Source organism: Ambystoma mexicanum, chromosome 4p (genome assembly GCF_040938575.1).
Source record: "Ambystoma mexicanum isolate Mex_15411 chromosome 4p, UKY_AmexF1_1, whole genome shotgun sequence".
In the NCBI taxonomy this organism is placed as follows: Eukaryota; Metazoa; Chordata; class Amphibia; order Caudata; family Ambystomatidae; genus Ambystoma; species Ambystoma mexicanum.
In genome coordinates this window covers 1025244491-1025388669 of record NC_090927.1, presented here as the reverse complement: position 1 = coordinate 1025388669, position 144179 = coordinate 1025244491, and positions in this window count along the sequence as shown.

The following is a 144179-nucleotide window of genomic DNA, read 5'->3' as shown; positions in this document are numbered from 1 at the left end:
TTCACATCGCACTTTAAATTGCATTGAATTAACCTGAAACAAGCTGACTACGCCGCCATTTTTAGTTATCCGCCATTTTGATCGCTTCTTGCTTTCTGTCCCATGTTTAGAATTGTGTTTTTGGCTCCAGCAGAGCAAAATGAACTTTGTACTGTTTCCATGATGTCAACGTAGATAATAATGTTGAAGCTGCTAAAGTGGATTGTTTGTCCTAAACAGAGAAACCTTGGAATTAAACAAAAGCCGTACAAATCAGTAATTTAGATACCATCTGTTCCAATAGCCTTCTCCGTTCAAACAGCAAAGTAAAATGATGAATAGTTAAACATGCTCTTCTTGCAGAAATCTTTGTTTTTGCTCCTTGAAACTAAGCTGACTTTAAACTCAAGAACAAATGATAGACAAATATAAGCAAGCAAAACCAGGAATGTTACCTTTGTGTCTTATATTTGGAAAACATGTGAAATGTTTAAAGGAAAACAACAAACTATTCAAAGATATGTAAGCATGACTTAGTTATGTGGATAGGCCATGAACCCTAGGTAAATGTATTACAAAAAGAGGGGCTGGACGATGTGTCCGGGATTGTGGAAAATATGTATAAATACTTGTGTTTTTGAAATGTCCAGCACTCTCTCATATCACAGTGTGTGCTTGCACACATTGCGAAGTGTTGAGAGCCAGACAGCTGCCTGTTAATAAATGTACATTATACTTTCACTTTGGGACCCGCGTATTTCTATTATGTGGTATTAAGCCTCGATATTCTTTAATCTTTCAGATGGTGCCCAAATAGGGACCCTCAAGATTGATGCCACATCGCTAGACGAAGACGTGGCTACCGGACCAGGTGAGCAGCGTTTAGTGGGCATCACAACGAGGGTCCCCCATATCGAGGCCTGTTTGTCAAAAACACCATCCACGACCCTTTGATTGATTTGAAATCAGGTGAGTGGTACCCCGATTCCTAAATAATCCTGATTTTTGTTGCAAGTGCAGAAACAAACATAGCCAGGCAACATCACAATTTAACTATGCCTGGGAAATTGTCATCCTGTTACAGGGTATTATTCCGCAGGGAAAAACAATCTTTGAAACAAGGCCAACCGGCCCCACCCGCTGGGTCACCGGCTTATTTAATGTATTGTAAGTATAGCCTGGGAGCTATCATATTTAATGAAATTTGGCACAGACTGACCAGACATGTTTCCGAACTTCAGTGGCCACCAGTTTATGGTAGTTTTGAAATTGCCTGCCTAGAGCATTTACAATCTGTATTGTTGAGACAAAAGGCTAGGCCTGCAGCATTTGATGCAGTTAAAGATTGGAGAAAAGAAGCTATGCAGCAACTCAAAAGTAGAGAAAAGCATGCACATAGGCACATGACGAATGCTGAGAAAGCATTATTGCATGATCAGCAGAAACAGTTAGAATCCATTAGAGGTATGGATAGGGCTTTCCAACTAGATGTGCAAAAGATATATCCCTCTCAGGATTTTCACACATCAGACAAGTTAATTAATAAATTATTGAATTAACGTAGAACTGTTTCAACTGCACCACCTCCTTATGTGCCTCCCGAGTTGTTGTTCTTCCTCTTCCCATTGTTGTTCCTCTTCTTCCCGTTGTTGTTCCTCCTCTTGCACCTCCACCTGTGTCAACAGTTGTCGTCCCCATAATTCTGTCTGCATCGCCAGCAGTATTGCCTCTGCTACCTATTGTACAGGATTTGTATGAACTCTCTTTGCCAGGTGGTTCTGCTCCACCTGTAGTGGTTGAAGGGATGGGAGCTAATCCAAGAATAGTGACTCATGGCACAGTATCTAAACACAGAAAGAGAGAATTGTATACGTGGGATAAAAAGTACATAGAAGAGGGTGATGAATCGGCTGCTTTAGTTGCGATTTCTGATCCAGGGGGTATTCCTGAACAGAATATGTTGATAGAATGGATGGGAACGTATTTAGTTGATATATGGAGTGATTTGACGGACATGAATGTCCACAAGGGTTGAGGGATTTGAATGTCCTTGCCCGCTCAAGGGACACTGCGGAGAAAGTATATGAGCATATAGAGAAGGTATTTGAGTTAAAAAGGGAGCTAGATCGGTTACAGAAAGATGGGATGGATGGTAATGAACGGCAAACTTCATATGTGCAGAAGCGATTTCTTCCTCCATTGAAATCAATGAGTGAAGAAATGCGCATTTGCGCAAGAGACGCTCTTAGATGGATTTCGGCTGTTTCAATTTCCCCATTGAAGTGCATGACACATTTAGTCAGTATGCTCCGGCAATGCAAAGGAAAGTGTTACAGGTGATGGTTGAGTATTTACAAGATGAATTTATGAAGAAAAAGGTATGTTGTCGAGCAGATTTGATGGGTATTTATAAAAGAGCATTTTCGCCCGAGACGGCATTGACTTCTTTGTCACTTGATTTAGCCTTGTTGCTTAATAGATGTTCAGATTTGCCTTCTTTACAATTGCCAATGAGGGAGGTTCCTCTGACATTTGTTCCGAAAGTAGAGATTCCTGCTAATGCTGCAGCAGGAACACCTGCCACCACTATTGAAGCACATTATGTCTCACAGTTTGTCCATGTCCCATTTTCTAGACAGGAAGTGAATACCATTAGGCCAGAGGTCTTCAAACTGTGGGGCGCACCTCACCCCCAACCAAACACTATCCCCCATGGCCCCCTCATCCCCAACCAAACACTATGCCCCATGGCCCCCTTACCCCCAACCAAACACTATGCCCCATGGCCTCCTCACCCCCAACCAAACACTATGCCCCATGTCCCCCTCACCCCCAACCAAACACTATGCCCCATGGCCCCCTCACCCCCAACCAAACACTATGCCCCATGGCCCCCTCACCCCCAACCAAACACTATGCCCCATGGCCCCCTCACCCCCAACCAAACACTATGCCCCATGGCCCCCTCACCCCCAACCAAACACTATGCCCCATGGCCCCCTCACCCCCAACCAAACACTATGCCCCATGGCCCCCTCACCCCCAACCAAACACTATCCCCCATGGCCCCCTCACCCCCAACCAAACACTATGCCCCATGGCCCCCTCACCCCCAACCAAACACTATGCCCCATGGCCTCCTCACCCCCAACCAAACACTATGCCCCATGGCCCCCTCACCCCCAACCAAACACTATCCACCATGGCCCCCTCACCCCCAACCAAACACTATGCCCCATGGCCCCCTCACCCCCAACCAAACACTATGCCCCATGGCCCCCTCACCCCCAACCAAACACTATGCCACATGGCCCGCTCACCCCCAACCAAACACTATGCCCCATGGCCCCCTCACCCCCAACCAAACACTATGCCTCATGGCCCCCTCACCCCCAACCAAACACTATGCCCCATGGCCCCCTCACCCCCAACCAAACACTATGCCCCATGTCCCTCACCCCCAACCAAACACTATGCCCCATGGCCCCCTCACCCCCAACCAAACACTATGCCCCATGGCCCCCTCACCCCCAACCAAACACTATGCCTCATGGCCCCCTCACCCCCAACCAAACACTATGCCCCATGGCCCCCTCACCCCCAACCAAACACTATGCCCATGTCCCTCACCCCCAACCAAACACTATGCCCCATGGCCCCCTCACCCCCAACCAAACACTATCCCCTATGGCCCCCTCACCCCCAACCAAACACTATGCCCCATGGCCTCCTCACCCCCAACCAAACACTATGCCCCATGGCCCCCTCACCCCTAACCAAACACTATGCCCCATGGGCCCCTCACCCCCAACCAAACACTATGCCCCATGGCCCCCTCACCCCCAACCAAACACTATGCCCCATGGCCCCCTCACCCCCAACCAAACACTATGCCCCATGTCCCTCACCCCCAACCAAACACTATGCCCCATGGCCCCCTCACCCCCAACGAAACACTATCCCCCATGGCCCCCTCACCCCCAACCAAACACTATGCCCCATGGCCCCCTCACCCCCAACCAAACACTATGCCCCATGGCCTCCTCACCCCCAACCAAACACTATGCCCCATGGCCCCCTCACCCCCAACCAAACACTATGCCCCATGTCCCTCACCCCCAACCAAACACTATGCCCCATGGCCCCCTCACCCCCAACCAAACACTATCCCCCATGGCCCCCTCACCCCCAACCAAACACTATGCCCCATGGCCCCCTCACTCCCAACCAAACCCCCCAACTCAGCACACACACAAACATGCACCAATACAGACCCGAACCCCCACCCCCCAACTCAGCACACACACAAACATACACCCATACAGACCCAAACCCCCCACCCCAGCACACAAACATGCACCCATACAGACCCGAACACCCCACCCTCCAACTCAGCACACACACAAACATGCACCCATACAGACCCGAACCCCACCACCCCCCCAAATCAGCAAACTCTCAAACAAGCACCCATACAGACCCGAACCCCCACCCCCAACTCAGCACACAAAAAACATTCAAATCAAAACATTCATACACATCCAACACCCCCCCACTCCCGCATCTCAACATACACACAAAATACATTCAAATACAAACATTCACACACCCCCCCCCACATCTCAACATACACACAAAATACATTCAAATACAAACATTCACACACCCCCCACATCTCAACATACACACAAAATACATTCAAATACAAACATTCACACACCCCCCACATCTCAACATACACACAAAATACATTCAAATACAAACATTCACATACCCCCCCACATCTCAACATACACACAAAATACATTCAAACACAAACATTCATACACATCCGACACACCCCCCCAACCCCGCATCTCAACATACACACAAAATACATTCAAATACAAACATTCATACACATCCGACACATCCCCCCACCCCCGCATCTCAACATACACACAAAATACATTCAAACACAAACATTTATACACATCCGACACCCCCCCCACCTCCGCATCTCAACATACACACAAAATACATTCAAATACAAACATTCACACACCCCCCCCACATCTCAACATACACACAAAATACATTCAAATACAAACATTCACACACCCCCCCACATCTCAGCATACACACAAAATACATTCAAATACAAACATTCACACACCCCCCCACATCTCAACATACACACAAAATACATTCAAATACATTCATACACATCCGACACACACCCCCACCCCCGCATCTCAACATACACACAAAATACATTCATACACAAACATTCATACACATCCGACACACCCCCGCATCTCAACATACACACAAAATACATTCAAACACAAACATTCATACACATCCGACACACCCCCCCACCCCCGCATCTCAACATACACACAAAACACATTCAAATACAAACATTCATACACATCCGACACCCCCCCCACCCCCGCATCTCAACATACACACAAAATACATTCAAACACAAACATTCATACACATCCGACACACCCCCCCACCCCCGCATCTCAACATACACACAAAATACATTCAAACACACATCCGACACACCCCCCCACCCCCGCATCTCAACATACACACAAAATACATTCAAATACAAACATTCATACACATCCGACACACACCCCCCGCAACATACACACACAAACATAAGCAGGTAAGCTGGAAGTCGCTGGAATCGTACTACGGCTGGCGTAGTCCAAGGCTGAAATGCCTTCCGGCATCAAGCCTTATGGACCACGCCAGCCGTAGTGCTGGCCCTCCATTGGTGCAGCACACACGCATTACGTGGCTCGTAGGAGCGACGTGATGCGTGTGTGTGCTGAGCCAATGAGGGCCAGTGTTTTCACCGGCCCGGAAGACAACAAAGACTTTCCTAATGGAGGGCGGCCGCGGGCTGCCCTCCATTAGGAAAGTCTTTGTGCCTCGTGGGCCGGTCAAAAGGGCATGGCGGGCCGCAACTGGCCCGCGGGCCGTATGTTGTTCACCCATGGTCTAGGGAGAATGCATGGAATTGGCAAAGGGTACACTTGACTCGAAGGCGGGTGATGAATTTGTTGACCGTCTCTTCCAGCCTCTGCATGCATTAGGTGAACATATACATCTCATAGTCTCTGGTTTGTTTGCAATTACAGGTTTCCCGTTCAGGGTGGTGATAAGAGATGGAAAATCAGGTTGGTCTGCTGGTGGAAATGTTTTAATGATGGTTTTAATCTCACTGCCAACCAGGTTGATAAACATATCTAATAGGTTCTGCGACTTCTCCTCTGCCGGTGCTTTCACAAAGTGGTTAAAGTCTTCCATCCACTCAACCCACCTCGGGCCTTTGTCTGCATGAGGTATCATGGCGAATGGAAGAGGCATGTGCAGCAAAACTGTCTAGGCCCTCGGTGTAGGAGGCGGAGTCCCCGGGTTGCTCATGATGGCTGGTGTGGCAGTTGCGGTCTGAAACACTGATGTGGTAGATGTGCAGTGTTTGTGGGCCTTCCCTTGTTGTGGAAGGAGCTGTGGGGTGGTTGCAGTCTGTGCGGCCCCGGTGGATGGAGCACCTGCTTATTTGCAGAGGATGGTGTGGACTGGCCCATCGTGGGTTAATGGGCTCATGGTTGGGAGCTTACTCCCTCTCTGTGTCGCCACGTTATTCTCCATGTGTTTATTATTATTATTATTTTTTCTGTGCGCACTTTCTTTAGTGCGTATGTGCTGCCCCAAATTGTGGAGACTTCTTGGTTGGGGACACCCAGGACGTGGATGAGGCATGATCAGGAGAGGTGGTGATGTGATGCGGAACTGGACACCCACCTGCTGTTTTTTTTTCTGTGCGCACTTTCTTTAGTGCATATGTGCTGCCCCAAATTTGTGGAGACTTCTTGGTTGGGGACACCCAGGACGTGGATGAGGCTTGGTCAGGAGAGGTGGTGATGTGATGCGGAACTGGACACCACTTGCTGTTTTTTTTTCTGTGCGCACTTTCTTTAGTGCGTATGTGCTGCCCCAAATTGTGGAGACTTCTTGGTTGGGGACACCCAGGATGTGGATGAGGCTTGGTCAGGAGAGGTGGTGATGTGATGCCGAACTGGACACCCACCTGCGGTGTGCTTAGTGCACCGGCACATGTCCACGCCATGTGGGGCTGCCGTTACAAATGAAGAAAGTGCTGGCAGATTGCCGCTTGGTCAACACAGGAGGTACCCGTGTCATGCTTCCTTTTGTGCAGCATCAGATGAGGATGCCAGAAAGGCGTGGACTGCCCGCCTGGGATCAGGTGGGGTGGATGATGTTGTGGAAGGCCACTGCATGTGAGAACATGTGGTCTGCGTATCAGCCTGGAACATTGCTACAGCGCGGTCGGATCAACCGTCGTTAGTTGGAGTGAGGCGCAGTGGGATCACCCGCCAGTAAGGAGAGTTCTGGTCTGCCGGAGAACAGCCTAGTCGCCAGTTATTGCCCGGATGGGCAATGTTAAATAAAGGACGCGGCACCGGAGCTTAGGTTAACGTCTTTCTTTATTTGCAGTAACTTCTAAACTGGCGTTCCCTTTCTCAAACTCCTCCCTTTCCTCCCATGTACTTCCTCTCCTCCCACCAGTCCCACGTCTCTCCCTTAAAGGGGCAGAGACGTACAACACAGCTCAAGGTAGGAGCAAGAGAGAGCGCACATCACAGGATGAGCAGAGTGAAGCAAAGAGAATACCAGCACTCTGTGACTCTTATAGCAAGGTGGTGGGAGGAGGTGGGCCGCATGAGCGAATGCGACAAGAGGAGGTGTTGAGCCATACCAGCCATGGAGTCAGAACCATGTGTTCAGGCTGGTAGAGCATTGGGAATAGAGAGCGCAGAGCTGCTCTTACCTTATAGTCAGTGGAACACATGAAAACCAGCAGAGCAGCGAAGCGGCCCAGTCACCATGGCCGGACAGGTTAGACAGGGGCCTTAGTGTGGGCCTTGGTGCTGTGGGCCGCCTCAGCCTGATGGCTCCTGGTTGGCTCCAGGTTGGTCAAAAAACACAGACAGTGCCCAATCAGAAAGCCTGTAGGGCTCAGGCACTCACAAAGGCACACTAGTGCCTGAAAGTATTGGCGCCCATTTTCAAGTGGGATTTGCTGCCCAGGATCATACCCAACCCCAATGGCCTCACATACTCACGAAGGGGAAAGCAACCATTGTTCTATGTTGTCAGAGGAAACAACAATGTATGATGCAGGTGGAGTTTGGCATCCAGCTGGCTCATCTCGTGGGAGGGAATGAGAGCAGTAGAGGCCAGACAGGGGCCTTAGTGTAGGCCTTCCGCTCCCGGTTGGTCAAAAAACGTAGACAGTACCCATGTAAAAGTATATTTTGCATGAATACCGCCTGATAGTAAACGATTGGCCTAAGGACATTCACATCGCACTTTAAATTGCATTGAATTAACCTGAAACAAGCTGACTACGCCGCCATTTTTAGTTATCCGCCATTTTGATCGCTTCTTGCTTTCTGTCCCATGTTTAGAATTGTGTTTTTGGCTCCAGCAGAGCAAAATGAACTTTGTACTGTTTCCATGATGTCAACGTAGATAATAATGTTGAAGCTGCTAAAGTGGATTGTTTGTCCTAAACAGAGAAACCTTGGAATTAAACAAAAGCCGTACAAATCAGTAATTTAGATACCATCTGTTCCAATAGCCTTCTCCGTTCAAACAGCAAAGTAAAATGATGAATAGTTAAACATGCTCTTCTTGCAGAAATCTTTGTTTTTGCTCCTTGAAACTAAGCTGACTTTAAACTCAAGAACAAATGATAGACAAATATAAGCAAGCAAAACCAGGAATGTTACCTTTGTGTCTTATATTTGGAAAACATGTGAAATGTTTAAAGGAAAACAACAAACTATTCAAAGATATGTAAGCATGACTTAGTTATGTGGATAGGCCATGAACCCTAGGTAAATGTATTACAAAAAGAGGGGCTGGACGATGTGTCCGGGATTGTGGAAAATATGTATAAATACTTGTGTTTTTGAAATGTCCAGCACTCTCTCATATCACAGTGTGTGCTTGCACACATTGCGAAGTGTTGAGAGCCAGACAGCTGCCTGTTAATAAATGTACATTATACTTTCACTTTGGGACCCGCGTATTTCTATTATGTGGTATTAAGCCTCGATATTCTTTAATCTTTCAGATGGTGCCCAAATAGGGACCCTCAAGATTGATGCCACATCGCTAGACGAAGACGTGGCTACCGGACCAGGTGAGCAGCGTTTAGTGGGCATCACAACGAGGGTCCCCCATATCGAGGCCTGTTTGTCAAAAACACCATCCACGACCCTTTGATTGATTTGAAATCAGGTGAGTGGTACCCCGATTCCTAAATAATCCTGATTTTTGTTGCAAGTGCAGAAACAAACATAGCCAGGCAACATCACAATTTAACTATGCCTGGGAAATTGTCATCCTGTTACAGGGTATTATTCCGCAGGGAAAAACAATCTTTGAAACAAGGCCAACCGGCCCCACCCGCTGGGTCACCGGCTTATTTAATGTATTGTAAGTATAGCCTGGGAGCTATCATATTTAATGAAATTTGGCACAGACTGACCAGACATGTTTCCGAACTTCAGTGGCCACCAGTTTATGGTAGTTTTGAAATTGCCTGCCTAGAGCATTTACAATCTGTATTGTTGAGACAAAAGGCTAGGCCTGCAGCATTTGATGCAGTTAAAGATTGGAGAAAAGAAGCTATGCAGCAACTCAAAAGTAGAGAAAAGCATGCACATAGGCACATGACGAATGCTGAGAAAGCATTATTGCATGATCAGCAGAAACAGTTAGAATCCATTAGAGGTATGGATAGGGCTTTCCAACTAGATGTGCAAAAGATATATCCCTCTCAGGATTTTCACACATCAGACAAGTTAATTAATAAATTATTGAATTAACGTAGAACTGTTTCAACTGCACCACCTCCTTATGTGCCTCCCGAGTTGTTGTTCTTCCTCTTCCCATTGTTGTTCCTCTTCTTCCCGTTGTTGTTCCTCCTCTTGCACCTCCACCTGTGTCAACAGTTGTCGTCCCCATAATTCTGTCTGCATCGCCAGCAGTATTGCCTCTGCTACCTATTGTACAGGATTTGTATGAACTCTCTTTGCCAGGTGGTTCTGCTCCACCTGTAGTGGTTGAAGGGATGGGAGCTAATCCAAGAATAGTGACTCATGGCACAGTATCTAAACACAGAAAGAGAGAATTGTATACGTGGGATAAAAAGTACATAGAAGAGGGTGATGAATCGGCTGCTTTAGTTGCGATTTCTGATCCAGGGGGTATTCCTGAACAGAATATGTTGATAGAATGGATGGGAACGTATTTAGTTGATATATGGAGTGATTTGACGGACATGAATGTCCACAAGGGTTGAGGGATTTGAATGTCCTTGCCCGCTCAAGGGACACTGCGGAGAAAGTATATGAGCATATAGAGAAGGTATTTGAGTTAAAAAGGGAGCTAGATCGGTTACAGAAAGATGGGATGGATGGTAATGAACGGCAAACTTCATATGTGCAGAAGCGATTTCTTCCTCCATTGAAATCAATGAGTGAAGAAATGCGCATTTGCGCAAGAGACGCTCTTAGATGGATTTCGGCTGTTTCAATTTCCCCATTGAAGTGCATGACACATTTAGTCAGTATGCTCCGGCAATGCAAAGGAAAGTGTTACAGGTGATGGTTGAGTATTTACAAGATGAATTTATGAAGAAAAAGGTATGTTGTCGAGCAGATTTGATGGGTATTTATAAAAGAGCATTTTCGCCCGAGACGGCATTGACTTCTTTGTCACTTGATTTAGCCTTGTTGCTTAATAGATGTTCAGATTTGCCTTCTTTACAATTGCCAATGAGGGAGGTTCCTCTGACATTTGTTCCGAAAGTAGAGATTCCTGCTAATGCTGCAGCAGGAACACCTGCCACCACTATTGAAGCACATTATGTCTCACAGTTTGTCCATGTCCCATTTTCTAGACAGGAAGTGAATACCATTAGGCCAGAGGTCTTCAAACTGTGGGGCGCACCCCCCACGGGGGCGCGGCCACATCCCGGGGGGGGGGGGCGCGAGAGCCCAGCATGAAATGTAAAAAATATATACATTTTTTTTTCTTCTTTTTTTTAGTTTGGAGGAAATGGCCAAGGGCGGCTCACATGGTCGGACTGGACCATAAAACTGACTCAGACACCAATGAAAACGTGGCCTGCAGTTGCAAATGTATATTCATTCCTTTAGTCACAGACCATTTGAATAGTACCCAAGGGGGTGTTTTGTGTCAAAATGTAAGCAAATGGTGATATTTAAAGAATATTTATTCAGCAACAATGGTCAAAACTACTAGCTGCATAGTGAAGTAACTCATCAAACTTGCCCACATTGGCCAAAAAAGTGGGCCATTTTGGATTGGCCTACACTAGCATTTTGCATTTTTAGTACGGCATTGTCCTTTTGCCCTATAGGCCAGTCCGAGCCTAGCAGCTCATTCATAATGGCCGAGGGGGTATCCACCCAGTGGCTCCCTCACCCATTATGGAGGATCCGAGGAGCCAGCCCAGTGAAACACTGAGCACTCCCGCAGCTGCTTTTTCCAGCCGAGGGAGTGCTCCTGCGCTGGCTAAACTGTGCGTGTTTGTTTTGGTCCAAAGAGCTGATTTTGGGGATTGGGGGTAGAGTGGGGAAGGAGGGTTGTACAACAAAGGCATTTTAAAAATGCCTTTATTGCACAATCCCCCTACCCACATGCCAAAATCAACTCTCCTTCTGAGGCGCTGTGGAGCCCAGGGGACAGGGATGGTATTTATTTGACTGGATATCTATCATAGATGTCCAGTCAAAAATACCATGCTTCCCCCGTTGGCCCCCCAGCGCCAATTGCAAAGTGTTTGGCTTTTTACCCATTTCTTTTAAACTATGCTCTAAAATGCAACATTTTAACCCATTATTTAAAAAAAATTCACTGGGGGAACCCCCCGAACCTCTCTTGATTGGTTCGGACTTCCTCGCTGCGCTCGGTCACTATGGCATTTTTATGGGAAATATTTATGCCCCTCCACTTAAAAAAAGCCCAGATCCACTGGCCCTCGGACTGTGTTGGGAATGTGGGGGGGGGAGCTCAGGGACTGTGGTGGGAGCAGGATGGGCGGGAGCACTGGGATAGTGGTGGTAGCAGGGTGGGAAGAGCCCAGAGACTTGGTAGGAGTGGGATGAGGGAGCCCAGCGACCGTGATGGGAGCATTTGGGGGAGCCCAGGGACTATACTGGGAGTAGGGTGCAGTGACGGCGCGCAATATTTCATAGCCATTTGTACATACTGTCCATTTGACTTTTTTGGGGGGGCCCGGCATGGCCAAACTTTGCTCAGGGGGGCCCAGGCCAAAAAAGTTTGAAGACCACTGCATTAGGCAATCAATTCCAGATATTAGGAAGAATCCAAAAGGATGTTATAAAGAAATTGGGCCTCATTCCGAGTTGGGTGCAAAGGGATTACTGGCACCGGTAAGGACACCGGTACCGGTAAATCCTTTGCGCACAATTCCCAGGTCCCTTAGCGGGTCCCTCCTATAACGCCTGGTCTGACCAGGTGTTGTGGACGGGACCCGTTAAGGGACTTTGGAGCTAATAAAGGTACCGCAATTTGCGGTATCGTTATTTGCTCCATCCCCATTCCCATTGAGCCCTATGGGGGCTGAAATGGGGATGGGGAATGGTTTTGTCAGTGGGGACTTACCGGTCCCTCCAAGCTCAGAATGGACCGGTAAGTCTCCATTGCACCCAGCCGGAGGCGGTACCGGTATGGGAGGCAGCCTTGGAGCTAATTGCTCCATGGCTACCACCATACTCGGAATGCGGCCCATTATTGAATCTGTCTTGCATTCATCAGTTTTCACGCTGGGTGATATAGATTTGTTGTTTCCCGTGATCCTTCCTGATGATTTATGGAAGCAGATTAGAACTGTAGATGATCAGGCAAAGATGGGTGATACATGGGATGCCTTCGTACGAGCAGATGGGGAAAGGAATGCCGGTAAAAAAACGCCACAGGTGATATTGATGTTGCCAGACAGAATAGTGACTAAATTAAAAACTCTGGCTCCTGAAAAAAGAATTATATGGGATAAGCTTACAGCTTGCATGCAAGGGAAGTCAGAAGGTGGGACAGAGCATTTTAACAGATTTGAACAAGTATTTTTGGATTTTAGTGGTCAAGATTTAAGTACAGAGCTAGGAAAGAGGCTATTTGTTGATAGGTTTGTGTGTGGATTGTTGCCTGAAATCCAATCACAGATCATGACTTCTGAGAGTGTGTGGCAAGCAAAATCACAATCTGAAGTGTTTCACATGGCTCAGTTTCATGAAAATTGGGTTAGAAGACTGAAGACTACAGTGTTACTGCAGCAGATAGCTAGAGGAGCAAGAGGTGGAAATATACAGTTCAGAGGCCAATTTACACCACAGGGTGGTGGACAGCTGGGTCCCGTACACATAAACCAGTGTGCATATTGAAGACAGGAGGTCATTGGTGAGCACAATGCCCGATCCTACAGCAGAGATCAAATTGTATGTATGGTGGCATGGGTAGACGATCCAGAGGCCGTCCTGGGATAGGGGGTCCTGGTAGAAATCAGTTTGCACAGAACCAACAGACACCATCACAAGATAATCAGAAACAGAGTGTTAGTAGTGGGAATATTTTTGATAATCCTTTGAATGTCTATTTTTCTGAGCATTTTGCATCTGACGACATACTGTTCTGTTAGGACAGCCGAAAGCAGGGTCTGGAACCGATACCTATTCCCGTCGATCAGAAAGGGCCCTATATTGAAATTAAGGTGGGGAATAGGGAGCATCTCTTTTTCATAGATACAGGAGCACAGAATTGTTCTATTGATCATTCACATGTTCCAGATATTCCACTGTCAGGGCAGAACAACATTTTTGTAGGGTTCTCTGGTACGCCAGTGGTTAGTCCCATCTCTCGGCCGGTACCAATTTCACTGGGACCATTTACTGATTCCTGTCCATTTCTATTGATGACAAATTGTGGCAAAAATGTGTTGGGATTGAATTTATTGAATAAATGAAATGCTGCGATTTACTGTTCTCCAGATGGGAGTGCACGTAATGATTTCGCCCCAACAAACATCTGTTCCACAGTTTTTGTCTATGCCTTTACCAACTGAATTGAATAAGGGTCCGACATGTTTATGAGCAGTTAATGACAATGATGTTGGAATTTTACAGGTGGAGCCAGTTAAAATTGTGTTGAAACCAGGTGTTAAATTGCCACGTATTCCGCAGTATAAGATTTCAGTCGAAGGTGAACAGGCTTTGAAAAGTATTATTTCTGATTTCGTACACCGAAGTGCAATTGAAGAAATTGCGGGGAGTGTGTGTGATAATCCGATTTTACCAGTCTATTAGAAAGGGGATAATGTGATTCCTTTTTGTTTTATTATTGATTTGTGCGCAATTAATAAGGTGGTTGCTCCACAGTTTTTGATTGTACCCAATGTCATCACAATTCTGACTATGATTCCAGCCACGGCTACACATTTTAGTGTCATGGATTTAAAAAAAGGCTTTCTTTAGTATTCCTGTGCATGTTGATAGTAGAAATGTGTCCGCATTCACCCTAGGGGGATGCTCGTTCACATTTACTCGTGTGCCGCAAGGGTACACTGAGAGTCCAAGTATCTATAGTAAAGCATTAAAAGAACAGCTTGATATGCTCAAGTTGCTTTCCACTTGCATGTTGTTACAATATGTTGATGATCTACTTCTAGCTGCTGATTCTGAAGATGCCTGCAAAGAGGGCACTGTGTTGCTGCTAATTCATTTAGCAGAACATGGGCATAAGGCTTAATTGAAGAAGTTTCAGTATTGTCGACAGGAGGTCACCTATTTGGACTGTCTCCTGTCAAAGGCGGGAAGAAGACTGACACCTGAACGGACACAAAGCATCTCTGATATGTCTGTTCCAAATACGCAGAAAGAGGTCAGAGCTTTAATAGGCATGTCCTCATATTGTAGACAGTGGATCCCACATTTTTCGTTGTTGATAAAAACCATGTTGGCACTGACAAAGAAGGACATTTCTTTGCCTTTACCGCGGAACATGGATTGCCAGAACGCTTTTGATTTGCTTAAGGCTGCGTGTTGTTCAGCACCAGTTTTGGGCACACCAAATTACGAAAAAGGCTTTGTTTTGTATGTGCATGAATGTGATGGATGTGTTTTGGCTGTGTTGACACAGGAACATGGGGGCAAGAATAGGCTGTACCGCTATATTTCCTCCACGTTAGACCATCTTGCATACGCTTTGCCGAGATGTTTGAGAGCTGTAGCTGCTGCTGCTACATCCATGAAAGAAAGTGAGGGTATGGTTTTAGGTCACTCTTCAACCGTGATGGTATCCCACTCTGTAGACGTTCTACTAAACAGAATGCAGACGCAACATCTCACATCAGCTCAACTAACAAGGTAGGAGCTGATTATATTTGCTCTGCATATTCAATTTAAGAGATGTTGTTCATTGAATCCGACTGAACTATTGCCTTCTCCACAAGAGAAGGATTGCAGTGACGAAATGTCACATGATTGCCTCTTTATTACAGAACAAGAAACAAAGGGCAGAATTGATGTAATTGATACACCTTTAAGGAATCCACAAGGGGAGCCATTCTGTGATGGGTCCTGTTTAAACTACTGGATGTTACATCTACCACTGCTTATGCAATCACCGCATTAAGCACTGTTGTGGAGAGTAAACAAATTCTGCATAACTCTGCTCAAGCTGCAGTGATTATTGCATTAACCAGAGCTTGTGAAATTTCTGAGGGGCTTAGTGTAAACATATATACAGATAGCCAATACGCATTTGGGGTGGTTTATAATTTTGGCCGACTATGGGCTGAGAGAGGATTCTTGACCTCACATGGAACAAAAATTCAACATGGCACTCTGATAGTCCAGTTGCTATCAGCACTTGCGCTTCCTAAAACAACCAGCAATAATGAAGTGCACCGCACATCAGAAAGTGACAAACAAAATAGGAAAAGGAAACGCTTTTGCTGACAGAATAGCCAAACAGACTGCTATTGATTTGCACTAAAAAATGTACATGCTTGATTCAGCAAGATGGGTTACTGATACTTAGCAGTGTAAAAGAAATTCAGGCTGGAGCTACTCCAGAAGAAATCAAACAGTGGGCTGAGGGTTCAGTGGGTCTAGACGATGAGGGTTGTTGGGTGGATAATGAGAAGCAAAGATGGATGCTACCCAATGCCTATGTCACTGCTATGGTCACCATGGCCCATGGCCCAACACACATATGCACTAAAAGGATTAGTCAACAATTAGATCCCGTCTGGTATAACACTAATATCCAGAAAACTGCTGAACGTTTGGTCCACAGTTGCATGATATGTTTGCAACATAACTTTGGGAAGGGAACACCGACACCGAAGGGCAGTTTTTGGTTCCCCCTCCATGCCGTTTGAGGTGATCCATTTTGATTTCATTTAGATGGAACGTTGCCAAAACTATAAATATGTCTTAGTTGTGATCTGTGCCTTTAGCAAATGGGTTGAGGTTTTCCCACTTAAAGACACCACAGCAATGTCAACGGCAAAGACCATGCTTAGGGAATATTTCCCTAGGTTTGGCTTGCCAAGAGTAATTTGATCTGTTGATGGCCCACATTTTATCACTGCTGTCATCCTGCAGGTATGTGCGAGATTACAGATCGATAAATGGTTCAACACAGTCAGACATGCTCCGAGTGCCAGCCTTGTGAAACGCCATAACGGTATCTTAAAAAATGTAATTGCTAAAGTCTGTGCACACAGCAATCTGAAATGGCTGGATGCTTTATCAATAGCCTTACTATCAATGTGGGCGACCGGACCGTCAAAGACAGGGCTCTCCCCCTATGAGATTGTCATGGGGAGATCAGCCAACATATGGAATGCACCGAGGCCCAAACAGTTGTAAGATATTGAGTATCCGCTTTTGTCTGATTATTTTGATCAGTTGACTCAAAACTTGTGTTTGATTCATCAACAGTTACGAGCAGCCCTCCTTGTAAAGTACGAGGGTCCAGGTAACTGACTCCGACCTGGTCAGTGGATCTTGGTGAAAAATTTCGAGAGGAGCACCTGCCTTGCACCTCGTTGGAAGGGGCCCAATCAGATCCTTTTGGCTACGCAAACTGCAGTACGAGTAACCAGAAAGAAACACTGGATCCACGTGACACATGTGAAGAGGATTACTTTTCCTCTGCTCTATGATGAAGGGGAGGAGAAGGGAATTGATGATCCTGATGCTCATAACTTAGCCTGCTATGAGCAACACCGAGGGTGCCATGAACATTCTTCCTGAGCCTGTAAGGCCTGGGGAGATAGTTGCTTCTTCGACGAAAGTCCGTCTTGAGCACGTGGGGCCTGGAGAGATTGCTTCTTCTTCTTCAATTTCTTCTTCACGGTCAATCGTTCTTGTTTCTGCTACTTCATTTTCTTCAGGAAATGATGACGCTTTGTTCCTTGATCATTCCGTACCTGGTGTCTCAAGGTATAATCTGCAACAGAGAAAGAGGATTTAGATTTAGAGCTTGCTGACATTACTGTGATGTAAATAGAATAGGAAAGTGCAGCTAGGATTCTGTACCCACAAGAAACCAACGTTGAGCCAGTCACTTGTCATTTCTCTGCTGCATACAATAAGAGGCAGGAACCGGCAAAGTTACCTTCAATCAAGATAGGCCACGTGGTCAGGTGCCACCCACGGATGAACTAAAAAAGCCTAACAGTGAGACTTCTTAATGGACGCTGAGAAACGTTGCCTATTTTAGGGGCCACTCGTACTAAAAAGGATACTGATCATTTTCCTGATGATGAATCCGTCCATCGAGGGCCATGGTCCCCTAGGACTAAATGGATACTGATGACAATAATAGCTTGTATTGTAATTACATTGACACTTGTATTTTGGTATCTGGAGAGTGCACATCCACTTGATATTTTATTGCCAACTGCAAGTGTCTCCACTGTGTCTCCACCTTATGTGCATTCGCACACTCTTCATCCTCGAGAACTCCAACACAGATGTTTCTTGGACTTGTTACGATCTTGGGGCTGGAAAATATTTGCAGTTCTGATGGTGATCCTTGCCATTGTACTGTTCTGCTGCTGTTGCATACAGTGTCTTCCTGTCATTTGTTCCATGATAGGGGGAAGTTGTGCAGAAGAGGTTGGTAAACTAGAACCTACATATGCCTGGAAAAATTACTAATGCCTTGGTAATGCAGGACATCGCCATAAAATAATTGATGGTGATCAATGTTTTTGAAAATAGCGATTCAGGATGCTCTGATGATGATACATGGTTTTCGGATGATGCTAATGTTTGAGTAATGCTCTTGGCTTAGGCCAAAAGGAGGATTTGTAAAAATATAGTTTGCATGAATACCGCCTGATAGTAAACGATTGGCCTAAGCCCATTCGCATTGCACTATAAATTGCATTTGAGTTAGCCGCCATTTTGATCACCTCTTGCTTTCTGTCCCATGTTTAGAATTGTGTTTTTGGCTGCAGCATAGCAAAATGAACTTTGTACTGTTTCCATGATGTCAACATAGATAAGAATATTGAAGCTGCTAAAGTGGATTGTTTGTCCTACACTGAGAAACCTTGGAGTTAAACAAAAGCCATACTAATCAGTAATTTAGATATCATCTGTTCCAATAGTGCCTTCTCCATTCAAACAGCAAAGTAGAATGATGAATAGTTGAACGTGCTCTTCTTGCAGAAATCTGTGTTTTCATTCCTTGAAGCTAAGCTGATTTTAATCTCAAGAACAAATGATAGACAAATATAAGCAAGCAAAATAAGGAATATTACCTTTGTGTCTCATATTTGGAAAACATGTGAAATGTTTAAAGGAAAACAACAAAATATTCAAAGATGTTTAAGCATGACTTAGTTATGTGGATAGGCCGTGAACCCTAGGTAAATGTATTACACAAAGAGGGGCTGGACGATGTGTCTGGGATTGTGGAAAATCTGTATAAATACTTGTGTTTTTTAAATGTCCAGCACTCTCTCATCTCACAGTGTCTGCTTGCACACATTGCGAGGTGTTGAGAGTCAGACAGCTGCCTGTTAATAAATGTGCATTATACTTTGAACTCGTGACCAGCGGATATCTATTATGTGGTAGTAAGCCTCGATATTCTTTAATAATTCACCCAATCAGATTTATGTGACTGGATTTATGTGTTGCTAATGGACTGTAGATGTGTTTCGTTTTAGAAGTTGACTGCGGATTGCGAGAGATAATCAATCTGTCTTTTTAATACATAACTACGGTAAATCCACTGAAATAACAGCAAACAAAGCTGAAATAACACCAAACAAATGTATTGTTACTGCCACTTGGCCCAAGTGGTGGTAGGCAGTGTTAGTAACCATTTATTGCAGTCCATATGACTTAATCTGGTTTTTGGTGGAATTTGCTGATGGTAATTCTGCCGTTATGGCCGATTTCTGGTGGTAAGGTGGAACATTCTGCTGGACTTTTTCCTCCGCCTTACCTCCAAACCCATAGTGCATGGGTGTAGTAATGTAGCGGTAAGGCGGTGGTAACTTTGTTGCCAATGATTTACCACCATTTTCGCCCACACCACCAAACGTGTAATGAGGCCAATTCTTGTATGACTCTTGTTCTGTCACTGTTAAGTGAAAAGAAATTGCTTACTGAGATGGACAGCAGTGGGTGATTATGGATATTGGGCCTCATCATGAGTTTGGTGGTAACCCTTAAATGCGGCAGTAACGCTATTACTACTGTATTTAAGGGTCTGCCAAATCAGGAGCTTGGCGGATTTCCCCTCATCTCTGAGCTGGGGGCAAATCCGCCGTGATTTTGCTGATTTTTCGACGATATTACCGCCAGCAGTAATAGCGCCAAACATTCCCCATTGGGCCCAATGGGAAATGGGAAATTCCTGAATGGGCCCAATGGGGAATGGGGATTTACCATTCCGCCAAACCCGTGATCCGGCGCTAACAGCGCCGGGGGGGTGGCGGTAGGGCAAATAGCCCCAGCGGTGATACCGCCGGGGTTAGCGCTCAACTTGGGATGAGGCCATATGTACTGGAAAAGTGTGGATGAACACTGGTTTTGAATTAAACTTATTGTTCAATAATGTTAATGACTCTGAAATAGACTGATCTCTTACTTGAAAAATATTGCTATCGGAGTATGATCATTTAGGTTGTAGCAAAATATGGCAGTAACATGTTTTGCTTGGTGCAGATTGTATTCATTTTATTTAATGCTCAAGAGGGCATGCAATTGATTATTATGGTTGGCTTATTTGAACATTGCATATTTTTTACTAATGCACTGTGGTAAGCTGGTGTACTTCTCTAGATCCCAGGAAAGCAGTCATTGGCTGCACTAACCCACCTAGGGAGGTATCTTGATCCAAAATAATTTCTAGCACTGTGTTCTCTTAATTTTGCTAAAATCCAGGTCATTTGATGGATTTAGACTGGTTCCAATTGCTGACACATGCTTAAGAAATCTCCCGAATTGCTTTGAAGAAAGTTCCAGAGGTGGTCTTATTGCGTGAATTGTACTTTCATTGTTTGTTGCATGGTGTGTGTGTGTGTGTGTGTCTGTGTACATTCAAAAGAACAAAGTCTCAAACTCCATTTGTCAGAAATGTATTTAGTAGGATATGGCTTGGAGCCACTTGAGATATTCTTGCTCTACACAGCCTCTGCTGTCTCATATTCTTCACCTGGATTCAATATGTATTGTATTGTATTTATTATGTGTATATTGCGCTTTACTCCAAAACGCTGTACATTTTAACAACTGGATACATATAAAATGATAACAGAAGAAGCAATTTACAATTATGAATCAAACCAACAAGACAGTACGTAGAGCAATTAAACTAAGAAGGAAGAGGGAAGGGTGAGAAGGGGGCGGAGGAGGGAAACAGAAGGAGTATAAGAGCAAGAATGGGGTGGGTGGAGGGAAGGGGAGGTAGAGGATCATAGGGAAGAGACAAAGGAAGGAGGGGGAGCAAGAAGCTGGGAGGGTTTCATGGCAGGGGATGGAGAAGGAGAGATTTTAGGGAAGTGCGGACGGAGGAGAAGATAAATATAGAGCGGATTGAGAGAGGTAAGGAGTTCCAGTGCAAGGGGCTAGGAGCTGGAAGGAGCAGAAACGGGAGGGAGCACACAGAGAAGGAGGAACAGTGAGAAGGAGTGGTCAGCTGAGCGAAGGGTGCTTCCAGTGCTAACTAAATGACACACTCCTATGAAAATCCTTTAATCTTGCACCTAAAGGAAGAATAGAATTCTCTGTGAGAGATGACAACCCTTGAACAAAAACAAGACATTCTGAGGGGTACCAAGCCACATTTTTCACGCACTGGGTATCTGGCCAATGAATTCTTATAATGGTTAAAATCAGCTTTTAGAATAAGTTGAGCTCCACCTGTGGCTGCACTGCTGCCTCTTTTCAGCGCTATTGAAGTGCCTTCTGAAGCCACGATTCAAACGATTGGTTGCAGAATATTTGGCTTCCTGCTTGGAGCAGGAGAATGCCCCTGCATTGTGCAACAGATTTTGCAAAGCTCGTTGATGTACTGGACTTCCGCATGGAGAGAGGATGTACTTTTCATATGCTAGGGCTCTCTACATCATGATGGCCCACTAAATGGAGCATAAAAATAAGCTGAGGAACCCATATTGATATGTATATTGTATATTGATAGTTAGCAATCTGGTGGCAAGGAACGTATTACATAATGTTAACGCCACTCAATCCCCATGAATAGATTCAGGATGTGAAGCCACTCACGAAACTCTTCTTGCCATTAAGATACATGAGGAATCAAGTGGTGGGTCTTTGATGTTAGTGCAGATCCACCGGGATGTATTATTAAGGAGAGTAATGTTGCTCTCTCTTAACCTTGAATCAATTACCTGGACTGCCGTTAGACCACGGCCAATGGGCTTGCCAAACTCTAGCGGGTAGCTTTGCGGGAACGTGCTCGGCTAGGAAGCAAGACGACACAGGTTCGATCCCGGGTCCGCGCTTAGAAACCTCTGGGTATTAAGCGCGTTATAAATAACCTATAATATCATATCATTGACAGTCATCAAATGGTGGATTCTGAGGAGTATGCCGTTTTAAGAAATTAGGCTGAATAATGGCATGCTGTTTAGCAGTTCTATGGAATATGAACTGAACCACTTAATAATCCACCATAGAGGATCTGTTGCTTGCCTCTAGGCACAGCACAGGTAAGCAGTATGGTTGGAAGTGTAAAGTTCCATAATATGGTCTTAGAGGCAAACCCTGCTATACACGAGCTTCCGAAGATAGTCTTCATCTCTGTGCAAGCCATAATATTCGTGGCTTCCTACTGTGCTAGATGGGTCGGTAACAGAGATTCAACTTGTGAGAAAGCTTTGCAATAGCGATAGCAAGAGGTACACCATTCTCTACAGGCTCAGAAGGAATAGTGTTAAATGTATTAAACATGAAAACGAGTCTCTCCCTATGAGATCCCGAGTCTGTATGGCAGTCGCTGTCCTTGGCAATGTGATTAGGAAATGTTTTATGAGGTGGCGTGCTGTTGGTAAATGTATCCACTGAAGATTGGAATTTGGATTCTCCAAAGGAAGCCAATGGTGCCCTGGGTGACATTACATTGGCCAGTGTAATATCAGAATGAAAGCATCTCTTGACAACTCTTCCTTCACCAGGACAGAAAACAACAATAATCTGTGTTCTTAGGTAATGCTTAATGCAGGCTCCTCAAACTTCAAAGTGATGCAGCAGAAGGTGTCATTTTTCACCAGTTTAAAGGCACTCATCTTATTGACCATATGAAGAAAAAGTGCTGAGTCAGCTCTGCCGCGGATTCTAACATGTAAAGTGCACCCTGGAGCCATGTGAGAGATGGGTACTAAACACGTGAGATATCCACTCAGGCCAGCCACTTTATTTGCTGTGGAAGAAAACGAACACTATGGTGGATATCGTTTCTCCCTCAGGTAGAACATGTTGTCTCAGGGTGTTGTTGTGGGGGAGAGGGTGTTGTTGTAACAGAGGATGTTAGTGGGCTCAGATTTTAGAGAGTTCAGAGAGTAATGATTGCTCATCTTTATCTATGTCATTCGCACCCGGGGATGGGAGCTCAGCCAAGCAGGTGGCTGGAAACGGGGGTGGGAACACACAGTGTACTGCCAGCGTTTTCCAAGCAACCCGATGCTCTTGACTGGGTACCTCCATCTTGACTGTGGTGCCTCTGGACACCCTTACTTTCTCCCCCACCCCCAAGACTTCCCCCAACCCATCTCCCACCTGCCTCCCTCCCACTTACCTTCTGGACAGGAGCTTTCTGCTCCGCTCGTGGCACCCCCTCCTGTCCTCCGCCCTCGCTGTAGAAATAGAAAAGGGACTAAGTCCCTTTTCTATTTTCTATGGCGGGGACCATATTTGTTTCTTTTTTTCATGGGAGATTGGGCTCGCACAATATGCGCACAGCCCGTCTTCCATGAAAAAAAAACAGTTTGCACAGTGGACAGTGCCACGGTTGCGAACATCAATCCCCCCCTTGGCATGGAGGGGGTTGTAATAAAGTATATTGGATGTTGTAGTAAAACTGGACTCGAGACACAGACTTGCTGTGGAGTCATGGTGTTTGTTCCAGGCAGCTTTATTTACATATATACAAATGTACAGCATCCAGTTTCTCTTAAGGTATTTACATGGGACAGGAGACAAGACATAACTGTGTAGCAGAAACCCACCGGCCATCCTTCACACTCCAGCTCAGGCCCCCAACTGACACACTCAGAACATTCACTCACAGATGCACCCAACATTCTCCTGAGCTGCATTCATGCATCAACATTCTAACATCAAGCACTCTAGGCCAGTGACATAAGACAGGACTACATTATAACATCTCCCTTTCATACCCTGACACAACCATCACAACATCACCCTTTCATACCAGACACAACCGCAACATCTCCCTTTCTCACAACACAAACCTTCCGACACAACAACATTGTACCGTCCAGAGTCTTCCACACTCTGGCACAAACCAAACCGTACGATGGGGAACATTCCAAACATACAGGTGGGGAACAGGAGGGGGGACCGCGGGTTGACACACTAACATACCCGGATGCAACACACACAGTGAGCAGAGCCAACAGAACTTAGTCCTGGGTATCCATAGACTAGCATGCAGGAGAGGGGTGTTGTCATACCCGGACAACGTTTACAGGAGGGATGCATAGATCACACTCCTTCCACTGTCCCAACCAAAACTCAATCAGCTACAACCGGCTCCCACTTATCGCCACACACACACCCCACAGATCACAAACCTGTCAGAAGCAAAGCAACTTCCAACCACTCCAGCATCAATCACATGTACACTGCCTCATTCGCTCAACGCAGACATACGTATACGGGGACGGTGTAACGAAGCACACACATACAGGTGCAACCTCTCAACAACAGGCACGCCATTCATCTCATCCGCGCCACGTACATCCTTACCAGTATACTCATGCATGCGTCAAACAACCACAACCAAAACACAACACTACCAGACCCACTCACAATGAAACAACATTAACACATATATTGTGCTCCTGGTAGCACTGCATTTTTCTAAAGGATGAACTAAAATTTTGAGAACATTACCAAACTAAATACAACCTGCAGGACAAGACACGTATGCATACATTTTCTTTTATAATTCAATTTATCCACTAGCCATTACAGCTCTATTCAGTTTAACGCTACTTTAATTCACTGCTAAGTAAATTAATTTAAAACACCAAACTTTTCCATTTGATAATTTCCTTAAACTCTTTTACCTATAATTTTCATTATACTCACCATGGCACAACCCTTTTTGATTGGCCAATTCTACTTCCAGTACCAATATTTGAGCGTACTTGTCTACTATATAATTTCAACATATATGCCTCACATCTGAGTGTACCTTTTTCTCTACCAATAAAATCTCAAAACCCTGACTTCAAGCATAAACATTGTGGCACAAGTTATACTTGGGATGACACATGCCTCAAAACGGAGGGCCACAACACATCACAAACTTGACAAAACAACAGCCCAACAAAACATTCAGGTTCTACGCTTTACCTCAATACTGACATTGTATTTAACTCACACATAACTTTATAGCATGTTCCCCAAATAATTCTAATTGCATCCTACAATCCCATCCTCGTCGCCATTGTAATAAAGTATATTGGATGTTGTAGTAAACCTGTATTCAAGACACAGACCTGCTGTGGAGTCATGGTGTTTGTTCCAGGCAGCTTTATTTACGTATATACAAATGTAAAGCATCCAGTTTCTCTTAAGATATTTACATTGGACAGGAGACAAGACATAACTGTGTAGCAGAAACCCACCGGCCATCCTTCACACTCCAGCTCAGGCCCCCAACTGACACACTCAGAACATTCACTCACAGATGCACCCAACATTCTCCTGAGCTCCATTCATGCATCAACATTCTAACATCAAGCACTCTAGGCCAGTGACATAAGACAGGACTACATTATAACAGGGGTCCCTCCACTCTCCAACTCTCCCATCACTCACTTTAAAAATGTACCTAATTAATAGTTTTGCTGTCTTCGCTTTGAGTCACTTTATCCTCAAGCGAGCATAAAGGCGTCATCGTTTTCCCATTGTGACTAATAATATATTTTAGAAAATGCGGTAAGTCTAGAGTAGCTTTAAGAGCAAAACTACTCTGGACTGAACTCCTTTATCAGATATGTCAATGGTTTGTAATAGCCCCAATAAGATCCTTCCAATTAAAGTGAAAGCTATATTTATTGATTGCTGAGTTTCTTTGAGAGAGGGCGTTTCTGCCACTTAAAACCAGACATGGGTTCCTCAGAAAACAAATCCATATCCAATAGGGGATGCTAATTACAGGGCAGTATGCAGCTCCCTTCACTAATCAAAAGTGATTGGAAGATTGACGACGCTACAGCAGCAAAATGTTACTGATGTTTAGGAGTTGAGTGAGCTCCAATAAATATTGACTTCTTGTGCACCAAATTAAACTTGAAAAATCAATCAGTATTATAAATTGTCAGACCTACATCTGCAGCTCCTCTTGTATGGCGTTCAGTTCATCTATTTCTCCACTGTGCCCTTGGGTTGGTTGCCAGTCCCTATAATCTGCACTAGAACCTAAGCCTTAAAAACTGTGATTTTGCATTTTATCATTTGCACTCGGTGAAATTAAGATTATGTGTGAGCTCATATTTTTCTTTGCCTCTGCATAGCTACCTTGTTTTGGATTTCCGTGTCGACTATAATTCCTGATTCAAGTTTGTATTTTGGCATTCATGGATAACAGGTGTTCTCATTAGTTCCTGCATTCAGCAAAGCAGGCTCTAGAAATCCATGTTTATAGGGTGTTGGATTGAACATTCACCCATGACTCACTACCAGTAGTCCTGACCATGTTGCTGTCTAACCACGCTTGACTATTTATGCTAAAGCGGACGCCAGACCTGTTGGGTTTGCCACTACTCTACAAATCACATCATCGATACATACGTATCTGCATAGCCTCAGCAGCTCAAGTATTACAAAATGGTTAATAACAACAATGTGTTCTTGATCAGTGCAAGGAGGCTACACATCCTGATTCTTTCTACATGATAAGGCCTACTCTATGGCTGTGTCTCCACATCAGGCTTGATAGAGGCAGGTTCAAATTGAAGACAGCCTTTGAGCAAACTTGTAGCCAGAAACAGTCGCTCGGATTTCAGTCTTGCTTTCCATGTCAGCAGCATCTGATCCCTGATCTTGTTCACGCCTTTAAGGCGCTACATGGTACTCTTCTTGTTTGCTTGCACTTTTCCGGATGTCAGGAAGTCATTTCTTGGGGCAATCCATTTTAAATCTGGTGCCCGCTATCCCTTTGCCTAATCACAGAGACTCTCTGAAGGCCCTATTAAGATTCTTCTAATTTAAGTGAAAGCTATTTTTATTGATGGTTGAGTTTCTCTGAGAGAGGGTGTTTCAGCCACTTAAACCCAGACATGGATTCCTCTGGAAATACATCTCAATTCAATAGGGGATTACAGAGCGGCATGAAGCTCTCGTTACTTATCAGAAGTGCTCGGACTATTGACAACATGACAGCAGCAAGATTCTACTGAGGTTTAGGAGTTGTGTGCGCTCCTTCAGTCATTGGTCGGTTCTATACAGTGCCACAAAGGCTCTGATGTCATTGGTGGATGCAATCCCCCTTCGGAACTTGAACTAGTTCTAACACTGCCTGTCCAGGTGCCAAAACAATTTCAACCAACCTGCCATGTTCCAATGGTCGCCTAGGGTTTGAGATCGGTCAAGTCTGTCTGGAAATGTGTTGCTGATCATTAACGCATATCACATGTCTCAGCATTCTCTGGTGAGAATGGGGAACGTGTGAAAACGCTGTCTAAAAAAGGCTAATCTGCAAAAGCGCCTCTGAACAAGTTTGACCAACAAAAGCTATTGGTCAAAGGAAAGAGTATTAATGTGGAGGAAAAAAACTAGGGAAGAGCAGTGGGTAGGATGGGGAAACCAGGAGGTAGGGGGCACCTGTCTCCAGCCCCCGCTTGAAGCACAACTACAGAAGAAACTAATCCTTAAAAAAAAAGATCGAAGACATTATACAACAAATTATTATCGCCCAGCACCGTAATGATGTAGGGCTTCTGCTGTCACCAATGGTGGGAGCTGCCCCACAGGTGCCAACTTCTGCTCGTTTCAGTGTCAGAAGCAGACCCAAGGCAACATTCTGAGAGAGTGCACAATCCAGTGGAATATTTCCTCTTATTCTCGGCTACACCGGGAGATCTTATGCCTTTAGAAGAAGTCATAGCACTCACTACAGGGAAGAATAGGTAAACAGTAGAATACTGTGGCTAAACTGTCATTTCGTAGTACTAGATAGGCCTTCTGCGCATTTCGAATGTAATAATCAGTTCCTCCGCTATATGACTAGACCTCGGGTGATCCTGAATGGAATGTAAATAACAGAGCTTGACATTGCTATATAGCTATCTAATAAATGAAAGCTTGTGCCTATGTTTCCGGCAAATACAATATGTTTGACAGTGAACCTGTCAGTGGCAGCTTGCGCCGTGCGGTGAATGGGAATTTCTTCACGAGCTGCAGTGCGCCAGAATTCAGCAGACACTGAACAGAAGCAGGGGTGGACTGTCCTATAGGGAACTCTGGAGATTTCCAGGTAGACCTCTGCACCCTGGGCCTCTTTTGTGTGGTATTTCCAAATGTTCCCGTAGGAAAAGGGTTGGGTTTGCTGGAAATGTGTAATATGGGGCCACTTCGAATTTTCTTTCCAGGGCCTCTTTTGACTCCCAGTGCACCCCTGAACAGAAGGCACCATTTTTCACATCATGTCTTATCATCTGCAAGCCTGAGAAGTAAGGATAGCGTTTAAGTTTATCATCAACAAAATATTACATGAGAGAAGTTTAGTGTATATGATATACAAGCAAAAAGAGCGAAACACACTCGCTGCGGCGCCTTGAAATGTGCACCACTAAAGAAGCCTTCTCTCTCTCCCTCTTTCTCTCTCTCTCTCTCTCTCTCTCTCTCTCTCTCACTCTCTCTCACACACGTTCTCCCCCTCCCTCGCTCCTAATCTCACTGTCTCTCAGACTCTGTCTCCACGCAGAAGCTCCCCTCTCTTTATCTTTCTCTCCCCACCTCTCACTCTTCTCTCTCGGCCTCTCTGCTATCTCTCATTCTCTCTCCCACTCACACACCCTCTCTTTCTCGCACTCTCTATCCATCTCTCTCTCACACTCATTCCACACACAAACTCGCTTCCTTATCTTTCTCGCTCTCCCTTTTTCGCTCTTTGTCTCTCGTACCCCCCCCCCCTTTCTCTCTTCGCTCTCGCCACTTACAGTACAATGTTCTGCCCCATCTATAGTTCCTTTTTATGTCGCCCTTTCGGCTGCTTTGCATTGAATGAGCCCACTTTCAGAGTTTGCATAATTGGGCATGAATTGAAATGTTACTTGGTGTTGTCTATGTCACCAGCATCATATTAAAATCTCTGTGCACTTAAAAAAAACACATAGTGGTGTATTCATAGCAAAGTAGGGTAGAGGTGTGTCAAGGCAAAGATGAAGGGAATAGGCCCCATGTGGAAGGGCCAGGTGCAAGGAGAAGAATTTGAAAAGCTATGATATAAAGGCAACCCTTAACTGAACTAAGATCGGGTCTTGTCCGCAGATGGCCAATGTCCTGTTCCAGAGACATTGGGGCTCATTCTGAGTCGGACGGTCCGGTAATAAAGTGCTGGTGTCCGAGGATACATGCACTTTACCAGACCATCCGACTACAGGAGTGCAGGTGGGCACCAACCGACAGGCCAAAAAATCCCTCCTTACCGCCACCGGCAATGACAGCAAATCCCATCATGCAGTCCTATGGGACTCCATGAATGGGGATTTACACCACTCCACCAGCACCCGTAATCCGGCGACAATGCTGTGTGGCTGTAAAGGTACATACCAGTTGCCGGTATCCTGGCGGATCTACCGGTTTCCGGTTCCTACTATTTGCAATTTAGGATTGTGAATAGATTTATACTATGGCTGTGAGTGGGTCACTGTGTATATACCGCATTTATGTGCTGGGTTTTACATAGCATGTGCCTAGCGTTGATGTAACAGGACTGTGTAACAAGGATAACAAGGAAATGCAATGATAGGGTACAATAATAAACATACATTCAGCAGGAGAAAATAAAGAAGGTCGGAAGGACGTAAAAAGATGGGTTAAATAGGGGGTAATTTTGTAAAACAAGGTAATCGCATGAGGGGGCCACCAAGGCTTACACTTACGAGTTGCTGGTCCCCTGCTTTTAATTTTCAACATTGTCAAAGCAGAGGGTAAAAGTAAAGAGTAAAGCGAAGCAAAATAGCCTTTACGCTTTACTTTCACACACAGCGTATTTCAATGGAATCCGCCGGCTCATTAGCAGGTGCTAATGTGAGGTGCATTCCATTGGAATCAATTTGCTTTACTCCTGCATCAAATTCTCATGCAGGTATAAAAGAAAGTGCTTTCTAAGACGTGGCTGAAAGCAAAGCGAAGATACTTCTGCTTTGCTGCCCCCCTACGGCTCAGGATGGCTGCAAAATGAGCTAATGCAGAAAGCGTAAAAGCAATTTTCTCTGATACACACCACACAGCTTTCCCAGAAGCTGTTTATCATTTCAACACTTGCAGGCTGATTCATGTAATTCCTCACAAAAGTGTCGCACGCGGCTGGCGCACAGCGTGCCCGTGCGAATGTCTGCGCCAGCCGTGTGCGATAAAATCAATTTCCGCGCACAGCGTATTCATGGATTCTCGCCTCCAAAAGCAGACATGGCGCAGAGTGGCGCAGCGACCCTGCAGCAGCGCCAGTTACGCCCCCAAGAACGCCCTCGCGCAAGGAAAAGCCATCAAGATCGCAAAACCATCGCAAAGGGCTGTGCCAACCCTGGACCAGTTTACCGGACTGGCAAACAGCAAACGCAAAGCGGGGAACGTGTATTACGGGTTTCGGGAACACGAGTGCGCGAGAAGTTTCACACGCGATCGGGCCTGGGGGAGCGTGTGCGTGTATTTCAGGGGTGCGTGAGAAGTTTCACACGCGATTGGGCTGGGTACGTGTATTTCAGGGGTGCGCGAGAAGTTGCACATGCGATCGGGCCTGGGGGAGCGTGTGCATGTATTTCAGGGGTGCGTGAGAAGTTTCACACGCGATTGGGCTGGGTACGTGTATTTCAGGGGTGCGTGAGAAGCTTCACACGCGATCGGGCCTGGGGGAGCGTGTGCGTGTATTTCAGGGGTGCGTGAGAAGTTTTACACGCAATTGGGCTGGGTGCGTGTATTTCAGGGCTGCGCGGGAAGTTTCACACGCGATTGGGCTGGGTACGTGTATTCCAGGAGTGCGCGAAAAGTTTTACACGTGATTGGGCTGGGTGCGTATATTTCAGGGGTGTGCGGGAAGTTTTACACGCGATTGGGCTGGGTGCGTGTATTTCAGGAGTGCGCGGGAAGTTTTACACACGATTGGGCTGGGTGCATGTATTTCAGGGGTGCGCGAGAAGTTTCACACGCGATCGGGCCTGGGGGAGCGTGTGCGTGTATTTCAAGGGTGCGTGAGAAGTTTCACATGCGATTGGGCTGGGTACGTGTATTTCAGGGGTGCGTGAGAAGTTTCACATGCGATCGGGCCTGGGGGAGCGTGTGCGTGTATCTCAGTGGTGCGCGAGAAGTTTTACACGCGATCGGGCTGGATACGTGTATTTCAGAGGTGCGCGAGAAGTTTTACACGCGATTGGGCTGGGTGCGGGTATTTCAGGGGTGCGCGAGAAGTTTCACACGCGATCGGGCCTGGGGGAGCGTATGCGTGTATTTCAGGGGTGCGCAGGAAGTTTTACACGCGATTGGGCTGGGTGCGTGTATTCCAGGGGTGCGCTGGAAGTTTTACACACTCGCCTACAACACGTATTCATGGAATCGAACGTGGCCAATCCGGAAACACGTACACCAGCAGGAAGTAGGTGTACGTTGACCCGCACAGCATAAAAGTGCACGCAAACAACAAACAAGCTCAGACGCCAGGATGAATATACCGTTCCTAGCAGCAGTGGCCGTGGGATACCGCAGGAGGAGGAGGAGGATAGTCAGGGCCAGAATTTTTACACCCAGAACCAGCCTTTTTGGGATGCCTGATAGGTACAGGTTTCCACCTCACATAATACTCGACCTGGTCAGTGAGTGGGAGGATGACCTCACATCAACCACCCTGTGCTCCCAAGCACTCAGCCCCCTGGAGAAGGTCCTTAATGTACTGCAGTTCTTGGCCACTGGATCATTTCAGCGGACAAGTGCCATAGTGGGGGAGGGGGTGTCACAGGCCACGCAGTCACGCTGCCTTCACCAGGTCTTGGTGATCATCACTGCACGCCCATCAGTCCGCAGGCACATATACCTGCCCAGAACACCTGCAGAAAGGCAGGCTGTCGCCCAGGATTTCTACGGGGTGGCACAATTCCCCAAAGTGCTAGGTGCCATTGATTGCACCCATGTGGCTGAACACAGCTAAATATGCACAATATTGCTGCAAGATGCCACTTCAAGGGCAACTGGCGCGATGTAGTGCAAAATGCCTACTGTGGGCAGAAGGGCTACTGTAATACCCAAATCCCGGTGCGCTGAATGCATTGGATGAAGCACAGGGGTGGCCCAAAACACTCAGGCACACACACCCTGACCTGGCACTCAACCAGAACCCCTCCCACAAACAACATACACATGGATCACACACACATGCATGTGCACTCACCGGACAATGCCTCGTAATCTGGCAGTTCTCCCACACCTTTGATCTGCTCCTCTGTGACGTAGGTCCCAGCAACATGGTCATGTAGAGTGAGTTCAATGTCCTCTTGTGGAGACCCACCTCCAGTCACCAGAGTTGCGGCATGACTTGAGGCCAGCTTTTTCTTTGCCCTGGGCTTAAGGTCGTTCCAGCTCTTGTAGCACTCAACAGCTGTGCGCCTCACAAACCCAAGGGCACTTATGCTGTCCGCGATGGACTGCCAGTGTGCCTGACGTCGAGCAGGTGTGATCCTACACCCTGAAGTGACCAACATTACGGCGTCATGTTCGGACACATACTGCACAAGTGCATCCAGTTCGGCATCAGTGAAGCTAGGCTTCCTTGGCGTGCCGGACCGTGTAGCCGTGTCGGGGTCATCAGCCTGTACTGGACGAGCACTCTTCCTCTTTCTTTTTGTAGGTGGTGGGGATCCGGAGTGCCCTACGCCGCTCTGGACACTAGAGGCAGGAGCACCGGTGGACTGTGTAGTAGTAGTGTGCGATGGCACACCGACCACATGACTTTCTGCAGGCATTAGCTGAAGTGTGATGATGGCAGGGGGAACCTCAGTCTGATGTACTGGGACCAACACTGTCCTGGCTGGGAGAGTCAGAGCTGGGGTGGACGGAGCTGCAGCTGCCCCTGCAGTCTCCCCACCCCGCCTACTCGGGGCAGCAGATGACATGGCTGCCCTTGTATCACGTGGCCTGGTGACACTGGCTTGCGCCGCCACCCGTGGCCTAGACTTGGCGACCTGAAAGTCAGCCTGGGAGTCACCCTGTGCTAGGTCAGGTGCCACAACGGGCCGGTCCAATAAGGGCTGAGCAGGGATGGTGTCAGCCACGTTTCCCTCAACCATGGGGGGGGGATGTGTGTCCCTGACTGGTCCTCCACACGTGGGGGGCTAGGGGTAGCCTGCAAATCCTGGCCACGTCCCCTACCGCGCCCACCACGCCCACCTCTTGAGGCTCGGCCACCTTTGCCACCCTTACCGCTTGCTCGCCTCCCAGCCATGGCACTGATGGAGTTGTGCGTATGGGAGTTGCAGTAGGCAATTGTCCTGGGCAATTGGGGGTCAAAGGGGTAGGGTACTAGATGGATTCCGTACCCAAGTGCTCTAGCAAGGCTGTATGGAACCCCTGGGGAAAGATGACGGGTCACGCAACGCACAGGCCCCCCTAAAACAGAAAATGACGTGCACACGAACCCTCGTAGACCACGTGCATGGGAAAAGGAACCCGCACTACGCTGTGGCACCCAGAAACACAAAAATGAACGTATGCATGTCACACGCAGCCTACAATGACCTCTGAAGGGGTACGCTACACACGAGGCTAGCACAGCTGGTAAATACGTGCGCGACTCACCGTCTGCCTGGGAAAAGAGCGTTGGCAACACCCCCACCAAAAGAAGATTTGTACACTGTCTGAGGAGACAGGACAAAAGGAGAAGTCAACGCTGTTTGACGAAAAAGGTGGAAGAGAAAATCAGAAAAATACTGACAGAGGTAACAGGGAGTACGAACTAGAAACGCTGTGAAGTAAATCGCGTGTGAACCGACAAGAAGTACAGATTTCACCCACTCGCTCTCCACGAAAAGCACGTACAAGGAAATGACGTCCTACACGTACCTTTTAAACCGCACCACACGTCCAACGTCACTTCCGCGTATGCGCACTGAGGCCCTATCCTCCAATTACGCGAGCTGACACTCGGACGTGCAGTTTTTGGTCTTGTAACATTCCCCCGGGTACAGGGAAACGCCCGCGCGTGTCACGACACAGATGCGCCTGCGCTGTAAGGGCCTTTGGTCCAATGGAATCGCGTACCCAGGCAAATCGCATGTGGAACTTCTCGCGCACCCCTGAAATACACGCACCCAGCCCGATCGCGCGTAAAACTTCTCACGCACCTCTGAAATACACGCACACGCTCCCCCAGGCCAGATCGCGTGTGGAACTTCACGCGCACCCCTGAAATACATGCGCCCAGGCCAATCGCGTGTGGAACTTCTCGCGCACCCCTGAAATACACGCACCCAGGCCAATCGCATGTGTAATTTCTCACGCACCCCTGAAATACACGCGCCCAGGCCAATCGCGTGTAAAAACTTCTCGCGCACCCCTGAAATACACGCACCCAGCCCGATCGCGTGTAAAACTTCTCGTGCACCACTGAAATACACGCACACCCTCCCCCAGTCCGGATCGCGTGTGGAACTTCACGCGCACCCCTGAAATCCACGCGCCCAGGCCAATCGCGTGTGGAACTTCTCGCGCACCCCTGAAATACACGCGCACAGGCCAATCGCGTGTGGAACTTCTCGCGCACCCCTGAAATACACGCTCCCCCATGCCAGATAGCGTGTGGAACTTCACACGCACCCCTGAAATACACGTGCCCAGGCCAATCGCGTGTGGAACTTCTCGTGCACCCCTGGAATCCACGCACCCAGCACAATCGCGTGTAGTACTTCTCGCGCACCCCCAAAATACACGCACACGCTATTATTCACACAGCGGGTGTCCGTGTTTGTCGCGTACCCCTTTGCACGTCATTTGTCCAAGAGGGCCCAGTATGGGACATTCATCAGAGCTGTATATAGGTGCTTTATGTTAGCGCACAATTTGGCGCACATTTTTTTCCTGCGCAGGGACGCTACCGCCTGCTTTCATGTGGCGAACATGTATGGGCCTGTGCGCGTCTTTGGCCGTGCGCTGTTTTTCCCTATTCGATTGCATGAATACGTGTTGTAGGCGAGCGTGTGGGCGTTCCGCACACTTGCCTCCTGTACTTCCCCCGTGATGCCCACATTTTCACGAGTTGTTCCCCATTCTGCGTGTAACGCCCCGTGTTACGCCTACTTTTGTTATGTGCACCGCGCTATGTGCGAATTCGCTGTGGCCTTATCGCACGGCGTTCGATGACCTGTGCGCCAGCGTGCGCCAGCGTGCACGGCGCACTTTTTCAGCGCACATCCCACATTTTGCTCGTGCACGGACTTCCATGAATAGATGTGCGCTGTTTTCTATGCGATAATCGCACTTGCACTGCGATTTTCGCTATTTCACTGCGAATCGCACGTCTTCGCACGCGTGCGCCGTTTTTTCAGCACACATTAATTCCATGAATCGGCCTGTTGGTTGTTCCTTGTTTTTTAATGGGGTTTTGAAAGAACCAGCACAGGCTGGAGAGGTTGATCCAATGCCTGGTCTACCAGTAATAGACTAGTTTGATCCAGGTGAATGCCCCAACTGAGCAAACGACTCATCAACTAATTGAACTCCTCAATACACCAGACACCTGGTTTCGATCTGCTCCACCAATTTTGTTTTCTTGTAGACATCACTGAGCAAACTTTAGTGTTTTGTTTTTAAGTGTTTATACTAATGTTCATTGTTTTACTGTAACCGCTGCTTATCGATACAGAGAATGTGATCTTGAAACAGTATGTTACACGAGGTACAGGACAGTCAGCGGACCAGGGCAGTTGGCATTATCTGTTGTGCCCCAGGAATGCAGTAGAGGATCTAGCAGCTGCATTTCTTTTTTACCAAGCGAACATAGCCCAGAATGTAGGAGGGACATTGGAATGAACTGCACATGCATTCTGCAGTCTGCAATGGGAATCTCAGTAAAACGGCTAGGAGTGATAGTACATTCCGTACTGTAATTCTGGGTGAAGAAACCTATTGGTGCATCATGCACAGTGACCAAGACCGAAGACCTTCGGCCACTGACCAATACAAAAGGCCATGGCTAGTGACCCCAAAGAAACCTTTCGCTGCAACATAAACTGTGGTCATGGCTGAAGAACTTGGCTAGTGGGCCCCAAAGAAACCTATTGGTGCACCATGTACAGTAACCATGGCCAAAAGCTACGGCTAGTGGGCCCCATAGAAACCTATTGGTGCAACATGCAGAGTGGCCACGGCTGAAGACCATGACTAGTGGCCCCCAAAAAAGCATATTTGTGCAACATGTACTGTGGCCAGGGCCGAAGACCATGGCTGCTGGATCCCAAAGAAACCTATTGGTGCAACATGTACAGTGGCCGGGGCTGAAGGTCATAGCTAGGGGGCACCAAATAAAACTATTAGTGCACCATGTATAGTGGTAATGGCCAAAAGCCATGGCTAGTGGATCGCAAAGGAACGTATTGGTGGTACACTGGCCACGTCCAAAGGACATGGCTAGTTGGCCCCAAAGGAACCTATTGTTGCAACATGTACAGTTGCCATAGGTCATGGCTAGTGGGCCTCAAAGAAACCTATAGGTAATATACTAAACTATAGGTGCAACATGTACAGTGGCCTCAGCCCAAGGCAATGGCTAATTGGTTCCAAAAAAACCTATTGGTGCAACATGTACAGTGGCCATGGCCGATGATTATGGCTACTGGGGCCCAAATAAGCCTGTTTGTGTGTACAGTGGCCACAGCTAAAAGGCCATGGCTAATGGACCCCAAAGAAACCCACTGCAACACCATGTGCAGTGGTCCCCATGGAACCCTATTGGTGCAACATATACAGTGGCCAAGGCTGAAGGCTGTGGCTAGTGGACCCCATAGAAACCTATTGCTGCAACATTTACAGTGCCCATGCCAATTGCTAGTGGCCCCCAAAGAAACTATAGTTTAGCAAAACTCTTAATTCAGTGAAAAAACTTTAGTTAAGAAAGAGTTAAGATAATCATATTTAACATAAAAAAACACATAACAACAAAATCTTTGAAATTTTGGGAACACATCATGGTTAAGAAAGAGTTAAGGTTCTCAGATTCAACACAATAAAACCCATGAAATTCAGAAGTCACATTTCAAGCAAGTCCACCTTAATTATGCGCCCCCTTTTCGGCAACATATTACCACAATGATGGCATCACAGATGACATCGCTGATGACAGTCCTGATGACATCACTGATGACATACCTATTTACATCATACATGATATCACTGATTAGATCGATAAGTACATCATATATGACATTACCAATTATATAAGTCAGTATATTTTTGTTCACTCCTTTTGATACATTTTTGATTTTATTACACTTAAAAATATCAATAACATAACATAGAACAATACACTGATAAAGAAGTATCATATGCTTATGTGTGGAGCATTCATTTGTAGTACTTATGAACTTATACAATATGAAATAAAAAATATGTAACATTATTCAAATGATTTGAATTTCATGCTTTAGTAACCAATTACAATACTTCATTGTAGGGAAAATACCTGATTCGGGTAAATCTATTTCAGATATTTTAAACATAATATAATAATAAGTATGTGTAGTAGGAAGCAATAAATAAGAATGGAGAAAAGTAGAAACATGTTTAAAAGTAAGTGTTATGAAAAAAGTCAATGGTTACATTTACAATTCTCCTAACTGTAATAACATTACATGAACACATTAATGTCTAAATGACAAGTTTTATTAAATAAAATAACAGATAAAAAAGAAAGTATGTGCCGTGTACATTGTGATAGCATAGAATTGTGTAACACACACTGCATTTAAAGAATCAAGGGCAGAATACAATGTACTATGTATGAAATATATAGATGTGTGTTATGTAACAAAGCAGAGTTGTCATATTTAAAAATGTAATGAATTAAACCATGAAATCCATGATGTCATGTATGATGCCATTAGTGATGCCATCAGTTATGTCATCAGTGATATAATTTATGATGCAATTAGTGATATCACCAATGATGTGATATCTGATGTCATCTGTGGTCATATGATGTGCATCAGGGGGCACATAGTTAAGGTGGACTTGCTTGAAATGTGAGTAATGAATTTCAATAGTTTTGTTGTGTTAAATCTGATCACCTCAAATCTCTCATAAGCAAGGGTTTTTTTTACTGAATATATATATATATACAAGGCATAAATTAGTATTGCAAAATTGATTAGTCGAGACTGCTAAATAAAATTATGTTTGATTAGCAATTCAACGTATATGATTAGCAAATTTGTATATCCTTACTTTCAATCAAGGTCAATGCAAGATGTGTTTCCCCTGTACGGCAGCAGAGGGCCTAGGAACCTTGCAAGCTTGTTTCGCCATTGGTGCTATAATAAGGATGCTTTTTGTTGGACATGTGACCGGACACCGCTACCCTTGCAAATTCAAGAGGCCTTCCCACTAGTGCCTCGCAAATAGTCAACACACACTTATCTATCAGCAGAGCTTTTAAATGGCAAGCTCCTCATTAGTGGTGGTTCATTGATGAACCATTGTTTCTGACTAGTGTTCACTTTCCCTTCACATGATATGCAGTAGCAAGCATGTTTCTGTCAAACAATGACTACAAGACGGTGACCTTATCATACAATACCTTATATGTGTGTCTAAGTCTTAAACGTACATTTCCGAAACTCAAGGATGTTTTTTAGCTTCACATTAATTTGTGTTCTTATAGTTTTCCATTCAAGAATTAGTAAATAAAGCTACGACCATAGTGTTTCTACTCAACATGAATTTATATATTTTTCAGCTTGGCAGTTGATTTTTTGTAAGTTTCAAAACATCTCTACAAAACAGAGTGTTCTTTAAAACCAAAGTACTATTTCTACCAACTAAAGCTCTGAAATTATTTGGTTAAGGGGCTTATGTTGCAGAGCGGTCTCGAATCCCAGCTTCACAATGAGCTAAAGTGTGTGATCCTTGGCTAATCATTTGACCTCACTGTGTGTTATCTGACAGAATTAGAAGTGCCCACAAGCGATTCAGTTGACATGTGTATGCTACACAAAAAATGCTCATTCAAGGTACTGCTTCATATATAATAATGATAATGCCACTGTTAATCTGCAAAGCAAAGTTATTTGTCTCTTGGCTTAGTTATAAAAACGTTTTGTAATGTATCTTACCATCATCACAGTGATTATCTAAGGCTACATATGAGCTGATTTTCAGTGGTATTGCTTCCATTGATGTCAATACATATGCAAATGAGGGGAAGCTTCATGTATTACACAGTCACGCAAATTATAAACCTGCTAACTTTCAATGGAAAGCAAAGTTCACGTTTGTCATGAAAGTTGAATGCCAGCATGCATATCAAGTTCCCATCACATGGCATGTGCATTAAAACAACAAGAATAGCATACGCTTTGCATGGTTGGTTCGGACTAAAGAACCTGGTAATAGTTGGGTTAACCATAATCTTAGTTTTTGGTGCGGTTATTGAATTAAGATGGTGTCCAAATCTGGTAACATCTACAATAGCCACAGCAACACATACCATGGCACCGCAGACTTGCATGAGCAATGCAGACTTTCACATGCACACAGACCTCAGCCTTACATGTGTACACCTAGCCTTTCATATGTAGCATACGCTTTTCATGCACACAAACTGTACCCTTTCACATGCATACACACCAAAAATACACATGTGCACACTCAGCCTTTCACATCCCTTCAGATGCTTGCACACAATAGCCATTTGCATGCGCACATCATGTGTGCGAAAGAAATAGATGAGGAGAGATGGGCCAGAGAGAAAGATATAGGGTCAGTGGATACATGAGAAAAAAGTGAGAAAAAAAGGGGGCAGACCATCAATAAAGGCTGCAAAAGTGAGCAATAAAAAATATGAAATTGAAAAATTCTGGGGAACAGAGGTGAAAGCAATGGCACATCAGAGAGAAAGGGCTATCTTGTTTAGTACCATCCTGACTCCCTCCAAGTATGTACAGTGCAAGACAGTCACCCTTATATGCAGTTTCCATCAGCCAAAGTGCTCATTAAAGTAAACTGTGGGGTCAACCTGCAGCCTGGATCTATGCTTTCCCTTGTATAGGTCCTGTTCTGTCCTGGAGCTTGGTACAAAGAAAAATAAACATGCTCATCTTCTCTGAAATTACATCGCAATTAGTGTGACATGATTTCTAAAATGAAAAGCAATTCATCTTTCTTGTCTAGTGAATTGCGATGCAATACCAGTTATTTTATGCCTTGATATATTTATTAAAGCATTGCTGTTTGAGCCAATATTTATAACTAAAGAAGACTGTATTTTTTCTTTGCATTTTGCACAACTGGTTTGGGGAGGACAGACCTGCATGAAATGAAAAAGAGGTTACATCAGTTTGCATTACTAAACATTACCAAATACATTATGCTAGCTGGGATACCCAGCGTGGCCCGTGTCCTGATCGAGTGGTGCCTCATGTGCCCTGGAGTATGTTGCTCTTGTCCTCATGTCAGCAAGTCTTGCTTCAGTTTGCTCTGGCATCTCATTTGCCCTGGAGAAAGTTGCTCTTGTCCCCTGGTCGGCAAGTCGTGCTGCTGTTTGTTGTTGTGTTTCAGAAGATCTTGATATTGATTTTCTCTTTGCATCAGATGAAGCTTTTCCAAGTGAGGTTTGTTTTTTGTGCGGCATGTTTCAGTCACTATGTTGCTTCAGCACATTTGAGAAAATGTCCAAGAAAGATTAATTGATTGTGCTCTCTTCTTGTGAATGAACTTAAGTAAACTGTAACCTTGCCATTTCTCATACTTGGAGTGGCGCCATACATTTTCTTTTAATTATTATATTTTCCCAAAATTTTTTTGGCATATAAGATTTTTCATCCAAACATAGACTACGATCTAGCTGCAGACAAAAGAGTAATCCATGAAAAATTTGGTAGAAGTGGGTTCAACGGTGTGGATTTGTATAGCCAAACATACAAACACAGATACACACATTCGGCTTTATATATAAAGATTACTATTGCTTACTGCCATGTGTATACCAAAGCTGAGGAGCTGTGGTTGGATTACCATCAGCAACATCATAATACTTTATTTCGGCTTTAGCCATAAAGTATAAAACAATTATACAATACATAGAAATTCATCATAAAGTCACAGAAGAGCATAGTATTTGATACAGGTAAAATACATAAATTAAAAAATAACAAATATAGAAAGGCTTGGAAGATGAATACACAATGCATCATGAAGACCTGAGGGGAGAGATACCTCGCAGATCCAGTATAAAATAATTTACAGCAGTACTTCACAATTTGCATCTTTAAACTTGGCTGTAGGTCATAAATTAGAACAAACTGTAAGTCACTGCCTTCTATTTCATCAACAGCTCATTTCAATTTACAAAGCCTGTTAACAAGTTCAGTCTTTCTAGCATTGCCCTATGGATGTACTTAGCCACATCTAACATGGCGGGCAAGTTATTAGAGTTTTTTTTAATAGGCCAGTGCTTCCGCCATAGTGTGCCCCCTGCTGCTCTTACAGAGGCTTTATACATTGTCTCAAAACATTAAGGGGCAGATTCATAGAACAAATGTGCGCCGAAAATCATGGCGCAAGCTGTCGCAAGCATGAAAAAGCAAGCTCACGTGTGCGATTCATGGAAGGCCCTGCACGTGTTGTCCCCGGGATGTGCGCCAAATCCTTGTGTGGCGCTCACGGGCGCACACGTCATTGCAACATCCAGAACGCTGTGCGCGACGCGCACAGCAAAAGCGCACAAAGTCAGCGCACACACCAAAAAAGGGGTTGGAACACGAGGCGGAACACGTGGAATGGGGAACAACACGTGAAAAAGAAGGCGTAACTGGGGAAGTACTGCACGGAAATACACGGAATGCCCACACGCACGCGAACTACACCTATTCATGGAATCGAATAGGGGAAACCCGCGCACGGCCAAAGACACGCACAGGCCTAAACACGTCCGCCACACGAAGGCAGGCAGTAGCGTCCCTGCGCATTACAGAAGTGCACGCAAACAACAAACACGTATGTATACAGGCATGAAGAATGTCCCATTCTGTGGCCCCCTAGGAGAAATGACGTGTCACGCAACACTCAGGCATCCCAAAAAAGCACGAAAAATGGATACGTGACCCCTGTAGCCCACGAGCATGTAAAAAAACACACACAGTAGGCTGTGGCAGCCAGGAACACAAAAAATGTGTACGTGATCAACACGCGGGTTAGTATGCCTGGAAAAAAGGGGTACGCGACCAACCGGGACACCCGCAGTACGAAAAATAGCGGGTGTGCAACTCACCGTCTGCCTTGTGTGTAGAAGAAGAACACGTAGCCGACACCAACGCCAAAAGATGAAGTATGCACTGTATCCGCTGTGAAGTAATTGCGTGTGAACCCCAACATCTGAAAAACACATGCACCGCTTCCGACGAAAAGCAGAGCGATAGAAACCCATGTGGGACCTTCAATCCATCCCAGGGAAATGCCTGCGCGCACGTTACGTCACCTACGCGCTTATGCGCCAAGGGCCTTTCCTCGAATTACACGCTGACGTGCTGTTTTTTCACGTGCCAAATCACTCCGTATCAAGCTGGCCATGTGACAACACACGGAAGACCACGCTCCTGCCCAGAAGGCCGAATTACTGCCCCCCCCAGAGCAGAGCCCCGAGCAGCCTCCCATGAGCCATCTGCTGCTGCCTGCCTGCCTGCTGCCACCGTGCCCTTCCATTTGGTGCCTGCACATCTGCCATCTCCAGGGGTTCAGTTGCTGGAACAGAGGACTCCCGACTGGTATTCCATCACTCCACAGCCCAGCCCCAGGACCCAGTTGCCTACCCACACCTGCCTCAGGGGTTGCCATGTCCGACACAATACCATCTGGCACCAGTGGCAACCCCCCAGCTGAGAGGGCTGCCAGCTTCACTTCCAATGAAGTTGGCATCAAGTGGAGCAAGTCCTGGGGCATTATGATGCCCTCTTCACACCATCGTGCGCCGACAAGGAAGGAAGGAGGAGGATCAGGATGGACATAGTGGGTGCCATCAACGCGGAGGGTGTGGCACTCCGCGACATCAAACACGTTCAGAAGCACTGGGAGGACTACAAGTCCAGGACGCTCAAGAAGGCTCAGCGCCTCTTAGACGCAGCGGATGCAGTGGGGCACCGGGGCCAGCTTACCAACCAGCAGATGAGGGTCCTGGAGCGCATTCGCTCAGTGCTTCACCACCAGATCCTCAGGATGCAGGCCCGGCTGGAGTCGAGCAGTAAGTGGCCATGCATTGCTGTGTGAAACAGGGCATGTTGCAGTGTACTGGTAGTTAGCTACTTGCCTGTATGTGTGATATGGGCCATGTATGGATGTGTGTGTGCAGGGACATGATGGTGCTGCATGTGAGACCAGTCATGCATGAACCACATGGATGGTGTAAGTGTTACAATGCAACATGCGGAGCAGCATGCAGAATGCACACATGCATGCATGCCTGTGTCTGTTCTTGGACATGGTTGGGGTGTGAGAGATTGGTGCTGCTGTCATGGACATGTATGGTGTACATGTTTGTGTGTCTGAGTAGCGTGTGTGTGACTTGTAAACACCATGGATGCATGACACATGCCCGTGACGATGTGTTGATTCACTGATGCAGCCTAGTCATCCTTGTATCCACTGTGTCTGGGGTGTACGAGGCCAGATGCATGAAACTACAGTGATGCTTGTGCATGTGATCAGTATGACCCATGATGCATGTGAGTTCCAAACCACCATTGTATGTTTCAACAGTTCCTTGGACATGGATGCAAATGTTCATTGCATGCTCCATGCCTGTTTCGCCATGTGTGTTGCCTGCATTGACCCATGTGTTGTGGAGGGACATGATAGAAGTGACGTTTCACAGTGCCACTTATGTGCTATTGCTTCCTGTCTAGGGGACTATTGTAGAGTACCCTCATGCTTGGGTTCTATGACTCCCTCTACACAGCGGCGAGTGAAGAAGAGGGCGGAGACGGCGATGTGGTGCAAAGCGGCGGGGATGTCTCCACCGGCCGGCGAGTCACCCTCCCAGGAATTACCATCATCTGGTAGTGAGGGGACTGGTGACGCGTCTGCCACTATGGCTGCAGCGGAAGGGGCGGGTGAGCCCCCAGAGGGGCTTGCGATGGCGCAAGACGGTGTGGAGCCATCCAGGTTGGTGGTGTGCACAGAGGAGGAGGAGGCCGCTACTGAGCCGCACATGGGGCCTGGTGGGGGTAGTACCACTGGTGCAAGTGGTGCAGTCCAGGGGCAGGGGCAGGAGGCAGCACAGGTCGCCGTGGAGGGGCCTGTGCATGTCACTGTCCCTGACACTGTAACTGCACCACCATGCACTAGCAGGGATGCTCCATCCCAGCCCCGTCTGCAGGTAGGGGGGAGGTCCACGTCATCTGGCACTCCTCTACCTGCAGACGAGGGGACCCGTGACCTGATTGGTGTCGCGTTGCGCACGTGTGATATTCTTGATGACGCGCGTGCTTCCTGGGGGGACCACGCATGTCATCACGAAGAGCTGCGTGCCAACGTGGCCCAGTTGGGAGGGGCCATGGTCAGAGGTTTCCTACATATGTAAGGCACTCTGGCGGCCCTTTCCTCCTCTTTGCAGACTATGCACCAGTCATTCTCCATGCCGTCTTCCAGCCCAGATGCCACCAGGGCCCCCTGTGGGCCTGCCCCGACCAACGCAGCCAGCTCGGTGGAGATCCCATCCCTGCCACAGTCGGGAGTCGGAGGTCCAGCAGGGGTGGACATCCCAGCAACTGGACCCCAGCAGATGGAGGATGTGCCGGCATCATCAGGCAGGGCATGTGCACGACGGCGCCAGTGGATTCCATCAGCCCGGATGCCGTCATGCTGGCAGAGGCAGTTGCGTTGGAGGCAGCGGCAGGCTCAACGTGGGAGGCATCATGGCTCGGGGCCATCAACACCAGAGGGGCAGGCATCGGTCGGAGGGCAGGAGGACCATGGAATGGAAGTGTCTTCTGTGTGGCAGCAGTTGGGCCAGCGGATAGATGCGGAGCGGCGGCGGGCGGAGGAGGCACGGCTCACTATGGTCAGGGCGGCGAACTCCATGTGCAGGGCATTGAGGCGGCTGAGTGCCTCGAGGCAACTTGCAGGGCGTTGGAACAGGCCATGACTGCATCCCTGCAAGACTCAGTCTTGAGTCTCACTCAGAGACGAGGGAAAATTAGCTCTCCTCCTCCTTCTAGACCTCTCAGCCGCCTTTGATCTGGTGGACCACAAAGTCCTATGTAATCACTTGGACTCGGCAGCCCACTTCTCAGGGGAGGCTATAGTCTGGATTCAGTCATTCCTTAGTGACAGGACCATGAGGGTGTTCTCCCCCGCAGCGGCAGCAGACCCTATCCCAATCACTTGTGGAGTGCCCCAGGGATCCTGCGTCTCGCCGACACTCTATAACATCTTCACCAAGCCACTCTTTGACGATCTAGATAATCTGGGTATCACCTACACCAACTACGCAGACGATACTCAGATTCTCTTACCACTTACTGGGTATTACATTGAAGATCTGGCTCTGGTGAATAGAGTCTATAGCATCGTTCAAGCATGGATGGCCAACCATGGCCTATGCTTGAACGATGATAAAACAGAGCTCATCATCCTGGGCACGGCAGCCCGCATTTCCAAACTTAACCAATACTACTCTGCCTTCATCATCGATGGTAACACTATCAAGGTCGCCAGAGAAGTAAAAACCCTAGGTTTTTACCTTGATGCGACACTATCTTTAACCAAACAGGTGAACTCACTGGCCTCATCCACGGCCTATACATGCAAGTTAATACGAGCTGGGAAACCATTCCTTTCAGAGGACAGCTGTCTTATCCTAGCTAGAGCCCTCATTTTATCTAAATTAGATTATTGTAACGCCCTTTACATAGGGACTACTAAACAAATCATCAACAGAATCCAAGTGCTCCAAAACAACGCACTTAGAGCGGCCCTAAGTATCCCTAGAAGAGCACATATTTCAGAAATAAGACGAAAACACAAATGGCTCTCCACCCAAGAAAAAATCAACCTTAAATCTGCTTCCCTTATCCACAAATGCCTAAACAACAAAGCCCCCCGATACCTCTCAGAACGCTTCAACAGAAAAAATCCAACTAGACTCACAAGGACAGTCAGCCCCAACTGCCTCCTAGTGCCCAGATTTAAACTAGCCACCATTGGAGGTTCCAGCTTCCCAGTCAAGGCAGCGCAGTTATGGAACTCCCTACCTCTTGCACTTAGATCTGACCAAACCTTTAACAACTTCAGAAAGAACACCATAAAATGGCTCACTGAGAACGCGACATAATAACCAGCCACCCCTCGCACGTCCAATTGTATGTCACTTCATACGTAATGACCTGTTATAATGCTTGTTCAGACTTGCTATACTGTTCGCTCGCTATAGATTTGACTGTTTGGCTGCGTTTTATCTGCACTTGCACTTGCCTTACCCTGCAGATTCAAGAAATGTCCACTATGCTTACCTGTAACCTGTAACGTATTTTAACTAAGCTGTAAACCTCCTTGTTCTCTTGCGCCCTGCTACCCCAGGGTCCGGTGCGCGCAATAAATAAATAAACAAACAAACAAACAAAACCTCGAGGACAGGGAAGAGGCCTGCCTCCGGGACACCGACGTGGAGTTCGATGATGCCCTTGCCCGGAACATCAGAGTGAGCCGTAGGACTTGCCCGCCGCCATTGTATATAGTTCATTAGTCTCAGGTTTCCTTTGTTTTTCTTTTATTTTGGAGTTAATGGACATTGCTCCACTTCGTGTATATAGTTTTTTCTTCATAGAACTTTTTTGTAGGTTTCCTTTTGTTTGTGGATCATGGACCATTTGAACTTCCATTGTATACAGTTGCAGACTTGTACATACTTTCCTTTTCTATATTCCCATGGATCAATGGTTATTTTTTATTTGGATTATGGTTTTATTATGGACATTGGCAATGGACCACTTTTTTATTGTACATGATTTTTTTTTTTACTTCATTGGATTTACAATATTTTTTTCTAAATGTGTCATTGTACATTGATTTTCATTTTACTATTCCTCCAAGTCAGTTCATTATGTTTTTAATACATTTTTTATAACTTCTGAATTGGTGTTGTGTTCTGTCATTGGTTTTGTGCATGTCTCATTGAACATTTCCTCAGTCACGTGTTGCCACTGTGTGGCTCCGTTGTGCATTCCTGCATGGGCACGGTGGTTCATTTAGACTATCATGGCATGGGTAATTTGGGAGTGGGTTCTGTGGATGGTTGCATGCTTGGATTGGGGGGCAACGGGGATTAGGGTTGGCTTTAGGGACATAGGTCTGTTTTGTTAGGACATGTTGTTTGTTGGGACATGAGTCGGGGCCTGCTGGCAGGTGCCCGTCACTGCTGGGTGGGTGGAGGTACAGGGGGACATGAGTCGGGGCCTGCTGGCAGGTGCCCGTCACTGCTGGGTGGGTGGGGTGCAGGGGGACATGAGTCGGGGCCTGCTGGCAGGTGCCCGTCACTGCTGGGTGGGTGGGGGTGCAGGGGGACATGAGTCGGGGCCTGCTGGCAGGTGCCCGCCACTGCTGGGTGGGTGGGGATCAGGGGGACATGAGTTGGGGCCTGCTGGCAGGTGGCCATCAATGTTTGGTGGGACATGTGTTGCGGCTCACCCCTCAGAATACACGTACCCCTCTCGCGCTAGCGAAAATGCGGGTGAAACTCCCCGCGTACCCCCCAAATACACATACCCTGCTCGCACAGGGCCTATTGCATGTGAAACTTCCTGCGCACCCCCGACATACACGTACCCCACTCGCACAGGGCCCATCACGTGTGAAACTCCCCACGTACCCCCAAATATGCGTACCCCGCTCGCACAGGGCCTATTGCGTGTGAAACTTCCCGCGCACCCCAAAATTTGCACAGGCTGCCCGTCCACCCTCCCCATGCCCCACAGGCAGCCCATCCACCCTGGCCATGCCCCACAGGCAGCCCACACCACAGGGGCGCGAGCGGGGTACGTGTATTCTGAGGGGTCCGCGGGGAGTTTTACACACGTTTTTGCTAGCGCGAGAGGGGTACGTGTATTCTGAGGGGTGCGCGGGCAGTTTTACACGCGTTTTTACTAGCACAAGAGGGATACGTGTATTCTGAGGGGTGTGTGGGCAGTTTTACATGCGTTTTCGCTAGCGCAAGAGGGGTACGTGTACTCTGAGGGGTGCGCGGGCAGTTTTACACATGTTTTCGCTAGCGCAAGAGGGGTACATGTATTCTGAGGGATGCACAGGCAGTTTTACACACAATGGGCCTGACGCAAGAGGCATATGTGTATTCTGGGGCGTGCGTGGGGAGTTTTACACACGTTTTCACTAGCGGGAGCGGGGTACGTGTATTCTGGGGTGTGCACGGGGAGTTTTACATGCGTTTTCGTGGTTGGGGGCTGTATGCTGGTCCACTAGCCTTTGCGCCAGGTACCGGATTTGTGCGATTTCTTTGGCGCACAGGGCAGGGTTGGGGGCGTAACTGGAGCTGCTGCAGCGTGGCTGCACCACTCTGCGCCACGGCTGCTTATGGATGTTTTAATCCATGAATACGCTGTGCGCCTAAATGGGTTTTGGCGCACGCGGCTGGCGCAGACTGCCGCATGCGCACCTTGTGCACCAATTTCTATGAATTACCCCCTAAAATTAGGCAAAGAAACATAAAGTGGCCCATGGTTTCCTCCTCACAATGGCATAAATGGCAAAAGCCTAAGCCCCCCAAATCTCATGATTTTGTGAATGAGGCAATCATCAAGGTTCCCAGCCTAAAGGCCATTTAAAGTGTGTGTGCAGGGGTGGGGTGGACTGACAGTATCCAGGAACCCTTTGTATCCAAAATGTCCCTTGGTATCCAGATAACCTGGTCCTAGTTTCAGTTTGCAACACACCATCTTTATTCTTGTGTGGGAAACAATGGCCCTCTTTACTCTACCAATTGCAATTTGGTCCACCCAAGCAGGATCAGTCAACAGTGAAGTTTCATTGAGCACGAGAGTATCCTTGACATGCTTCACCCAAGTCAGGCTCAACCCCCCCCACCAGGCTCTTAACATGGTCAAATGCACCTGTGTACTTCACAAGCCCTTAATTTTTATAGAGGCAGAGCCAGTACAGCAAGGGACGAAACATATCTGCATTAGCAATAGGAGAAATATCAGTCTCCAAATGTAATAATGTGCTCAGGGGAACCCTGCGGTAGCATAAGAAGGCTTTTGAGGAAGTAGTTTTCAACCCTTGTGATTGATATAATACTTGAAAATACCCAGATCTCTGCCCCAAATAATATAACAGTACATGCCTGTTTTTTATATAGTTCAAGGGCAGGGGCAATTGCTCCCCTGCCATGCCTATTAAAAAAGGCCTTCACAGCCCTGCTGTACTTTTCAATTCTGTACTGTACTGTACTGTACTGTCAATTCTAGGTACCCTCTGGCACATATGCATCTTACCGTGTACGGGGACTGTCAATTCTAGGTGCCCTCTGGCACATATGCATTTTAGTGTGTACGGGGACTGTCAATTCTAGGTGCCCTCTGGCATATATGCATTTTAGTGTGTATTGGGACTGTCAATTTTAGGTGCCCTCTGGCATATATGCATTTTAGCGTGTATTGGGACTGTCAATTTTAGGTGCCCTCTGGCACATATGCATTCTAGTGTGTACTGGGTCTATCAATTTTAGGTGTCCTCTGGCATGTATGCAATTTAGCTACTATTGAGACCATTATATTAGGTGCCCAGTCACTGCTGCAATAACACCCATGCCTAGCGCCTATAATTAGCATTTACGGGCAGGAGTGACCATAGAATATCCTACCATGCGTACCACTAAGACTTACTTTATACATGCATTCCATTCCCTATTCTTGGCTACGTTCATAATTACCACAGCAATGGCCTACATTAACTCCACACCCTGCAATCTGCAGGAGAGAAATATGCGGCTCAGAGCTAGGCTACCACGCCTTTACGACCTCAAAAATAACAGAACTAACCCCTCGACTCTCAAACATATCTTAAATAACACCAACCCTAACCTATTTGCCACAGACGTGGAAAGACCCCTTAAAACACAGACTCACCTTCCTCACAACCAGAAGAGATCCAAGTACCCTAAACCTAAACCCACTCAAGAAAAAAAGACCAATCCCACCTTGTCAGGAGCACTCATCAATGCGAGGTCCCTCATAGCACATAGCACAGAGTTCGCTGACATACTCAATATGGACAACTTAGACTTCTTAGCTGTCTCAGAGACCTGGTTCCACGATGTGGCAGGCCCTGAACTTATGATTACCATACCAGACAACTACAATATACTTAGAGTCGACCGGCTCAACTCAAGAGGCGGCGGCCTAGCTATTATTGCCAAAACTAAATTAGCAATAAGACTCACCCCACCTCCAGCCATCACATCCTTCGAACTATTCTCAGCCAAACTTCCCATCTCCAATAATAGTCCACTAACTATCTTCCTGGTGTATAGACCACCTGGCCCCCTAGGCAACTTTGAGGAAGACCTTTCCAGCCTCCTCACTAACAACATCAAAGATTCCACTCAGCTCCTACTACTAGGTGACTTTAACCTAGGGTTCAATGACGTTGAGGACAAACAGACCCAATCTATCCAATCAATCCTAGTCGATCATGGCCTCACACAAAAAGTCCTAGCTCCCACACACATTAAAGGACGTGCTCTAGATTGGATAGCCAACCTGAATTGTACTACCACTATTGCTAACATCATACCTCAAACGTGGACAGACCACCACCTTATCTGCTTTTCATCTATCATAGAACCCTTTCAAACAGATACTCGTGAAATTGCACCACCTCTGCCTACCAGAAACAAAAAAGATATCACTGTTGAAAAACGAATCCCTCTCCTCCTACCTGCCCTTACTGCTAGCACCATTAACCCTGACCCTAACTCAATAGTTGATACATTTAACATCTCTATGCCCAAAGCTTTGGACAACATTGCCCCCATCAAACTACGCAAAAGTAAAAAAGAATCACACCTCAATTCCTGGTTCACCCCCCATCTCAAAGAACTAAGACTCCAAAAACGTAAACTCCAAGCTATCTGAAGACATTCACTCTCAGCTGAGAATAAAACCCTACTTGCCAACTTTGCGAACAAATACAAGAAAGAAATAATCCAAACCAAAACAAATACATTCAACGAAAGAATCAGGAAAGCCAATTGCAATTCTAAAGAACTCTTCTCCATCCTCAGGGAAATGGAAAACCCTACCGCTCCCATGGATAATGTCCCCAAGGACAAACAGTGGTGCACGAGCATCCAAAATGCATTAGCAAATAAGATAACAACACTACAATCCAAAATTGCAAAGAAGAAAGCCTGCTTGTGCTCCACAGGAATGCATACTAGCCCTCTGACAGATACACTAAGTACAGATGGACTAGGTAGTTGTAAACCATTTAGGTTCACCAACATCTCCATACTGGAAACTGAAAAGGTAATCTCATCCCTGAAACCATCGAATTGCCAGGGTGATAGTTGCCCTGCACAAGTAATTAAGGAGGCGGCGAGAAACTTAGCATCCTTTATCTCTAAGTTAATCAATGCCTCCTTTAGATCCAGTACTGTTCCCACTAACCTTAAAGAATCATGGGTATTGCCTCTCCTCAAAAAGCAGACTCTTGACCCAGCTATCCCTACTAACTACAGGCCTATAACCGCGGTCCCGTTCCTCCTCAAAATCATTGACAGAGTAGCCTACCTCAGGATCCAAAAATACCTGGAGATGAACCAACTACTAGGATCACACCAATCTGGATTCAGACCACAACACGGTACTGAAACAGCCTTAATTGACCTTAAGACACAAATCAACGAGTTGAAAACAGCTATGCTCCTCCTCCTTGACTTATCGGCGGCCTTCGACCTGGTTGACCATGCAGTACTTTGTAAGCATCTAGCGTCTGCCGCCCATTTCTCAAGTGAAGCTATAGCCTCATTGGGTACAATCCTTCCTAGCCAACCGTACGATGAGAGTCTTCTCCCCCTTAGCCTCAGCAGACCCAATACAAATCACCTGTGACGTCCCACAAGGTTCATGTGTCTCTCCCACAATGTACAATATCTTCACTAAGCCACTCTTCGACAAACTTGACAGACTGGCGGTAACCTATACTAATTACGCGGACGACACGCAAATCCTCATACCACTCTCTGGCAACTTTGTCGCAGATACAGCCCTAGTAAACAAGATTTACCTCATCATTCAGGCATGGATGGCCTCCCACAGCCTCTGCCTGAATGATGACAAAACAGAGATACTGATCCTGGGCTCCGACTCTAACCTCAAAAAACTTAGCCCCAGCTATACGGCCTTTAATATAGATGGCAACATAATCAAGGTGGTAACCAAGGTAAAAACAGTAGGCTTCTACCTTGATTCCACACTATCTTTCAAAAAAACAGTTAACTCCCTGGCCTCATCTACAGCCTACACCTGCAAATTAATCATAGCCTGCAGACCCTACCGCTACAAAACTAACTGCATAACACTAGCTAACGCCTTAATAATGTCTAAAATAGATTACTGTAACGCCCTATACGCAGGTGCCAATAAAACTATCATAAATAAAATGCAAATACTGCAGAACAATGCTCTTAGAGCAGCCTTGGACTTACCCTGCAGAGAGCATATCACCAATATCAGGAAAGGCCACCACTGGTTAAAAATTAGTGACAGAATTCTCCTCAAGACGCTATCTATCACTTACAAAGGTCTCAACAATGCAGCGCCACCATACATAGCGGCTAGACTGACCAGAAAAACCTCCAGCCACCACACCAGAGCCTCCAGCCACCTCCTGCTAGAAACCCCTAGATTCAGGATCAAAAAATCGGGCGGTGCGAGTTTCCCCGTTAGAGCTGCCCAGGCCTGGAACGCACTTCCGTCTGCTCTAAGAGATGATCAACCATACTCTAGATTCAGATGTAAAGTGAAAAGTTGGCTCCATACTAATGACACCCGCTAAACTGGCCCCCGGCCTTGCCTTTGGATTTATGCATGTAAATACTCTGAAACTTGTACTCTACTGAAACTTGTAACATAGACTACCCTTTTCCCCCCTGTGTGATTTGATGTATATCTGCACTGTAAATACTGTCATAACATGTATGCATTTACTGTATGTAACCAAGCTTAAGCATTCTTTTACTGCTGCGCCCGGCTACCACTGGGTTTTGGTGCGCATTATCAAATAATAAACTAAACTAAACTAAACTAAACATGATTTATTGAGTTGGACAGTCCACTGGCCGGAATCATTGAATCTAATCCCTAAATAATCATATGCCTCCCCTACCTCTCTCCCCCTCCTACCCATGCCCCCCTTCTCCTCCCCTCCCCCCTCCCCTCCTCCAGTTGACCTCATTTTGGATACTGTAACCACCATAGTAAGTAGGAGGTCACCTGGGGACTCCCCCCTACTCCTCCCTCCTTCCCCCTCCCCTCTCTGAGTAAATTGTTCTAGATACTGTTCCACTGATTTGTTTTACGTTTGTAAATGATGATTCATTCACTACTGTATCTGTTGTTATTCTGTAAAGTGCTTTGGTGTAAAGCGCTATATAAACTCAATAAACATAAACATAAACATAAACATAAACATATGAAGAGACCGGCTCCAGTCTACTATGCTCTACCCAAACCATATACATTTTACTGTTACACAAATAAAATGTAGGCTTAAAAACCATACATTTAGTTTTGGCAATATTTAGTGACAGTCTTAGTTCTTCACACGTTTCCAAATTCACGGCTAATGTAGCTCTCAAACCAGCAGGGAAGGATGACAAAAGGAGAGCATCTTCTGCTATGAACAATGCAGGGTATTGTTTCCTTTCCCATTTTAGGTAGGTCCAAGCTTCCAGTCATCAGGCCTGATATCACTTTCTCCACATAGATGCTAAACAAAAATGTGGCAAGGACACAGCCCTGTCTCATCCCATAAATGGCTCTTGTGAGAAACCTGAGAATATCCTGACTCCTACTCCCCCTGGGTCCTCTTCTCAGGTGGCCAGGGAAAGCACATTACATTTTCGATCCTGAACACTGGGGGTGGAGAAGCAAGGGAGTATCAGCTGGGTGGAGGGTCTTTGGGGATTGGGAGTGGGGTGCCCACAGGAGAGACATGGTATCGCCCTTTCCCTATTGAAGACCAACTTAACCCTCCCCAGCCTTTATAGGCCATTGTAAGCCAGCCCCACCCTCATTTACCCACATTTTACCCCTGACAGTACTGAGATGAGGAAGAGGCGACCGAGAGTAATGATCACCAAAAACCCATTTCACCACTCTAGTACTGGGACAAGCAAGATGCCTGCAGAGTACTTTAAGGGTCAGGCATGTCCCTTTAATTATAGTCAGGCAAGCACAAATGAGAATCCACACTTGTAACCTGTCAAGTGGTTGCAGGTGTATAAAGGGAGAGCCAGAGAACAGCAGGAAGAGCAAGAGGGAGGCCTGTGTGGGAGAGATGTAGGGTATTTTGTATAGATCTGGGGCCTAGCGGTATTTTCTTACTGCCAAAATGAAAATAATTCAGTAATAATCACTCTTTGAATTCAGATTAGATTTGGTATATAGTACTATATTATACATACATTATTTCAGCACACTGATACATTTAGTGGTATACATTATGTTGGTATGCGTTATTGGTGGTATTTATGGGTGAGCATAAATCCTTTGTTTTATATATGTGACCACAATATCCAGAACCCCTTATTTTTGTTTAGCTTGTTCGTGTGATCACTAGAGAGACCTCAGGCTTGCATTTCAGAAACACCACATTTCCAATTGGAGTGCCACCATGGGCTGTTCTCACTGACGTATCTACGACAGCAAGCTATATGTGGTATTTATCACCAACTTATTTACGTTTGGTGAGCTATGTCCAGGGCCTCGGTTCCTGCCGACTCTTAGATCTTCGGCAGCCAGCTATTTCATCTTGTTATTATCATGTTCCATTCAGAAAACACACACACACTCATATACTGAATGGATTCATGCACACAGCTACTGCCATGTCTTATCTTTTAGCAACTTTTAAAAATGACAATTGCACTGTGCAAGGATCTTCCCATATTACCAGTGTTATAATGATAGATGCACAAAGGACAAGATAAAATGAAACACACTTCCCAACTGCTTTCAGATAATTTTTTTTGTATTATAAAACTTGCATTTCAACACGGGCTTACTCTTTTTTTTACAGAAATAAATGGAAAGCTCACAGTAACAACATTATCTGTAACACAATGAAAGGAGAGTGGCGAGGAACACAAATTCAATTTGCAACATTAACATGTGGTTAAAACACAGGAATCTCCTCACCTACTCTGACTGAATATTTTCGCACACATACGCACAGCTCCCACACTTCAGCGAGATAATTACCAGGCTTGTTCAGCATGTAACTTCTTTGGCTGGTCGCCTTCTGGAGGGGTTCACCCAGCAAGGACAAGCATTTGCTGTCGCTCAAACTGGGGCTTGTTGACTGGAAATCCCAGTCTTTGCAGCAGTATTGAATCTGCCTTAGGAATCAGGCATCCCCAGCTATCGACCCAGTCCTTCTTCGAGCTGTGTCAAGATGTCGTCTGCTTAGCTTCTTCCCCGAGATTATACAAGAAAACTCTGGTTACCTCCTACCAAAGGATCCTAACCAATAAAATTCTATCATGTCCTATCCACCCTCTGCACACAATAGAAATCTTTTACAGTAAGCAACTGTAACAAAACTGATTTCCTGCTATTCGAATCATTGCTTCCTGCAAATACTATGGACAAAGCAGCACAGAAAAACCAGAAGAAAAAAAAAATCTGCACACAGTCTGAAATGAGTTTCAGCCTGCCTCATTTTGCAGTGTAGAACACATTATATTATTAAGAAGTTAGAATCATGTTAGTATGGTTAATTATATTAGTTCATTAATCTTCAAATGTGTCTCTTGCAACATAGGCATTTCAGATGAAAAGAAAAAAAATGGTGTGCGTTTTGAATATGAAAAATAAAATGCGCTTTTAAATGAGAAAATGGTTTGTTTTTAACCTGTGTAGCCTGTCTTCATTTACATATCCATATGTTGCACTGGCAACACATAGCTTGAAGCAATTGCATTAAACCCATGCAGTGGCGCTGCATAAAAAAAAAAAGCTCAATAACACATGTCTTGCTGTACCACATTATATCAATCCATCAAACCCATGCAGTGGCTCTGCACTTCAAAAAACATGCTATACATTGATCCTGTGCAGTGGTGCTGCGCTCTGTTCTCCCAAAACACGCTAAACAATCCCACAGAGACCAGCCAGGGACTTTTTTTGTAAGGAGGCAGCCGTGATGGGAACTGAGGAGGAGCCAGGACACCAGCGGACATCCCAGACGACCTGTGGAGCCCAAGGCAAGCTGGGCCGTGAAGCAGCCACTGGTGTGGGAGCCTCAGTGTTGGGGACAACATCTGCCAACCTGAGAAGCAGCATGAGCCACTGGGGAGGAATGCAGAGGACCGGTGAGTGTCGGAGAAAGCCACTTAAAGCCGGGGTGCTCCTAGCGCGCTGCGCACAAGGTAATGAACTATCGAATTAATGAAAACTTTACTGTATTGAATGAAATCTTGAAACCAATTTGAATCATGCATATTGAATACCGAACTGAGTGAAAACTTGAAACAAAGCCAAATGATGCATATTGAATACCGAACTGAATGAAATCTCAAAACAAAGCCGAACTATGCATAATCTTGGGAGGATAGCTCAGGGGAACGTGCTCGCCTTGGAAGCAAGATGACACGGAGCACCACAGGTTCCATCCCCGGGTCCGCGCTTAGAAACCTCTTGGTATTAAGTGTGTTATAAAAAACCTATCATATCATATCATATTGAATACTGAGCTGAATGAAAACTTGAAATTAAGTATGTTGAATACTGAGTTGAGCAAAACTTTATGGCCAAAACAAATAGCAAATGGCAGTCAAAGAGAAAGTGCCCATGTAAAAACAACCTACGGAAAATAGCGCAAGTGTGAAAAAGTGCCACAGAAAGGTAGGGCAAGAACAAGACCACCACAAAGTGAATTTTATGAATTCATGCAGTGTAGCAAGGCCAAAGACTGGAAGGAGGTGTGTGACATGTTAATTCAAAGCCAAGAGGCTAACTAGGAGAAGCCAGAATAGGGTAAAACTCCACATAAAGCCAAGTGGCCGACAAAGAGAAGCTGAGTGAATGTGAGTCTGTACACAGAGGCAAGTGCAGAAGAATCTGTGTGGGATGAAGAGCCTTAGGATCCTGGTTGAGTGACGTGTGATGGGTGGACCAAATGGTCTGATAACTGTGCCCATACCAGTGAGCCTTAAATTGTGAAACAAGCCAAGCAGAAGCACTGTAAGCAAGCTGATGATGCAATCCAGAGGGTCAGGCTGGCCTAAAGTTCTGTTGAACTTTTGAAAAGACTAAAACAAGTACACGTCTCTGAGGTAAAGTATAGAGGAAACGATCCTGAGACTTAAGGAACTACCAATGTTGTCCTGAGAACGAAGCCTGAAGACCCTTTTCTTTTTAACTGTGTTGCTTGGAACTTGGGGAAGGGAACCCCGAGGATTGTGTGGAACTGTAGTGCCTTGAACTTGAGAAAGGTAATCTTAAGACATTTTTGGAACTTTCATGAACTTGGGGAAGGAGAGCTGAAAAGGAAGCTAGGAGCTGGAACAAGCTTAGAACTTTGTGTAATCATAATTTCTTTTATCATTGACATCCCTACATATTGGTTAGATTTAGTTGTGAGGGCAAAGATAGGCTTTGTACACAGACAGACTTTTAAGTTGAACTCTTTGGTCCAGACTTTCCTTTGTTTCGTTCAGGTATGGAAATCCCACCTTACCATAGGGCAAGTTAGGCCTTCTACCATCCTGACATTTGACTTAATAAATCATTTTATTTTGAACTTTGAGTCTGTTGTCTGTGTCTTGCTTCATGATGCCCTCACACTCTTTGGTCTGGCCTCATAATCCATATCTCACCACTGCCTTATTTGATGAGTAGAGGGAACGCACAATAGTTATGAGCTGGTGGGGCATTTTTCTTTTTTTGAGGACCTGCCAGAGCATGTCCCTTGGCACTGTATCAAATGTGGTGTTCAGGTCCACGTATACTTCATATAGTTAAGCCTTCATCAATACAGTATATTTCTGCACTAACAAGTACAAGTGAAAACCCTGATCGTTTGTGGATTTACTATGCTGGAACCATGCTTGTAGTGAGTAGATAATCTTGTTATCATCAGCTCAGGTACGGATATGTTTTAAGATGACTTTTATGAACGTCTTCCCGCTGCTATCGAGGAGGGAAATTGGGTGATAATTTGCCAGACTAACCCTTTGCCCTTTTTTATATATTGGAATAATTTCAGCTGATCACTAGGACTCAGGGACCGAGTTTGTACTAATACAGGAATTGAATAGTTTCAAGAGGACTAGTGGTGCGTCCTTAAATAAATCAATGGCCAGTCTATCGGTTGGACAACCACTCCCATCAGCTCTCACCATTGAATATCTGTGGGCGGGGTTGAAATGAAAAACACAAGGAGCATTTGCATACATGATGTAGTGTTCCATGCTTCCCCGTTGCCCCTCATATTGCAACAAAGTAAGGGAAAAGTCAATGCACATACTGCACTGTTATGTCCACGTTGCAGAATTTCTGGTCAGAGTCTGGAATGAAGGAAAATGGATACTTGTGCTTTTAATGTCAACAAGACTAACACGTCTCCCACAGGCAGATGCACTACTAATACTGTTTGGTATATGCTATCAGCTGGCTTTGTTATTTGACAATATAAACAGATTGGGAGGGTGCTGGGTGGTTGGGAGGGTGCTAGGTGGCACAGCAGTGGGTTGGACTATTATTAGTGAGGATGGAAAAAGTGTGTAGTTCTATATATTAGTATCCAACAAGGCCATTTTGTTAATGTCCAACTGTCCTTGCGTGCAGCACATTGTAGTGCAGTTTTGAATTAGGATCTAGGTGATACCCCACACAATGAATTAGTTCTAACTAAAAGCTATAGATGAAGAGCCGTTAAGTAGGTGATGCACTGGTTCAAGTGCCAGCTTTGCATACACTGAATTCACCCTTTAAAAAGGTGCAAATCTGCATATTTGCATGAGGCAACGGGCAACAGGGAACCCGGCTTCAAGAACCAGGTGCTTCCCATGATGCTAAAATATGACTTGGTACCAGTCTCTTCCTCCAAGTGTGTATTAAACGGGCAACTCCCATACTAGCTCATCATGCATGGCATGCCGCCTGGCACATGAAGAGAGTTGCGATCAGAACAGATCAGACTAACCTTCATACACTACCGTCGGTGCTAGTTAGTACTATTTTCTTATGAAAATGACAGTTCTTGTTGTCAAGGGACGACAGGCTGATGCATGGAGCGACTATCTCCAGCTGTCGAGTAAGCACACGTATCCTCTCAGCTACCAATCTGTGAGGCTAATCGCTGACCCAAGCATGCACAAGCTTTCAGCTCATATCATGTCTGCTTTAATACTACTATACTTGTCAAAGAAAAACTGAAAAACTAAATAAATAGCACAGGCCCATTTAAAAAAAAGCATTAGCAGAGGTGAGGCTCAAACCTTGCTCCCATTGCAGCCCTTTTTTTCTAGAGCTGTATGTCCAAAACATTCTTCATCGAATTGTTTTGGGGGGGTGGCAAAGGGCATATATCTGGTTGGGGGGGTACGGTATAGTTAAAAATGGGTGCAGGAGTGGGGTGTCGGGGAGAACCCCCCTCGAAAAAATGTTCAATGAACTGTCAAACACGTTTAAATTGTAGGCTTTTAAATGCCTGACGATGAAATGACATGGATCCAGCCCAAGAGGTCCGCAGAGGCAGCATTCTTTCCTTCCACGTGGTGTCATACCATGAAGAGGCCCGTGAGTAATGGAAAGAAAGGAAATAAACCAACTAAAGGTTAAATGCTGAGTCATTTATCTGGGGAAAGGGTGTATCACGTGTTGAACTGTATTTGAAATACCAATGACAAGTACTGGTTTCACAGCAGTGGTGCCTATGAAGAAATATATATATATATATATATATATATATATATATATATATATATATATATATATATATACATACATATATATATATATATATATATATATATATATATATATATATATACATATATATATATATATATATATATATATATGATTTACAATTTTTAGAAAGAAAGGAAAGAAAACAATCCCTTGTTGTTTCTTTGCTAAAGCTATATTTCTTGAGGTTTTCAGCAATCTCACTGATCTAATCGCATTGTCAAGTCCCAAGGTCTGCATCAGCGATGACCTCCCTTGTCTTCTTCTGCCATGGGAAAGTTAGAAAGCGTGCTCCCTTTAATCTCCCCAGAATAATCTTACAAACGCCAAATCATCAAGGGTGGTGTTATATTTGATGGAAGTTCTGCTTGTCTCTGCACATGCACGTCTTTGCAGATACGTCAGGTCAGCTTTTTCTAGGCTTTGATGGTTGGTCCCAAATTCTAAATCAGCCTCCAGTGAATGTTGCATTCAGTTTCCTCCTATTATGAATAGAAACAGGGCCATCCTGGATGGTATTTTGATAACAGAGTTTCAAATTGCCAGTAATAAAGGTAATACCTTTAGACTTGGAGATAGGGGCAAGGGGTGGAATGATAGAGATCGCAAGACTTCAATATTAAGTGCGCAGCATGCTCTTACTTGAAGGATACCCAGGCGTATTGTCGAAAGACTCATTAGTATTAAAGTCAAAGTTCAAAGACAGTATGGCCTAACCCAGTCCAACACATGGCCAAATCCTAAAGTGGGTAACCAGGAAGAACCCTCGGGATTAGGTTAAGGCTAAGAAGGTGGACTTCTTCTTTGCAGAGACAGTCATATACTAGGCAGCAATAATGGAGTGTGCTAGTAAGGGAACATTATAATGTTGTCATTATTTAAAAAATGTATTTCATGAAAGTGGAAGATGTATAGATATCCCGGTAAGTCAGACACACGTCTCAGCATTTAACATCTATAAAGAAGGATATGTGCATTCACAGGTACTCTACGTACTGTTTTGCAAAACGTGGATGTTTGACTGTGAGAATATCCAGGTTCTGGATTAATATATCAATGTGTATTTGTCCCGCTGATGTGCCCAGTACCATGTGCTATCAGGTCCATGGGCAACATCTGGCTTCACAGTCTGCTTGTCATTTCTCCTCATTGGACTAAAACTGTGGGGCACAGTTTGGCTGTAAGGACAGTGTGGCTGGCACACCACACCAGAAGGTCACGTGTGCGAGTGTACTGTTGTGGTGAGTGTATAAGGATCACTTTACACAGTGACTTGGCCAAATCCCAGATGGCTTGCCATTAGTCTGCAAGGAGATGCTCTTCTTTAAGAAAGGTACCCCATATCTATTCATTTCTGGAAGAATTGAACCACTACAGAATGACTGCAATTGATACTCCGTTAGTATTGTTATTGATCAGAGAAGAGAACTTCAGAACCAGCAGGTGATGGCCAGGATGTGCATCACAACTCGTACATATTCTCGTGTGTAGTGTTGGTGCTGTATGACCCTTTAACTTCTTGGTGTGGACATCTGTGTACTCCAAGCCTTCCACGTGGTTTTAATTGCCACAATTTTGTCTCCCATTAACGAATTTCCTGTGTGGTTGCTTAGTCCTTCCAATTTCGATTTTCACGAGAGAAGGTGTGAATTTAGGGAAAGACTGACTCTTTACAACACGATTCAGAAAGGGGGGTAAACAAGTGCATGCTTGTGGTGGGGAGCTACCTGCAGGAATATTAATGTGACAGAATGTCATCTAGCGTGGGTTTGAAAGCCCTAGCTTTTTCGAGTTTAATTTAAATAAATGATGCATACTATTCTGTTTCTGAATGAGAGGCCTGCTGAACAGACCCCCTTTTCGGTAAAGCTCTATACCAAAATAACAGTGCATCTATGTCCCTTTGCTGCACCAGTCTCCATCTGTAGCACCTGCTCTTTTGTGGCACAGAGAAGGTTCAAAGGGCACATGTGCAGCCTTACAGCTATTGTGACCCAACACCACTACAGACAGAAATCGTATTTTAACTTCTGCTCCTCTGACCTAAAATATAACATTTGTCTGCCTAATCAGTCTGGTGGCAGCGTAATCTAAAAAAAATCAATGTTTGGTTATGGTGTTCTGATTGATAAGAGCACCCAAATATTAAAGCCACACCAAACTGATATCCTGCAAGTGCCAACCCTGTGCACCCAGGCCTAGTGATGGGAGGACAATGTGGACTCATGGTTAGCCTAGCTATCTTCACTCAACTCAGTGAGAAAATAGCACAGAGGTGCCTCTACTGATTCTGGGGAGGAAGGGTAATGCCTCCACTCTAGACACATGACCTCTCAGTAGGAGAGCATCTGGAAGTCGGTACTTCCATGGCAGCACTGATGTAACAACACCAGCCTCAAAGTAGGGTGCTGCACTAAAGATGGCCTCTGAAGACAGCAGGCATGTTAAAGGGGCTATGTAAGAGTAGCTAGAGAGGGAAAGTGGCCCTGGAAGGAGGTTCCCTATCTTTGTCCTCTGTTGGGGCTGTCTTTATCTTCCTTCCTGTCCCATCTATTACCTGCAGGATATGTTACTCTGCGTATGACATCAGAAGGCAAAGGTCACTTGTTAAACCAACAGGTATTGGTCTCCTAGAAGCAGACTTGCTTTGGACTCATCCCATGTGACATTTTATCTTTATAAATAAGGCGTCCTCCGCTCCTTCTTTATTTCTAATTTGGACATCAGGAAGAAGAAGAATACACCTTAGACCTCTATTGGGAGTGCAGAGGTGAGGATAGAAGGCATCCATGGCAGCAGAGAGAACAGTCCCCTAACCTTCCCCTGGGAACAGTGGGGTGAACTACTGTGGAATTAGGCTTCAATTGCTGACTGCACTGGAATCACAATCCTCACTGGAGGTAAAGAAACTCCTGCAGAAGCCAGCCAAACTCCATGGATTGAACGTGCAAAACAAGAAGGACCAATCTTGTGCTACAGCCCCTGGAGTGGAACCCAGAGCACCCAAGAAGCCCAAGAGCAGCTGGAATCCTGTTTTGCTCTTTGAACAGTCTTCAAGCCACTATGACCATGTCTGATGCCCTTCAAAACGACACAAGTCCCACAGTGCTGCTTTTGGCAGTCTCTTTAACTTTAAACTGCTTGCAGCTTTTCAAGCCGTCAATACGCCAGTTTGACCCATTGCCACACAATGTCTCAAGCAACCCGAGGTGGAAGCTCGACTTTCGAGGGAGCAACCAACTCAAGCACTGACTCTATCTTCTGGACATCGTCCAAATCACTGTTGTGAATGTTGTCTCGTATCAGCAGAAGCTATCACCTCACCATGGTCTCGACCCACCCAGGAGGATAGCTCAGCGGCAACGTGTTTGCCTTGGAAGCAAGACGACACAAAGCAATACAGGTTCGATCCCAGGTGCGCTTAGAAACCTCTGGGTATTTAAGCGTGTTATAAATACGCTACTTTGACAACAACAAAAAAATTACGCAACTAAAAAATAAATAATCCCTGTAACAGCACCTCGATGCCTGCGGGCTGTGTGAGCGCATTAAAAATGCAAAAATGAAAAAATAAATAATAATAATAATACATAAACCATTGGAAGAAATAGAACTCTTCTTATCGAACACCAACTTGACCCTTCTAGAGCCTGCACCATGAAACTAACTTGACATTGATTGCTGGTGGGATTGCATTGACTCAATCCATCTTGACATCTGCTGAAACTAAAGCACCAAGAAGCCTGGCTCAATACTGTTGAGCCCCCTAAAGACAAGAACAAGGTTCTGTTCAGAGGCCCTATCATCTTGGTACATTTCTTTGGGAACGAACGAGGTGAAAGAGCATTAGAATATATAGATCACTGCACTGATCATGTTTGTTTATGGATTGATCCTGTAGCCGGGAAGAGGTTCTTAGGAGACAGTGCTCATAAGTCTCAGTAAATTTACTGTGAGTTTGGTTAAGGAAAAAGGACAAAAAGGGAGAGTGGTATTAGTTGCCATGGTTTTGGGTAGCTGGCCATGTATTGGCCTGACAGGATGGCCTGAGTGTTCAGGTTGCTTACCATGTGTGAAAGAATAGAGGTTGGCTGTTTGTTGAGAGGAGCTCTTGAGTAAGGCTCTGGTTGTTTAACCTGAGGGTAAGCACATATAACCTGTGTGGTTAGGAGACCATAGGGAAGCACATTTTGTGTTGGGAGGGGATCTGATTGGGAGGGAATCCGATGTTACCGAATGAAGGGGGCCGAGGCTGCAGGGGTGTCCCTTGCTCCCCATGTTCGATAAAATCAGATTCAGGCGTTGCATGGATGGCCCCGCTTACATTACATGGATTGCGGGGGACAAAGTTCTGGGGGGAAAAAGGGACCCTACAGCAGCAGTTCTGGGATAGGGAACTGATGTTGCAGGGGGTATCAAGGCATGGGAAAGAAGTGTAATGCTGAAAAGTAAGTAGGGGTAAAGAGGTAGCAGGCATGGGGAATTCAGGATAAACTGATCTATATGATCACTGTGTGGTGACATTTTTGGATTCGACATCACTAGGCCTGGGCGCACAGGGCTGTGCTGAACATCTGCTGCATTTGTTCAGTGGCTGTGAGTGCACATTTATGTAGAGTCACTTTAGGTGTCCTGGACGCTGGTAATTGAATGCTACATGCCTGGGAAACACATGGCAACTCGTGTCTGCAGCTTCTCCTTTGGAACATCAAGATTGGCTAAGATGTTCACCAAACATTAACATGTTTGTGAACATCTTAGCCAAACCTGCAATTCTTTTATTTTACTTTGGAGGCAATAAAGTGTTATTCCAAGAGCAGGAATGAACGGTGCTAGCTATTACCTCTGGCTTCATGTCTTTCATTATTCTGTACCATGGGCGTTTAAATTGTGTCTAAGGTTGTAATGTATATACCCCATCTTTTTGTGTTTTAATTTGGGATTGTCAGTTTACCAGAGCAGGCTCTGCTAGAGCATGTATTTGCGACCCCAGATGCACAAATCCTGTCTTTGAGATTTTTATGCAAATAGGAACATAGGATTGTTTACAGCTCAGAGGGAATGTTCTAACTATTGACTCCCTTTGCTATCATATGGGCTGGTGTATTGTGTTGTGATACACGTCTGGCCACAACCTAGCTCCTCTTGATCCCTTCCACTGCAAGCCTGTAAAACGTATACAAACAAACATTTGCAATGCCAATAGTTTTGGCTTTTGTGTATGGATGGGAAAGGCATTTGTCAGGCACTGCCATTATGGTATCTACTGCCTAGTGATAGTAGCAGGTGCAAGATGGTGTGAGTACCGGGGCATATACTAGCAGTGCCTGGCAAATGCCTAATATTTATAGACAAGCCAAAACAGTTGGCATTGCCAAAGCCTGTTTATTTAACAGGTTATTCAGTGAAGGACACACATACTACTTAGAAATCGGGTGGCTTAAGTGTAGACCCAATGAAGACAGTTGTCTAGGCCTGTAGCGTGTTTACAGCTCCAATTAAGTCATTAACATTCATAAGACTGCTTTAAAAAAGCATTGGCAGGCACTTTAAGCAGAGTGTTTGATAGTAAGGTTTGACAAAAGTAGCTCAAGGAGATCCCTTTGGGCAGGGAGTGGAAGGAAGTGGGTGGGAACGGCCATATGAGTTAGAATTGGCATGGGCAGTAAATGGGTGGGTAAATAACCAAACAAAGCCTACAAGTTGTGTGCCCCCCCTCAAATGTCATTTATCCCTACCTGTACTCTAATGCAATACAATGGGTATGGACCCTTATGATACAGTGAGTGCCACACTCCTTCATACGAGCACTGCCCTCTCTTGAAGTACTTTAAGAACACAGGGCTCGAGAGGTGGAAGTGTACTTGGTCTCCTTGCTCGTTTAAAGTGAACTTGACAATTTACACAAAGGGAAACCCGGGAGGTTCTCTTTATTCTGATATTAATTTTCAAGAATCTACCATTTTATTGTTATGGTACAGTCCATTCGGGCTATGAGTGCTAACCCGCTCGTTTGATGAGGTCTGCACCAGCAAAATTGCATCATCATAAGGTTTTCGAATTGAACACACTTCAGTGTTTCAAGTGTTGCTCAGGGATTTTTGTATTTTTTATGTTCTTGCCCTGAAGAGGAACGCATTTCGATGAAACACGTGTTGGCTTAACGTTTTGTAACCTTGTGTTGTAATCAATTGAAAGGATTGTGTAGTAACCAAAATATTTGTTAGGATATCCATCTATTATGCATATGGTTATATAGTTTTTGGATGAGTTATATATAGAGTGAGCTCTGGCTGAAAGAGACTAAAACCCCAGACTGTTTAACGTATTTTTGTGAGACTGGGCCATGGTCACCATTGGTCTCTACCCCGCAGCGCCTTTCATGGATATTTGAAAGTTGTTAGTTAGCTCTAACCCAGGAACGGCCCTTCTTTGTTTGTGTTATGGTACGTTTGCACCTTTATGCCAGGAATGCTACATAAAAGCTATAGGGCCTGCTTTGGACATTCCATTTCAGAGGCAGGGACAGCCCTCTCCTGCTTGTCACTGCTAGAGATTAGGCCTGGAAAAATGCAATTCCTCGTGCAGCCTGCAGATGTCCTGTCATAAATCTAGGACCACTGGATTACATATGAAGAGCTGTATGCTGCCCTGGAGACTGGAAAATGCCTGATTTCAGGACTATACAATTTGATGAAAGTATGGAAACCTTTAAAAACTCACTTTGGCGCCAGGCCTAGTACGGTGGTTTATTGTTCTGTATGTCCTTTGCTCCCTCCCCCTCCTTCTCTCCACACTCTCTCATGCACTTGTACTATCAGACAAGTCGTTAGGCCTAGTAAGGCAGTTTACTGATTGTATGCTCCTTCCTTCTCCCCCCTCTCTCCTTCCCTCCTGTCATGCACTGCACTAGTAGAAATGCCTCAGGCCTAGTATGCTAGTTAATTTTGTTAGATCACTTTGAAACTTCAATGCCTAAGAATGACTACTGTATTCCCTTGTTACCTTCCCGCCTCGAAGCGCTTTGAAGCACTTCACTTGTGTGTAAGCGCTTTACAAATAAACAATTACAATTACAATTTCATGCCAACTATTAGGGCTCTTTTGATATCACCCTTACTGATTGCTATTGTATGCATATTACAGCATCGTGATAGGTATTTGCTTAATAAATAAATATAACACAGAGAAGAACCCTTATTAGATGAATAATAGCACTGTATGTCTGGGGAACAATATGAGGTCTCACTCTCAACTTTGATATTCCTGTTCAGCAGGAGCTTACTGGCACTCCTGCCGGCACTCAGAGGAACACCAGGCAGATTGAGGAGGAACGGCAGCATGGTACTGCAGGGTCCGGCAGAAATCTAGCAGTACTGAAAATGTAACGATATGGTTCTGCAAAGTAGTGTTCAACTTTCCTCCCCTTGCCCCTAAGGCACCCATCACAATAGAAAACTCCTCTAGGTATTCTAATCTTACCAGGCACTTTCAACACTGATAGGCAACTACCAACCTACCTAGGCAGATGATAAGTGAGCGCACACCCATATCAATGTATCTGCGGTGCTCAAAGTTCACAGAACAGTTCTCCAGCAAAAGGTTATAACATTGTTAATACACAAACACAATTGTAAAACCTCAGGCAATGCCTTCTGCCTGCATTTGAGCTGGCAATATCAGTTATAACATGCATTTATTTATTTCTGTTTAAGCAGCAGAATCTTACTGCAGATGTTCCCAGTGCTTTCATTCGTTTAAGAGGGTTCTGTGTGGTCAAGAACACTTAGGGCCTGATTCATGGAATAATGTTCAACCCTTGTGCTCGCTTGTGCATTGATGAATGAACATCTAACATCCAGCACAGAAGATGTGTGTTTACTCCTATAAAATCATTGTATTTATGCAGATACAGCCCTGATGATGAGAGGGCTGGGCTATCCTGGTTTAATTCCCCTTGTACTGTCTTCTAGTCACTGTGAGATTATGTCTGGGCTTGCGCACTGCGAGCAGAACTGATGTTACCTCATAAGCAGCAGCAGCTTCCCACTCATTGCTTTTCCCATCTCCTGAATGCAATGTCGCATGGTTGTGCCCTGGGGATCAGAGGACTGGCTTTGCCCCTCAGGTCACAGTCTGCCTATGCCATTGCCTGTGCTGCAGAAATCTTAATAAGGGGCATAATGCAGGTTTCATAGTTTTCTCTCACCCTAAGGAGCGTGAAAGGCCCGGAGAAGAGTGGAATATGGCCACAAAACAAAGCAAAAAACATTTTGTTTGCAGGGTCAATGAACTCAGACGTTTGGGTTCTTCTATTTCTTGGCCATATTACACCACTCTGGAGCCCCCCTCACCCGCCCTCCAATGAGCTCTGAAAATATCCATAGGATTTATGACGCACAATTACTAACTTTGAGCTTGGGACTATCAAGGCAGCTGAATATACAACCTAGGTAACCATCGCCTCAAACACCCATCATCCTTTCGTAGGTAAGATAATCGCGGCAGCACATCGATACCAACAATCTCCTCCAAACCTACAAATACAGGTTCAGACCCAGATGCAGCACGGAGATGGCAACCCCACATGTGGTCGACGACGCCCTCAACATCCTTGGCGACGGCCGCCCTTTGTCTCCAGGTTCTACTCGACCTCTCGGCAGCTTTTGACACAGTAGACCACCAGGCGCTCATGAACAGCATACATCAGTGCATTGGGGAGCAGCACCCTTGTCCTACGCTGGCTCAAGACCAACCTCGCCAACTGCCAGCAGATTGTTTCAATGGACTCTTCTAGATCACTAATGCTACCCATCACCTGTGGCGTCCCACCAGGTTCCATCCTCTGCCCAGTGATCTTTAATCTATACATGGAGCTGCTCGGAGTCCTCCTAACCCACACAACATCCACGTCAACCAATATGCCGATGACACACAGCTATACCTCAAGATTGATTCTATCAAGGACATCCACAGGCTCAAAACTTGCCTCTCGCTGATCCAGTCATGGATTTCCAGTGCATACATGAAGCTCAACCCCTCCAAGACCAAATTCCTACTCCTCACCAACAACACCAAACAATCAGACATATAGACATGGCCATCAATCATGAACCCTGAGGGCTTCACACCTGAGCTCACCTCCTGAGCCAAGTCCCTCAGGTTCCACATCGACAACCACCTCTTCTTCAAGACACAGATAGCTAAGAAAACTCAGACAGCTTGGTAACAGCTCTCCCTCCTATAAACAGTCAAGCCCTTTCTCCCACCAGACAGCTTTAGATCCACCATTCAAGCCATGGTCCTATCCCACCTGGATGGGGACAATGCTCTCCTCGAAGGCCTCATGTTGTCCTTCTCTGTGCCCATGAGAAGTGTCCTACACACTGCTGCATGCCTTATCAAGGATCTACACTGATATGACCATTTCAACCTGGCCCTCATCGACCTTCACTGGCTCCCACTGCACACACAAATCACCTGCATCATCTACAAGGCAGTCACCCTCAAGTCACCCAGCTGCCTCGTGGAGAAACTCAGCATCTCCCGCAGACAGCACACCACCAGAAGCCAGGACACGTGCAGACTTGAAATTCACAGCTGCAAAAAGAAAAAGACCAGAAAGCAAGCCTTGTCTGCCTACGCCCCAAGACTATGGAACCTCCTCCCTGTCAGCATCAGACTTGTCCCCCACTCCTACAATTCGGAAAAGACCTCAAGATCTACCTCTTCAAGGATTCCCTCCTCCACACAAAGGCCATCACGTCGCCCCCTGCGGTACCTGACTCCCTAGACTCCCTCCGTCCCTCTCCCCCCGCCGCCTTGTATAGCTGTACCCCTCCTCTATGGCCCTCTGTATCCTACTGCCTGCTGTATCTCTGTTCTGTTGTTACTTCTGAAAGGTACTCCGTTATGCATCTGTACTGTTGCATACCTCTGAAAAGTGCTCCATTATGCATCTATACTGGTGCATACCTCTGAAAAGCGCAGCACTCCGTTATGCATCTGTACTGTTGCATACCTCTGTAAAGCACTCCGTTATGTATCTGTAAAGTTGTATGTCTCTGAAAACGCTCAGTTGCTCCTCGAAGTTAGGTTTGTGCTCAATAAATACCATGAGAATAATAAGAATAATAAGAATCATCCCAAATTCCTTGAGGCTAATCTGGGGACTGAATTCTGTGAATACCTTTTCGTGCAGACAACGGAGTGAAAGTGAAAGATTCTTTCTTTTTGTTTGTTTCTTCTCTTTCTTTCTTTCTTCTCTTTCTTTCTTTCTTTCTTTCTTTCTTTCTTTCTTTCTTTCTTTCTTTTCTTTCTCTCTTTCTTTCTATGTAAAGGTTTTCTCCGGTGCAGAATGCAGGGGGAAGGGGTTATTGCTGATTTTATCACGTGATCAGCAACTGATGAAAAAGTCTGTGGGGCTTAAAAATCACATGCATTTTAACAACTCGGCGTGACATTTTCAGGTACTCTGATAATAGGTAGCGAAACCTGCATTTTGTGTAACAACAGAAAGCAACAGACATGCACATAAAGAAGAAATCAGTGGGAAAAAAGTTTTACATTAAAGTTAGAATTACTTGCTTTAGAAAAATAATAAATGCACAGTCTACACAGGGTGGCAATGCTGATATTAAGGCACAAACATTACCCACACTAAGTATTTTCTAAAATAAATAATGTCCATCAAACTAAAAATTAAACCTTATCTCGCACTATACAACTACAGGACTTCACGAGTACTGCTGCATTAGGTAGCGTTCAACCATTGTTATTGTTTATGTGAGTCTTGTGAACTAGTGCTGTGCAGTATACATTATTTTGTATGAACTGTTATTAAGTGGAAGATAAACTTTCAACATAATGCAACAAGTCCAATAATTCCAAACATGTGAAACAATTGCCCCATGAGCAGCACAACTACCCATACTCAACAATGTAGTCTCAGTTGAAGTATATGTAGCACTTAATCCCTCCAATACAGCATGATGTCAGCAAGAAAGTCAACAGACAAGAAACAGGAACAAATAGCACACAGTAAAACACTCAATATATAAGCAGCTATGCACGAAATAATGAAGTTCAGATCAAATTATAGTCACGCAGTATGCTCCACCTGGAGTAAAAGGCACTCTCCCGGTAAAAGGGCGAGTGAGTGTGTATCCAATACCCTGTCTCTGGTTGGACACATTTATTAATGTAACTTAGACAAACAGAATATATTTGTGTGGAAAAAAAACGTTGTGCATTCTCACTAATTACAACCCATAAGAGTTGCATCTCTTGTTATTGATCTTCATCTGATATTTAACATTAGTACCCGGTGCGACAAAAAAAAAAATCACTTACCTCTGGTTGGCTGGATTCCGAGCCTTACCTGATGGTAATCATGATCATGCAATGGTGTGCAGCTCGCTCCCATTTCCGACACCATTTTCGTTTCGAACGTGTAGTCCCTTCTCCCCTTCCATGGCGGCCATTTTCTTTGTTTACTATGGCTGCTGCAGAAAGAAAGAACTGACTACTCTTTCGGCTTCGAAACGTAACGCGTCTCGTAGCTGGGAAAATAACAAACATTTGTACACCGGTCTAATGGGCCGGGGTACTAATGGCAATAAGCCCCTGGACGGCGGGCCATTACTGCCTAGGGCCTTCGTTAACTGTGGGTCCCGGGGGCATTACCTTAGGCGGTAATGGCACGCTGTCTCGGGGCTTATTGCCACAGTAAAGAATCAAATGCCAGAGAACCCTTTTGAACAAGAGTCATATGATGTACACAGGTTTTGTTATGTTATTATGTTATGTTATTGGGATTTGTACTGCTTATAGTTGCCATTTGTATGTTTGTATGGTCTTAAGGCAACCCCATGGATTTGAAAGACAGGGGTTGTTTTGGGTAAGTGGGGACTGAGAGACAATCTAAGATAACTTTGCTGTTGCGCGGAGGCGTGCGGGGTTCAGTACCATAGCCTGTACCACGAGAATCCTGTAGCAAAGTTGAAAATCTGGTAGATAGGTGTGATCTACCACGACCTGTAATCAGAGTGTGCATTTTAATAAAGTAAACTTGCCATTGAGGGCTAGTTTACGTGGAAAAAAGAGTCTTGAAATGAATATTTACACTGCGTTAATGCCAATTGTAATGTCATCTGTGATGTCATGCCTGGCATCATGAGACCTTTATGGGGTTGGTTCATGGTTGTGTTGCTTATCATATTTTTTCTTTAGCTGGTTCAGTGTGATCATAAAGCGTCTCTTTAACTAATTTGTTTTCAACAAATACATGTACAAGTTAGTAGCGGAGGTAGCTTTTGGTTCGCAGGGCTGGGGGGTGGATAATAGGGTGGCAGCGGGAGACTGGGGCAGTGCACTGGGCTCCCTGGCTCCACCACTGGTACAAATGACAGATGCACACATTACTTGAGTGTTGTTGGTTATTCATTAAACGTGCGTCATGTATATAACATTTATGTCAAATATAACACGCATATATCATATAGCTGAGATGTGCTACAAACAATAATAGTGGTATCCCTGAAAACAGGTGCAGCTCACGTTACTCCCTTTATCCTCCCTCCACTTAAAGAGCAGTAAAGCGGGTAATAAAATGTGTCATTTGAAAATCATCAGAGCCTGGAAAGAGCGCGCTCACTGTCCCGCTAGGCCACCCAGGCAATGTCGCAATACCATCAAAATAGTGCAATGTGAAAAGGTTGATGAAAAATGCATTCCATTGGCCACATGTTCAACACACAAAAGAATACATGTATGAGTATTCAAGAAGTGTTTTATTTTTTTATTGGCAAACACCCTGATTCCTGGAAATTCCAAGACTGTTATACTCGTTGTCTTCTAGTGCATTGACTGTAAAGGTTATTGCTATTTCTGTCTCGTTCGTCAATGCTTCGTCACAAAGCATTATGGCCTTCAGAATGGTTTTAATCTGACGGTGTAAAGGCAACAAATAGAACCGAATTCCAAAGAACATGTGCGCAAATGAGAAGAAAATGAGTTCGAGTTTCGATGGGAACCAACTCACAAGGACGCGTTCCTTCTGTCCATAAATCGCGGCTTTATTGAAACATAACTTGATGAACATATTCCTCACGTCCACGCCATGTGGTACTGTATAATACTCAAATACTATTACAATACATTTCCATTGATTCGATACACCGAACACTGACGCAGTGGTTTTCTAAATAGCAAAATACCTCCAAATTTGGAGTCCAGTCTTCTGTTAAGATAAACATTAGCAGCGTTTCGTTATCATGCACTGGGAAGCACAACATGGCTCCCCCAGAAAAAGTGGAACAGTATATAGTTTAATGCTATAATTTGAGAAGTGGTATCAGCCAAGCAGACATAAATCTCCCTTCATGTATTCCATAGTTCACACAACAGCAACTGTGCGTTAGATTTTCAGACTTTTAGGAAGGTGCCAAGACCAGTATGGCTTGTAAGTGCCCAATGTCAGTTTCACCCAAGAAAATAAGAAAAGAATTATAAAATTTTAAATTTCAGTTGGAAATACAGGAGAGGTATTTCTGGAGGTTCTGGACGTTAACTCAATCCGTAGTCCTTAACTAAAGTATGAGGAAATACCAGGTTGTCATAGTCACAGTTCTGGAAAAATGATGAATGTGATACCAAATAGTTGTGCAGCATTCAGGGCAGGAGCAGGTCAAATACACCCCTCCTACACGTGTTTATTTTTATTGATTGAATTTGTTATACGCCAAAACCCGGGGCTATCACGGCGTAGTTACAGACGTCTTATTTTAGATTAGGATACATTCACAGTACATACATAAACAAGGCAATGATACAGGAGATTACATAATATGGAAATTAATTTGGAGGTGTATGAGGTCGCTGAGGATAAGGCATTTAAATGTTTTGTCATAGTTAGACTAGCCTCTAGATAAACACCTAAGGTTTTTACTTGTTTAAGTACTGGAATAGAAGTGCCATCAATATTGATTGATGTGTAATCCGAGCGGATGGTGTTAATTTTAGTTGGAGAGCCCACAATGAGAATCTCAGTTTTCTCATCATTGAGGCATAGGCTGTTAATAGCCATCCAATTTTGTATTATAGCATGCATTTTGTTGATGAGTAAAGTGTCCTGGTCGTAGTTCCCTGAGATTGGGATGAGGATCTGGGTCTCATCTGCGAAGTTAGTGTAGATGAAATCCATGGCATCCAGTGCCGCACGTAGGAGCTTAGTATAAGCGTTGTAGAGGATAGGTGAGAGACAAGACCCTTGGGGTACCCCAATAGGGACTGTAATGGGGTCTGCAGCCTCTTTACCGATGGATAGTCTGCAGGTGCGCTCAGCTAAGAAGGATTTCACCCAGAGAGTGGCCTCCCTTGAAAATCTGAAATCATTCTCCAGAGTAGCACAAAGTTTGTTGTGATCCACTAAATCAAATGCAGCATATAGATCAAGCAGCAGGAATATACAGAGTTTGCCTGAATCCCTTATAGAGTCCATCTGGATTTTCAAGTCAAGGAGTGTCAATTTCTTTGCTGTGGTTGGGCGAAATCCAGATTGTCTAGCTCCCAGGAGCTGGTTTTGTTCGAAATTGGATTGAATTTGGGTGTAGACTATTTTGTCAATAATCTTCAAAAAGAATGGGACCTTTGTTATTGGTCTGTAGTTTGTGGGGACTGTCGAGTCCAGGGATGGATTTTTCAGAAGTGGGGTCACCCAAGCTTCTTTTATACTAGCTGGGACCGTTTTTGTATTGAATGAGGCATTAACAAAGTTAGCAATGATGGGAGTGAGGGTGGGGGCACATAGTTTAACTAAATGGGCTGAGAAATTGTCCCCTTTACAATTAGAGGTTTTAGTTTCAATATGGTGTCTAACACTAGATCTTGGGTCACCGGATTGAAATGGAATAGCACTTTGGTATTGTCGTTAGTTATGTTAAGAGTGGAGGAGGGAGTGTTTTTGTCAGCTAACAGCTTTCTTTTAGTGATAATCTTTTTTTTTAGTTAATCAATTTTGGAGGCTAGTGCGTTTTGGATAGTAGTACACCATGTTTTGCTAGAATTGGTCGGCGTGGAGGCTGGGATTGGATTTTGCAACTCTCTAAGAAGGGTAAGAGCTCCTTGGAGTTCGAGGTAGAATTGCTAATGCAAGTGTTAAGTGCATTGGCTTTACGAGTTATGATAGCTGCTTTGTATATTTTATTGGCAGCTATGAATGCATTGGCCGAGTCTATTGTAAGGGTTTTCTTGTGGATATGTTCAAGGGACCTTTTAGTACGCCTGAGCGATACTAATTCATTGTTGAACCAGATACTTGTACGTTTATCAACGCGTCGCGTTTTAGTTGTGATGGGTGCTGCAGAGTCAATATTAGTTGCGAGGCACTTATGGTAAACGTTTGCAAGAGTAACTGGGGTTGTCGCTAGTTACAGTGTTGGTTGAGAGGGCTTCACTTAGGATGGGGGATAGGTTATCCACTGTAAGCTTCTGAATGTTTCTTGCTTCATATGTGTCAATTATCTTAGACATAGGAAGGCATTTCTCATTACTGATAAGTGTAAAATTGACAATGTGGTGATCTGTCCAGGCGAGAGGTACAATAGAATCGACAGATAGTTGGGAGTTAAGCATGAGTATCCAATCGAGTATTCTGCCCTTATTGTGATTGGGGGCATTCATTATTAGTGTGAAGTTCATGTCTTTGGGTGCAGCATGGAGGGCATCTGCTTTGTGATCCTGTTGATCATTGAATCCTAAATTGATGTCACCAAGGATGATGAATCTGGTATTAGGTTTGATGTAGGGGGTTAGTACGAGCGGGATACCTAGATCCGGGTGGGTATTAATATTGGGTGATATGTAGATGACCAAAATGTTAGTTGTAGTTTCTGGGTTAGATGAGATTTTGGCTAGGATAAGTTTGTAACCTTCTATTTCTTTGAAGGGGCAGGACCTCATTTTCATGTTGGTTTTAGCTATTATAGCTATGCCACCTCTCTGTGCATTAGGTCTGTCAGTCCTGAGGATGTTGAAACCTGGTGAGATGGCAAGAGAAAGTAGTAGGCTGGATGCTTGGTGCAGCCAAGTTTCTGTGACGACTAAAAGGTCCAATTGTTGGTCAAAGATGAGATCATGTATCTCGATGGCATGGGCTCCAAGTGACGGGCATTAATGAGCGCACCTTTAAAATTAAGTAAGGGTTCTGGCGGGTGCAGGAACGGGGGGATTGTGGTCTGTGCTGCTTTAGTACTGAAGGGTTGTTTGTCCCCAGCTTTAGGTGGTATCTTATTTTGTTGGATGTCAAGGCTAGCGTTAAGTTTGTACTGTTTTGCATGGCCGGAGGCGGGTTAGACCTTAAATGGAGGCATTCGGTACGTGACCTTAATCTGCTCTGTCTAATATTACCCTGAATGGAATTAGTGGCAAAGGAATCCATATTGGAAGATTCCTGTTCTCGGGTCGTCATCAGAGTATTAGTGAGTGGCTCTAGATTATTGATGGTCCCTATAGGATTTTGAATGTTTTCCTGGTCCTGGAAAGGCGGGAAGGGTGGGTTAGAGGGTAGGAATGGGGTGGGACAAGGGATGGGATAGTGACGGTAACAGCCCATTCTAGCAAGGCGGTTTCCTTGGGTAATAAAGGGGCTGCCTGTGCAGGGTAGGGAGTCCTTTGTTATGCACAATGGATACATAGTGGCGATAAGAAAACCTAGCATGATGATATACTGGGAGGGGGAGGAAGCGTACCAAGCTGGGTCTCACAAATCAGAGAGGGTGTCTGGTTAAAGGATACAATAAATATAGATCATAATATCAGAGTACCACTGCGCATTTCATGTTGAGGAATAGAATGAGAATGAGTACAGCACATAACACATTAAAAGTAAAATCAGGCTGGCACAATGCTTTACCTATTAAAGAATAGAATAAGATTGTCACAACGTATTTCACATTAACATTAAGATCAGATTAGACAGCTCGGGGGTCGGTATATTGTTATAGTGGTCTGTGGACCACATGATTTGGGGATTGAATAAATCACACTGAGTGACTAATAGAAGAATACTGGAGACTAAATAAAGCACAATCGTTACACTATCCAGGCGATGCGAATGGTGATTAGGGCGTGCACTACAGGATATTGGAAGAGTGACTAGAATCAAACAATCTCTCAAATATAATCAATTATGAGAGTAAATAATGTATTATTTAGTTTAGACAGTTGCAAGCGACGGGTAACATTCTAGTGAGGCAGCACAATATTGGAGCAAAGCTAGTAACATTGGCCATATGGCCCTTCATTTAATCAGAGAGAGCGACATACATAGGCAAATCATGTAGGCAGGCAGAGTAATAGTGCAGACTAGAAGGAGCGAGTTAATGGAGCGAGGTACCGTAGGCAGAGTGGCACTCTACTTACGTCACAGCAATACAGGTACAGATCGGTCCCAGCATGAAGGTCCATGTGCTATGTTGAGCAGATGTAGTCATTATTGATGGATGCGATATAGGATGTTAATCAGGACAGAATATGGCTCAACAAAGACGTGTGACCCGGCAAAGTTAAATAGTCATGGCAATGCTTTCGGTGGCTGGGTTGGCTTCGGAACTACTAGTCCTTTTGTGTCACACTTGTGAGAGTTAGGAGAGCATGGGTGCATGATATAATCCCATTGGCTGGGTGCGAATCAGCAAACTCGGGGGCAAAGTACCCACGTTTTATAGAAGCAAGGGAAAAATGGCAGCATATCTTGTCGGCCACCAATAGACTGCCACAGACAGGCCCTTTGTAGGCAGCCCTTTGGAGTTGCGGCCGGCTTCCACCTCCGGTTGTGGGTGTGTACTCAAGAGGAGCACCTAAGCTAATCGGGGCACACTGGTATGAGGTGGAACGGCCTCCTGAAGCTCAATGGGATGTGGTGTCAGCCATGTTGCAATATACTAAATGTGTCTTCTGGCTCATCGGAAAGCAGGTATAAGCAGCCTGCTTTTTCGCAGCACGGTGTAGCCACGCTTACTTTCTAGCTTCAGAGAATTTGGTTGTCTGCTCACACGGTGAATCGGGATTCGTCTGTAAAGTTGATCCCACAAAGAGCAGTTGCACTAGCACGGTGGGGAAGGGTTCCTGCCCTTTCGTATTTAGGCAGCTGCAATGGGTAGTAGAGATTATGTTGCAATATTTATTTATTTATTTATTTAAATTTTTGTAACGTGCCACATGCCCGCAGGCCTCAGGGCACACACAGAACAGAGACAGAACACACAAAATATGAGAGCAGGCCACAGGATAAGGAGTGGAGACAGATATTCTTAGCTGAGGTTAAAGAGGTGAGTTTTTACAGCCTTTTTAAAAAGAGAGTAGTTCTGTATTTGGCTTGTGGCCGCCGGAAGTGAGTTCCAAAGGGTGGGAGCCTGAGAGTCAAAGCTAGTGCCTCCAAACTTGGCCCGTTTAGATCTCGGCTGGACAAGTCCCATAGCTACAGTAGAAGGAAGATTTCTATTGTTAGGCTTGATCTTGATACGCTCTGCTAGATATACAGGACTTGAAAGAGACACACATTTATTTGCTAAAGTAAGCGCTTTGTGCATGACTCTTTGTCTTACAGGAAGCCAATGTAGCTTTTTTCCTGAAAGAAGAGATGTGGGTGTGGCGCGACTGCTTAAAAATGGGGCGTACAGCATTGTACTGTGTGGCTTGGAGTGCTTGTAATATTCCAAGCTCCACACAATTAGGGGACAGGTGTAGCCTATTCCACTTGCAAAGCACAGGAATACTTTCCCCAAGTCCCCCTTTACCAGACATAGAATGCATGGTCCAACCATGTCATCAGAGGGCCTAGAACATAACTATACAGGGATGAGAGAGAACACAAAGCGAAAAGGACATCACATGAAGCCTGGTGACATGTAGGGAATACAACATTAAAGAAAAAGTTGGGTGGAGAAAAAAATCAACTCTGCGCAAACAACATTTGTGTTGTGATGAATGTTCTAGGCTTCCATTTGAAATTGATTATTGCTTGGCTACTGCTATTAAGCAGTGCAGTGTTTCACAGCAGAACTCCCCCTCCCTTGCTAATTGCCCTCTCCATCCACTGTGACTGGCAGCCTGGTTCACTTATGAGTCACACAGAGCACCAATCCCTCTATGACCAGTCTTCATCAGCACCCCTCAACCAGTAATGCCCTCCCGGGTCCCTTCTCTGACCAGCCTGGTTGGACCGGCGCCCCCCTGCATCTGGTGCCCCTCCCTCACACTTAGATGGTGGTCCTCCCCTGTCAGCCCCTGGTACTTGCTCCCCCCACCCCCTGGTTTTTTGTTTTTATTTTCTTATTGGTATTTGTTTTTTACAAAACTTCACAAACGTTATTCATAATTCCGAGCTATTACACAAATGTCTAAGAACACAATATACATTTTGTTACATAAAACATTTTTTAGACAGACATTTTTCTTAGTTAAAAATAATTTCACATTCTTTAAAATGAATTCAAGTGCCAACTACTCACTGATTCTGTGTGCAAAATACAAATGTGCAAATTTCATTATACAATCCAATAAAGATAAAAAGAATCTTATCATGTCATGAGAGATACTTTGACTCTTGATTAAAACGCAATAGAACTAAAACAATTTTGATATTCATAATCACCAATACTAAAATACACCCTCTTTTTGTGATATTTCAACATCAATTATTTTCAAAAGGCGAGTTAGTGCTAGAATTAATAATATGCTCTCCCCACCCATCATTCTTGACCACAGAAAATTCATTGCAAATTCAGATTCATTGCTAATTAACTTTTTGAGTGCCAACAATCTAGCCACTCTAAAATGCGTACATACTAAAACCAGATGTTTTAAAGTTTCTTTTGGTTCATTACAGTTGAAAAATCTACACTGCAGCCATCCAATACCTCAGTGAATTGTTCTGTCAAGTGTGTGGAATTGATTCAGCTTTAAACGCATGTATAAGGTGCGAGCTCTATTACAAAGAAAATACCTTTTATAGGATCAACAAGGAGTTTTTGATCTGAAACATTTTGCATATTCTTTATACATTGTATATTTGTTTAGATCATCACTTGTAGAGATCCAATCCACATCATAAATATTTTCTTTTTAACATACCCTGGACGCATTATTAAATCTTTATTCTCAACATCCAGAATAGCTTACAAGGATTGAATTTTCCTGCAAAATAACATAAATGATTGTGAGTGGTTGTCATGCATCATCTCAGATAGGTCAATATAGAGTGAATTAGAAGGCGGTTCAATGATTTTAGAAACATTAGTAATCATTTGCCACTCATATCTAGATGCTAATGAACTGAATCCTAATTCATGACGCAGCATAGAGTTTGGAAGTGAGACAGCAAAGTGAAGAGCTTTCTTCCATATTCTACCTTGTAGTACATTCAAAAATGAAATGGGCTAACATCAATCAGACACATATCTAATCCATAGAGCAATACCAGCTCAATCTTCAATGTGTAGAAGTCTACTACTGGTAGAATGGAAAATGCACAGTATTCACTGTAAATGACACGCATTTGCAAGAGTAATGGTCTTAACTTCTCATTTAGGGTATTTTTCCACATAGTCAACGAAGAGGTATTACAGAGATTGTATCCAAGGTACATCATGCGCTGGGATGGTTCAATAATAACTCCATCAGTTGACTATCTGTAAGACCTTATCTTCTTGCCACCAGTAAAAATCACAATTTTTGATTTATTCAGATTAGGATGTAAATTATTCTTATGTGCAAAAGATGAAAAGATCTGCAGTTTGTGTCAAAGAATATAAATTAATCGGCAAAAGCCATCCAATGTATGCAAATCTTACCTAATCTAGAAGGGAATATGTTTGGTTGTCTCTATATATCATCCAGATCACAAAGATATAGGTTGAAGAGGGTAGACGCAACCTTGCTTAACAACCACATGTGTTGGAATCAAGTCCGCAAGTGCACCCTCCTGATTGATTCTTACCCTGTATGAGGTGTTCTGATGAAGTATGGATAAAATAAGGATTAGAAAATTAGAAAAGCCTAACCCGACCATTTTGTTCCACAGAATATTTCGAACCACACAGTTAAAAGCTGCCGACATATCTAAGGCAGCCTTATGTACAGGCGACGCAGCTTTTTTCTTAGTTTGCTCCAAGATATGTGACAGTACTGTAGCATTTAGAGCAGTGTCCATTTTTTTACGGAACCGCATTTCAAATTTGGAAAGAATTTTGTGCTCCTGAATGTATTTCTCCAAATAAGGATTAAAATTGAGAAACATTTTGCAGCAGCTACCATCAAGGCAATAGGCCTGTCATTTTCTTTCTTCAGAATTGGAAGTTTTATTGCATTCAAACTTTGTTTTCAAGATTGGAGCCCAAAAGCTTGGATCAGATTTATAAATACACGTCGGAATTCCGTCCGGCCCAGCGTCTTTAGAAAAATTAAGTTTCAATATAGCCCATTCAATGTCCAACAGTTCCCATTTATTTTCACCCATACATGATTTTCCAATTTTTGGATGAGGGATACAGGCATGCACCTCTGGTATCTGATATGTTTTTGTCAAATATTTCTTCCATTCAACTGTTGAAATTGAAGATTGTAATGCTTCACTCTAATAACCGTTAGACTGCTTAATCAAAGCCCAGATTGATTTGGAATTATGATTGCAAATATATTTTATAATTTTTTGGTTATCCAAATTAAATAGTTTGATTTTGTTTTTATATGTCTGAAGGATTTTTTTTGTTGCTATTATGCTGTGCTGGGTCGATGTGAGAGCTTCTAAAGTTCCTCAATCTTTATTTTTCCTACATTTCAACAGAATTACTTCTGAGTTCATATTGATTTTGGGTTTGCAAGTATAGGGCTTTTGTTTACTAGCCAGATGATGTTAAGGATTTCAATCAGGCACACACCCAGGTCTCACGTAGCATGTAGTGCACAATGAAATACTTACGTATTTGTGTCTATAAGTTCAATATTATGAATGATAAATACCCCCCTAGGTTACAGTGGGTCAGGAATCAGGCTAGTTTGTGAAGGTAAAGATGTATTTATTTATTTTATATTAAAATCACACATAAGTTTTAAAATATATATATATGGGGCAGCAATCACCCAGCGGTGACAATACAATTCAAGAATAAGTAAAGCAATTGAATTCACTTATAGTAATATAGAATAGAAAACACAGGAAAAAGAACAGTTTTGGTGTGTTAACAGATAGTGTTTAGGTTAATACTTCCCCCTGGAAAGTACTTAAGGTACAAATAAGCAATCCTACACAGATGTCAGTAATCAGCAGGTATTCAGGAATTAAATACAATATCTAGAGTTTGCATACAATCTTCCCTCCTCAAACAAGAGAGAAAACCATTTTTGGAAATTGACACTTATAAACTGACAGGTGAAAATGTTTTTTTTAAAACAATGCAAAGTAGGCAAAATTCTTAAATGGATGAAAATTCTTAGGAAAGCAACATTAAACAGGTCTTAACACACATGAGCTACAAGCTAAGCAACAGTACACACTTTAGATCAGGATGGGATTTGAGAAACACTTTGAATGGGAAAAAGACACGTGTAAACTTTTGAAAATCTGCAAATTCGCTGCAATAATTTCACTATGCAATTTTGTGGATGTAGCTAAGGGTCTTAGGTATCAGTAAAAGGTGAAATTGTGTTTCTATCTATACAATTGAAGAAGTTATGGAGGTTTTAGTGAGAGGCGTTTTTGCAAAATAGGCGCAAAAATGAAAAGAAAATTCAGTTTTAAAAATGACAGATTGGTTTTATTACACTATATTAATGACTATGATAAAGAGAATGCCACCCAGGAATCTCCACAGTTACGTGGCCAGTGTAACCCTTCATGTGGTGGATACTCTATTTCTTTCTGGGATTTACTTTAGTTACTCAAAATCATTAATTACTTAGATTTTTGTAAAACAGATGAGAAAAATCAGCGCAAGAATGGTTCGTTCAAGACTAGGGTTCGGAAGTTAAAGATGGGATGGGTTGAGATTAGGATAAGACAATGCAAATATACTATGGGTCATTGTTCTTCCCATTTATACTTACAATCCCTTGTGATTAAATTGGACCAATCACGGTTCTGGTCATTGGATCGGGTGAGGTCTACCGGCAGCAGGGCACTTCTGGAGGGATTGGATCAGCTGCGCGGTTCTGGTCAATTTTGGACTGCATCTCAGACTGGATTTGGATGGGCCCTTCTGGTCACTGGACACAGCAGATTAGCAGGATGCGAGTTTCAGCGGGCAAGTCTTAATGGTAGCAAGCCAAACTGGATCAGAATTTTTCTTTTAGGTTTTGGGAGGGTTGAATTTGGGCCTACAATGCTAGGGCACGGATTCTGCATAGAAATCTGGAGTCAGCTGCAAGATGTAGAGTTCTGTACAACATGAAGAAATCTGGAACAAGACACTGCGTGGAAATCTGGATGTGTTCTGGAAGCAGTGTGTCTTAGGTGTGGTGAAGCTCCTATATTTGTCTTACCAAGTGACATCATAAAGTTTATGGTGTGGGCAGAATTTCAAAACACACCCCCGTGGCTGTGAGTGGCCACATGCACTTGCCTTGTTCTGGTTGGCAGTCAGAGAAGAGCTGTCATCCTTATGATGGGATTTAGGAACTCCCACATTGATCTTGACCAAAACTTAACTTTTGCACAAATGTACATTTCTAAAATTGTGTCTCCTAATAACATCGGATACATACATGGTATATTTGATGGGTTATGTTCACATTCAATCCCCATCTCTGTGAGAGCTGTCTTTCTCACTCTATAGAATTTTATCAATCATAACAGTTTGGATTAATAATTTCTAATTCAGTACATCTCTGGGCGCTTATCAGTGGAGCATGAACATACAATCTTAGGATTGCAACATTAATAGTTCTGCTACAATGAGGGTTTTCCTGTAACTTTGATTCCTTAGGTGCTACAGGTTTCATCAATGTCTTTGAAGCAAAAGCCTAAAATTAAGTTAACATCTACCAATTTTTAGATTTATCCTCCTTTAGATTGCACAGTTAAAGAGTTTCAAACTTAATCACAAATAAAGATTTAAACACCAAAAACTTCCTTTGAACAGTGTCAGATCCCTTTGATCAGGGTGGGGTGTAGAGGGAAGCATCCTGCCCCTCCCCAGCAGAGGTCAATGCTCAGCCTGTCCTTTGTTCTTGGTTCTGCCAAAAGACAAATGTCTAATGAAGTCTATTTTGCTCTATATGTGAGAACCCCCAGCAGCCATTAGCCTTCCTGTAGCAAGGGAGTGTCAAACTGAAGTATCAAACTTTCCCAGGCTGGTCACTCTAGTCAGAATTAAGCATTTACTTAACTACAATAATGGGTTGCTTTAAAATTCACAATAAAATCTTTTCTTCAACACATATAAAAATAAGCACAGTTTATAAGAGATTTGGACATTTAAAAGAATTAAGCCCTTCGCAAACATGCTTTAAATAGGTGAATTTTGCAATTTCTTCAGGAAAAAGAAACACTTTTAAACTGGGTTTGACATCTAATTTCCTTATGCAGCTGTCAGGCAGTGAGGCCCGGTTTCTTCTCACTGTACTGGATGATCTGTGGTTTCAGCACACGTTAATTTCAATAGTTCACTTGGCTGCAATTGATTGGGAAAACTGTATTTTAAAGGCATTTTAGGATTTTAGCCCACTTCTGTGGCCTTGCTTCATGTGACAGGTAACAGCACCCACTGGCATTCTCCTGCAGGGAGTTTTGTTTTTGACATTAACTTTGCCTGCGTGTGGCAGGATGATGCAGCCTTTTTGTAATTTATGAACCATGCACAGTTTTGCAGATTTGGTATGCACAGGGTTTAGCACATGCATTTTTGGCAGTTTTCTTTCCCCCATCGGCAAAGTGATGTAGTAGTGCGCATTGGAATGGGTTGAAATATCCCACAATGACTAAGATGTGTCTTAATTATATTGTTAACTCATTCCTCCACCTCAATAAAATTCATGTTTGTGCTAGTCCAGTTCACAACCCTATCTAAGTTCAGGCAAACCAAATTAGTGATTTGCAGGCATAATTTAGTATTCCAGAGCATAGAGATATGTGGACAATCAGATTCTAACAACATCAATGCAGGTTCACAATTGTGCATTTCATATGGAATGTACATCTTCAGCTTAATTATCAAATTTTTATGAACAGACACAGGATCACAAAGATTATTAATGTTTTGGAGACACCAAAATATTCTATAAAAGAGCTAGATGATCCACGTTTCCAAGTATGACAGGGCGATTTTTCAGCAAATTCAACTAAAGTCATATCCAAAACAGCTGAAAACGCAACCCATTTTTTACCTCTACTTTTTGAGGCTGTCTCTCTAGTTTCAGAGAATGGTATAAGTCCCTCACATTATGCATCATAACAGCAAGAATTAAAATCTCCCCCAATAATTACCTCATAGTGAGGATTTTGCACGAATGCATCTTCTAAGATTTTATCTAACTGTTTGAAGATGTTTTCTAATACCTTATCTTACTAGGATTCCAGTACAGGCATATTAGTAGTACAAGCGTTCCCACATTGTCTTTCAATCTAAGCTCAATCACCAATAGATGTTCAGAAACAAACATAAGTCGCAAAACTGCTCTTAATGCATTATCAATAATGATCGCCAAACCCCCTGAGGGTCTACCTGCAAGCACCTTCAAAGCAGGACATGAGTGGAGAGTGTATCCATCTAAGTAAAACTGACTACACCTCATAGTTTCTTGAATCATCAAGATATTATGTTTTCCATCGGAGGGAAGTGATGAAAACCAGGCATAACCTTTTTTATACCCACAAGAATTCCATGAAATCAGATGAATGCCCTTCGTGCTACACTGACTGCGCTGAGTTGGTAACACATGTGGTAGCCATAATGGTTTTAAATAAAGGTTCAACCCATGTCCAATCTTTTACTGCACCTGCTAGTGACAAAAATTGTACAATAATTTCTCCATTGGGTGCCTGCCCAATACCTCCATTAGATGTTTGACATTCAGAAACTGCAACAGGATTGGTTTGAGTTTCCACAAACTGAGTCGCTTCCTCTTTGGATTTAAAGAGCCTAATTGATAATCCCCCTTGTATGAAATCAAATCTGTGCTCCCACAGTAATTGTAGTATGATTAAAGAGTGTAGCTGAGAACTCATACATTATTATTATGAATTGTTAGAGTTATCCAATCAATATGCTCCGAGGTTAGAATTCTCAATGAAGGAATTTGGTTGAACACCCCCACCAGGAATGACCGATTGATTCTGGAGTTGCTTTGTAACTTGGAATTACTCTCCCAACCTATGATGTTTATAATTTGGTGGGACAGATCATAAGCCAGTCTAGGTCAGTAATGGTTTGAGAAATGTCATTTGTGTCTGCAACAATACCTGATGGATTCATATCTATGTTAATGATAGCCCTAAATGGAGACATACCACACTGATCAGAAACACCATTAGCAGTTGGCAAAATATCCTGCTTTGACAACTGACTACTGTAATTAATTCCAACATAAGTTTGAGAAGACAATAGGTTACTGGCGGGCATGATAGGCATTTGTTGTGCTACTGAGCCCGTAGACGCTAAACCACAACCTATAACCTTGTCAATAATGGGAAAAAGGTTGAACAACCGAGTTTGTTTTTTAACTTCCAACTCATTAGTGTGGCTCGAATAAACATGCCTTTCATTTGTCAATTTAGATGGAACTTTTTTTACCTCAACTAATACTATTCCATCATCCTATTAGCATCAACAGATGTTGTATTAGTTTCCTTGTTATCTTTAGACTTACAAGAGGCATGCTTCATAGATTCTACGTCCCCTTTCAACTGTAGGTGAGATACTCTCTTTGTCTAGTTGTGGAAGGTCTGAAGTCTCATCCTCACTAGAGATCGCACACATATTTATTATTAAAGATGTGTGTCCTTTGATTTTAGTGGAAGGTAGGTTCTTAGGTTTCTTAGAATCCAAAACATTTTGAGATCTTCTGTTGGCTCTTCTTTTAGAATTCTAAACTGCAGACGTTTATTTCTCTGTGAGAGGAAGAAAGTAGAACCTCCATTAACTTCTCCCGACATAGCAGAAAGGGGCACAGTGAAAACATTTGTCAGACCCAGCTTTTTCTCTTGTTCTTTGTAGTCCGTCAATGCAAACCTTGGCCCCCTCCCTGCTCCTACCTGCTCCCTTGGCCCCCTCCCTGCTCCTACCTGCAATGCAAAAAACCTTGGGGTCACCTTCGACTCCACACTCTCCTTCTCTCCTCATATTTCTGACGTCGCTAAGAAGTCACACTACCAGCTGCACCTCCTCAGAGGTATTCTTCCCTTCCTCTCCTTCCCCCAGAAGCTCACTGTCTCCTGAGCCCTGGTTCTCTCGAAGCTGGATTACTGTAACAGCCTCTATCTTAATCTGCCTGCCTCCACTCTCCGCCCCCTGCAACTCATCCAGAACAGAACCGCGAGACTTGTCCTTGGCCTCAAGCCCAGGGACCGTATCTCTCCAGGACTGAAATCTCTACACTGGCTCCCAGTGGCTGCGAGGATAAAGTTCAAAACCCTCTGCATTGTCCACAAGGCCTTCTGGGGCCTGGGTCCTAAATACCTTCAACTCTCTCTTCCCAAATATCTTCCTTCCCGAGCCCTTCACTCATCCGCCTCCAACTCCCTCAGGGTCAGCCGCTTCTCGAAGCAACGAGCTGGGGGTAGATCTCTCTCCGCGGCATGGGCCTCCCTCTGGAACAGCCTTCCTGCCTCCCTGAAACTTGAGGAGAACCATCTCCGGTTCCAGAAGCACCTCAAAACCTTCCTCTTTGCTTCTGCATTCTCTCTCCCTCTCCCCTGCTGAACATCTAATATTCTTCACTGAAACTGCACTGATTCTGCAACTGGACCACTCTTAACATCCTTGGTCCTGGGCCCAGTCACTCTCCACTTGCACTGATGCCCTGGAACCCCTCTGCACTGCGGGACTGTCTCTGTATCCCTACAGCCCCCCCCTTTTCCAGCACTTGTTCTGCACTTACCTTGCACTTGCCACCAGCTGGCCCTATTTATTTATTACTTTACGCCACCTACCTTGTACTGCACTTCCCCCCCTCCCCTTCCCCTTGCACTTTCCCCCCTCCCCCACCCCTGCACTTGCGCGATCTGAATGACACCTGGCCTAGTAGGATCGTTGTCTGTCTCCCCTTGTTCCTCCCCTCCCTGCCTCGTCGCGCCTTGAAACACCTGTGTTTAGGCGCGTTACAAATGCCATATCATATCATATCATATCATATCATATCATATATATCATATCAAACGGACTATTTGGACAATCTTGATCTGCAAAAATTACACACTATTGTTCACTGATGGCACATGTACCCCTCTTTGGTCACTATAGGCATTATCCCTGAGCGAACAGGTTTCAAGTTCATTAATTCTCGCAATATTGGATTTGATGTTATCCCATATTGCCATAGTGTCCTGTTGTACAGAGGTTTTCAACTTGTTATATTCCTCTTCTGAGTGCATGCATCCCACATTGTTATTTACAGACTGTACAATTAAATTCCACATTTGTTTGAGAAGATTTGTGTTTAATTAGTGCCTGAGTGGTCTGACTAAATGTAGATTGTGTCTGTGGCTTTATTGGCAAGGGGTCAGGTAAGGATGTTTTACAGATTTCCCTGTCTAACATAAATCCCTCCAGTTTATTCATTTTAGCAAGTATGTCCGAGATAGAGATCTAACTATCTCGTAACTCATAATGAGTAACTTTGTGTCCTTTATCCAGAAGATTTAAAATATGGGTCAAAACGGGAAAAGAATATTGATATGGTTCATTGGGATCAATGGAAAGGTCAATACTGGATGGTGTCCTTTCCTTATTGTTTGTAGTTCCCAAGTGTACTGAATGCTTACTGTTGCTAACCTTTGGATTTTCATCATAGCAGCCTGCTAACCCTCCAGGGCCTTGTAACAGTCCAGGTGACACCAGACAGGGAGTTGTTTCTCAATGCGCACTGATTTGTTTTTAAAAATGGCAGAAGAAATAGTGGTGCTCGGTAGTTTAACATAGGGATTCTTGCTAGAATATAGATACTTTTCATCCACGGCACCATGTCAAAAAGGCGATGGAGTGGACACATTCACAGCAGGAGTCAACATTGATATATCAGGAATTGGTTTGTTGACGTGTTCTACCAGGTAACCTGACCATGACCTTGTCAGAGAGTGGCTCAAGTTTTCCTGATGACCCTGTAAGGCAGGCAGAACTTTCTAAATCATAAATCTCCTGCAAAGAATAGCAATTAGATTCCTGATTAGAGGAAGCAGCATGATGTACTTGTGCACATGCTTGAGTGCCATCCTGGTCCACAGTGACAACTGGCAACATATTGCCAACTGGTTATGACTGAATTGGAATTTTCAGTATTGGCTGTCCCTCACGGGTTGTAGGTGAAGTCATGATTTGTGTAATCGCAGTACTGTCCGTATTTAATATGTTAGTGTCCGAGGACTCTTTAAGGCAACTGCCACTTCGAAGTTCACACACCATAGTAGAACTGTTTTATATTTGTATATCCAAATGTACAATTGTATGTCCAGATGATAGCAGCAGTACCTATGTTGATATCCACAATCTACGGCCCTCTCCAATTCTTTTAGTGATTTTTTTTTTTGGGGGGGGAGTGTGTCACGCATTCAAACACATGCGATAGTTTCTCCTTTAGCAATCCACTCTACAAAGGAAGGAATCAGCTGTTCTTTATCTGTACAAACTCATCATCTTAACCGTGTCCGGACATTGATTCAACTCGATCAGATCCTTTACTTGTCCCCAAAACCACACATATCACGCGTTCCAACAAGCAGCTCACATACAGGTTACAAGTGTACCTACAATTGCATACAGAGGAAGTGCTATTTCAAAAGATTGATCCCGCTTTCAATGTTAACCATTTAAGGATCCCCTTATTATGATAGCAATTAAAGCCCCACCAGGAGCAAGTAATATAAAAAAGCTGTGTGCTTTTACTCTTAGCAGCTCACAGCAATCCTTGTTTTATGGCTTACCGCATCATTAGCACAGCTACCAGAGGGGTGGCATAACTAATTTCCTAATGGCAAGAGAGGCAAGATCAATTCTTTTGGCAAGTATTATTTGGTCGGCCAACGGCCATGCACACAGCCAAACTGCATAACTGCCACTTCCGGGCCTCTTCCCGGTGCATGCGTGCTGGTGTGTGCGAGAGGCTGATTTTATGCAGAATCACATGATTAGAGGCGGGACATCAGTATCTTGAAGAGATGAAATTCAGAGGCGTGATCAGCACAAACACCACAGTCTACTGCAAGAGTCTCCAAGCCTAACTGCCACTTCCGGGCCACTTCCCAGTCCTTACCTGAGCACTTGCCTGGCCCCTGGGACATGGCTCCTCATGTTTCCCCCTGCATCTTATGCCCCTGCATTATGTCCCCCCACTCCACCACTCCTCTACCCCACCCTGCACTCCCTGTTTCTGCATTTGCAAGATCTGAATGTCACAAGGCCTAGTAGGAATTTTATTGTTGTTTATATCCCCTGTTCTCCCCCGCCTTGTTGCCTTGTGGCGCTAGAAACACTTTTTGATGCACAGTGTACCTTATAAATGCTTGATAAATAAAAAAATAAAATAAAACTCTCTCAGCTTTCTTTGTTTGGCATTAAAGACAGTTATGCCACCTCCCCATAGGGGAATATAGCTTACAACCCCTCGGCAGACCGCTGACAGGGGCAGTAATGAGCCGCCACCCCGCGCCAAGGCGGTGAAAGCTATTCACACCCTGGGATTTACCAGGGTGTTAATGCTTTTCTTTTTTTTTTTTTAATGCAAACTCAGCTCAGTGCAACCCCATCTCCTGTTGGAGAAAAACTTGGCCAACGCCATTAAAATGGAAAATGAAATAGGTCCCTTTTTGGATGATGGCGACCATACAAACCATGTTAAAAATAGCTGCTGTCATTCGAAAAGGAACCTAGTCCCTTTTCAATTTTATGCAACGAGTGTGGGCTTTGAAAGCACAATCATGAAAGGCAGATTGTGATTGGTCAATCTGTCTTTCCCGGGTTCCAATGATGTGTCTGTCTTTTACTTACATCTTTGTATAACTTCAGCTTCTACATTGAGCAGCATGGAACTTCATTATTACAAGTGGGGATGTCGTGAAGAACCCCAGTTCTCAACCTTAAGATTCCTGAGGGGTTTCATCATACTCCAAATGACATCATTTATACTTCATGGGTTTAAATTGTACAACTGTCTCTGACCTTATTTTATGGTTTTTGGAAGCACAGCATGACAACTACGAATGATTTGTGCTGGCGAAAGTGGTATGTCCAGGGAGTGGCCTGGGGCAGCACGTAGTACCCCGGAAACCTGATTGGCCACCGTAGATGCCACCCCATTATCCTAAACTATGATCATTATGTGTGTGTGAGCTCATACTTCATAGCACCTCTGCATAAGTCAGTGCCCCACATGGACCACCCCAGTCAAAATGGTCTGGATACGCCACTGGCTGTACATGGTTTACTCGGCTCTTGGTCATAGTTTTGGAGAAGGTTTTCTTGTCTGTGCGTTCTGGGCTTTTGCATTGCGAGAGGATGAGCACATACGAAATGTGAGCATTGTTAAAATCTGCTCAACCACCTTTTGCTTTGTCTGTCGCTTCTGCACAGGGTGAGAGACTGGTGACTGTTGGATTTGCTCTTTCTATGTTCCGGGTCCTGATTCCAGAACAGGTCTTCACTTACAAAATAGGGCCAAATGTACTTTAAAATCCACTATTTGGGTCAATTTTTACCAACCTTTCGGGTGGGAGAATCTGCCAAAACCCTACTTAGAGAGGTTGGTTTTTATCACATGGTGTAACAGGGGGCGTTTGAAAAACTTTTCCATGACCACTTTTTGTTTACAGTTCAACCCCTGGGAACCATAGACACTGCAGAAACTTCTAGGACCTCTCCATGTTGCGTTGGGAAATCTCCTTAAGTAAGATTACGCCCTGCATGCCTCAGCGCGCTCAGTGCGGCATACCTTCTTGGATCCTCAGTCCTGAAGGGGAGCTCTCTCCAAACTCCAGGCAATGTCTTTTCTCACCACAGACACTTCCTTTACTTCGTTGCTCTTTGTTGGGAAAATCTCCTTTAGTAAGATCTCTGATGCGTGGCTCACATCTTCGGCATGGCATATCTCTTTTGTTCCTGGGTCCTAAAACACAGCTCTCTCCAAACACAAGCAGGAGTCTTCTCACTGCAGACAATTCTCACACTTCGCACTGTTTATGTATGCCTCAGGACTTAATTCTCAAACACTTCTGCATGTGATATATGCTATGCCAGGGTGGCCGTTACTCTCAGAATCCCAGGAGCTGGCAGCTCTGTCTGGCATGTGGTTAATGCGACATGTATGCCACCAGGTGAATGTTTCACACGCCCAATAAAGCATTACTCGTTGTTGCCCAATCGTGCTATAAATGTCGGAATTGTTTGCAGGTGTCGAATTAATATAACTCCTGGATAACGGTCTACTGCTCTGCATGTTTTCCATAGAAATGAACATATTCTTGGTACAAGCTGTCAAATTATGTCCTTTTTTTCAATTTTCTGCAATTAATAAAATAAATGTTGACGTTTTAACAGCAGGCCAACCTTGCAAATCTATTGGATGTCTCAGAAATCCAAAAGGCTTTTAAATGCATGAACCAGCTTAAAGACATTATTATTAATTATAGCAATAACAATACCTGTTACTAGTGCTATTTATAAAGCACGTTCCCCTCTCTATGTTTTTTTCATTGGTGTATCATTTATTCCTGCCCAAGCCCAACGCAGATCTACAGGGTCTCTAGCGTTCCCTTACATTGCTCAGTTCAACTTCATCTAAGTTGTTTAGAATCTGCCTAGGCTGCCTCTAGACTGCTTGAAAGCACTGTGAAGACAATAAAGAGACCAGTACTGTTTGCTGCCCTGTGCCTTATATTATTTCACTTGGGTCTTTTTGTTCAAACACACTATAAACAGCCAAAGGTGACGCTGAAGATACTGATAGCTGTTTAGTGACTCTGCTACACAGGCACTTTACATGAAAGTATAGATGTACACACCCAGCATTGATAAGTTAGCGCAGTAGACAGGAGAGTCAGCAGGGGGGAGAGAGAGAAAGCGGAAGCGAAAAGGAAGGTCTTGAGTTACTTCCGGGACCTTACATGGTCCTGCTCAAGTTTGAGAGAGGCAGGGAGACTGCTCCAGAAGGAGGCCCCAACCGAGGACAGAGATCTACCCCCCACTCTCTTCCTGGACAAGCATCTGACCCTCAGTTGGAGGTGGACGAGCGGAGGGTTCAAAAAGGAAGATGCTTAAGAAGCGAGAACTGGATGTAGTGTGGTCCCTGGCCCCAGAAATGCTTGTAGGCGATGCAGAGGGTCTTGAACTTGATCCTTGCAGCTGCCGGGAGACAGTGGAGAGATGTCAGGGCTGGAGAGGTACGATTGCTGGGCTTGAGGCCAAGGACAAGTCTTGCAGTCCTGTTCTGGATGAGTTGTAAAGGGTGAAGAGTAGAGGCATGCAGATTTAGAAAGAGGCTGTTGCAGTAGTCCAGCCTAGAGAGAACCAGGGCTCTGGAGACAGTGAGCTTCTGGGGGAAAGTGAGAAAAGGAATAATACCTCTGAGGAGGTGCAGCTGGTAACGTGAATTCTTAGAGATGTGAGATATGTGAGGAGAGAAAGAGAGGGTGGAGTCGAAGATGACCCCAAGGTTCTTCGCCTCACAGGAAGGTGCAGGTAGAGGGTCCAGGGTGGGCGGCCAAAGTGAAAGAGGGAAATTGGGAGCAGGGTTCCCAATGAGAAGGATTTCAGTCTTACTGGCATTAAGGCAGAGATTGCTGGAGGCACACCATTCCTGAATCACGGATAGACAGTCAGGTATGAGCGAGAGAGCAGAGGAGGCTGAGGGGAGCCTGAAGGAAAGCTCGGTGTCATCCGCATAACACTGAAATTTAGAACAGAAGGTAGAGTTGAGGTGGGCCAGAGGTGCCAAGTAATGGTTGAAGAGCCACAGTGATAGGTTAGAACCCTGGGGAACACCACATGTAGAGAGATAGGTGGAAGAGAGATATGACACAAGTTGGATCTGGGATGGTCAATCGGAGAGAAAGGAGATCAACCATGCTAGAGGCTGACCTGTGATGCACAGGTTGTCACAGAGACGATTGATAAGGATGGCATGGTTGACCGTATCAAAATCAGAGGATAGATCAAGGAGAATGAGGACAGAAGATTAGAGAGCAAGTCTTCACGGGTGTTCAGGAGAGATGTTTCCATGCTTCTGGCTGCTCTAAAGCCAGACTGGTGGTCATCGAGACAATCAACAGATTCAGTATGGAGAGTAAGCCTAGAGATGGCCAGCTTTTCCAGGAGTTTTCCCAGGAAAGGAGGGATAGAGATCATAGCAGTTTGCCAGAGAGGAAGGTTTGGCAGAGGGCTTCTTGAGGACGGGGTCCACAAGGGAGTGCTTTAGGGGGAAAAGAGGTTTCTAGTGGCAAAAGAGTGATTGTAGAAATCGTCCAAGGTTGCAGCGAGGGTGTTAATGTGGTCCTTGATGGTTCTGGAGGAGCAGGGGAGCACCTGCTTTGACGAGACTTTCATAGATTGGACCTGCCAAGAAACATCGTCGGGAGTGAACACAGGGAAGGCGGAGAAAGGATGAGGAGAGACAGCTGGGAGTGGTAGAGTTGGAGGAAGAGGAGAGAGTGGACAGGATGTCCTGAGTTTAAGTGGTGAAGTGAGAAGCCAGTGCTGTGCAAAGGACTTGGGAGGGAACAGGAGAGGTGGAGACTGCAGCACGATTGGCCAGCTCCTTGTAGATTTTAAAAACGTTTGGACGAGTTGTTAGAGGCTGCAGAGATGCAGGCGTGGTTTTATGCTCTCTTCTTTGACAGGCTAGAAAGTCTATATTGCCTTTGGAGCAGGTGGCAGGCCAGTTTATCAGAGGATGAGCTTGATACCGTCCACTTCCTCTCAGCCACGCTAAACTTGCATTTAAGGGTGTCAAGGTCAGAATCATACCAAGAGTTGCACTTGGATGTGGGCTTCAGACGGATCCTCATGACAGGGGCAAGGACATCAAGAGTGTTAGATATTGAGAGCTACCGGTTGGAAAGGGCTGTGTCAGAGTGTGAGTCAGCCTCAGCAGTAGGACGAGGAGAGAAAGTAGTTGCGAAAGCCTCCACTGACACAAGCTTCATGGGCTGGATGAGCAAGAAGGTGGGTGGAAGTGTGGAGGTCTGATGTGCCTATGGGACAGAGAACGACAGGTGAGAGGAAAGAAGAAAGTGGTCAGTCCAAGAGAGAGGAGTGGTGGGAGGATTGGAGAGGGGGATGTCTGATGAGATAAGAACATCCAGGGTGTGCCTGACAGAGTGTGTCAGGCTAGAGGGAAGACTAGAGAGAGAGAGAAAGAGAGAGAGTCACAGAGATTGCGAAGGAGTCCAGAGGAGGGGCTAGAAGCATCCAAGTGCAGGACAGCCCACACATCGAATCTGAACCGTACCCTTGGCCCATCGCAGTAACAAACATCAAAGCACAGCCCCAAAGGAAAAGTGGTGCCCCTGGGTTAAAACACTAAAAGGGCACCAAGGAGACAGTGTGCCCGGAAGGGGAGTGTGGAAACAAGAAAGTGGGAGCTATTTAGTGATAAGATCTTCAACCTCAGAAGGCTTTGGATAGACATGAGAAGTGCTGTGCATACTTTACATATGATCTGATCTTAAGTGTTACCTCGTGAAGCGACTGATTCTGACCCAGCTCAAACAACATTCCAACAGCACGGCCCAGCTGGGCCATCTGCCAATCTCCCCATGGGCCAGTGTGCCTCTGGTGACTCCTCATTCCTCATTCTATTGATTTTTACCCATCCTCAGCTGTAGACTGGCCTACAGACAGATATGATAATTGTGAATGGGCCTCTGCACCCTTGTTCTCTTTTGTGTGGGTACCCTGCATTTCTGCTCTTATCTTCTCTCCCAAGCATCCCACCCCTTCCTTCCATCTCTCCCTATCCCCTGGATCCCTTTAAAGTTAAGCACATTTATTTATTTATTTGAATTTTTATAAAGCACCAAAAGCCCATTGGACTCAGAGCGCACAGAAAACAGGAAAAGAACGGGGAATCAGAAGAAGGAGAGGCAAAAGCAGTCCATGTTCAGCCTGGAATCAGGTTGAACAAGTGAGTTTTCATTTCCTTTTAAAAACACAACAGAATATCCGCGGGAAGTAGGTTCCACTGCTGTGGAGCCTGACTGTCGAAGGGGGTTCCACCGAAAGCGCACCAGTTTGTATATGTGCTGTAAAAGTGTGGGATAGGTGGAGGAACGAAACTTCCTTCTGCCTACTTGGGGCTTCACTCGATCAATAAGATAGCTAGGCCAGGAATTTGAGTGACATTTGAAAGCAAGTCTCAGGATCTTATAAGTGATCATGTGTTGAACAGGCAACCAGTGCAGAGCCCTCCTTGACTCTGATACATGTGCACATTTGGGCAGGCCCTGAATGGCCCGAAAAGCATTGTTCTGAGCAACCTGCAGGGCTTGTATGTTAAGATGTGTAGTGCCTGCCAGGAGGCTATTGCAGTAGTCAAGTCTGGAATTGACTAGTGCAGAAGCAAGCAGCGCACAGTTGTCGACAGTGAGAAAAGGACGAATATAGTTTATTTGTTTGGTGATAAGGCCGCAGGATGATCGAATGTAGCAAACATGAGGTTTTATGGATAATTCCTCATCAAGGACAACCCCCAAGGTCCTGACTTTTTTTGACATAGGGATGATATTGCCGGCGATGCAAAAATTGGTATATGCATGAGCAAGTTTAACAAGACGGGCTCTGGATGCCACAATCAGGAGTCCGTTTTTTTACAATTTATAGTAAGAGAGTAGCTTGCCATGCAGGCCTGAATGGGATTGTAAATTGTATTAATAGCAGTGAGGTCCTGCTCGTACCTCTCACTGAGCTCGAAGACAACCTGGGTGTCATCGGCATAATTTGTATACGGGACACCCAGGATATCCAACATGTCAAGGAGGGGCCGGATGTATATGTTAAATTGTGTGGGTGACAAGCAGGAGCCCTGAGGACCACGACATGTTTGAAAGACAGGGTTGGAATTTTCCTCACCAGTGGAGACCCGGACTGTCCGATGGGCCAAGAAATGAAGAGATCCACTGGGATGCTTGATCGGATCAGTGTGCATTGATATGAAGCTTCCAGACTGTTAGTTCTCACTCTTTCCAAATGGTACATATCAGTTATTGATGTGGTTAACTACTTTTCAATCCCTGTATAGGGGAAAATGTGCATCAACATTTCTTGTTTGGACCTGCTTTTTTCTAGTGCAAGAACCAACCCTGACCAGAGTTGAGCGTGCTCACACAATGTACTATAGAACTACTTAGCAAAACTGTTCAAGGGCCACTTTTGGGTGACAATCCTTCCCTGGCCGTGGAGGTCGTGTGCACTACCAAGCTCATCTCATAGACCGCGCACAAATCAGTTGCATAGTATTTTGTTTCTCCTCAGAAAGTGCACACATCTCTCGGTACTTATTCTAATTCATCAATAACTGTTCATATTTTTTATTATGCAGGATGGTCTCTCCTAAATTGAGTGAATGCCATTAGGGCTTTTGTCCTCTGCTTCAAAGAAAATGTTTTAACTTTTTGTTCAACTTGATAATGCGCTCTGTTTTTGATCTTAAGGCTTAAGCAAAGTCGAATTGCATGTACAGGTTATGAGATTTGTGTGAACAGGGGGGTAGACCTAAGCCAGTTTGGTATAGTTCATTTGCAGCATGTGACAACTAAAATGAATAAGTTGTTGATTTTAAGGAGGATAGAACATAAACATGTGTGTCTAGTCTAGGGGTAATTGCTGAGCCATGGTCTTCTATGGCTTCTATGCAGTTTGCTTTGAAGATATTATTGAAACTATGTGGAAGAATCCATGTGAATACAGTTCTACAGCTAAGACTTCCGGATCCTAGGACCACTTATATTCCTGAAGATCATCCAAACATAGTACCTGCAAAAGAGCAAGAGGGGAATATTGTCCCGGAAGAGATCAACTTGGTCCCTGAAATAAACTCTGTAATACTCCTCTCTAAAAAACAGAGGCGCAAAGCAAAAAGAGCTGCAATTCAGACAGGGAATGCAGAAGTAATTCCTCCTTTACAGGCCACAGCTGCACTCCCACCAACTAAATAAAAAAAAGCAAGGAAAAGAGCCCATAAACCAAGAAACACCAGGTAAGTGGTCCAGAGACCCTGATCAGCTGGATTCTAACAGAAAAGCCGAATGAGACCTCAACAACGAGCAGTAATGACAATGATCCAACACTTAATACCACTTATGAAGAAATCAAGGGAGATAAATATTCCACCCCTCCCCGTAGAAGAAATATACCACGGGTTCACGTGGCCTTATCTTCAGAGGTAGACAGGGTTGAATCACTGAGGAAAACAAAGGTCCAGGAATGTGCAATATCTATCATAAAAAAAAATGAACCAAAAGAAAAGGGATAAATGGCTAACAAGATCAGAGATTATAGCAAAGTTACATCTTATACCGCAGTTGCGAGTGATTCTGTCTGAAGATTTTACATTTGTAGAGCCGCTCAGATCTTGTAATCCTAATGTTACAGCACTGCACTGCAGAGTCCTGGCCACAGCGCAACTGATACAGGACTACAAAAGTAGCTTACTACAAGTAGAACTAGAAGTGGATGTGGACCAAGAAGAAGAAGATACCACCTTACCTATGAAAGCTACTAACCAATCTCAATTTAAAAACAGCAGTAAACCTACTCTAACTGGAGGGAAGAAGGTCCAAATGAGCGATATTCAAGAGACTCTGAAATGGCTAGCAGACTCTCTGCCGTTGATGCTACAGAAGCCCTGAGATTGTTTGTTAGTGACATGGAACACTCAGGCCTTCAAGCACCTACTAACCAGCAAGGGATCACTGCCTTTCATTGTTAATCACACCTTCATCCTATTACAGGAGACTTGGCTAACTTCACCCATTGCAATTGATGGGTACACTTTATATCACTCGCCTGCAAATAAGGGGCCATGCGGCCGCCAATTTGGAGGTTTAATAATTGGTGTAGTTAACTCACTGGTCAGTAGGAAGCTTATAACTACCTCCGAAGATTTTGTAAGTGCTGTGGAGGTTCAGCTTCCAGTGAACCAGGCTGGGGATAAACTGTTATTGGTAAATATCTATAACCCCCCTGGGGCAAAGTATAGAGAAAGGATCCAGGAAGCACTACATGACCTCCTAGGAGAATGGCTGCAGGACATAAACAATCAATATGTTATTGTGGCGGATGACTTTAATTGCCATATCAAAGGTGGAAGAGGTACGGTAAACAACCCCCAACTTTACCCTCATTGCATTATGGAGCATAATATCGTTGAAATGGCGGGTGATTGTTGGCAGAGTTTCTTTGACTTTTGGGAGCTTGAAATCATCAATGGCCTGACCTTAGGAGATAGGCCCTGTAAGAGCACCTGGAATAACGGAACCACTTGGAGCACAGTTGATTATATATTTACTAGTGGCAAAGTTGCCTCAAGGGTTGGGGATATGAGAATATCCAAAAAAAACCACAGTGACCATGATCCACTGTTTATGAATTTAGGTATAATCAATCATCCCCTCATGGTTACAAACACAGGTGATCTTGTGGTAAATCAAGCAGCTAATCGGGTACTGTGGTCTGATAAGAACATCAGTAAAGCTCTGAATGCAATTAGCGATTGGGATGAGAGAAATGTGGATATGTTTATATCTATGACCGTGGTAGAAATTGAAGCATGGATTACTACTTTTGTGGGCAAATATGCTATCACCCATGTGGACCTCTAGTCGTAAGGGATCAGATTAATGATGTTGAGTATCACAGGGAAATCAGAGATGCCAAGTGCAAATTGAGAAGTAGAATCCGTAAAATAAGAGCGAAATGTCAAACCATGATTTCAATCCATACTAACCTCAGGGTTCTCAAAAATAAATATAGACAATGGATTAAAACATGGAAAAGAACTAAAAAACTGGAACAATGGCAAAATACCGTCCATACTCTTTTCACTAAAAACACCCATAAAATATGGGCACTCCTGGGGGAAGTCCGGGGAAACCGGAAGAAACACTTGATTAACCCTATAGGGGCTATAGAGTGGTCTAGGTTTCTGGAAGATCGCAATGGCCGGAAACCATCCAGAAAGTGGAAGGTAAAAGAGGAGCCCAGCCTATTCGGCTGTTTGTAGTCACCAGTGAGGAACTTCTAATTAATATTAGTAAATTGAAATCCTTTATGGCGCCGGGAACTAATGGGCTATCAAACATGGTCATGAAAGGCAATCCTCAATTCTGGCAAGTTTAATGAAGATCTTAATTGAAAAAGGGCTATGAGATGGTAGAATCCCAGTGACAGGGCTAACTGCCATATTAGTCCCTGTCTATAAAAAAGGGAATGAAACAGACCCGGGAAGTTATCGCCTACTGCCCATGCTTGATTGTATGAGCAAAATGTTTGCTTCTTTATTATTAAAAGAACTCCAAGCATGGGCAGATAGTGCTGGGATTCTAGATCGTTCCAGAGTGGTTTCAGAACTGGGTACTCTACGTCTCACAACCTGATGATAATGGACCTTTGAAGGAGCAAAGCCCTGAAGCATAATAGCCCTCCATTGTATGCATTATATGTTGACTTTAGGTCAGCCTTTGATTTGGTGAACAGGGAAAAGTTATGGCATAAACTGCGTACTATGAACTGTCCTGATGCATTGATATATTATTTGAAGCTCCTCCACACTAACACCTCTGTCCAACTCAAACTGGATTACAAAGGGACAAGGACCACATTGATTAAACCGAATAGAGGTGTAAAGCAGGGCTGCACAACTGCTCCCCTGCTATACAACCTCTTTGTCTCAGATATCCCAGAATTTAAATTGGGTACTTACAACTGCCCACCTACAACTAGCACTTCGAAGTGTGTAATTATGGCCTATGCGGATGATATTGTGATTTTGACCATGCATTTAGCGGGTTACTAAGATCTGCTACGCAACTCTGGCAGTATGCCGAAGTAAATGAATTGGTTATAAATCACAGTAAAACAGAACTTATATTGTTTTCCGCTGGTAAGGTTGCTTGCCCACATATTTATTTATTTATTTATTTATAGATTTATATTTCTATAGCGCACAAGCAGCCCACGGGCATTGAGGCGCTGTTACTTGCAAAAAACGAAGTTACACAAGTACAGGCATAGTGGCGGTCATTGATACATTATGAATACTACAGAACATCATGCTGGTGTTAAGACTTTGCAGTTGGACATTGTGTTACAACTTATGCATTGGGTCATGTGGTGAGTATTCATGATAATGTGCGGGGCCTTATGTGAAGAGGATAGTTTTCATAGCTTTGCGGAAGGTGGTGAGGGAAGCTTCGCCTCGGTTCGTGGGGGGTAGAGCGTTCCAATGAATGGGTGCGAGATAGGGGAAGCTGGCTCTGCCCACTCTGGCCTTTTTTTACTAGTGGCACAGAGAGCATGTTGGTATATGGTGACCTAGTTGGCCTGGTAGTGAAGACGGGGTGAATTCTTTTTGAGAGGTAGGCAGGAGCGGTGAGGTGAATGCACTTGTGGGTCTGTCAGAGCTTTAAAGAGAATCCTTTCCTTGATTGGGAGCCAGTGGGCTGTTGTCCTGGCCTCAGAAATATGTTCTCTTTTGGCAATGCCTTGGGCTGCCCGGAGACCATTGTTTTGTATGACTTGTAGTCTCTCTAGGTTTTTATTGGAGGTTCCTAGAAAGAGTACATTGCAATAGTCAAGCCTAGAGCCATTGATGGCTCTGGCTATGTTAGTGCAGTTTTCTTTGGAGAGAAAGGTCTGACTGCATTGATAAGTTTAGCACGACATGCAGCTGCAGAGGCTATTACATTGACTTGTCTGTCCATGGATAGGCTAGAATCCAGGTAGACTCCAAGGGTTTTGACAGAATCTGAGACAGGATATGCTCTTGAGAACAGTAGAAATTAGGTAGTTGCACTCTTATAAATATCTGGGAGTGGAATTCGAGAGTAAAGGCAACTACGAGCTATGTATTCAACACTGTAAGGTGAACGCTGCACAACTAACAGCTATGATCTATAGGTTTAAGCAAAACCACAGTGGCTACTCCATATGGGGAGCTCGTCATCTATATGTACAATGTCTTGTACCCATGATAACATATGGTCTGGAGTCACTGATCACTATGAACTTTGAGTGGCTACAGATCATCGAAGGGAAATTCTGGCGGAAGTTTTTGGGTCTCCCACAATGTATTCCCATTGTTATCCTTCGGTTGGAATCGGGAATTTCCTCATTAAAAGCGACTGTTTTGGGGAAAAGGGCAGAATTATATCTTACAATTCAGAACTGCCCTACAACTGCACTATTAAAATCCCTAAAGGAGGCCATGGGCGATGGGACACAATCCAGGCTAGCAACAGAAATGGACAGTCTGTTTGAGTCAATGAGTTGGTCACCACCTTGGGGTGACGATTTTGAGCACATAAAATATCATATCCATAAATGATTCAAGCTTTGGGACTGGAAGAAGAACTATTCACATTTAGCAAATTTAAAAAGCTACGAGTTTGTGTCAAATGTTCTGTTTACCTATAAAAGAGCACAAAAAAATACTTGAACCTTTGTCCATCGGAGTATCTTAGGCGATTCATATTATTACTACACATTAATCATCTACCTACTCTGATGGCCCTGGGACATTAAAGATCAATACCTAAGGTGGATAGATATTGCAGGTTGTGCAAACATCAAACTGAGCCCGAAACTGCGAGGCATATACTCCCAGGCTGCTCTATTATGAACACTAGTTATATAAGAAGCTATGGGGGTAATGTGCATAATATGAATCATATTCTGGAAATAGACTTCTGACATCAGTGTGTCAACACTCTCAACCCTAAGCTACAAATGGCACTTTTCAGAGCCTGGAATGACGCAGATAAAATCATGAATTCGGAATTGCACTTGGTCGAATGAACGATAAACAAAGCAAATAAATGAAGGTTTATGTATGAAATGAAATGAGAGTTATAAGGCTGAGTAATCATTATCATGAATTAACAATGTGAAAGGGGTTAAGAAAGGAGAAGAATTACGATCAGTGCATATTCTATTCGCATTCTCCTTTTTATTGCAATTGCAATTACTTTACCCCTTAACTTAATGTACTGTTGGTTTTTATTCACTGCCCTATGGTTTTATTGTGTTTTACTATTATTATTATTTGAATGTTCAATTGTTCATTGTTTACTATTATCTTTCAATTTCAGTATAGTTTTATGTTTACGTTTATCACATACGGAAAGTTAAATCTAGAAAACGAATCTATTGTGTTTTGCTTATGTGTAACGTTTTATACAGAACTGTATCACATTAAAACAAAATAAATAAATAAACATGTGTGGAGAATATTTCTGATAGGGTGCATCGCATGAGAATGTACGCACAAAAATGTGGCATTTGTACGTTTGGTATCTGTGACGAAACAATCAAGGAAATAAGTGATGATCAGAAAGTTGCATCGCTCGTTAAGTTGCACAATTTGATGCCAAGAGGAAATATATAGTTGCCATGCATGGGAGTAAGTTATGGTCTTGTTGGGGCTATTTCCCAAGTTGATGTTGGAGACTATGTGATCTTAGCATTGGCCTAAAAAATGAAGCCGGTCCAGAACTGTATTACTCTCTTCTGGAATCTGAGGATTTGGCTTGTTTGTGGTTTGTTGAGACATTTACATAATTTCTCTTTTGTTACCCATTTCATTTTGTTTTATAGACAGCCATGAACCTCTTGAGGTTATCTTAGGTCCTGAAGGGTTCAACAGTGTTTTTAGGATAGTTGCTCATTGGTTCTCTTATCTGAAAGAACATGATTTGAAAGTGATGTTTGTACCATGAAGAGAGAACAAGGTGGCATCCAGTCGAACATATCGGATCTGTACCCCGTCTGATGATGAGAGATATGATGGGGAGTGCACTGAGCACATTTTATTGACCATGGATGGAATAGTAACAAAAGGGAAGCAAACAAGGAATGCAAGTCAGACGCAATGATTCACTAGAAGATTGGTACAGTCGAGAGGGGATGGACGTTGAAAATAGATTTCAGCAATAAAGAAAATACTTGTTGGAAATTCAGAGATGAGCCAGGTGTAGAAGGTCGTTATTTGTACAAGAAGGTCTATTCTGTTGATGTATGAGTGCTTGAAAGTGCTGCTCTGAATGGCCACACTGCCCTTACTAAAATGAACCAAGGGAAGACTGCCAAGGGACTTTCCTACAGGAGATGTAGAAACAGGTCTGTCACTGGTGACTCAACTTTAGGACTTTGCCTCCTTAACAACAGCCGATAGCATTATGTCTCCGCAGCATTGTGCAAATACAGCAAATTATAACTCAGCTTTCCAGGGGCCCGAGGGTTGCCAGACCAAGCCAAAGATTTAATGCAATGGGAAACATCACTGTGGGTTACTGTCAGCCTCATCTGTGATATGTGTACAGCCGCACAGCGCAGAGAGAGGGAATGAGTGAGTGGACCACACAGTGCTATCCTTGCATCATGTGGAAATGCCAAGATGACAGCACAGCCTGATATAGGCTTAGTCGGCAGTGCCACACAGGACATCAGGAATACAGTTTACACAGGTACATTGGTACATTCAAAACAGCAACACCATTTACATCGCAGCCCCTATAATTACACACAGGTTTACCCACTGCCAAACGGTATGACACATGGGGAGGGGCTATACCCCATAAATGAAGCAAGCATTTTGACCAGGGTGTGGGATTAAGACCTTGTCGAGCAAGTGACAGTGGTTGGAGATGTAGAAAGGCGGTGATTGGGGATTGAAAGAGTGAGAGAGACGGGCACTGGAGAGAGGTGGCTAGAGAAATCAGTAGGGTAAAAGAGGAAGGGGAGAATTCTGTAGGTGGTAGGAGGTCATTTCAGAGAGGCAGATGTGGGGCAGGTGAAAGACGTTGGAGGAGGAAGGAGAGAGGAAAGGACCTCAAGAAGGTGGTTGAGAGAGACATCTGGAAGGCAACATTGGAGAGAGTATTCAGAAGGAGATTGGGAGCAACTTCAAGGTAGTTATACTGGATCCAATGGAGTCATCACAGATTCCCTGGCTATAGCCTCCTCCCATGTGGCCAGGGGATGGCAGCTGCTACCTGATCCTAACCCTGGGGGTGGCTACATGTGGGAGGATCAAATTGGAGGAGATAGCCACTGAGGGGATGTCATGGCAACATTGGGTGAGATGAGGCATTCCCCACTTTCCCATGAAGGACACCTTCTATTACTCAATACCCTAGTGGCCTATTGCCATGCTACTTCTCCTTCATGTAGAGCAGTACTGGCAGGAGTATACCAGCAAAGTGCAAACCTACAAGAAGTAACAAGCAGATGCAGTGTTTGTTAAAACAAAGAAGGAACTTGTGTTAAAAGAATGAACTTTGGTTGCAGGAGAACTTACACAATTGAATTGTGTTCAATAACAGGTTTTTGTGGTGGGACAAGGAAGGCATAACGAATTGTTAGTCCCAGAAACATCTGTGATACTATTGAAGAATCCAGGGGAAGGGAATCACCCTCTGGAATTAGGGCCTTTTCCATTTTGGAGAACATTTACATTGGAACAATTCTACTTTTATTTAAGAACACTTTTTGCAAATACCAGGTTATAGACATTTCCCTTGCCACTTTGTTATTTGGTTTTAGTGAGAGTGTCAGGATAGAAGGTTTTGGATACAAAGATAGCTTTTTGATTTATGAGATCCTGACAAAGACAGATCCTTAGTTTTGTTTTTTAGGTAGAGACATTCCTCTACAGAATAGGGTCAGGGAGGCATTTTCTCAACCCATTTAAGTTCAATAAAAGTCTATAACCAAAATATGACAACTTTGTGTCTGTCTTTCATTTCTGACCCCTTACATAGTGGGGGAATAGAATAATAAGGAGTAGGTCAGAGAGAGCAGGAAAAGAGAGTGATAAAGAGGAGGTTAGGAGAAATGACAGTGTAGAGGTTGGAGGAAAAAATAAGGAAGATATGAAGAGAGGAGCCGGGGAGGAGAAGGATCAAGCATTCCTAAAGCCTATGAAGAGAGAGACTTGGACGGGTTGGTGGAGCTTACACTTGGGAAAGCATCGACGTGTTGCAGGAGACAGAGATCAGAGGAGACAGTGGAGAAAAGATGGGATGATAGGTGAGAAGACAGAGGGGAGCAGGAAAAAGGAGGGCAGAAGAAATCAGAGGAGAGGAACCAGAGGAGAGGAGCAGGAGAGGAGAGGAAAGGAGAGGTGAAGAGACAAAAGGAGAGAAGAGGAGAAGAGAGGAGAAGAGAGAAGAGGAGAGGAGAGGAGAGGAGAGGAGAGAGGAGAGGAGAGTAGAGGAGAGGAGAGGAGAGGAGAGGAGAGGAGAGGAGAGGAGAGGAGAGGAGAGGAGAGGAGAGGAGAGGAGAGGAGAGGAGAGGAGGAGAGGAGAGGAGAGGAGAGGAGAGCTTTAAAACCCATGAAAGAAACAAGTGAGGCGGACAGTTGGGGACTAAGATCACAATCTTAAGACAAATAAGTGGCAAGAATAGAACAGCACAGACATTGGAGAAGGTTACATTGGGCCACATTATAAGTTTGTTGGTCTCGGAACGACAGGTCGGACCTGGTGGGCAGAAAGGCACCCACGAGCACAGCATGTCGGATGCACCGGCACCATTTTAAATGGGGCCAAATGGAAATGGGGAGCATCTTTTTTCCGGGCCCGCAAATGGGCAATTACCGGGTCTGGCAAGGCTGTAATTGCCCATTTGCGGGCGCCAGAAAAAATTGCAAGTTTGGCAGCAGCCTGCCGGTTTTACTGGCAAGGCTACCACCAAACTTGTAATGAGGCCCATTGCCTGCTTCTTGGTGGATGCCATGGGTTTTGTCCATTGATACCCATTCCTGGCTTTTGATGTGGTCCAATCTAGCACATATAGGGCCCAAGTACTCTGGATAGGGGCTCTCTTCGGATTTTGAAAAATTAGAAGCAGAGGTCCTGAATCTACAGACCAAGGAGAACTGAATCTACAGAAAAGGGGACACGAAAGAAGAGTCGTAAACACTTTAAATACCCATGACACGGATTAACTGAGAAGTGTTCACTGTTCCATGGAAGGCTTTGAGAGATTTGAATTACTTAACTAAGCTGTACATTGGTGTTGATTTTTGTTATCCTTTCTTCCCAGCCCTATAACTTTCCCTCATAATATTGTTTGAAATGTACATCCCAGAGACTGCCTCACATTGATCATACTCAATTTTGTGACAGCTCCATGTTAAATTGTTTTATTGTATGGACACTGGCATTAATCTGTGAAATGGTCCTCCCAATGTTGCTAACTCTTTCCCAGCTTCTATGTTTGACATTAAAAGCAGTTTTTCAAAGCTCTGAATGGGAGTGAGATGTATCGAGGGCTCGTTTATCCCTTCTTAGAATACACTTCACATTCTAGATTGACCAGAATGAATTTTTTTAATATAATACAAAATATTATTTTGATTGTACATTTAAAATGTGTATTGTAGATGGGCATTTATACACTTTGACCTTTTTCCTACTGAAAGTGGTCTATGATGCTCAAATTAACTCTCCTTATGAACATCTTGAAAGGGAATTTAACCCCTCTAAACGAAAATGTAATTGTTTCCATTGCCTTAGTCAGTTGATGAGCAATAAACACTCAATGAATGCACCAAACGCCACAGAGAACCTTGACATCTAGATGTACTGTGATCATGGTATCCTGCTCCCATTTCCAGATCACGCACATTGCCATCTTGCAAACATAAACAAGGCTTGAATACTTAACGCTTCGTTGTATTCGGTCATCCCTCGACACTATGCCCTGGAAGTTAAACCTTAAACAAAGCAACTACTTGGAACGTAGGAATTCTGACACATTTTATGAAATCACTTCTGTGCTTGTTGTAGCTCTGTTTGCCTTCGGACCTTTGTACTTGTTGCACAAGAATGTGCAAAAGAGGTTTCCCTTTTCATTCTCTCGCTAATTTTTCTCATTCATCTAACAAACAGTTTTGTTCGGCAGGTCTGAAAGACCAAGAACCAAAGGGTACATTATGCTCTACCAAGCCATGGGCCTGGGAAAGAACCACCCAAACCTTTCAACAGTTAGAGCTGTTTCTCTGGATTGGGGTTTCCACTTTGTAGCAGTATTTATAGCCCTTAGTTGTTGCTTGGTCTGGTGGAAATCAACTCCTTTTTTAGTAGTCTTCATGAGGGTCCCAATGTACAAGTAAAAGGTCACATAAGGTTTAAAATAGTTCTCACGTAAATATAGGAAAATATCAGATTGTGCCAACGAAGGAGGGAGCATAAAACACAGCTTCTACTAAATACTTTTTTGGTTTAAAATCTTCTGCTAATATATCACCACATAAGCATGCATGCGTATTGAAAAAAAAATTACAACTACGTTCCTTAAATGTTAACCCATGTATTTAAAAAAATAAATAAGCTAAACCAATGTCAATACTTCCATTTTTCTTTGTTTAGTACTGTGGACCACATCACGAGTGGGAAGGTAGTCCTTCAATGCAGCGGTAATGCTATTACTGCTGCATTTAAGGGCTGGCCTGATCACGAGTTAGGCGCTAAATGGACTGTTTTACGTCCAGCTTTTTGCTGGATGTGAAAATCCCATTTAGCGCCCTGTTTTCAGCACAATTACAGCCGGCTGTATTAGCTGGCAGCAATTGTGCCAAAAATGCCCCATTGAGTCCAATGGACCAATGGACCCAATGGTGACTTACCGTTAACGCCCAGCCCATGATCTAGCGCTAATAACACCTGTACCGGCTGGTGCTAACACAATTACAGTTGGGCGGCATTATGAGGCCCCCGTGAATATTAATTGATTGTCCTCGAAATACATGCATCCTTAAATTTCTTTAACAAACAGTCCATGTGGTGCTGAAACACAGCAGTTGCAGAAATGAACCCAAATGGCATGCACTGAAATTAGAAAGCAAAGATAGTTTTAGAAAGTCTTTTTAGTAGTATATTTCTAGGCTCTTTCGGATAGTGGTCCTGGAAGCTTCCGTGTGGATGTGAAGTGATAGGGTTTTCCCTTCTCTGGGTGCCCACTGTGTAAATGCTTGGTTTTCTGTCCATGTCCGCTTTCAGAGTGGGATGTGCAGAAGGCGCTGGCTATCTTTTCCGGTATTTGTATGAGTGATGGTTATGAAGGCAAGATGGAGGTTCTATGTAGCTTTCAGGGGGCGATGGTGCTGTTTTAGAGTCCAGTGAGGAGAGCCTTTCTGTAGTCCATCTTGGACAGGACCAGCTCTTGGACTACAGCGTGGAAGTTATCAAGGGGAAGGATCTATCCTATCTTGCATAAGAGGTATTTTTATAGATTGCATATTTTGAAGACAGCAACTATGTGTTGAATGAGGAAATACAGCGATTGGTGGTAAAGCCAAGGGATTTGACAGTTGTGGAGAGGGATATGTGTTGTTTGTCTGTGATGAGTTCTTTGATCTGAGGGATGAGGTCAGATTTGTGCCTGGAGGGGTAGATTGTGAGGTATTCCATTTTGGAAGGATTGAGTTTGAGGAAGTAGTTGGTCACCCACATAGTGATGGTGGAAATACATATTTTGAAGATGTAGAGTTGTGAAGTGAATGAGATTTGGAAATGTATGCATGTGCTGTCTGCATACTGGTTGACATGGATGCTGTGATTGCTAAGGATCTGTCCATCAGATTTTAACTGTAGGTTGAAGAGGAGTGGAGACAGGGAGGAACCTTGCAGGCCCAGAACTTGACTACTGTGATCAGTTTGATAAATGGCCATGGAGGCACAGTGTATTCTGTCAATGAGGAAGGGGTAGTCTCGGACAGGGCCTGAGTTGCATCCTCTGGAATAGGATATTGAGGAGAATAGTGTGGTCGATGATGTCAAAGACTGCAGAGAGGTCAGGTAGTACCAGTAGAGTTGTGTGTCCTTTGTCAGTTATGGTGTGCAGGTCACCAAGGAAGTGAATTGTAGCCATCACAGTGCTTAATCCAAATCACAAGCCAAATTGGAAAGAGTTGAGGAGGTTGTTTGGGCTGACACGTTGTTGTAGTTGGCTTGTGATAAACCGTTCCATGATTCCGGTGAGGTATGCCCGGATAGTGATGGGGTGGTAGTTTTTTGGGCACTGTGGGTCAAGGAAGGTTTTTTGACTAGGGGGAGTTTTGTCCAGTTTTGCATACAGAGCAGATAGTACCATGTGAGAAACAGAAGTTTATGATGCTGACCCTATGTGGAGCGAGGGTGGTGAAGTAATTGTTTTGAGATGAGCATGCGTCATCCAGGAAGTGTGATGTTTTGTTTTGGAAGTGAGGGTGATGAGGGTGTTTCTGTCAATGTGGTGGAAGGTGTCCCATGTCTTGGAATATTTGGTAGAGGGGGTAGGAGTGGGACAGCTGAAGGGAGGGATTGTCTAATGTTGTGTATTTTAGAGTTGATGTACCCAATAAGGGAGATACATGCTGAAGTGGATGAGGTGTGAAATGTTTGGATGGTGGTTTTGAGAGGGACTTGATAGTATTGAAAAGGATCACGGCCTCATTCCGACTCAGGCGTTAAGGGGTTTACGGCGCCGTAAACGGCGCCGACCCTTAACGCCTGATTACAATGTTCCCTTTGCGGGATGGCTGTTTAACCCCTGCTTTTTGCAGGCGTTAAAAGCCATGCCGCAAAGGGACCTTGTCGATAATTACGGCACCGTAATGTACGGTGCCGTAATTATCGCCTTTCCCCATTCCCATTATGCCCTATGGGGCAAAAATGGGAATGGGGAAGGGGCCATTGGTGAATGGGGAATTACCGCCCCACTCACCTTGGAATGGGGCGGTAATTCCGCCATCCACCATGGCGGAATTGCAACCTTAGCGGCATGAACCATGGTGCTAATAGCACCATGGTCCTCCGCCAAGGTTGTAATGAGGCCCTCAGTGTACAAATGGTGGCAGATTGGAGTTCCTGGAGTTGGTGGGTGGCTTTGACATTGTGTATGGCCGTTTCGAATGTTTGCTGCAGTGTTTGAGGGGCACTCTGGTAGTGGGAAATAGGTTCTTTAGCCAGGCTCTTTCTAGGCATCTGGCTTCCTGCTTAATCGAGAGGAATGAACTGTGCAGAACTGGTTTATGGTGGTGGTTGCAGGATATTTTATCGAGTGCCTGTGTTAATTGTTGAGGAGAATGGAGGAATGAGTGTGTGAGAAGGAGGAGGGTGGTATGAGTGGTGATAATGCTTTGTCTGTAATGTTTTTGGTTTTTCTGGTGCCAGGTGGGGGGATCTTGTGTGCTAGAGTGAGTGTGAAGGGAATTGCAAAATGGGCAGACAACAACACCCAGTTTGGATTTTCCACAGAGACATGATTTTTTCTTGAAATCAAAAAGGTCAAGGGAGTTTCCTGCTATGTATGTGGGATTGGTGGGAGTTGTGTGGGGTCATAGAGGGTGAGCAGACAGAGGATACTATTTAGTATGTGGTTGATGTTTGGATTGGAACTACCAGGATGAAATCACCAAGGTAGAAATTGGTGCAAGGGGCGCTGTGGTTGTTGGTTGTGAATCCAGTCCAGTCATTGTGGAAGTTGGGATTGTGTTTTGGGGATGGTCAATCAGGTGGATAAAACTTCAAAGGAAGTATGTGGGGATTTGGGGTTGCCAAGTTTAAGTGTGTTTTTGTAAATGATAGTAATGCTGCCACCTTTATTGTGTGGGCAGTGCCTGTGGTGGATGAGATAGTGTTGGGGAGCATGTCATGGGTAATAGGTTTGTAGTGAAGTTTGATCCATGTCTGGGTTAGAAAGAGTGTGTCTTTGGAGTGTGTGCTAATTATCATATTGATTTCATTTGTTTGTGTGCAGGTGCAGAGGGGCAGTTGAGCAGAAAGCAGGTTTATGAGTATAGTTGTTTCAGTGGAGTTCTGTGTTGGAGTTTAATTTTAATGTTGTTTGGATGCTTTGGCATATTCTCTTTCCCACCAACTGAAAAGTAATTTGCCTAAACATTTTCTGGTGCTCTCTCCTCTGCCAATTAATGAATGTGTTATAATAAAAAAGCCATGTTCTCTTCCAAACTACAACATGTATGTTCTCCTAAGAATGTTTTGGTGTGCTCTTTTATGCCTGCAAAGTTAATATGTGCCTAAGCATGTATTTGCATGCTCTCTCTTTCACTTATAAAAAGTCAATTTGACAATGAATGCTTTGGAGTATTCTCCACTGCACCTAAAAGAATGGTGTTTGCCTACACATGTTTTGGCAGACTCTCTTAGCCTTTAAAATGAGCATGTTGTTAAGAATGTTTTGGTGTGCTCTCTCCTCTAACTATAAAATAAATGTGTGACTAAGAATGCTTGGGGTGTTCTCTTCCAACTTACACAAATTTGATGCACCACAGAAAATATTTGTGTCTGTCCTTAAACTATTTATAAAGTTAAATTCCTCAGTTTCAGTTCACATAGGTTTTCCTTTATTCAATCACAAAATGGCTTTTCCTTAGGTAGGTGTACTCAGTCCAGGCATAGATGTCGGACCACTTGTATCTGCTTCATAGTTATCTTGCTGCAGTTTCAGCTTCAAATTGAGGGTTGACTTGTTATCCTTTCACGTTCCCTTGAAGATGTATAATTACTTGTTTTGTCACCACTGACTTATTTAGTAGCTTTCACTGGCAAAGACTAACATAGGCTTCCCAATACACTTTTCTGCTAGAAAACTCGATTACTGTTATAGTTATTTTGCACAAGTCACCATAAGAATCCCAGTACACTCTCCTGCTAGGAAACATATTCACTGTTTCAGGTAAATTTGACCAAAGCATCTGGCGCCCTTTTGCTACATTTCTCTTGCATACAGGTTTTCTTTTCTCAACCATTCATTTATTTCAGTAATACACAATGATATCAGCTTGACTATTGGCAATGCTTGATTACCTATTAACAATGTTAATCACAATCATTCACTCATGCTTGATTATTTGGCTTTGTTTGTTAGCATTACTTTTCATGTCAGTTCATAACCAATTCACTTTACTGGTGTAAACGTTTTGTCAGGTTGTATTATAGTTTATTAATATGCTGTTATATTTATTCAGAATATCCCCCAAATTTACTCAAGGGAGTTTACGTAAATACAGTCTCTTTCTTTCATCAGCTTGTCATATATGGCAAATTTCCCACTGAAACCCATGTCAGTATGCCCCTAGGCTCCCAGCGCTCTTGGGAAGACTCACCGGTGTCGCTTGGCGTGTCCAACGTATGATGTTGGGCTGCAGCACTGGTTGTGTCTCCGGGAAGCATTCCCTGTCCTGAGGTCCTCCGACAACTTCATGGACAGCTTCTCTCTCACCCGTCCCTATAGCCAATGCACCTTGCAGCCTATGTGACTCTGCCAGACCCTTCTCTGCTGCGGTTCGTTCGGCTGTGCTTCTTTGGTTTTCACCCGGCTTCTCCAGATGCTGCTCTGGTTCAGAGGGAAGCACAAGCTTTCCTCTGCAGAGCTTTCCCGTTCCAGCCTGATTTCCACCTTGCTACCTGCTTTGCTAGCTCTGCATCCCTCTCTGGTTTCTCTGTACTACCTGGGGTTTCACTCCCACACAGCTGCTCTCTCATTTACATCCCTCTTCTTCTTCTAGTACTGGTCTTTAAATATCTTGGCAGCTTTATTAGGTACTTGGCAACTTCACTGTGCCAGGTTAGTTCTGTAGTCTGTTGTCAGCCTTTGTTGCATCTTCCTCGTCCCTGCACCAAAGTGGTGTTTGTGTGTATACTGGGAGATGATTTATGTAAAATATAGGGAAGAGACTGGTAATAACCTACAAAGGCCTGGGGTATATTAGACTCATTAGAAAAGGGGAATGGGGAATAGTATGTCTCACTCAAGGGTGCCTCTTCCCCACTACCCAAGTCTTCTCCACCCAGGTGACCTCGTATATCCACCCCCACGGTCAGGATCCGATAGCGACGGCCTTTCCCTGGCCACCTGGGAGGAGGATATGTTGAGGAAAATAGGTGAGGATGCCCTCAGAGTCCTCACAAAGTGGACAGCTCTTTTGCTCTGTTGGGTAATAGAGAGAAGTCCGCAGGAAGAGTGCTTAACAGTTACACATTCTCAATGTGTTCTACTTTTCTCATTGAGGTGTCAATCTTTCATTGTAGCTAGCCCATATGTCAGTCCACAAAGCACCTGTGTTATTTGCTGATGCACACTCAGATAATTATTGTTCCTCATGAAAGGACATTGAAACGGTGCCCTGCAAAAATAACACATTGCTAAATACATTGGCATACAAGATATTATGAGTGCACAATGCTATACAAAAAGTGTATTTTCATGGGACAGGGAGATTTGCATTCCAATGTCACTGGTCTAGGCTATTTTTACACATTTTTAATTGTAGCATTTTTTGTCATTGTTCAGTGCCTCCATTCCAGTGTTATTTCTGCCTCCATTCCAATGTACTTTCGTTTAATATGGTGCTTTTCTTTGGTAAATTGCCATCTTACCCCAATGAGTACTTTGTTTTGCTAACAGAAAACAAAATCAATAATCATTGTGGTGGTGCAGGTGTATGTACATTGCGGAGTTATGCAATGTGTGTTCCAATTCTCCCTTACATTGTGCATTTCTCACATTCCAGAAAGGATTTTGTATGCACTCTTTGAATAATGTCTCATACTGGGAGAACACAGTAACTGCAGCCCATATAAGAGGACTAGTCATGGGTTGGATTTTGGATATGAACTTCCATAAGTGTCCAACATCAGCCTAAGATGATTATTTTCTCACACACCAATATAACCATTACTTTAGAAGCCCTAGCAGAACTAAGCAACCTCTCAGAAGACCGACTGGGGCTTGTGCTACCAAGGAAGCTATGGTCAAAATCCCACCCTCAGTTAAATGTGTCCATTTCTCCTTCCAGCTTTCCCATCTATAGAACCTGGCCATGTGAGTGTTCGGGGACTAAGTAGAGTGGCTTTGCATGCTGTGTTTTCTTGGGCATGGTTTATACATGCCTTGGCTCACCGTGCAGTGAGTACATTCAAGACATAACCCCTGGCATGGCAAACACCTCTTCTCCAGTCATCTCTCCTTTTGCTGCTGCACCCTATAGAATACAGTTGAATCCCACAATAGATTTCTTCCCATTGTACAAATAGCTTTCCCATCTTTTCCTTCCAATGTCTTCCAGAGCATCTATCCCTCATCCTCCTCCCAAATATCTACCTGACTTTGTTTCTCCCTACCACTACTGAATGTGCTATCATACTTCTCCTTTGCCTCGTTGACAGTCAAAATCGCTTCAACATCATAAACTATTGAAGGTGGCACTCTACAAATGCAGGATAATATAACATAACTAAGAGATTTCTTGATGAAAGCTGAAATAATGTCAGAATTATCATTTGAAAGAAAGGAAGAAGTGACTTTTCCTTGTCGTTATTGTCTGCACTACCATCATTGGATGAGAGAAGTTATACAATACCCTTATGCTGGTAATCAAAATGGTATTGTGTCCTCACACCCGTTTTAACGACAGGTGTTTTACTATGGGTTTTTTTCGGAAAAACTTCATCGACATTTTTTGGGGATGGATTCGGAAAGGGCAAATAAAGGGTTGTGGGGGTCAGGAATAAAAAAATAATTAAATGAAGGGGGCCTTTGGGGGTGAAATGTAAAAAATATGTCAATTACATTTCTCAGAAAAACCCAGGGGCCAAACACTCGTCGATAAAACAGGTGTTGATGAAAGGTCATAGAACCATCAAAATGTGATAGACATAATAATGGCAGAGATAAAATAGCAGAACACATATCGGACATTAGAATAGACAATTTGAAGTTATCAGTAGCAATTCATTTTGTTCGTTGTTTCCGGACTGGCATGTAACAGGTCTGCCTGTCAGAGACGCCATGCCTGACAGGTCTGACCCTGCCGGGCACAGAGGCCATGGTAGTCAGACCGGTCACGGAAGCACCGGCACCATTAGCAATGGTGTCAGTGCTCCGTGTCCGCACTCCCATAGAGTCCTATTGGACTCTGTGGGAATGGGTACTTAAATTTGACCAGGGCCTGACTTTCTGGGCCACTGGGGTTTTAATCTCCCGGTGGCACCAGGAAGTTGGACCCCGGTAATGAGGCCCAATGATTCACAAGTCCAGTTTGCAATTTTGGAAAGAGGTTTTTGACTGAAGCGAAGAGGTAACTTTTCAGCAAGAAGAGAGGCTTTTTGGATTGCCAAATTACAGGCTAAAAATCCAAAAGGAACTAAGAGATAGATTTAACATGTTACCTGTGAATTTGTAACCGCTTGAGGAGAATTATTTAAATTAGATTATGCATACCATTTAATATTATATCATGAATTCAATGAATGTTTCCATCTCAGTATAACTACAACCTTTATTAAGGACTATGCATATTTGCTGTGACATTTTGCATTACATGTCATGTGCACAAGATAAGCAAACGTATTACGTTTTAGCAGAGGTTATGACTGCAAACATGCATCAGCATTAATTCTCTAACGCTGAAAGGTTAGGTTGGGGGGATTTTCGAAGCTGCAAGATAAGGAAATGTGAGTGTGTTTTCCGTGTTGACACCCTGGAGCCTGGAAAGTCTGTCTACTATTCCTGTTGCCAGCTGCATTGAAATCACCATAGCCGGACACGGACTGTCTTCGAGTGTGGTGAGTATGTTTTCCGTGTGGACACCCTGGAGCCTGGAGAGTCTGTCTACTATTCCTGTTGCAAGCTGCATTGAAATCACCATAGCCGGGCGCGGAGCGTCACAGAGTGTGCTTTTCATCTTTCCTGTGAGGAGAGTGAGTCGTGTGGAAGAACTCCGGGTAAACTGGTAAACACATGCTCACCCTCACCCTCGTCAATTCATAACTCTGTCATCTAAGATTCTAAGCCCGAGTCATTTTATGCAACAGTGTGTAATGATGGAGCAAGGAGGAGCCGTGGAGAAAGAGGTGAAAGAAGTGCTACAACAGACAAGACGATAGGCGAGATTGCAATTTCTGGCAAGTTCATCGCTTACTACCTCCCCAAGAACTATGGCGTTGACAAGGAGCAGTGCCGAAACAAGGTATGTCTGCCCCAAAACAGCAAGAGTGTTTACGTATAACACTGAAAATATCTAAGTTGGCCCCCCACCCAAGTGTCACATCTGTTGCCCGAACTATCCCTCACATCCACTCATGTATGTCTACTTGATAGTCAGGGAGTTCTGCAGGCACCGGGTATGCATCAGGTAACAGAGGGGGGCAAAGGCCACAAAGGTCGGGCAAGTGAAAAAATGCCAGCCCAGCTAATATCACTACCAACCCCTGTCGCACAGAAAAATAATGAGACCAGTAAGGAAGTTGTCAGCCCCACAAGTATGGACATTGTGAGAGATTGCCATCCAGGGTGGAGTCTGGTTAAGCCACCCTCTGCTGAATGGGATGCGGAGGTGAGTGTAAGGAGTGGGGCACAAACTGAGGGGTGGGAGCTGATGACAAATAATGAAGGGATAAATAAGGACCAGACACCTTGTTCAAACAGTGAAAAGTGTGAAATGGAAATTGATTCATTTGACAGGGTGACAGGGGGATAAACAAAAACACCAATCATATGAGCTAAATCCCCCCCACCCCTCCTGACTACGCCTACAGCCTTCTTAACACTGAATAAAGGCCTGCCTAGGAGCAGGCCATTTGACGTGGTATTGGACACCTCAGCCATGATTCACAATCCTATTCAGGATCGAATTCCAGCTGGTGGGGCGATGTCTGAAAAATTAAAAGAAGACCTATCCAAAATTGCACATGATATGCAATGTATTCTGGGAGGGGGCTTAAGGAAGATAAGGGAGAGAACATCAAGTGATGCCCAGGAAAAGCAAATCCCGGCTCGGTCAGAATCAAATCAACAACTGGGGTTCTGGGCTAAAGATCTCATTAAGGAACTGGAAAGACCTGTGAAAACAGCACAAATTGGACCGTCCAGCCAAGGGCTACAAAAGGAAGAACTAACCAAATTGAGCAGAAGCACGAGTTATACAGAAAGTGACTCTGACTCAACAGACTCCTTGGATTCTGAGAAAGGAAATCTTAGACTAAAACAACAACGAAAGTCACAGAAATGGCCTGGATCCCCAAAGAAATGGGAAAAAATCCAAACGGAACAAGTGGACCAAGCAATTCTAATGTCGGCATTAACAATTGCACTATCTTCATTCTTAAAGTTACATGAAACCATACACGAGAGCTTTAAGGATCAGGCCACCATGATTGCTATGATGCATTCTAAACTTATATATTTGGAAGTTTAGGTGACAGCAAGAGCGGAATCATTGGAGAATGCAGCAAAGGAAGGTGATTTAAGAGACCAACAAATACTTGAACTCATCACTGAGTGCCTAGCAGAAAATCAAATGTTAGCAGAAGCAATGAAAAATCTCAAGCATGGCCTTGAGACACAAAACTCATTAAATGATCGGCCAAGACAAACAGATAAGGAAGACAGAGATTTTAAGGATCCCAATGTAGTACATAAGTCAAGTGTAGTGTCAAATCCAGAAGCATGGCAAAGGGTAAGAGGATGGCCAAAGGAAGTACCAAGGATTTAGGGCATGATACATGACCCCTGGCGGATCTTGGTGGAAGGCAATAAAGAAAGTGAAGAAGGTGTAGAGAGAATAATGACTGAAGACCACAGTGAAGGCCAGGAGAAAAGTTGTGTGGATGATAGGCTGAAAGTACTTCTGGTAGAAGACGATGAAGAAACTTACTTCCCCGAAAAAACGGGGGAAACAAGATCAGATGATAAATGAAAACTTCTAAATCTTTGGCCCAATATGGAAAAAAAAATAAAGAGGACTAGAAAACAAGGCCTTGCAAACAAAGAAGAGTAAGAATTAGTCACAGAACAAGTCAATGAAATCCAACGGGTCAAGGAAATTCTTAAGAAACATGAAAGAAAGTATTTTGAGTGTGGATGATGCTAACCGAAAAACAAACAAAGTACAAAACCAAGTAGAAGAGAGGCCGGCATCCACAATAGTAAGAATATCAGAGGGCTCAGAGCATGGAAATGAGGTCAGAAGCCCTATAGATCCAGAATTATGGAACATCTCAGTTTATGATGATGAGGACATTGAACTCGACGGTGACTGAAATGTCTCTTCAAAACCATCAAGAACTGAGTTAAGGTGCGATGAAGAGCATATTATAAAGGAAGATTGCCAAAGAGTGAGAATGGAGCCCTTACATTCTAATTTCAAAACCATGGCTGAAAAAAGAAGATCAGTAGATATGGCACACAGTAGGAAGTGGGATGAAACAACACAGGATGGAAATAGGACCGCTGGACAGACAAATAAAAGTGAAACCACAGTGCCTGAAGGAAAGGGCCAGGGTATTAATAAGGAATTGATGGGAAAAATGTTATCAAATTCAAGTGACCTATGACAAAAAAACAGAAAACAGAACTAAATTACAGCCATAAAGGAAAAGGGTAGTAATATTATAGAGGATCTTGACGGCAAATGATTAATTGATTTTGAATGGTAATAATGTGATGAGACTTTTACACCGCATTCCAAATCCTAGAACAATTGAATCCGATGACATTTTGATTGTAGAATTCCCCAATGAAAGAAAATATGACTTGATGTATCTCCACATCAAGTCTAAGATAATACAACAATTACTAATTGAAGCTGCCCCTAGTCTGAGACCATTAGGGTTCGATATTACAGTATCTTTGGGGAATGGGGAAAGGCTAGAGAGGCCTGAAGTGAAGGAAGAACCAAGGCCCCAGAATGAAAAGGAGAAGATGGCACAGAAGGAGGAAAATCAACAAAAGGTCACAAGGCCAAAGGACGTTGCGGTCTTGGACAATGAGAATAATTTCAGGGTTGAGCGTGACTCAGGTTTCTTGAAAATAACCATAGATCCAATATGCGGGGGTAAATGAAGAATTGAGGAGCACAACAAAAAATAAATCCTGATATACAGGAGGATACATCCTGGGATTGGCTGGCAGGTGCATTGGTGATGGGAAAAAGCAACTGTGAAAGCCAAACCCAGGATAATGAGATTGTGATGGTTACCTAGAATACAAGGGGGTTCTCCCATCTATTTAACTTGATGGAGATAGAAACTAGGGATTTTGACATCCTATGTCTACAGGAAACCTGGTTGACGCACAGCCCTGTAATGGATGGGTATAGTATACTCACAAATAATGCAATAAAGGGGATCAAAAGAACATCCAGTGGCTGGCCTAATAACAATTATTAAAAATGGAATAGGCCTGGAGATTTTGGAAGAGTGCTCAATAAACTTATATTCAATCATCAATGATTATTGGCCTAAGAGGGCCCAAGGGTACAGGGAGGCATGTCTTGGGTTTAATTAACATGTATCGGAATGACAAAACATGTGAAACGGAAAATGTTGTGAGTTTGGTGATAAAAGTTATTGATAACAAGTGCTGCAAATACAAGAATGTGGGGCTGATTCTGTGTGGGGATCTGAACATTGAATGTGGAGAGTTAGGGAGGCAGGGTAAAAGAAAGTATGTAGCAGGTGGACAGAAAGCAAGAGCAGAATGGTGGATAAAGGAAACGCGAATTCGAAATCTGCAGATCTTAAATGGCCAAATAGCCAGTGATATTCCAAACACCCCAACGTGGCATACAGGCGATCAAAATTCAGTCTTAGATTACTACTTTACATCTTAGAATGTGTACAATATAGCACAATAGTTAGAAGTAGTATGCATGCAAAAAAGTTGACCATGACTTGGTGAGACTGATATGGAATGCTCCATATGAGAAAGATTTAAAATAAATGGCAGATAAGAATAGAAGTTGAGTCAAATAAGATCAGATTGTGTATTAACCCGGAAGCAGTGAATCGATTAACGGAAAGCTTTAAAGAAAAGGTGAACGCTCATAGGAGCACCACAGACTACCTACCTCTGCTGGCAAGTTTAAAGGACAAAAAGGGGAGACAACAAGACAAAAGTGTTGTCGAGCTCGTAAACAGAAAAATAAAAACTGGCTGATCTCCCATAAAAGTACGATGATGAAAGAAGATGCAGAGTAAATGCTGAGAGCAATCTCCTCCAGTAATACTAGAGAATTGCTGAAGTTGTTAAATGACAAAGACCTAGATCAACAGATAACCCAAATCAACCCTGTATCAGAAGCTAAATGGTTCGAACACTCTCAGAGAGTTGTTTAAAAAACCAGAAGGGGAGGAAACAATCATCGTAGACACCTCTGACTGGAACATAATTTTTTAAAAAGAAGAGCTGGTAGAGTTGATTGCAAAGGCCAGTAGTTCTCGGGCCCTGAGCACGGATGGATTAACAAACGCAATGCTTAAATCGGTTCCCGATGTCTAGCACTATTTACAAAAGTGGTAAAAACAAAGACAATTCCCCCTTCTTGGAAAAGGGCAGTGGTGGTGCCTATTTTTAAGAATGGTAACAGACTTGAGGAAAGAAACTATCGGCCGATTGCACTGCTGGATGTGCTGTAAAACTTTTTGCGGCCGTATTGTTACGAAGAGTACAGGTGCGGGCAATAAAAGCAGGGCTCATAGATGAAAGACAGGCAGGATTCACCAAAGGTGCAGGTTGTGCTCTGAATTTATTCCTGATCAATATACTAAAAGCTAAAGCTCTGCAGGAGTGGAAGAAATTATACCTCGCATTTGTTGACCTAGAGCAGGCCTCGATGGAATAGACCGAGAACTACTCTGGAGGAGGTTAACAACTTGGGGGTGCCCAAATGCCCTAATAAGAGCCATGGAAGCGTTATATGCAAAACATCAATCCAGGTGAGCATAAGTCAGTTAGGGCTCATGGCAAGAGAAATTGGTACAGCGAGAGGCCTGAAACAGGGATGCCACCTTGGACCAGCGTTATTTAGCTTAGTTGTCTCTGATCTGAAAGAGGCAATGAAAGAACCTGGTGCTTTTCCACCCATAATAGCAGGGGCGCCTCTGAGATGGCTTTTATACACAGATGATCTTGTCATTGTCGATCAGACCCAAATTAGGCTTCAATAGAAATTGGTAATGCTGCAAGCATCTATAGATTGAAACAGCCTTAAAATAAACGCAGCAAAGACAGAGATATTAGTCTTCCAACCGGCAAGGGTAAAGAAGAACACATTGTTGAGATGGACACTGGGAGAAGCTATTATCCGACCGTTAGAATCATTAAAGTACTTGGGAATTAACATGAACGATTGTGAAAGTGACCTTATGAGAATCAAGGAGCTTACAATAAAGACAAAAAGCCTAGCAGCCCAAGGGAGAAAGATCCACATCACATTTGGCAGCTTCTCCATGGCTCAGTTAATAATGTTCTACAAGCAAAAAGCTGCCCAAATAATCTGTTATCTTGCAGAGGTGTTGTTGGGCGTACCCTGGGAGATGTGGGAAACACTAGAGGGTATCTTTTGGCGTAGAGTGTTAAGATTCTAAAATTGTATTCTGTTAGGCAAGATTGTATGCAGCAACCCTGTGGGACACTACACAAACCATGTCCTCTTGGCAATAGTTAACCCAACCTTTGGTATAGGCCTGTACTACACAAGTTGGTAGTGTGACGGAGCAGCCAGGCTTATCTCAAGCGGGGTCAATGTGAGCTGTAGGGTTGCAACATAGAGTTTCACAGTGACAAATATTCAAATAACACTTATACTCAAGGTTTCTTGATCAAATAATTATTTCTTAATTTAACAGTCAGTTTTAAAATAAGCCTTCTTTAGAAGGGAGCAATTGGCAACAATAAAAATACCCTTCAAAATAGATTCACTCAGTTCAATACCCTTTTGGGATGGCACACAGATTTTCTTACACCCTGAGGTGACTTCAATTGCTAGGACACTGTGGACATTAATATATCACTTTTCACACTTAAATGGTAATACTGAAGTTGTGGCAAAAAGGAAAAGGTTAAGGAAGGAAACAATGGTTAACAAGTTTCTCAAACAGGTAAGCACTTTTGAACCCCCCAATGCAATGTACATTAACCCTTTACCAGCTATACAAGTAAAGTATGTATGACTTTTTGGAGGGATAGTTAAACACAAAGTCAGAGGTTAGAAGAGTATTTCAGGGAGCCAGGACAGCCAATGTCACTTGAGCAAAGTCTAGGGGAGCTGATGCACTTCTTGAAGGTAGGCAAAAGTCTTGCACAATGTTAAAGTAGAATTTTGTTGAACAAGAAATCATTGTTGGGCCACAAGCTGGGAAGCTTGTGATGGGCAAAACTGCAAGCAACTCCGCAAAGGGCAGCCAAGGCAAGTCTCAACTGAGAACAAGCAGCTACACAGCAAGAGGTGACCCTTAGTTCACAGTACCTTAGGTCTGAAGAAATGGTTCCAGCTGGTTTCTGTTCCTGTTATAGTTCCTGAGGATCCGGTTGTCCCTGGGCCTCAGTCGTGGGGACAAGACGAGGTTGTCTAAGGACTTCTGCACTACGAATCGAAGGTTGGCAGCAACAATGGGCAAAGTTCAAATCAGTGGCACTTCACGATTTCAGCTTCTTGCAAATAGCACCACCGCGGTTCTTGGACACCTTGTGGACTTTCCTTGCTTCTGGGGCCCAGCACTCTGTTGAAGTGGCTCATGCTTGGTCAGCCCTGCTTCGAGGGAGTCCGTAGGATCTTCCCAGAGCTCAGGTCCGGCTTAAAAAAGATGCTCTCGATTCTGGTGTTACTGTCCCCTGGCACTCAGTTCCTGCAGCAGCAAGGGAAATACAGCCAGCAGAGAGAGAATTTCCAGTCGAGTTTGTCTTGGGTCGATTGGTCCCATCAACCCAAGTGGAGAAGTTGTCCTTTGCAGGGCTTCTTGAGTCAAGGCGAATTTAGAGCTTGGGCACTGCAGCAGTGCTTCACCGGGCAAACCAACGGTCCAGGAGTTGCAGCAAGCTTCTCTTCTAACTTCTTCTTCGGATTCCTTCATCCACCGGCTGACTGTTCCTTCCTTGCAAAAGACCTTCCCTTTTATGCAAGGCTCTCCCATTCATTTGCAGCCTAGCTGTCACTCACTTAGCAGGGTGGCTGTCCACCAAGGGCAGCCAGTCAGCCAATCACCTTTGAGTGCATTCCTGCAACCAAGGAGGCTAAGCACAGGGGGTTTCGGGCACCACCCTCGTTTCTGGCCCTGCCAGACACGCTGAAGCCAGAGGCAGGTTTCAGCATTGAAGCGCACCAAAGACAAAATGAACAAAGGGCACAAACCTGGTTTGGCATGCAGAGTAAATCTCAAGAAGGACCTTTACAACAACAAATGGCGAAAAAAGAACACCGGGCCATTTTGACAAAATGGGCACCCATGGGTGCAATACTGCAGCTGAGGATTCATTCTGTGGTAACAACACAAAATGGTAGGAAAAAGTAAACCACTGCCACCAGCCATTCATTGAAGAAAGGGAAACATAAAAATGTCACATGAGAAAGTAGACAACTCCAGCACTCTATGGAAGATAAGGTGTGCTGGGTCTACAAAGGTAAGTAAAGTCAATTTCACTTTACTGCTCTTGGAAACAGTAGTTTATCCAAAAAAAGTTATTTAAACCTTTGGGAAATCTAAAGGTCTTCCCTGTGCCACTTCACTGAAGCTGCGGTGTGTCGCAATGTAAAAAAATGATGCCTATGGAGTTTGCCAGACTCCAAAACGAAAATAAACACAGTGTTCAAACAAATTAAAAATGCATGAGAGAGTGGGAAAAGGTATCACTCTCTCCAGGATAAAAATTAAAAGTCCTAAAGTCCAGCAAAAGAGCTGGGGGTCTCTAAAGTAGAAGAGAATTAGCACATTTCTGAGAATTCTCCCTACGATATTCCAATAGCAGTCATCAGATACGAGCTAGGGCTGCTGTCATTGTACACGAGAGATGAATGCTTTCACTTTTTAGGAAAATAATCTGTGAAGATAACAAAATTTAATTTGAAATTTGAAAGGGGGTAGGGAAATTGAAGGAACATTACGATTGTGGTGCAATGCATGCGAGAATATCTTAATACATTTGGGATAGTCGGAAGAACAATTGAAAGCTAACCCAGATTCTGGTAAAAGTGTACTGTGGGCAGATGACTGGAGAGAAATGTGGGAGAAAAAGAACATGTATAACCTCTATTAATTGAAAAGTTTCCTAGTAGATATCATTGCGATCAATTCATTCTCTTTTGCATGAATCTACTATCCACTAAGGAAATTGGCATCTCAATTTAAGGAGAGACTCAGACATTTCGTTTTTGAGCAGTTGCAGAGATTGGGGTATTAAGAATATTAATTTAATATTTTTGCAATAAGCCATATACTAAATACAATTTTGCCAGCAAGCCAGTTGGTGAGCATATGCACATTTAAATTATGGAACTTCCCTATTATACATGTTAGGAAATATTTACGAAAAGGTATGTAGAAAGGAAGTTGGGGGTACATCAACCTCAATTTTAAAAGGAATTAGGTAATATTGGATACTAAATACTTTTTGTCAGGCTAGAAATGTAGAGGTTTTTGAATATTCACTCATAACAATTAGGGATTTAATCATGATTTTATAAAAGAAACAAAGAGTTAGATCATCGAGAATGTTTTTTTTTCTTTTTTAAGAAAAATATAATTTAGCAATTATATTAATGATTTGTATTAATATTTTGATACTATAGGAATTTATATTGGCTAATCCTGAAGAAGACTCTTCAGGGACATAAAATGTGTTGAGTTTGCAATGTTCATCACAGGATGTTTGCAAAAGATGTGGACTGACAATTCGGGATGTTGCATGAAATTGTTGGCATTTTGCAGTTACGCTAATTGCATATTTTTGACTTTTGTGAAATATTGAATGAGTAATAAATCAGTAGGAATTAAAAGATATCCTCTACTACCATTATCAATTGAGTATTATACATTTATCTGTAATAGTGGCCACAACTAATTTTATAATTTCAAGTGATTTTGTGTATGTATTAGAATATTTGAATGGCTTGAAGTTCACAGACTAATTTTGTTTGAAATTAATTGCATCAAAGAACTGAGAATTGCCATCCACAATTAAATTGGTTAGTGGAAATATATAACAGGGTAATTAAGGGCTGTGCTCAGTAGACAGTTGCAGAGAATTGCAGTGTGCAAGAAGTGCAGAAAAGAGTATGTGCTCACAGACCTATGCCGCACGTTGCTTCGTAGGGCTCCCATTTACAAGTACATGAATGCTGAATATTAAGTAGGTGATATGGTTATAATAAGATTATGTGAGTACATTGTGAAAGGAATGTTCAGCTAGACTGTGAGAGTTCTAGATACCAGATGCAACTGAGTTAACATTCAGGGTGGATGTTAGTGGAATGTCGAGGGAGTTGTGACGCTGGATGTCAGCATTCCAGAATGTGGATTTGGACGTATTCTGTGTGAAGATGATCCAGGTTTTAAGAACGAGGAAATGGATGGGCAAAGTAGTATTCAAAAGGCTGACATGGCCACATATAGTAATAAAGAGGAGGAGCCAAGCATGTAGAAGATGTAACACAATAAGGTAGTTGAATTGAATTGAGGAATTCTGTATACACGAGGAAAAATTAGAGGAAGGATGAGATTTGTGTGATATGGGTTGGAGAGAGCATGACCGATGTGTTCGATGATCAGCAAACCAAGTTGGGTTGGGTTGCAGTCACTTCTTCCAATCAAATTCAAGGACTATGGCAAGGTACTGCCATTATATGCCACATACTCAGGTAATTTGATATGCATTGCAATCATCTACTGCTATCCTTAGCTAGCAATTGCCATCATGTGGCCAAGAACTCGAATCCTACTTGCACTCATATTGAATACCAAATAACATGCCATGCAATGCCATCAAATGTAACCAACTATTTGAGAAATCCTCCAGGGAGAATAAACAAAAGCTATAATAGCTTGTTCTAGGATAAGGGCACATTCTGGTGGAAGCCAGTCACGTTTTAGCACACTATGTTATCGCAGAGGTGAACATCCATCTCATGCCCACTTATCAATATTGTATTCTAGATATTGCCAGGTACTGACATCATATGCCAAACATTGCCATCAGCATCTAACAACATCGCAGATACTCATAGAATATGCCAGTTATTGTAATTAAATGCTAGGCTATGAGATATAATCAAATGAAATGTCCATGTACTCATGTTATATACCACACCAAATGCCACGTTTTGCCCACAAATGCCCTCAGATGCTGTGTGCTTCATCATTTGCCTATTAATGTTAATATTTCTCAGGCAAGCACTCATAGCTAACCACTGCCCTCATATGCCCAGGAATGTGCATGATTTCACATCTATACGCATCAGAACCTTGGACATTCAACATCATATACCAGGCATAACCATCAAATGACATGTACTCACCCCACATGGTAGATATTACCAACGATGCCCAGGTTCTACACCACATGCAAGATGAAATCAATACTCCTGTAAAAGCCTGCAAGATGCTATCAGATCACTGAGCCAATCATCTGCTCCTGTCAGCAGCATTAGAGGAGTGTGGCATCCCAACAATCTCTGTGTAATGTGTTTGTTTTTCGTTGTTAACATATTCATGTGCAGTTTGTTTGCAAACCTTTCCTCGAAATATTGTCCCCAGAATTGTATTTTATCTATTTATGTATTTAGATACAGGACGAACAATGCTCTTTTCATCACAAAAGGGCATACAATCAATCAATAGATAGGAAATCCGATTTGATGGGAAGCAGTGCACTTCGTACAATGGGGTAAGTTTGAGGGACATTCTGACTAGGTCGTGGTTGGAGGTAAATGGAACAGTCAGCAGGGACAATACATAAGAGGACATACATATAATAAGGACAACACACATTAGTCATTTTTTAAGTACAGGTAGGCGGTACACTAATACTTTTTAAATGTATTTGAAGTATTTCTGGGCTGAAGGGTGCAGGCATTGAGGAGTGGGGTGCGGGTGAGAAGGGTGTTTTGAGTGGACCAACAATTTTCTTTAAATGGTGAAAAGCATATTCTGTGTTTTACTTGCTTTGCTAAAGGCTCGTAAGATAGAACCAATGAACAATAAAGAAAAAGAGAAGAAAAAAAGAAAAGCATATTGAGGAAAAATGCACAAACAAAATGCACACAAATAAATGAACAACCAAAAATATATATATAACCTTACTTACATATCCCTTGCTGGTCCTGCGCCAAAGGTAGTGTGTTGGGGAGGCATAGGCAAGAGAAGAATGTGCTTGCAGCAGATGTGGTGAACAGCATCCCTTATATACCCACAAACCTTGCATCCCTACTGCAATGTCGGCCTTGAGCACTGGGATAGACATGGCATAGGATGTGAGCTACACACCTCTCTACGGGTGCAGAACCCCCCAGAGTGGGTGGCCCACATGCCAATTTGGTACATAGGACTAGAAGTCCTTATCTCACTCACCTACTAGTGATGGCTCTTCTAAGCCTACTCAAAGCAGAGCCCTGCATTGACATCCACACTAACGTGTTTAAGGTGTCAAGTAATTCGGCATCAAAACAGAAGGCTGTGGAATGCAGTGGATGCACTCAGAAAACAACAAATGTTACATAGTTTTCTGCTTCCCGCAGCCCGTTCTCCTATAGCCTCAGTTATAGCTCTCTTTGGGAGGGACAATAGCACCGCTAGAAACCAAAACTTACAAGCATTGTATATGCCAAGAATGTTGGATTGTGTGTAGGAATGGGAAAGGCATTCTCCAGGCCCTCTGTATTGGTACTAAAGGGCCATTAATGGGCGCATCTGCAAATGGTGTATCTGGGCATGCAATAGCAATGACTGGAAAAAAAAGCTTACCTAATGCCTATACACAAGACAAAACTGTTGGCTTTGCCAATGCTTGTTTTTAAAAGGCCTTCGGTGAAGGACAAGCAGAGTGCTTATATATCCAGTGATGGAAGGTACACTTGGTTCAGTCATGTTTATTAAACCATCTCATTTACAGCTGCAGTTATGTGGAAGGCCGCAGGGGGCAGCCACAGGATAGCCAGGGTAACGGCTGCCGCATGACAGCAGGTCTCGGAGTGGGGGGAGCGTGGCCCTCCCTCCCAGGTCGGGTCAGCGCCCTCACTCCGACCAACAAGGCACCCGAGACACGCAGTCTCGGTTTAGGTGACGACGGATGGGCGAGGTGTGAAATCACACCTCGTCCATCCGCCGTCCAGAGGTGGGGAAAAACACACCACAAAACAAACGGCAGGGCCAAGCAGGGACAGACAAAAGGTGCCCACCGCCCACCAAGGGGGTGGGGGGCACAGATAGTCGGCACCGAGCCTGCCTGGGGGTTGGGCCCAGCCCCCAAGAAGACAACCGCTGGGATATAAGGAGCAGCGCTCTTCAGTGAAAACCACCAGCTGTTTGTGGACCCTGCACGGGGACCCAAACAGTAGAGAGGTGCGCTGTGTACTCAATGCCTTCTCATCTCAAACCTGTGCAAGTTCACTGTTTACTCAGTGTCTTGCTTTGCTTAATCAGCAGTACACTGTTTACGCAGAGTCTGGTTCGCAGCGGAACACTGTCCTGTTCCATGCACTCCTCACAGTGGCGCATGAGGTACGGCCACCGCAGAGGAACGCGCTCCAGCTGACGGTACCGCAAGTGTGTGTCATCGGGATCCTGGGCAGGAGCAGCAATCGTCCGCGAAGGAAGTGGAGGCCTCGTTTCCACACACACACCTACAGAGGGTTTGTGGTACATGGCCATCGACCTCAACATCCAGCAGTTGGGGACATGCCAAGTCTACAACATCCAGCGAGGAGGACGCAGCCAAGTCTCGTTGCCATTTGGATCGAGGGATCGGAACAACAAGCTTGCTGGAAAAGACTGGCCACGACGAGAACGGCAAGAACTGAAACAGTTGGAACAAGTAAGTGCAGCGGTCAGCGTTACGAAAGCATGCTATTAGAAGTGGGGAGCAGCGCACCTAGAAAACAAGTAGCAGCATTAACTGCTTACAAAGGGGAAAGACGGGGCCCAGAGAGAGGGGGAGTTTTGGATCAGAATGATCAATTTCCTGGCAAATGAAACCCGCTTTAGGAAATATAAGGAGGGGCAAACCGAGAGCGGTTTCCCGGGCACGTTCAAGTATCACCATTTTACTGCGTGCCAGCTTATTATAAATAACCAATTTCAATTACAAACGAGGCCCAAGTCACGGGTGCCACGAACAAAGGAAGCAGCACAAATTATTTTCGCGCATACGTTCGAGTGAATAAATTAGGAAGATAGTTTTAATATATGTACGAAACCGGCAGGCCGCGACTCAGCCTGAACAGTAGCACAGTGGCAATGGCTCCACGAACTGGAACAAAGCGAGGCAACGCTGAGACACATTTTGTGACACAAGCTGCACGTTTTGTTTATTTTTTAAAGAGGGTGAAGCGAGACAATAAAGCAGCGTGTCGGCTTTGTACAAGTACATGAGACGGGGAGCCTATAGAAATACAAGGACCACATATTTCACGCTACTTGGGGAATATAATCCCATTGCACTGAACACCGTGGGGTGTATAAAACAGGGGGTATATAGAACAACTTTAACCAATAAGACTGTTTAAGGGAAAGAGACAGCGGGGGCACTAGCCCAATCAGCAAGCAGAGACAACTTTTGCCCCGATCTAGGGAACACATATCGTGTTTTCTTAATTAACATACAAAATTGTTACTCATAGAACACATATGTGGTTTTTTTAAGTAACATCCAAAATTTTTACTCATAGAGAAAAAGATGGTGCCTAAAAGAAAATCACAAGTACCGAAGGAAACACCCCAGAAAATAATTTCACCATTATTGCAAGCAGCAGTGGAGGCGGCAGAGCACTACGGGTGGGCCTGGGTATTGCAAAACCTATACGGGATACCAAAGGAGGGCCTACCACAACCTGCAGGTGAAGAAATCACCCCCACTCCAGAAAAGAAGAGCAAGACAACCGAAGGCAACAAAAAAGGTAAAGAAAAGCAATAAATTAGCAGCACTATACAAAAATATTGAGAAAATACAACAATCAATATCAGAGATCAGGGACAAACAGCAGACACCTACAGAAGAGGGTGGGGACCAGGGTATACCATTGGAGCCGACAATAGTAATTGAGAACAGGACACCCACAGAACAGACAGACCAAACAGAAGCCAACACCGGCCCGAGGGCTGTGCAGGGTCCCTGAAAGCATGGGCCAATCCCGATAGAAGCACGACAGCCCCGGCGGACACTAGCAACAACACCAACAGAGATATCATGACGTTCAGCAGCGGGCAATTAGATTTAAAACTCAAAAACTTTGAGACAGAGATACTGAATAGATATAAAATGTCATTGGCATGGAATATAGACATAACAATCAAAGAGGCAATCTGGCAAAAAGAATTCATTGAAATATTAATTGAAATATTCTCGCTAATTGAAGCACAACGCAAGGGCAGAGATGCTTTCAGGAATCCAAAAAAGATCGAGGAAAAAGCCATTGCCAGAAATGCACAAGTTGAGCAGAGCTGGGACAACTGGTTCAAAGCATTTTTACCATTCTGGCAACCATCTTCCAAGAAAAATTCCCAGAGGATGGCATAAAATTATGGGCATATGCAGATAAAATAAGGGAAGTAAAAACAGCACACAAAGGAAATATTTGGTTAGCTTATGATATTATTCAGGAGGAACATGTCAGAGAGACCAGCAATCCAATGCGATGAGGTACAGAATGACCTCTACATAATGAATGCGGAGCCTCCATCAGAGGAAGAAGTGACGAAAGTCACGAACAGGAATAATAATAAAAACACGCAGCCACAATCTAGCAATAGGGGACACGAGAACGATAAACATAGGGAAAATGACCAGCCCTTTCGGAAGAACCAGCCATGGGCGGCTAAGTCAAATGCCCGGAGACAGAATAAGAGCTACCACCTCACTAAAGCCAACATCCCATGCAGGAATTATGGGAAAAACCAGTGCACATGGGGGAAGGAGTTTTGGTACAAGCACAACTGTGCCATTTGCAGGGGGGAACACCAGGCATGCAACTGTACCCGATTACAAACAAAAAAAAACAAAAAAGAAGAGCACTAGCGGGAAAACCCACCTAATGATAGAACCGGACAGAACACCCATCAGACCTCAAAAATTCTACAGGGCATTAATGAGCTACCCAGTCAAGGAAATTAGCACTGCAATATGGACAGGGTTCAGAGATGGGTTTATTATGCCATTTAAGGGAAGGGGGTCTAGCATGATCCCAAAAAACCTGAAGTCGGCCCGAGACAATCCCAAATTAGTAGAGGAAAAAATCAAAAAGGAAATGCACTTGGGCAGAATCGCTGGACCATGGGAAACAATGCCATTCACAGAATACCTAGTATCACCTTTGGGGCTGGTACCCAAGAAAGAAGCAGGAAAGATGAGATTGATTCACCATTTATCATACCCCAAGGGCAGCTCCCTAAACAACGAGATTCCACACACGGAATCAGCAGCCACATACATGCACTTCCAGGAGGCACTCAGGCTAATCCAGGATTGTGGTAAAAATGCTTTGATGGCTAAATTAGACATCGAATCAACGTTCAGACTTCTGCCGGTCCACCCAAACTCACAGCGTTGGTTGGGTTTTTCATTCAACAACAAATTTTATATAGACCGATGCCTGCCCATGTGCTGCGCAGTGTCTTGTGCACTATTCGAGCAGTTTAGCTCCTTTTTTCAATGGGCGTTCCAAAAACGGTTACCAGGGGTCAGAGTCATACATTACCTAGATGATTTTCTTTGGTAATAGGGCCTAAAAAACTGAGGATTGCAGTGAGGCATTAGCAGAATTACAGACATTAGCTAGACAATGGGGGATCCCACTAGCAGAGGAAAAAACAACTGAGCCAGCCAACAACATCACCTTCTTAGGGATAGAAATAGACTCAACAGCAGGTTATGCAGAATCCCAAACGCAAAGGTTACAGAACTGCGGAAGAAAATACAAGAACTATGCACAAGAGGCAAAGGGACAGTGAGGGAATTACAATCACTGGCAGGGAGTCTAAATTTCGTGGCCCGGATAATCCCACAAGGGAGGGTTTTCTCCAGGAGCCTAGAATGGAAAACCAGGGCTTGCAGCAAACCACACATGTACGTCCGGTTAGGAAAAGAGCTAAAAGAAGATCTAAAAATTTGGAGCAATTTCCTAACACACTACAACGGGATCTCACTTTGGAGCACGCCAATGAACACCAGGGGAAGAAGGGTCCTCTACACAGATGCTCCAGGGAGCACTGGTTTCGGGGCAATACTAGGCACAAAGTGGATGGCAGGCCCATGGCCAGCGAGCTGGCACACAGCAGGTTGGACGAAGAATATCACGCTGCTTGAATTATTTCCAATTTAGTTGACCATAAGCATATGGGGCAAACAGCTAGCTAACACCGAACTCATAGTATGGTGCGGTAACATGGCAGCAGTGGGAATCCTGAACAGAAGATCCACAAAATGCCCTAAAGTGCTTAGAGTATTGCGAGCCATCACAGCTGTCACTTTGCACAGGAACATGATTATCAAAGCGACACATATTGACGGTGCAGATAATAAAATTGCAGATGCTTTATCTCGCTTTCAGTGGTCAAGATTTCAGGAACTAGCACCTTACGCCCAAGTAAAGGGAACACTACTACCGGCAGAATGCTGGAGGATAATGAAGGATTAAAAGAAACGACAACAACACCTGAGACAAGCGTCACAGGCCAGGATGCGCAACAACAACCAGGCACCTCAAAGACGGGTGTCAACAATCCACGGTTTACAGAAAACACAAACCCTGCTACAGGGTTCCTAAATAAAATGGCAGAGAAAGCGCTGGCCGGCAGCACGACGGGCCAATACAGTAAGTGCTTACAGACCGTTTTCAGGATAACAGGTTTAAACCATGTACAGCTGATAACATAGAAAGACATAGAGATTTTCTTACAATGGGCGCATGAGCAAGGTTTTAAGAAGGATTGGGCTAAAAGGCAGTTAGTGGCAATCTCGTATTTTTCTAAATGACGGGGGGGGCACTGATCCCACCCAAAGTGCCGTCATCGCCTATGCAATGAAAGCCTGAGGAAATACAAAGGGACCGCAGGTAGACACCCGCCGCCCGCTAGACTTTGACAAACTGTTAAAAATAACGGGAACATTAGAATATATATGCACACACCCATATGAAGTTTTACTATTCAAAACAGCATTTATGCTTGCTTATTTTGGGGCATTTAGAGTGGGAGAACTGATAGCCTCAAGCACCAAAACGACCAATGGGCTAGGGATCATGCAAACAAGGATAAGAAAAGAAGGCATCTGCATTGATATAAATAAATCAAAAACAGGGGCGAAAAAGGGTCATAAATATCTGTTGCATAGACGATGCACCCAATTGCCCGGTATGCATCACCAATCTTTACTACGCCCAGCGGCCTAAAGTGGGGGGTAGATTCTTAATACACAGAGATACCTCGGCATTAAGCCAGTACCAGTTCAAAGGAGTACTCATGAAAGCAATCGCTAAAGTAGGTTGGGATCCAGAGGAATTTGTCACCCACTCATTTAGAATTGGCGCAACATCCTCAGCATGGCAAGGAGGTCTGGACGCACAGCGAGTAAAGAATATAGGGGGGTGGAAATCAGACTGTTTTAAGAAATATATTAGACCTGAGCTAATTTCGTTTTTTCTCCCCCCCCCACAGAAAATACCCCAGAGCAAAAAACAACCTTAAGATCAGCCTGGATAGTGGGGCATTCATTTGTATTCAAGACAGGATGCTGGGCTGAGGAAACAAAGGACGGCACACCGTTCAGGAACATAATTGCGCCCTGGTGGGGCTATCGTGGCCTCCGTTGGAACGACATCCACGACAAACTGGCTGACCTGGTCGCCCACAGAGTCCACCCAGAATTCCTAATAATTCATTTAGGCGGGAACGACCTAGTAAACATGGGAAGGAAAACTCTATACGAGGAGATGGTTGCCTCACTGTCGGGGATCGCTCACAACTGGAGGGAAACAGAACTATACCTCTCAGCAATTTTTCCTAGGAAAACCTGACAGGGGGGCCAATTGTTATAAATCCATAGACGAATCCAGGCGAAAACTGAACAGAAGCTTGGAGAAATTCTGTATTACCAGAGGAATAGGGTTTATAAAACACCCAAGCATAACATTGGGCGATCCCGATCTTTTTTACACCGACAGGACGCATTTATCAGGGCACGGGATGGAACATTTCTACAGAGAAATCTCTGACACTTTAGCTAATAGGGGATGCAAATGATGAACTTTTGGGGGAACACAGACCGCAAAAAAACAGCCTATGTGTGGCGGCACGGGCCTGAGGGGGTACCTCACGACCTGGTGCCCAAAAGGACTATATGATATGATATGCAAGTATTGTTTGTGTCCCAATGACCATATCTATATCTGTAACAATAAAAACCCACAGCCTTTTTATTGCCAACAATGGAACAATGTGAAGTGTCACAATTCTTGGGGCAAGGACGGGTGGTCCATGACACAACACACACACACGGTACTCATGTACACAAATGGCTAGCTGCATGCATATGCATCCAACGGTTATGTGGAAGGCCGCAGGACGCATCCCCAGGCTAGCCAGGGTAACGGCTGCCGCATGACAGCAGGTCTCGGAGTGGGGGGGTGCAGCCCTCCCCCCCTGGGTCGGGTCAGCGCCCTCACTCCGACCAACAAGGCACCCAAGACACGCAGTCTTGGTTTAGGTGATGACGGATGGGCGAGGTGTGAAATCACACCTCGTCCATCCGCCGTCCAGAGGTGGGGAAAAACACAATGCAAAACAAACGGCAGGGCCAAGCAGGGACAGACAAAAGGTGCCCCCCAAACCGCAAGGGGTTGGGGGGCACAGACAGTTGGCACCGAGCCGGCCTGGGGGTTGGGCCCACCCCCCAAGAAGATAACCGCTGGGATATAAGGAACGGCAATCTTCAGCGAAAACCACCAGCTGTTTGTGGACCCTGCATGGGGACCCAAACAGTAGAGAGGTGCGCTGTGTACTCAGCGCCTTCTCATCTCACTTTACCCGCAATGCCTCCTGCCCCAAAGAAAAGCAGAAGTAGAGGAGGGAAGAGAAAACAGGTCACTGCACAGTGACCAGAAAACAAGTTGTGGGACGAGTAAGGTGGCACGGGCCTGAGGGGGTAACCTCACGACCTGGTGCCCAAAAGGACTATATGATATGATATGCAAGTATTGTTTGTGTCCCAATGACCATATCTATATCTGTAACGATAAAAACCCACAGAATTTTCATTGCCAACAATGGAACAATGTGTAGTGTCACAATTCTTGGGGCAAGGACGGAGTGGTCCATGACACAACACACACACACGGTACTCTTGTACACAAATGGCTAGCTGCCTGCATATGCGTCCAGCGGTTACGCCATTAACTCTCAGAAGACTGCTTTGAACTTTGAGTTGATATTGTCTGAGCCATCGAGGACATGCTTTCTTATACTGCCGTTATCTGCAAAGCTGACATGAGTTTGTTCTTACAAAGGCATGCTGGCATATAAGGGTGCTGCCAGCTTGGACATTCATGGGCACAACCAATGTGAACATGTTTTTATAATGGCATATATTGTGGGCATAGGCATCATGAAAATGCACTGGCAAATGCTGCGGTGCACTGGTGGTAACTTGCAGCTATTGCATTTTTGGATTGGGGTTACCCTACACAACCAATTGCAAAGTGTTTGGTGTGTATGCCTGTTGTCAATTTAACGTTTACTGATAACAAGCTGTGGCAAACAGAAGCACGTTGCATTACTCTGTGCATCATTAAGCACCAGCAACACTGCACGTCATGTTTACAAGCCTGCTATGGCTCATGTTTACACGAGCGTTCCGAGTCATTACCCACCTGATTTGTGAATTCCTCTGCTAAAATACTACATTATGGGGGTAATTCATAGATTTCAGCGCAGAGGCAGCGCACGCGAGCAGCGCAGAGAGGGATCGTGCGCCAGCGTGCGCCAGCCGTGTGCGCTAAACAGCATTCTGGCGCACCGCGTATTCATGCAATTCCCAATGCAAAAAGAGCCCTGGTGCAGAGAACATCCCGCAGCGCCAGTTACGCCCCCAAGAACGCCCCTCGCGCAAGAAAAAGCCATCAAAATCCCCAATCCAGCGCAAAGGGCTGCGCTAACCCTGGACCAGCTTACAGGGCAGCTACACAGCAAATGCTGAGCGGGGAACGTGTATTCCTGGGGTGCGCTGGAATTATCACACGCGGTAGGGCCTGTGTGAGCGGGGTATGTGTATTACTGGGTTTCGCGGGGAGTTTCACATGCGATTGGGCCTGTGCGAGCAGGCTATGTGTATTTGGGGGTTACGCGGGGAGTTTCACACGCGGTTGGCCCTGTGCGAATGTGGTACATGGATTTCGGGGGTGCGCGGGAAGTTTCACACGCGATTGGCCCTGTGCGAGCGGGGTACGTGTATTACTGGGGTTCGCGGGGAGTTTCATACGCAATTGGGCCTGTGCGAGCAGGCTATGTGTATTTGGGTGGCATGCGGGGAGTTTCACACGCGGTAGGCCCTGTGCGAGCGTGGTACGTGGATTTCGGGGGTGCGCGGGAAGTTTCACATGCGATTGGCCCTGTGCGAGCGGGGTACATGTATTTCGGGGATGCGCGGGAAGTTTCACACGCGATTGGCCCTGTGCGAGCGGAGTACGTGTATTTCGGGGGTGTGCGGGAAGTTTCACATGCGATTGGCCCTGTGTGAGCGGGGTACGTGTATTTTGGGGGTGCGCAGGAAGTTTCACACGCGATTGGCACTGTGCGAGCGGGGTACTTGTATTTCGGGGGTGCGCAGGAAGTTTCACACGCGATTGGCCCTGTGTGGGCAGGGTACGTGTATTTCGGGGTGCGCGTGAACTTTCACACGCAATTTCACTGTCATAGCAGGGTACGTGTATCCAGTGGGGTGCGCGATAGTCCCACACGTGAATTGGCAGTGTCGGTCCTCCCAGGTGTGCCCTCTACCCCCTCCATGGGCCCTGCAGTCAGCCCACACCACAGGGGACTACCCTGCACCCCTGGTCATGTCCCGCAGGCAGCCCATCCACCATGGGCATGCCCCCCAGCCAGGCCACATGTCACCTTGCACTAGTGATCACCAGCTCATTTCCCCCTGCATCCCCACCCCCCAGCAGTAAGGGGCACCTGCCAGCAGGCCCCCACTCATGTCCCACTCATGTCCCCCCTGCACTCCCACCCCCCAGCAATGAGGGGCACCTGCCAGCAGGCCCCCACTCATGTCCCCCTGCACCCCCACCCTCAGCAGTGAGGGGAACCTGCCAGCAGGCCCCATTCATGTCCCACTCATGTCCCCCTGCACCCCCACCCCCCAGCAGTGAGGGGCACCTGCCATCAGGCCCCCATTCATGTCCCACTCATGTCCCCCTGAACCCCCACTACCCCAGCAGTGAGGGGCACCTGCCAACAGGCCCCCACTCATGTCCCACTCATGTCCCCCTGCACCCCACCCCCCAGCAGTGAGGGGCACCTGCCAGCAGGCCCCCATTCATGTCCCACTCATGTCCCCCTGCACCCCCACCCCCAGCAGTGAGGGGCACCTGCCAGCAGGCCCCCACTCATGTACCCCTGCACCCCCACCCCCCAGCAGTGAGGGGCACCTGCCAGCAGGCCCCCACTCATGTCCCCCCACATGACATAAAGATGCACAATCATTGCCCACTTCTACACCAAAATACCACAGCACGCCAACCCAGTCTTGAGACGCAATGATTTCCCAATCCACCCCACACTGACATGCCTATCTCAGGACGCAAACCAAAAGTCAACTATGTACATCAACATATGTCCATCACACACACACACACACACTGGTTGGCATTGATTGTGTAAACCCACATTTTCACATGCATGAACCCAATGAGCGAATCACACACATGGAAGTAAAATATCAAAATGTATTATGGACAAAAATAAAGCAATGAAATGAAAGCATAAAAAATAGCAAACATGAAATGAAAAGCATGTCCAAAAGATGAGTAAATGAAAAGTATAACCAATCCAAAGAAATCCAAAAGAAAAATAGTCCAAACTCTCCCTCCACCAAAGCAAATCCAAAGGAAATGTAAAAAGAAAAATCCATTAATCCATGGTGAAATCCAAAGAAAAAGTTCAAATTAATCCATTGTCCAATTATGTACAATCCATTGTCAAGGGTCCATGAGCCCAATGAAAGAAATGAAACCCACCTAAGAAACTACCTAAGAAAAAAACTATATACAAATGTGTGGCGCATAGTCCAATCACCCCAAATCAAAAGAAAACGAAAAGGAAACCTAGCACTAAAAACTATTTACAATGGCGGCGGGCTAGTCTGACAGCTCACGTTTCGATGTCCCGGGCCAGGGCATCATCAAAATCCCACTCAATGTCCTGGAGGCGGTCCTCTTCCATGGCCGTGAGGGTTCGCAGGGATGATGACATGTTGATCTCCAACCCCCTGCGGATTACCTCGAGGCACTCGGCCCGCCTCAGTGCCCTCCGCATGGAGTTCTCCGCCCTGACCATTGTGAGCCGTGCCTCTTCCACCCGCCGCCGCTCCGCATCTATGGCGTGGCCCAGCCGCTGCCAGACGGAAGACACTTGTAATCCTGGGTCCTCCTGCCCTCTGGCCGATGCCTGCCCCTCTGATGTCGATGGTCCCGAGCCATCATGGCTCCCACCTTGTTGCTGCTGCTGCTGTGCCTGTGCCCCTGCTCTTGCTGCCTGCACATCCTCCTCTGGCTGGGGTGCAGTTGTCGTGGTGGCCACCCCTGCTGAACGTCCAACTCCCGACTGTGGCAGGGATGTGTCCCCCACCAGCCTGGCCACTGGGTCAGAGGCAGCTCCACAGGGTACATGGGTGGGAAGATGGCATGGAGGACGACTGGCGCTTAGGGTGTTCAGGTGAGGAGGGGGTCGGAACAAGGTCCAGCAAATGGAGGAATCTAGCCCTGGTGACAAGTCCCAGTAGGTCAATACGGTCAATGAGGCATTCGAGATGACATGCAGTGTCTTCACAAAAATCACTGCAGGTCACCTCGCATGCCCCGTTCACGCGACGCCATCTCACTCAGGACAGGCTCAACCCGGTCCCGGATAGCCACGTCCGCAGGGAGAGGAAGGCCGGTTGTTTTAAGCGGATCCCCTTCCTGAAAATGGGTCTGGACGTAGGCATCCCTGCTGGTGCGGGATGATGCAGTCACAGGATCAGGGACAGGATTACACACAGGCACCTCCGCGACGGCCTGTGCTGCCTCCTGTCCCAGCCCCTGTACTGCACCACTAGCACCAGTGGAATCCTCACCTCCAGACCCCGTGTGTGTCCCTTGCACGGCCTCCTCCTCCACCAAACCCCCCACCAACCTGGATGACTCCGTGCCATCTTCCTCCATCGGACCCTGTGGTGTCTCAGCTGCCCCTTCTGCTGCCGAGGAGTCCACCTCCAACCTTCGCCTCTTGGACCTACCCTCGGCAGCTGTGGCCTGGGACACGGCACCAGACTCCTCACTCCCCGACAAGATGGCAACCTCGGAGGGGAGACGGGCCTTGCATCTCTGGCTGGTGGTGAGATCCCTGCCGCTTTACTCCACAGCACCCTCTCCGCCCTCTTCATCAGTTGACGCTGCAGACAGGGAGAGATAGAACACAGGCATCAGGGCACTGGACAATGGACTGATACACACATGACAGTTGTACATGAGTGTCAGTGTCAAACTTCAGACATGGCATCACACTCCTCAACACACATGTCATTTCAACTCACACACATGAGCAATTCAACAGCATTATTGCACCAGGCAGCACCATCCATACACAAACAACAGCACGAGCAGCCGAACGTGAGCCTGATGTCACATGAAACACGGGGAGTGCACAACACATGCACACAGGCCACCACACTTACATGCATGTGTACATCTCCACCAACTGTCGCAGTGATGAGATCGCCATCCATGTCACATCTGCCATTCAGCCTTCTACATGTCAGTATCACATGCATCACAGTTGCACATTTGTCAAATACACACACATGCACATGTACAAGTGCAGATACATGCAGCTGGAACCACCATCCATATGTGACACCACAACCATGCCAACGTACATACACAGTAATTCAAACATGTGTGCTCCCACACCTGCATTTGGCCTGCATGCTTACCAACACATACACCATCCACGTGTCTCACACATGAGAGGACTCACATGTGTCAGCCTCACGCCCCTGTACATACACATCCAGACATGGCCCTACAAAAACACATGTGCAACCTGCACACTACTGGCACACCACAACATGCACAGCGTCCAATCAGTATGCATGTACACTTACCGCTTGACTCGAGACGGGTCTGCCTCTCAAGGACCTGGACGTGGAGCGCTGGGCGTGTGCGTTCCAGGACCCTCATTTGGTGGTCCGACAGGTGGCCCCAGCGCCCCTTGGCATACCCTGCCTTCAAGAGGCGCTGGGCCTTGTCGAGGGTCCTAGACCTGCAGTCCTCCCAGCGATTCCGGACATGTTTGATGTCGCAGACTGCCACCCCCTCCTCATTGATGGCAGTCATGATGTCCATCCAGATCCCGGTCCGTCCTTCATTGTCGGCGCATGAACTTCCAAAGAGGGGATCATACTGCCCCAGGACTTGCTCCACCAGGACACCAACTTCCCTGGCACTGAAGCTGGTGGCCCTCTGCCTCTCTGGCTGGGGGTTGCCAGTGGTGTCAGATGGTGTTGTGCCCGACATGGCAACCCCAGAGGCAGGTGTGTGTGGGCAACTGGGTCCTGGGGCTGGGATGTGGAGCGATGGTATCCCAGTCGGGAGTCTTTAGTTCCAGCAGGGGTGGTCACAGCAACTGCACCCCTGGCAGACGTGCAGGCAGCAAATAGCAGGGCACATGAGCAGCAGGCAGTCAGGCAGCAGCAGATGGCAGATGGGAGCATGCTCGGAGCTCTGGGGGGCAGGAAAATGGCCTTTTGGGCAGGAGCGTGGTCTTCCCTGTGTATTCGCGTGGCCAGCTTGATACGGAGTGATTTGGCACGTGAAAAAATTGCACGTCAGCGTGTAATTCAAGGAAAGGCCCTTAGCGCATAAGCGCGTCAGTGACATTAGGTGCGCAGGCGTTGCCCACAACACGGTGCATAGTGAATCAGCACATGAGAAAACTGCACATCACCGTGCCATTGGAAGAAAGGGCCTTAACGTGTAAGCGCGTAAGTGATGTGGGCTGGCTTAAAAGGTACGAGTATCACGCTATTCCCTTGTACGTGCTTTTTGTGGAGAGTGAGCGGGTGTATCTTGTACTTCTTGTCGGTTCACACGCGATTACTTCACAACGTTTCCAGTTCGTACTCCCTGTTTCCTCAGACTGCGTTCTTTTCTTCTTTTGGCGGGGGTGTTGCCTACGCGCGTCTTTTTCACATTCTTTTTCAAGGCAGAAGGTGAGTCGCGCACGTATTTTCCAATTGTGGTTGCCCCCGTGTGTCGCGTACCTCTTCAGAGGTCATTGTAGGCTGTGTGTAACACGCGTACGCTTATTTTTGTATTTTCTGGGTGCCACGGCATAGTGCAGGTGCAGGTTTATTTTTTATCTACCAGAGGTTGCATGCACGTGTGCTTTTGTTTTTGGGGTGCCTGTGCGTTGCGTGACCCGTCATCTTCCCCTAGGGGTCACATACAGCCGTGCTAGAGCACTAGGGTACGAATTCCATCTAGTACCCTACCCCTTTCACCCCAATTGCCCAGGACAATTATTTGCTGCAACTCCCATACGCACAACAACATCAGTGCCATGGTTGGGAGGTGACCAAGCAGTAAGGGAGGCAAAGGTGGCCGACCTCCAAAAGGTGGGCGTGGTGGGCGCGGTAGGGGACGTGGCCAGGATTTGCAGGGTGCCCCTAGACCCCGTGTGTGGAGGACCAATCATGGACACCCATGCCCCCCTCATGGTTGTGGGAAACGTAGCTGACACCATCCCAGCTCAGCCCTTGTTGGACCGGCCCATTTTGACACCTGAACCGACAGAGGATGACTCCCAGGCTCTCTTCCAGGTCAGCAAGTCTAAGCCACATGTGGTGGTGCAAGTTGCTGTCACCAGGCCACATGGATCTGGGGCAGCAATGTCATCTGCTGCCCCAAGTAGGCAGGGTGGGGAGGCTGCAGGGGCAGCTCTATCCACCCCAGCTCTGAGTCTCCCAGCCGGGACAGTGTCGGTCCAGGTCCATCAAACCGACATTGGCCCTGCCAACATCACCCTGCAGCCAATGCCTGC